This window comes from Gossypium hirsutum, chromosome A08 (assembly GCF_007990345.1).
Source record: "Gossypium hirsutum isolate 1008001.06 chromosome A08, Gossypium_hirsutum_v2.1, whole genome shotgun sequence".
In the NCBI taxonomy this organism is placed as follows: Eukaryota; Viridiplantae; Streptophyta; class Magnoliopsida; order Malvales; family Malvaceae; genus Gossypium; species Gossypium hirsutum.
In genome coordinates this window covers 113,418,729-113,562,907 of record NC_053431.1, presented here as the reverse complement: position 1 = coordinate 113,562,907, position 144,179 = coordinate 113,418,729, and the positions used below count along the sequence as shown (strand labels likewise).

The window sequence follows — 144,179 nt, the reverse complement described above, 5'->3', positions numbered from 1 at the left end:
AATTATCGAACCTACATATTCAGAGCTGACCTTGGAATTCTGCACTACGTTCCATCTACAGCATGTGATGAATACATATGACGAGGCTGGTACTATTATTTTTAGACTCAGTGGACTAGTCAGGCATATGAGTGTACCCGAGTTTGGAGCTGCTTTGGGCCTCTACACAGAGGAGTTCATGGCTTCTGAGAATTTTCTACAGCTTCACTGTCACATACACTATTTGCCATCTTGTTGTTGGACCAACCTTATGGCGAGTACGGTTCCCTATGACGCAATTCGCTCAAAGGCGACTTCTCTCCCTCAAGCACTACGTTACATCCATGCCATCTTGGCTCACACTCTGACTGGGAGGAGAGAGAGCACAGGAGTAGTTAGCACCACCGACGCGTACTTCCTATGGAGCATGGCGACTGGCCATGTATTTAACTTAGCATATTTTATCGCCCTCGCCTTTCGCCACCAGACGGATTACCATAAGAGGGGCCTAATCTGCCTTGGCCCTTACGTGACTCGCCTCGCTCGACACTTCGGCCTCTTCGACACTCCAGAGATGTCATCGACACTCATATTAGTCGGCCAGATTTCTCCTCAGGGAATTTCCAGCATGATCCACATAAGGATGATAGAGCGACGCCGTGGAGTCAACCTCTTCAGTACAGACTCGTCCACTCTGTTGATTAGGATGAGCTAGAGGACATTACTGACGATGTCCCTCCCCCTCACGAGGACCTACCCCACCACCACCACCACGCCACCGACCTCCTACTGCCACTTTGATAGATTTATCTGAGCGATTCACTCGCTTGGAGTAGTATTGCACTCAGCGATTCAACAGCATCGAGGCGACGCTACAACAAATCTGCCAACATTTTCACATATCGCCTCCAGCACCACCACCGCACGATTCAGTTGTCGATGAGGACTATTAAGTCCATCTAATTTTTAAATTGCTTTTCTTTTTATTTTATTTTTATTTTGGCATTTCTTTTGCACTTTCATTATCAATTACTTACAAGACTTTTATTAGTATAATTTGAATTTTATTTTATCTAGTTATTTCATTATTACTAACCCTAATAACCATATACATATAAACCCTTTAAATATTAGCGATGGTATCACAGTTTCAAAAGGTTCAGTCGATGGGTACTACTAAGGCATACACATACAATCATCCACGACTGCCATGTCCTGCTCGACCATGACCATAGCCACCACAACACCGACCACCACGATAACCTCTTCGCTGGGCACTGTGATTGTGGAACCCAACCTCTACCACCACCTTCACCTCTATCTACATGTCACATACACATCACTTTCAATGCTTCTAAACCTGTTCCCGCTCTTTCAAGGATTACATCTACATTCAGGGTAGTTTCGATTCTCTCCCTCTCTTCTAATCTTATGCTTATATTGCTATTATCTATCTCTGTACATTGAGGACAATGTACACCTTAAGTGTAGGGAGGTTATTTATGTGATTATCAAAAAATCCCTGAATTTTTATCTTGTTCTTAAATGACTTTCTCATATCATTATTAAAGTAAATTCTGATTGATCTATGATTTTTATTGATATGTTTTGAATTAAACCGTAAGTAATTTTTCATTAATTGTTTAAACTTTAAGACATTAGGGAATCAAGCATGATGAGTTGACTTTTGAGAAATAAAATTGCTAGGTTGTTTCCCTGAATTGAGGTATTATCTTGAAGTTTTGAATTTACAAGATTGACATCAAATACCCATAATTTTCGTGAGATTTTGAGCCTTTTAGAGCATATATCTTTCTTGCTCACTGATTTTATTGGTTATAAGTATGTCAACATTGATTTGTTATTCTAGAACTTGCATTGATTATACATGTCGAGACCACACCTTTGATTTGATATATGAAAATCATAAAGGCACTTAAGTTTTAACCCATTTACCCCATAAAAAGCCTACCCTCATAATTGACCCCTAGTGAACCCCTTTGAGCCTTAACTATTATTTCTTGAATTTTTCCCTTAATATTAACCCATAACTTAACCCTTTTTGATTCATTAAGAATTTCTACCTTTTTATTAACTCCCTTTTTATCGAGATTTAATTTGATTAGTTGCCTATTTCTTTTTCGTTCATTCAAGTTACTGAATTATTTCTTATTATGTATGTTCCAATTTTTGTACTTGTTCTTATTCTTAAAAAAAACATACATATATACATACATATTGGTAGTAATTCTTTATTTTTGAGCTTAAGTATTTAATTCCATACGCTGAGAAAAAGCTCATGTTTATTCAATTGATGTTAGTTATTTTTCCAGTTAGGTAATTTATCAATTTAATCTCAATTCTAACTGTCTTTTTCAGCCTATAACCACACCTTTAACCCAAAGCCCCGTTACAACCCTTCAAAGACCTTTTGATTTGTGTATCATCTCATTTATAGTGTTGGAGATTTGATTTTCATGCAAGCCTATGGTAATAACTTTTCATGTTTGACTAATGAGTGCTTAATCGTTGAACCTTAAACACATTAAGTGATTTGAGTGAATCTTTAGTGAGGATGTCAACCCTTGTCAATTTGGAATTAAAGATAATTACTTAGATAAAGGGGGATGCCTATAATTTTATGATTAAAATGCTCAACTTTGACTATTTGAAACTTTAATTTTTTTTAGTTAAAATTTTTTAATGTATGATTACTTGTGAATTATTTAGAACATTATTAATGAGAATTATAAGTTAAGAAGAATTTATTTTAATTGTGAGTTGAATATTTTGCTTGAGGACAAGCAAATGCTTAAGTGTGGGGATATTTGATAAACCATAATTTATACATATTTTTACCCCATGCTTGGCATATTTATGAATGATTTTTCCTTGGTTTTAATGAATTAGATGCTCTTAATCCTTTAATTTCATGTTTTACACTCAGGAGAGCTTAGAATAGCAAAAAGAGCAAGAAACGGGCCAAAAACAGACAAATTGGGCTTAAAACAGTGTTTCACACGGCCTAGGCACTTCCACACGGGTAAACCATGTAACACCCCCTAACCCCAAGCCATTACCAGAATAGGGCTACGAGGTATTACCAGACTTATACACTAACATTTATACAAAACTGAGTTATAAACTTTACATTCCAAATCAATATTCAACATATTTCATCATAAAGTCCCTAATATGGGCCTACAGGGCCCAATATATGTTTTAGAAGTGATCTGGGACTAAACCAGCAACTTTAAAAAAATTTCCTTGAAGATAGGGGTACAGGCCCGTGTGGCCTGGAACATGCCCGTGTGGTCTGCCCATGGGGCTAAACATCGCCGTGGGGCTAGGCCATGGGCAGATTTATTTAGATTCTGACTTATTCATACGGCCTGGGCACACACCCATGTGACTTGGCTGTGTGAAAACATGATTTTTGACCATTTCTAAGCTATTTTCACTTGCTAAACACATCTATTTCATGCCCAAAAATATACTAATAGTTCTTAAATCAAATATCATTCATTATGCCATTCAAACTTAGCAAATATTCATTCATTCCCTTAAATACCTCTTAAGAATTATGTACCACCTTAACATACTAGTCAAACTCATGTAAGTTTAACTTCCAAAATATGCATATTTCATACCATGCTTCAATAACTTTCATGTTTATACACTATCATATACAAAATAACACATTAATAAACTAGGTACATGCCATTTTGCCAAAAGAAGAGTATTCACCACTTTAAGTCCGGGATCGGCTTGGATGCTGAGTCCTTAGCTTTCTTTCGTACCTAGCCTGCGCACGGAAACAAACCGTACGCTGAGTATGCACTCAGTGGTATTTCTATAAACTAATACTTAAAATAATAATAATAAGCTATGTAAATACTTTGTAACATAACTTTTTACTTCATAATCTTATTAGCTTCATCACTTACCTTTAACTTATAACTCTTAAATGTATTTAAGAGTTTCTTTTTATACTTTTCATATCATTCAATATCTATCAATACTTGTATAACCATCACAATCACATAATCAATAGCAGTTAGTCTTTGTCTTTAGTACTTTCAATTACCCTTATTAACATAACTCGGACCTGAACAAATACGCGGATTCAAGTCCAACCTACACACCAGGGATATAATACAGTGTTTCATCGGCTGAAGCCGGAATACACCGTAAAGGTAACAGTATCAGTCATAGTACACATAGTACCTTTTCGGAACAAATCTGAAACAGTCACAGTCATAGTTAGGTACAGAGTACCTCTTCGGAACGAATCTGAAACAGTCACAGTCTGGCGACAGAGTCGGAATATCCCTAACTCCATTGATCCTATGGCATGCCAACTATATCCGAATACCCGACATTGTTAATAGGGTTTTTAGTCAACTTCTAATTTTCAATTTTCCATTCTTAATTTAATTTTACTTCATTTCAATATTTTTCCATATTAATTCACATGTATTTAAATTCCAATACAATAGTAATAACAGTTTCCATCATATTATTCATATACATTCTAACTAAAAAATAACAGTTACATTGTATTAAAACATTAAGCATAGTTTATAGAAATACAAACCGAATTTCTCGAATTTACTCGATATCCTCGTTCACTTTCTCCTTTCCCTTTTTAGATGATGTTTCCGGAGCTACGTTGGCTACATAAAATTTAACAACACATTCTTTAATTTCCATGTAACTTTTACTAAAATTCCAATTTAGTCCTTCCACCATAACCATTCTTTTTCTTCAAAATAAACCCTATATTTTCATTCAATTATCATTTTAAGCTATCCCAACTCTTAAATTTCAGCATAAAACACTAATTATAACATCTTCTCAATTCAATCCCTATTATTGCAAGACCTATATTTTCTTTTACAATTTAATCCTTCACCCACTTCTAACTTGAATTTCCATCAAATTAACACTTAATTCTTCCATTTATTCAACTTAATCAACATCTAAAAATTTAATAACTTTCTAAATTCCAACATAACTCAAGTAGTGTTCTTTCCTAGGATTCCATAGACATCAAAATTACAAGAAAAGGGATCAAATTGACTTACCAATCAAGCTTGGAACTCTAAAACCCTAAATTTTCCTTTTCTTTTTCTTTCTTTCTTTCCCTGCTCTGTTTCATTTTTCATTCTTTCTTTTATTTGTTTCTTTTATTTTATTTAATTACTTTATTATATTATATTATTATAATATATTTTAATCATTATTATTATTTTCTTATAATATAAGTAAATACACATGTTTATTACATGTGTACCATTTATATTTTTACACATTTTATTTATTTTTTACCATACATTCCTAATTACTAATTTAATCCCTTGAATTTTCTCTATTCTACAATTAAACTTTTACATTATATTCAATCCAGTCCTTTCACTAAATTAACCTTAATTCAAGCTAATTCACTTAACCAAAGTCTAATTAACTACACTACTAGCTTCGTAAATATTTCTAATAAATATTTACGAATTTATTTTGCGGAAATTATAACACGAAATTTTAAATTTTCTGATGACCTTAAAATTTGGGTCGTTACAAACCACACACCCGTGTGAGGCACACGGGCAGACCACATGCCCATGTGTTATGGCCGTGTCGACTAGAAACCAACTCAGAATTACACACGGTTTGAGCACCTGCACACGGGCGTGGCACACGGCTGTATCCCTGTCAAGCCCAAGTCTAGTTCTACTTGGAAAAGGCCACTTTTGAGGGTTTAGAAGCATTCTAAAGCCTATATAAACACCCTAGAAGATGATTAGGGGGAACACACAAAGTTGGAGGCAAAAAATACTCGAGAATAGCCATTCAGAATCACCTTGGAGCCAGGATCTACATCAAGACTGAAGATTTCCATCCAATTTCCTAGAAGTTCTTTGGGTTTCTTTATGTTTTGTTGTTTTCCAAACTTTGAGGTGTTTTCTATTATTATTATGAACTAAACTCCCTAAATAACTAAGGGAGATGAAACCTAAGATGGATCTTATTATTCTTTGATTTATATGATAAATATTTGTTTTTATTCTTAATTGTTAGTTTTAATCCTTGCTTTAATATTCCAGGATATTAATTCAGGTTTTTTATGTGCTTATTCAGTAGGGAAAAAGTCCATGTTTAAGAGTAGATCATTCATAATTAAGCGGAGTTGCATGCAATCCTGGAGATAGGACGATTTCAAATCTAATAAGGGAATCCATAGATCGAGTTAAAGCAACAATAAGGGTTTTAATTAGAAAGAGATTTCGATTAATCAACCTAGAGTCAATTGTTTTTAGTCTTGAAAGGGATAATAACATAAATCAGGTATTTCTACGAAATAAGTCAAGTGAATAAATCGTTTAAGTCAAAGGTAATAAGTGAAGTCTAGGTGGATTCTTTCTTGGGTATTGTCTTCTCCATTGGTTTTTCTAAAGTATTTTTCAACTTTCATCTCTGTCGTAATCTTAGTTAAATTAGAAAATTAGTTTAGTTTAAAACCATCCTTTCATTCTTTGGCTAGATGATAAAAAGATAGTAATGATTAGTACTTTTAGTCCTCATGGATACGATATTTTCGGTCTCACCATAACTATACTATTTTTCGATAGGTGCGCTTACCTTAAGTCAAATTTTTAGTTAGTTTCACGACCATCAATAACTATATAGGTTTTCTTAACGGATCAGCTGTTTGGGAGAGGAAGAACTTAAACCTTAGGCTTGACGACCCTAGGAAGTCATTTAGGTGGGAATTAACCCAAAATTGGCATGGTCTATCCGTGAACACCTTAGCCCCCAAACTAGTCTAGACTGTGAGGTCGAGAGATAAGTAGTTCTTACTGACTCATTAGTTTAGTGGAAGATCGAGAAATCCTGCTAAGTTAATGACTAGTTTATTGAATAGAAACCCAAACTAGGAATTAGTTATGACCACCAAAGCGAGCTAATCACCCATAGCTAGATTTGATAGAGTTTATAAATTAGTTTTCTGAAGTTCTTTTCATTTATGTTATTTTGTTCCATTGTTTACAAACCCCAAAAACTTCTATTTATATTTTATTGTAATATGATTTATTTAAAGTACTAATTAGATCCATTTGTGTTTAGATTAGAATTAATTTAGTACTCACCTCCTTGGGTACAATCCTCGGAGTACTTACCTACTTCGTTATAACTATATTACAACCTGACCCGTATACTTGCGGACACCGCTTATTTTATATTTTTTGTGCAATATTCTCACTCTGGACGTTAGTACGTCCGGAGGCGGTCAAGAGTTGGCTATCACCATCGTTTGGTCATTTAATAATGGTTTATTTATTCATTTGGTCATTTTATTAATTAAAATTCTATAGCGATTAACTTTTACGACTTTTACACTTTAATCCGTATCCCTCAATAAGTCACTAATTCGACAAAATTACCTATCCAAAATTAAATTCACCTATACAATAACTTCGTAAATATTTTTAATATTTAGGAGCTCGATTTATAGAAACGAGGTCCTAATATCTCACTTTTCAACACCACTGACTTTAGGGTTATTATACTTGTACCTTAGTTAACTATCTAATTGAGAACATTAAAGGAACTTTAATATTTACAGACTTAAATATTGAAAATAGGGTTCCAAAATAATCTTTTCCGACACTACTAACTTTTGAGTCATTACAATACCTGTCTCGAGATATAAACCTTATTGTCTTGAGATATCATACTTCAAAGCAAAAATGTGAAAACAAAGGAAGCATGACTCGGGACATAACTTCATTGTCTCAAGACATAACACCCCATCTTGATAATTTGTATTTGGATTTGCATTTTAACTTTGCGCTTGACTTTGTATGATCTCAGGTTACTATGTGAGGACCCATTTGCCATATATATATATATATGTAAATTTACTCACATGAAATGAAATATTACATTTATGCCATGTAAGTTAGTTTAAGATGAATGTTTGAAACTATTAAGAGTTGTTCTGGAATGAAGGTGACATCTCGTATTCAAATTCGTCGTCTGAGTTAAGTGTAGGGTGCCACACAAAATAAACTATACCATATTAATAAGATAAAAATTATGAAATAATAAATTTTAAAAAGTTAAAGATTTATTATTATCAAACAAAATAATTATATTCAATGCTAAATGTTTATTAATATATCAAATAATTTTATAATACAAATCTAATATTTATAAATTCAATACTTAATTTTTCAACAATTAATTTTTCAATTGATCAAACACACTCTAAGTCATGTATAACAAGAATATCAATTTTGTAAAAAACTTGTGTAGTAATTTCTTATAGAATAATTAATGGAATATTAAGAGATTGAAGTTTAACGAAATGAAACTTTGTTTTGGAATTTTTTTTAGTCTGTCCCTGGAATTGAATTTTGAGTTATATATATATATACATATATAATTTTATGTTTATTCATACAACATAATTATATTCAAGTATACGTTTATTTAGATAGTCACTATTTAGATAGTGACGTCTCTTAGTAATATATATTAATATTCAATCATATAGTTATTTAAATAACATGAGTTTTGATTAACATTTAAGAGATAAATTTTTAATAACTATGAGATATAATTTACATCTGAAATCTTTTCCCTTTAATTTTTAGATTATTTATAACTTTTCAATAATAACTATAAAAATATTATAAATACTTATAATTTCTTTAATTTTATGGAAGATTGTTGAACCATATTTATAGAAAGAAAACATAAGGAAAATACCTCTCAAAAGAGAACTTTATTGATTACACACAAATAAATATATCAGGGAAACTACAAGTACCCAACCTTTTGGGTTTATTCAGCACAAAGCAAAAGTTTGATCACTTTGCTTGCTGTCTTATTATAAATTAATACACACTTTATTTTTAAGAAAATATAATAAACAAACACTTACTGACGTAATAACAAACACAAAGCAACCATAGTTGAGAATTGTGGTTTACTGAAGCTGAATATCGGTATCATAAGCAACTCCAGCTTTCCAATTACGAGGAATGACAGCCTTTGGCCATTTGATGCCGGCGTTGTCGTGCACTTTGAACCTCAAACTTATGGCTCCCAATGGTGGATTTGGCATGTCGAAAACTGCCCCGAATGACCTTCTCATTTCTACCCATTTTCCCTGCATTTTACCATCAAAACTAGTTACTTTCAATTCCATTTAATAGCAATATAACATCAAAGGTTGGCATAGAGTTCGAGCACTTTGATTACCTGCTGCCAAATATCAACGGATAGGATATCACTTTTACCGGCTTGGTACAACATTATAATGGCCAAGTAATCTGGGTTTCTGCTATATTCATGAACCTTAACCTGGATCTTATGACCAACGTATTGGCAGGGAACCCTTTGGTATTCCACACCAACAACTCCATAAGCAAACAGACGATCCGCGGTGCCTGGTCGTGCCATCGCTTCATATGCGTGGTGGCTGAGGATGAAATCGGTGTTGTCGCCTTGGCCATAGTCAGTCACCACTACGTTCACCCCTTTCTTAGTACAGATTTGAGGGTTTGTTGTGCACCTAACCTGACGGGGTTATTTCATTTAAACATCATTAGTCGGCAACATAAAAGAACCAGCCGAGAAAAGATATTTGTGATCAAGAATATATATATATCATAATATCGATATTATATTTTAAGGGTGTTAAAGATTTACCTGATAGCAAGCACCACAGCCAACTCCATTCTTGTAGAGCCTATAAACCCCAGCGACATTGCCACTAGAGATATTTCTTCCGTATTCTCCAAACCCGCAAGCTCCACCTAGATTCACGTGATTGTTAGCTCATATATGCAAAAATTTAGTAATAAAATAGACATGCATATCTGTATTATTGGAGAAATGTACATACTTGTAGTGCCTAAGCCGTCGGAACTGCCATAGTAAGTTGCTCTGGACTTCACGAAATAGTCCTTTGAGTAACACAGTGCAGGTAATAGCACCATGACACACACAAGACGGTAATACTGAAGTTTGAGCGAGAACTCCATGTTTCTGCTACCAAATGAAACCAAGAAAAATTAAAAATTAGAGATAAATGAGGTTGAAGGTAAGATGGGAAGGTAAGAAACAAGAATACCCCATATTTATAGCAAAGCAGGGGAAAAGATCGATGCTGCATTAGGATGAAGATGTAGGATCGTAAACGGTGTACGGTATGCAGACCCTTGTTATTGACGCCGTCCTTAACATGCTTATTTGAAAATATAAGGGATATTTGTATTTATTGTATTATGTTAATAAATGTTGTGTATGACTTTTGTGAACATTCCCTTCAGTTTTTGGAAGACTCGTGTCTATATTTTCCGGTCTATTTTGGAAGTTTACACGTAATTTACTTCGGGGACTAAATTATTTGTTTATGCTATTGGTTTAAGACTAGAGATGCAGACTCTATTTCTTGTAAGTTGGTTTTCCTCAAATATTTTGATGCCTCAAGGAAGTCACGTACGAAGAATTGGTATAAAGAATCAGCTGACGGAAAATAAATTACAAAAGCGAAGGTCAATTTTCTGAGGCACCACCGAAAAGCTATATTCCAAGGTATTATCATGACTGTCAAAAATTAGGGGGGGGGGGTTGAGAGCAATCACTGTGGATGGTGAAAAAAGTTTTAAAAAAGTAATATTCTTATTTGGCGATTCTCAGCAGCACATTGGGTGGTAAGATAGCAGAGAAAAACAAGAAAGTAAAAAATGAATTACTCTAATGATGGGTTTTAGAATAAGATGTGGTGACTTGCTTCTCTCTTCAATTGTGTCATTACTTATTAAATCCTTAATTTGCCTCGGACCAAAATGTTGTTTCCCCACTGTTACTCAAATAGGATCAGCACCTCAGATTTAACATTCTGCATTATTTATCATTTTCGCATATTTTACAATAAAAAGAATGATATTTATAACGTTTAGATCCACACATGCCTTGTCCTGGCCTTTCTATGACCGTTTTGCCAGCACTTGATCCATATTTTCATTTTCTCAGACCGGTTTATTTGAATCGAATCATACCAAAAAAGTTTTAAATTTGTAGAATTGATTAATCTTATTTTATTAATAAAATTTTGACGAATAAACTGACTTGAAATTTTCTTACAAAATCATAAATTGCCAACAACGCACCAAACATATGTTTTTTTTAATATATAATTTTAAATAATCACAAAATCACCAATCACACGAAATTAAATGAAATATCATTTAATAAAAAAATAAAATTATAAAAGTTCAAAATCGATTTAAAACAGTTTCGCCGTAATTACAATAAGACAATCTTTTAACTATTATAATAACTACATTTATTGGTACATATTTATCTAAAAAGTAATCGAGTAGAGGATAGCATGATAGGTTGATATAGGTATGTTGATTGATCCTCCTTAATATATTGTTTGTCTGCTATTGCATGACGCTAATGGCTTAAGAACATTACGTCAAATGCCTATGTAATTTATGTTTAATCTTTTTTTCAACAAAAAAGTTAAATATTTCTATGAGTCCTGTATTTTATAAAAGTTGTTGGTTTAATATATATATTAGTTTGGTCATTTTAAATTTATGTATTTTTCGAATTTTTAAATTTCAATAATGACCAAACAATAATTGTTAAATTCATTAAGTTCAATTCTTTATTTTTTTCGAAATCTGAAGCAGTAAATTTATTATCATATTTATTATGTCATGTCAACTTATTATTTTCATATATTATTCATTAAAAATTATGTAAATGGATTAATGATTGTCATTTATTCTAAAACCGAATAATTAAACAACACCCAACCTCCCTCTATATTCAACAAGTAGTATTCATTTAAACTAAACTACACATCCACAATATAAATTACATATCTAGTTTATATCTAGTCATGTTATTCGTTATAAGGTATTAGAATTGTAGCATCCTACACTAGACCCGATCACCGAGTCTGAACTATAGAATACCACATTCGTCATCAGAACGACTACGATCAGTTCTTTTTACATTTGGCATCTAGTGCCTCAACGGATAATCCCCAAAAAAATAGATTGCACTCATTGGTGTGACCGAAGTATAATTTGTGCCCAACACTCATCGGCACGTAGTCGAAGTAACATTTTGGCACCCAATGCCTCATTGAAACGTCTGGAGTAATTAGTTTTTGCCCAGCACTCATTGGAATATTTGAAGAAAAATGCACCTAATGCTCATCGGCATAGAATCGAAGTAACCTACACTCGATCTATTCTATATCTAACTTCGCCTTATCGATTAATAGGGTAATCTTTTTCCAATGTATGATTGAACTTGATTTACATTTCATCATTTCCAATCTATCAACCAATAATTTAATTTCATTATAAGTTCTATTCTCATTCTATCGATCTCAATATCATCAATTCATCAATCAATATATCATTACATACATATCATAGCATGATTCGTCTCAATTTCAAACCAATTTCACAAAGTTATGATATTTTCAATTTAATTCAATTTAACATTTTATCTCAATAATCAATCAAGTTCACACCAATATGATTTGATCAGTCATAATCAACTATTAATTTATTTTATAACTCTTCTATTATTTCCCTACTCCTCTTCACTTTGCATCCAATATGTATATATATTAGAATCTTTAGCTTTAGTATAACATGTTTATATGTAACAGTAATTATAATTCCACTATTTACTAATGTGGTCATATTAAAGTTGTCTACTTGTGTCATAGTCACTAAATTATTTATATCTTGAGCTGCAGAATTCAAAATTAAGATCCGCTTATTTTTTTTTTTGAAACTAGACTCAAATATATTTTTTACCATAAAAATTTAAGAATTTTTAATTTATCCAATCAGTACAGTAAATTCTTCAAATTTGCCCCTGTTCTGTTGCTTGACAGCTTTGACCTGTCTTTACTAAAAATTAATTATCTTTTAGTATGGGGTTCGTATGATGTTTTTGTTTGTTTCTCTTGAAAATAGACTCATAAAGCATTTAAAAAATAAATTTAATATGCTAAACATTTTTGTACAATTTATAATAATTTTCAAAGTTAGAACAAGAGAACCAAAAATCATTCTGACCTTGTCTCATAAAAATTATTATATCTCATAATCTACAACTCCATTGCTTACACTGTTGTTTTTATGCAAAACTAGGCTCAATAAGATTTAATTTTATATTTTATTCAACCTCTAACTCAATTTGTACAGTTTTTGATGAATTTTCAAATTTGTACTACCACTTCTGTTCATAAAGTGTTTAGTTAAACAATTTGTTCTTCCATGACTTGAGTAAGTTCTTCTCATTTCATTATCCACACTTAATAATCATAATCATATTCTATTTCATAAACATATTCAAATTGCTATCAAACATATAAAAAATCATAATTCAAATACAAACATACCATATGAACTTAATTTACAAAAACAACAAACAAGTTGAATCTGCAGGGACTAGTCGATAATTTTAGTTTTTCCGCGATTATCTCTAGTTATCTAATTCTTGATCTATACAATAATTCAAATCAATTTATCAGTTCCAAACATCTTATATCATCCTATTATAAGCATGTATCAGTTCAATTTTATTTTTTGAATGTTCTCTAAAGTTTTGCATTTTATTCAATTTAGTCCCTAAAATCGAAATAGCCATATTTTTCAAATTTGAGTTTCGTTTTCCAATCCGATTCCAATCTCATCCTTTATAAACTCTCTACTATCTATTTTTATCAAAACCTCATATCAGCTTTACAAATAATTCACTTTAGTCATTATGATACAAAATTAACATTTAAACTTCATAGCTTAATTTATTTTATATTTAAGCTCAAAATTTAATAATTTAAAATAAAAAACTTCAAGAAATTATTAATGACAATTTTTAAAAACTTTAACAATTTTATAAAATAATACACAAGCTAACTAATTAAAAACATAAAATTCACAATAAATAGACCTGAAATGGCTTACCAATGGAAGGTTTGAAATTTGAAATAATTTGAAACCCTTTCTTCTCTTTAGGCTTGGCCAAGGAAAGAAGAAATGAAAAAGATGATAGTTATCATCTTTCCCTTTATTTAATAATATAAAAAATATATATTCATCTACCTACCGTCCATCATCATTAATAACTCCCGCTTTGTAATTTTATAATAATTAAATTTTAATGATTTAATTCTTAAACTTTAATTAATAATTAATTCAACCAAATTACTAATTCAAAATTCAGTTCACTTATAAAATAATTCCATAAATAATTAATAATATTTACGGGCTCAATTTATAAAAATAGAATCTTAAAATTATATATCTTGACACTGTTGACTTTTGGGTTGTTATAAGAATAATTAAATAATTATGAATTTAATAATTCTAATTGATAAGACAAATATTCTAAGTTATTGATACGAGTCCTATATTCAATAAATCTTAATGTTTATAATTAAACAAAGAATTATAAATACTGAAAAATAAAGAATAAAATTCTTTTAAATTTTCACAAACTTGAACAACCAAAACTTTAAAATTCTTTTGACTAGAAAAAAGAGTTTAGCAACACATATTCAACATTCTCATCACCAAGCCTCAAATGTGATTTTGGTTAAATATTTTTTTTGAAAGAGCATGATTATTTTATTAAATTGTAACAGAATAAATTTTTGTACTTTTTGTAACAGAAAAAAACTTTAATAATAATGTGATCTAGTCTTTTATAATTATTCTCTTTTATCTATTTATTTTGTATCTAAATTTTTATAAAATATTTAGAATTATTTATTACTCTTATTTAATTTTTAAATAAAAATATTCCAACTCATGTTTTATTATACTGATAATAATGTCGATGCAATATATAAAATTATGTGACTTTTTTATATTTTATGTTGGTAAGTAAAGTTAAGCATAAAATTATGTAAAATTAATGAAGGCTTCAAGGTGAATAATCATTTCATTTCTATAAAATTTTATATATTATCACTGTACATATGTTGGTGCGTAAAAGAGTTAAAGGATAAACTAAAGCTCAATGACATTTTGTATTTTACATTGATGAAACAATAGACATTGAACCATGTATAATAAAAAATATCATTTTAATAAATAACTTGTATCCAAGTAGATATTTATTTAGATAGATAGTCAAATCTCTTAGCAATAAACATTATTTTTCAAGTAAATATTTAATAATTATAATAATTTATCATTTATAATTATTTTTCTTTTTTTGAACTTTTGAATTACTTATAATTTTTTAATAATTGTAACTATTATAAAATTATAAATATTTTGGAAGATTACTTATAAATATTCAAAGAAACATAAGGAAAATCTCTTTCCAAGAACAACTTTATTGATTTCCCACAAACATCAGGCAAAACTACACATACCCAACTTTTCATGTTTATTGAGCACAAAGCCAAGTTTGAGCACTTTGTTGTCTTATTATAAACTAATACACACTTTTTTTAATAAAAAAAATATATAATAAACAAACAACTTACTGACTTAACAAACATTAACATAGCAACAATAGCTGAGAATTGTGACGCAGTTTACTAAAGCTGAATATTGGTATCATAAGCAACTCCAGCTTTCCAATTAGGAGGAATAACATTCGGCGCCTCCACCGCCCATTTGCTGCCGGTGCTGTCCTGCACATTGAACCTCAAACTGATGGCTCCCAATGGTGGATTTGACATGTCGAAAACTGCCCCAAACGACCTTCTCATTTCTACCCATTTTCCCTGCATTTTACCATCAAAACTAATTACTTTCAATTCCTTTTAGTAGCAATATATAACATCAAAGGTTGGCATAGAGTTGAGCACTTTGATTGATTACCTGCTGCCAAATATCAACGGATACGATATCACTTTTACCAGCTTGGTACAGCATTATAATGGCCAAGTAATCTGGGTTTCTGCTATATTCATGAACCTTAACCTGGATCTTATGACCAACGTACTGACAGGGAACTCTTTGGTATTCCACATCAACAACTCCGTAAGCAAACAGACGATCCGCGGTGCCTGGTTGTGCCATCGCTTCAAATGCGTGGTGACTGAGGATGAAATCGGTGTTGTCGCCTTGGCCATAGTCAGTCACCACTATGTTCACCCCTTTATCAGTACAGATTTGAGGGCTTGTTGTGCACCTAACCTGACAGTTATTTCATTAAACAAATACCGAGTGTCATTAGTTGGGAACCTAAAATAACCAGCCACTTGCTTATTGGAGTAGTCCGAGAAACATAATTTATGATCATGAATACATATATACACGCATAATATCAATATTATAACTTAAGGGTGTTGGGGATTTACCTGATAGCAAGCACCGCAGCCAATTCCATTGTTGTAGAGCCTGTAAACCCCAGCTACATTACCATCAGAGATATTTCTTCCATATTCTCCAAACCCGCAAGCCCCACCTGGAATCACATGATTGTTATCTCATATATACAAATATTTAGTAAGAAAATAAATATGCATATATGTATCATAGGAGAAATGTATATACTTGGAGTGCCTAAGCCGTCAGGACGGCTATAGTAAGTTGCTCTTGACTTGTCGAAATTGTCAGAGTAACACAGTGCAGGTAATAGCATCATGACAGACACTAGACAACAATACCGAAGTTTGAGTGAGAACCCCATGTTTCTGCTACCAAATGAAACCAAGAAAACTTAAAAATTAGAATGAAGATGAATGAGGTTTAAGGTAAGATGGGAAGCTAAGAAACAACAATACCCCATATTTATAGCAGAGGGTTGCAAGCTGTGTATACATGAAGGGAATATGTCGACCCCGCTATTGACCACGTCCTTAATCCTTATTTGAATCTGGGAAATGTAATTATTGTATTATGTTAATAAAGGTTGTGGTTACCATCATATATTATGTTAAATTATTTGTTTACGCTGTTGGTTTAAGACTGGAGAAGCATATTTTTTTGTTTAATTTATTTTTTTCCCCAATAATTTTGATGCGTCAAGGAATTGTTAAGTATGAAGAAATAGGATAAACAAAAGCAATCAGCAGACGGAAAATAAATAAGAAAAGCCAAATTCAATTTTACCAAGTTGTTCAAAACTACCTGTAATTCAACATCTATTGCCACGAAGGTCATTGCTATTTTATCTGTAAAATAAAAAACTTATTCTCATTTTCCCTGTTTTTCATCAACTTTGTAACTTTCAATACACATTAGTCTAAGTATATATTTTAGATATTAAATGAAGTTAATTTTACCCTTCCAAATTAATTTTATAATTATTTTTCCAACATAACTTTGTGTATTGTAAATTTTTTAAAAAATTGAATTGTTATTTTTATTTCTTTTCAATGTTTTTAAATTTTTAAAATTAAGTTTTAAAATTTTAAATTAAAAATATATTTATGAAATTATTTTAAAAATGAATATTCATCGAGTGTGTTTGATTTTTAATTTTTTTTTATCATTTATAATTTATTACTAACTTGTTTAGTAATAAAATTCAAATATCCCAACCTTAACTTGATATATTCAAATATAACTCAATTTTAACTTGACCTAATATGTTTAATGATATTATTAATCATTTTCTATGTATAATTATGCTAGAGTAAATATTAATATAAATATTGTTATCATGTATTTTAAATCAATAATATATTTAAAGGGTATTTTGCTTATTATCGTAGATAATTTTTTCTAAACTCAACCAGATTTGACTTGATCCACTTGATTAATAGAGAGATTAAACCTACTATAATATCTGGTTAAAAGAACAGAACTAACCCTGTTAGGTTGATTCGAGTCTTTTTATTATTTTACCATGTCTAATTCGAAGATAAAAAAAAATAAAGATTATATTATAAATGAAAAGGTATTATATTATATCCCACCAACACTAATTCAATTGAATGTGTTTTTAATATATCAAGATTAAAGCAGCACGTATGATGTTAATTAATTAGGTTGATAAATGTTTGTAGTGACTGAGTAAAAGCATCCCACAATAAACATATCTTCTAACTGTCAAACATTGTGGGTGAGAGAGCGATGATTAAATTTTCTGTTCAGCTTCGTAGAACCATTTGATGTTGAATAATTCTTTCCCATAAGGATAGTTTGTGGATAATAATGAAGAAGAAGAAGAAGAAGAAGAAGAATTTTTATTTGGTAAGTGGGTGGGTAGGTAGGTCTATTTGGCAATTGTCAGCAGCACATTGGGTGGTACGATACCAGAGGAAAACAAGAAAGATGGTAAAATATGAGTTATGCTAATAATGGGTTTTAGAATAAGACGTGGTCACTTGCTTCTCTTTTTAATTATCTGATTTCTTTTCTTTCCTATTCTATTTTCTCATTACTTTTCTATTTTTAAGAATTACTTGTTCAATCTTTGATTTGCCCAAAATTTTCTTTCCCCACTATTACCAAAAAAAAAAAACCCCACGATTAGCATCACAGATTTAATATTTATACTGCATTTGTATTTATCATTTTCACTTTAATAATTCATACGACTGAAATTTTTGTTTTGGATAAGCTTGTAATTTCATCCCAACTTGGCTTTTTCTTTCCAACCAAAATCAAATCTCTTCTGAATTATCTTTCAAAAAAAAAAAAAAATCTTATGAATTACCTAACTTCCCAAGTTGTGTAAAGATTAATTAGAAATCCTAATTCGTATGTTTATAAAAATTACATATTTAAATTATAGATAATAATAAAATTAAAATATATAAAAAATTCAAAATGAAATTTTGATCAAATGATAAATTTAAATTTTTTCTTACCTAATTGGTATAGGTTTAAACTCCATCCTATTCTTAGTTTTATAGGTTTTTAAAATAAAAAAGTTAAAAGTACCCCATAAATAATATAATTTATTTTAAATATGAAGAGACATTAATTTAATTTTCCTATTTGAGTTGGGACTCAGTTGATGGGTGACACTAACTCAGTAAATGGTTTTATAAAAAATATAGATATATAACCGATAAAGATAATAAATTTTACATATTAAAATAAAAAATTATAGAACGTATTAAAATGAAGTTTTAGTTGAGTGATAAAATCCATCTTCATAATTTTTCTAACCGAGTTGGTGACCAAATTGAGGGTGATACCAACTCAGTTAAGAGCTTAAAAGTAATAACTATAGATATATAATTAATTAAAGTAATAAAGTGTGCATAACAAAACTAAAATGTATAAAAATATTAAAATAAAACTTAGTTGAATGGTAAAATGCATTTGATTTGAGTTCAAATCCTATTATATACATACTTTTATTAGTTTTTTTTAAATAAAAAGATTAAAGTACTATTGAATAATATAACTTATTTTAATTATGGAATGATATTTTCGTAATTTCCTTAACTAAATCGATAACCCGATTAAGAGTGATACTAATTTAGTAAAAACTTAAGTAATAGTATAAATATTTATGATATCAATTGTAGATGAATTTGTACAACTTAATATTTGCAAGTAAATTAGATCACATTTAAATAGTATGTTGTTTTTGTTGACGTTTCAAAAAAAATAAAAATAAATTTCACTTCTGAATAATTTGAAGATATAAAATAATTCTCAAGTCATTTTTTATTATGGTGAGAAAGTACATTTACCACAAATAACGATACATGTAATCTATTTTTCTTAATGCATCATTTCATCAACTAACGCAAGTCATCAATGTTACACTAGGCTAGTAAAAAGATTGATTGGACATAGAAAATTAGTGTTCAAATAATTTGTAATTAAGTTTCGACTCTGCATCTTACAATATTATCTAGTCCCAAAGTTATTATATTTATATGTTCTAAAGATGTAGTTTCCACACATATGCGTGTGATAGAATTTATAATCTAATTTCACTTTCTTTTTTTAAAAGTTGAAGTTGAATTGAATATTTACATCTTCAAAAACCTAATAAACAAAAAACAAAATGGTATAAATATTCCTATCAATTAAGAAAATTAAATAAATTAACCTCTCTAAAAATTATAAAAATTTAAAAAACCTATAAAAATATTAAATTAGATTTTTTATTAAAAGAAAAACTTTAAAATGATAAATTCAAGGACGTTTTTTTAAGACCAACCTTTTAAGTTTTGACATCAATTATCTTTAAATATTTTAATTAATTAAATTTTATAAAAAAAAATATTTAAAAACTACTTCATTGAAAGATTTTTTAATATTTTTTTCAAATTTTTATTCATAATACTTTTTTAAAAAATAAGAGATTAAAGTTAAAAAAAAAAATTATGATTAAAAGTCAAAATGTAACACGTTTAGTAGGATGGAGTGAGTATTAATGATGCCGTAAAATTTTTTACAATATATATGGTCTCAAATTTATTTATTTTAACTTAAAATTTAATCATGTTGCCAATAATATTTTAACTTGAGCTTTTTATTTTTTAAATTTGACTCGAACAAATATATTTGAATCAATCTAATTTTATTTTATCCAATTTAATTTGAAAAAACTTAAATTGAAGTAAAATGATAAAAATAAAATAACTCAACTAACTCAAAAATTTTCACTCAATTTAACTTAATTCAGTTCAACACCCACCTCTACTTTTTTGAAATAAAAAAAAAACAATGTCATTTTCTAAGATTTGTGAAAATCTTTATTTGTTATTTGATAATTAAATGATAAAAATTAATATTATTTTGTTGGTTTGAATTTGATAATTATTCTAATATTATGGTTTAAAATTTTTTCTTAGTTTAAGTTAATCTTTAAATTTAATAATTATTGATTTAAGTTTTCGTTTTTGTCTTTAATCCTTAAACATAGTAAATATATCATAGACTATTTAAAAAAGAAAAACAATTATGTAAGTTAAAAAATTTAGTTGGAGTAAAAAAATTGAAAACTTCAACTAAAATCAGAGCTCAAATACTGTATTAATTCAATCTTGAAATTGATGCCTTTGAAGCTGAAATCAAGCAACATAGATGTCTTGCAATAAGGTGATTTTATTTCCCATTACACGTGTCGAGTTGGTAAAGCTTCACCCTTTCTTCCACTTTAATGAGATTTATTATATGCATCCAACAAAGGGAATGGTATCTGTTTTTCCTTTTTCTTCTTGAAATAAAGAAAAAAGGATGGTAATACTAACTATTCATCCAGTTTTATTTTTTTTAATTACTAGTAAAAATATAATTCATTTTTCATTATTAGAGTAGAGATTATTAAAATATATTTATGGTAATCTAATTTTTTTGTTAATGAAAAGATAACGCTTAATAGTAATTTTAACTCTAATATTTATATATTATGTTAATTTAGTTTTATTTTAACATACAATTAGATAATTACAAACATTAAAAGTTAAACTTTTTTTTAAAAACATAAAACATAAAAAATAATTAAAATAGTAAAAATAAATATTTTATATTTTAATAAATTTCCTAACTCAATAGTTGGGTCCGTCCCATTTAATTCCAAACCCCACTTTGGGAAATAAAAAATCACCTTGGATTATTTTTCAATCCCTAGCTTAGCGGTCTTACATGAAATGTGGTAAATGGTTGGACAAAGTAGCCCAAAGTATCAAACTGCAATAACTTCCAATTTTTTAAGTCAAATTGGTGGATGACTGACAGCCTCAAACACCACACCCTTCTCCCTACAAACTGAACTCAGCCATGAACTGAAAAGGAAAAGTTCATCACTTCACCATCATCCTCAAAAAAACAAAACAAAACTGAACACGAATCTATGTCAATATCCATGGCCTTGTTTTCTCCTCCTTGTCCTACCTCCTTCTCCGTCAACCCCAATTTCACCCACAAACCCGCTCTTTTTCTCCCTCTTAAGAGACCCTTTCTTTCGCTTTCCACTCCCAAGTCTTTACCAGACAATGGAGCTGGAGTTTCAGCTTCTGTTCCTGCCATTGAAGACCCAAAACCCAGTCAGAATGACCCCGTCCTTGAAAAGGCCGTGGAGGGATCTTCTGGGCCTAACGGGGCGGCTACCAGCACAGAAATTGAGGTTTTGAGCAAGTTTGAGGATCCTAGGTGGATCGGAGGAACTTGGGACTTGAAACAGTTTCAGAAAAATGGCACCACTGACTGGGATGCTGTTATTGATGCTGGTAAGTTTTTTCTTCTTTTTCTTTTTAATTTTTTTTTTCAAATTTCTACTTGCAAAACCTGAATAAATTGTTATTTTTTGTTGGTTTCTTGAAAGGGTCTTAATGAAACTGATGTTAAATGCATTTCCTTTGATTCAAACTTAAAGCATTTTGTTCCCTTCTTGTTCTTTGATAAGAGAGAAGGACAGAAGGAATGGTTGTTAAAACTGTGACTGCAAAAAAGCTTTCCGTGACTGGCAGTTGCTTATCTTATGTGGGTAACGACAAGGTTCGGTTGTTTAGCTGATAATCAACAGATGCGGTGGTACTTAGAACAGGAAATGACTATGTTTGTAGAGTTAACTGATAATCAACAGATTGATACATTTTGTACTTGTTAGAATGGTAGTTCAAAGTGGTGTTCTACGACGATGCTGTTTAGCTGAAATAGGACGGTGATACAAATGACAGTAATGCTATTATTGTGCATTAATAATCGACTGTTCACATATGCAGTAAGTGGTATTATTGATTCAGAACAGATTAGTATTAAGGTGGTACAAAGGATATTTGGTAGGTGTCAGGTGTTCTGGTTTGTATTCATTGCAAGCTCTACTCCCATTTGAAGCCGATTTAATGAAATATACTAATACAACAAACTCTTTCTTTTGTTAAACAAAAGCCTATCTAGGCTTGTGATCTGGCAACATCTAAATGGAAAAGGATACTTATTAAAGAACAAAGAAACATACTTGGAGTCCACCGACACTAGAAAACAGTGGTTAGTGGTTAGGCCAGAAGATTAATGGGGCCTTTTTCTGATTTGATGTTGTTGAGGCCTAGACAGGTTTTTTGTGATTGTAATTTCCTTATGATTGTTTTGGTATGCCCCATCCCTGTATTCTTTTTTGCTCTTGTACAGTTAAACTAAGTGAATCCTGTGAAAAATCCTGACCTTCGCTAAATTAATGTATTAGAGTTATCAATGAAAGTCATTAGGGTAAAAAATGACATATAGGCTATTAGTGTTGTTGATGTCCTTTTTGTGATGGATTTGGCTTAAGAATATCCTTTGAAGAGGGTTAGCTGAGCTTGGACACTAGGGGTTTTTGAAGTATAATGTGAGCTAGGAGTCGTCAGAGCTTATGCTCTGGGACACTATCTGATGCTTAAATCAATAAGTGTAGTATAATGGAGAAGGCAGCAATAGACAAGAGCACGTACAGAGAGTGAGAGTCTAGAGAGAAAGAAAGAGACCTGTATCTGGGGAGTCTTTGGGCTGCCCATTTCTTGGCCATTGGTTGCCCGTTTTGGCTTGTTGGCATGCTAGTTTGCCTAGTCTGCGTAGTGACCAGTTTGTTGGCCCTGCAACCTTGATTGCCCAAGATCCTTCCTGACAAGGCTGCCAGCTCTTGATAGTTGTTGTGCCAAGCGGCCCACTCCTTGACGATTCTAAGTGCTTAGGCTTTTGTGAGCTTGTGACCTGGTTCATATATATTAGTATAACAAGTGTCATCTGTGTTTTTACTAAACTCTATGTTCATTTACATACATTATTCTTGCTTGACTTTGAGGGTTTGAACCATTGAGGCAAATACATGCTATGTTTGAAATTCTAGTCTAATTTTTCCTGTTGATTCTATTATTCCTTTGTTTGTGACAAACTTACTTGAACTCCACAGAGGTCAGGAGGAGAAAATGGCTCCAGGATAATCCAGAAACTACCAGTAATGACGACCCTGTAGTGTTTGACACTGCCATCATACCTTGGTGGGCATGGATGAAGAGATTCCATCTACCTGAAGCTGAATTGCTTAATGGTTTGTGCAAATCTATGTTGTTCTGACATTGTGGCTCCAGTAGTCGCATTACTGGTTTGTTTAACCCCAATTCAATGTTATGAGTTTTATGCAGGCCGTGCAGCAATGGTTGGGTTCTTCATGGCATATCTGTTTGATAGCTTGACTGGAGTAGGATTGGTTGACCAAATGAGCAACTTCTTTTGCAAGACCCTATTGTTTGTAGCTGTTGCGGGAGTGCTTTTAATCAGGAAGAATGAAGATTTGGATAACATCAAGAAGCTTATTGAAGAGACAACCTTTTATGACAAGCAATGGCAAGCAACTTGGCAGGATGACAATAGTTCCAACAGCAACTAGTTCAATTGTAGTTTCTTAACATTTTTTTTTCACCAATGCCGTATTTTCAGCTCTCCCCTGTTTGTAAGGAAACTTGAAATATGAGTCCTTTCTATACGCCTAGCTATGTTGTGTGCGTGATTTTAGCCTCAACGAATATATGAAAGTTTCAGCTAATGCTTTCCCTCGTCTTATATATTATATATCACAAATAATCGAGAACTGGACAGTTTCTTTTAATAGAAAGTTTAGATTTTTTTTGTTAGGTGTAAGATTTTTGGTTAAGTTAAATGGCAATGTCAAGTGGAAAGCAATGCAACAAAAGATTGGTGATTCATCATCAACCACTTTTTTTTTTTATTAATATAAGTTTTTATGGGTTGAAAAAATTTCAGAAAATAAGTATGGTTGGTTGTTGTACCTTTTTATTTAAGAAATTTTTAATGTTAAAAGATAATTAAATTATACCAATATGTATTTCCTTGCATGGTATTCACATTTTTCATTACGGTCAGGGCCAAGGGTGCTGTTTAATTTGCATAAGTTTCATCAATTTGGAACCTTTTTAGAAAATACCGACGAGGTCGGTTGATCGATTCAACCAATGATTCCAAGGTCGGCTTTCTCTGTTTGGCTATTGTATTATCTTTGTGTTTGCAACATCAAATATGTCAGCTTCCGATGATTTCTCCAACTCAAATTCTCTTCTTGTCAACAACAGCATGCCAACCAAAACGGTAAGCCCCCCTCCCTCTGGTTTCATCTCCAGGTTCTGAATCTTATACATGATGAAGCAAATAAATAACTTGGGATGATTTTTCAGGCAACATACTGTGAACAAAAGGCCGTGTTCGTAACTGTTTATGTAGAGAAACCCCGGAGGAGGGCATCGTTGAAGGCTTGAACACAGCCATTCTATTCACCAGATCATCAATCAAGAACTGATTCAACATAAGCATGGTGGAGCTGGCAAAGGGTACAATAGAAGAGCTGAGCTTCTTCACTACTCTCGGCGCCTAAGGGAGTCTGCTCGATCATCCGCATCCAGAGCTTTACAGTCAAAGCCTGTTTCTTCCATTGATCAGCAGCAGCCACCTTCAAAAAAAGTATTTCACCCACTAATGCTTTAATTACATTAGTTAGAACATGAATCAAAATTATTATCTTGTCATAGTCTCTTAAGGTTTTGCCACTCCCAAGTGTATCTCTGCAAATCCAAACTCGAAATATAACACGCATGAGTGTAATTTGCAGAATTGATGCCAATTTATATATTAAATCAATTGCTATCTATTTTGGAAGGTGCACTCATTTGTATGTTATATTTCGATTTCTTAGGAAGCCAACTTGAAGGTGTGGCAAAACCTTAAAAGAATTTCGATTTTATGTTGTTACGAAATGGTCCAGTGAGTTGTGTCGGATCATGACAATAACCAAAAGAAAAGAAGAAGAAGAGCTATTTCAGTCCTTGGATCCTTTTTCTTTTCTTCCACTTTGGAGTTACAGTCAAAAGAGATTAAATTTCTAGTTTGATGAGATATTTGCTTCATATAGCCACTAGTATAGTCCTTTTTTTTAAGTTGAAGCAATGTGGATTAAAGAGAAAAAGAAAAAGCAGAAGTAACTACATAAAGGGGTTGTTTGATTCAAAATGGGTCCATAAGCATTTATTGTCAAAGAAGATAAAGAAAGATTAGTTGTGATTCCTCTCCCCTTTTTCATTTTTGATGTGGTAGATTAGGGCTGTCCAAAGAAAGGCAACATATTCCAGGACTCCAGCTTGTTTTGACAAATGGGGAATACTGGTTCCAAGTTTTTTAAAATCATTGAAGAGCCTCCTCCAATCCAAGAAAACTGAGAACAAAAGGAAAAATAGATCCACAAGCAATAATAAGATCAAAGCCGTAATGAAAAGCCTACAGGTGATGTGCAAAATTACCATCATTCTTATGACTTAATGACTAGTTCATTTCTTCATTGTTATAAAGGAAATGGTCCCCCTTTCTTTCTCTCAGAGTCAGATGCAAAAGAAATGGAGGTTTCTTTCAAAACCAAACTCCAGGTTGCATAAGAATAAGCATCGGTAAAGCCCAATTTTAGCTGGTTTCCCCGTAAATTGTTGTAAATGTTTTGGAAGAGGTTACTATTGGGTGAGTTATATGTATTAGCACGAATTTCAACATTCATTTGTAGCTTGTAGCGGCAGAGTATGCTCTTTCTTGAACAATAAAGTGACGATTATTTGTAGACACGTCTCAGATCAATTTTCTATAATGTGTAAAGCATTCGTTGTCTCAATTGCTTGTAATATGAGCTATAGGGGCGTTGATCCATTGCATCTGAGTTTCAATACTGTGGCAACATCTGGAATAGCACAAAGAAATTGAACGTAGTGTTTGAAATTGGAAATGAATTTACGACTCCTGGTTCGCCAAAAATCAAATGGAGTAGGTGGGCCAAAGTTGGTTTGTTAATTGAGCTAGAAGGGGGACACCCAAACTTGAGCAATATGGAGGCAGCTTTAGGGAGCTCTGATCGAGTTGTTTTTGGATTCGATTAGGAAGTATATGTTCAAATATTTCTGGATTGAATCAACTTAGGTTGGATATTTTCACATTCAAATAAATTTATGCTTGGATTATCTTCGGTTTTTGGCTATTGCTCTTTCCACCAATTGAATTCCTTCCTTTTTTTAGAGAACCTTTTCCAAACTATGCTGAAATTCTCAATTTGCTAGTTTTTTAACACATGTTGGAAAATAACAGTTTTAAGGCAAAGTGAAGTAAAGAAGAGGAAAATAAGAAGAGGATGAATACATAATCATTTAGATTTATCAATTCAATTTTGTGCAATAATTAATCTAGATCATCTATTAGCTAAAATTCAATCTATTTTTACAACCCTAATATTGAATCCAATTGTTACAATTACTCTTAAAATATCCTCACTGTAATAGCCCAAATTTGACCGGGTTTAAATAAAGAAAAAATTAGATAAATAAATAAACATTTATTAAAAAGTCCATTGAAAGTCCAGGCCTACTGTTGCTACCCAAAGCCCAAATACAAAAACCCATATCCGGGTATAACCCAATAGCCAAAACAATACCTAATACCCCTAGGCTAAACCCAAATCCAAATAAGACCCGTTACACCCAGCAGCCCATCAGACTCATTATCTCTGCTAGCCTAAGTCAGACCTAACCCATTACATTACAGACTTTGACCCAAAACAAAATAGCCCAAAAGGCCCAACAGACTTAAGAGAAACAAGGAAACCCTAGGGTTTCCTGAATACTGTGGCGCCGCAAACATTTCTGGAAGCTTCGGGGAGTGTCTGGCAACCCCCAAATCGAGGCCACTGTTTAATGAGTTGTCCCAAGGGGCTTCAATGCTCATCAATGCCCCGATCATCGGTCGTCCCTTGGTCTGGCCCCAAATTACGTCATGACCATCACCGAGGCTCCATCAGCACCGTCATCAGTGCACGCGTCTACACCAGCATGGTCACTGTCGGATCCCTCGCTCGATTGCCTGCAAGAAAAGGAAACAAACAACAAATACGCGAAAAAGCAGAGTAGAAAATGACAAGGAAATCACAGCACATCAGTCAAAGATACAAGAAATCAGAGATTTCTTTCCTTATGTAACAAATCAGTAGGCTATAAAAAAGCCTTTGTAACCCTTGTAATGGACACAGATACAGAGATAAAAAACGAATACAAACAGTTTCAAAGGTGATAATCGAGTGACTTGTTCTCTATTTTTTTTTTGCCCATATATATGAACTGTTTAGCAAAATACTAAGGGAATTTGAAAAGGAGAAGAACTACCTGTTTTGGATCTTGAGAGACGAGGATTTTTAAACCCTCCGATCTTCATATACAGTGGCCCTTAGGGCGGCGCGTGGACCGGTGCGTGGCGTACGAAGGCCAGAACCGGAGCTCCCTTCCTCTCTCTCTTTCAGAGAGAATTTTTTAGTTTTTTTTAAATCGGGGTTCAAATGAATTTTAAGCTGAGAAGGTAGCTTATATAGCTTGAACGAAACGGTGCCGTTCTGCGACCCCCAGGATCCGCGTGTTGACCCGATTACCCGGGGAGGATCCTCGCATTTTTTAAAATTGGGTTAATTTCCCAATCGGTCCTCCTACCCCTTTTGCGTTTACAATTAAACTTTATTTCATTTATGATTTGGCCCTATTATTTTATTTTAGTTTTAATTAGGCCCTGACAGTTGTTAAATTATATTCTGAGAAACGTGGCCGTTTTGGGAATAGGGTATTTTGCCCAGTGAGTCCCTCTAATTTTACGCGCGTTCTAAATAGGGCCTCAATTCAGTTTTGTTTCTTTGAAATTCCCCTTGTAATTTTGTTAAACTCTAAATTTAGTCCTATATTTATTATTCTATATATATATATTATTATTTGCTTTATTTTAATTTTACTTTTATTTTATATATTATAAAATTATTTTATTATAAGTATTATTTTAATTATATATGATTATTACTTATTATGTATCATTTTTCTTAAATATTATTTTACATTTCTTTATATATTATTATATTTTCACATATATTATAATTATTAATTATATATATATTGTTTTATATGTTACTTTATATTATATCTATTATTTTTCTTATATGTTTATATTACATTTTATTATATAATCTTTATTATGTTTTATTTTTATGTTATTGTTTTTTTATATATATAATGTATCACAAATTATATTATTTATGTTTATATTATATATATTATTTTAAAAATGTAAATTATTATTATTACATCATATTTTAACTCACATTATATGCACATTTCATTTTTTTTATTTACTATATATTATTTCATTTTAAACTAATATTGTTATATTATGAAATCTCTTACATACTTTCAAACCAATATATTATTATATAATTATTATTCTTTTATTCTTGTTACTATGTTATTATATTATATATTATATACTATTTTAAAATGGTTATGAAACGTCTTGTTTTTTTAATTGTATGTATATTTTGTTAGCAATCAATTACTTTTTTTTTTATATGTTTTATATTGTATGTATCATGTATGTGTTAAGTTTATTTTTATTATAATTATATGCAAATACATTATTTGATTATGTTTTTATATCATGCATCATTTAAATATTATTCCATATGTTTATATACTTTGTTTATTCATTTTCAATACATGCTATACATATATCTTTGTTTGCATTCTTTTTGCTTTATATATATTATTCTTTTTATCGTAGTATTCATTTTTTTATTTACCTAGTACAATAATATATTATTATGATTTATAATGTAGTACACTTCTCCATACATCATCTTTAAAAAGACAAGACTCCAAAATTTTCAAAAAAATACAAAGGCAATGCTTGATGTTTGGAAATTTCGAAAAGTAGTGCCCTAACTTATTGGGTTGCAACTTTCCTCGTTAAGTTCGAATAGTCAAGTACCCTTCTAAGTTTTTAAGATTTTCAAAATACGAGCAACTGTCTTGGAATTTCAAAGCGTTGTGTCCTAACTTATTGGATGTGGCGATTTGTCGTTTCGAGATAGGGATTTCCAAAAGGTTAACTTAGTGTCAATGTTTTGATACGAGTGAACCCAAATTGTCAAAATCAAAGAATTTTAAAGAGGATTACATCTTAATTTTTTTTAAATTTCCGACATTAAAGACATTTGATAATCAATTAGGTACCAATTTTTGGGCATTACGAGGGTGCTAACCCTTCCTCGTACGTAACCGACTCCCGAACTCGTTCTTTTATTTTGTGGACCAAAACTAATGATTTAAAAACAAAATGTTTTAAAGGTGATCCAATCACACCTAAAAAGATTGGTGGCGACTCCCGTTTTCGTTTTTTAAAATCGATTCCCATTTTCCCAAATTCGATTTGAAAATGGTTTCGACACTCACCTACAAATAATAAAATTCTCTCTTTAAAAAAAATATCACACAACAAGAAACTGTTGTAACTAAGCTACCTATTTATGGTCCATTTTAAGAGACTCTTCAGCAGGGTTTTAAAAAGCTTTAATCTCAATTTTTTTCATTTCAATTATCTTAAATATATATCTAAAATATTCCTTTATAAAAAAAATCTTTCAACAACTTTAAATAATCCAATTGGGATAGATAACATAAACTCTTCTCCTCCATTAAGAAGTCATTTGATTAGGTTAAAACACAAACATGAGTTTGATTATTATTTTCCTGTATCACCAATCCGTTGTTACATAAGACCATTTTATATAAGGCCCAAATAAAATGAAGCACGATCAATTATGCCAATACAAAAATCTTTGATTGTTTCAAACTAGTTATTTTAACTGTTGTTTTGACATTAAATAAAACAGGTAGTCAAAGTATCTAATAAATATAAACATTAACTATTAATGACTTTTTTTGATAATAAACAATTAATATAATTATATAAAATTTATAAATTAAATATTTACAATTTTTTATTTTAATTAGTATTATATAATTTTATTTATTCCTTTTTGGCTTTTAGTTATAAATTTAGATTTTTTTTTACTCTAAACCAGATTTAACTTAAGACTCAAAATTAAATTGGTCTTAAGCTTGGATTGTTACTTGTTCAGCCTTTATTGGATTTAAAATTTTCGGACATAGATTTTTTGGACTCAAAACTCAAAATTTATTAGTCTTGGATTTCTTTTATTTCAGAGTTTTCCGAGCTTTTTTTTTTTTTTTTGAGCTTTTAAATCAATTTGTATAGAATCAAATCCTGTCACAAATTGGTTAGGACGAGTTTCTGGGCTTGAGCTTTAGCTCTATTATTACTGTTGTGACTCTGTTTGTCATTTTGCTTTGTAAAGTGGAAAAAATGTTTAAAAGATTAAAATTTTAAGGAGTAAAAAAAATAGAAAAATTAGAAGAAAACATTTTCTTCTTATAATTGAAAATAGAAAAATTGAAATAAAAATTAATTTTCCTTGTGGTAAAATAAATTTTTAATTTTTTTCAAAAAAATCATTTAAGCTTCTCCAAATATTTTAAACCTAAATGAGCCTATGAACTAACAAACTAGACCAAACAGGTCATTTCATTGACGTTTACCATTAATATTTAACGACAACACTAATATAGTCATTAATAGACACCACATCAACACAAATTATTAACGTAAAAGTGTCACATCACCATCTACTATTAACGTAACAATATAAAAAATAAAAATCAAATTTACAATTATTTTAAAAATAAATACACAATGAATCTAGAGACTTATTTGTCTAGATTCATACTAAAACTATAAAAAAGCATAAATTTATAAAAAAAATTAAAAAAATTTATAAAAATGAATAGAAATTATTTTAAAACCATAAAATTTTATAAAGTTTATAAAAATTTTTTTATTAAAAACCATAAAAAATTTAGAAAAAATATTATAAAATTTTTTTAGAAATTAATTAAAAATCATAAAATTTTATAAATATTAAATTATTTTTTATAATATTTTATAAAAAAATATTGTTCTCATTCAGATTAATTTATTTGATTAATTTAAATTGAGAAAATTGAAAATTGAGAGGAAAAAATATACCAAAAAATTTCTCGATCTTGATATTATAATATAAGTTATTTTATATAAGATATAAAATAATAATTTTTTATAAATTTTATATGATTTTAATTAATTTCTAATAATTTTATAAATTTTAATTTTTTATAATTTTTTATAACTCTCATATTTAGGTTATCTTAGTATAGTTTTTATTGCATTTTTGGAGGTGATTTTTGCACTTAGGCGTTTATTACATTTTATTATTATTTAGCTTAATTATGTTTTATATGACTTTTATCATTTTTAGAGTTAACTCAGATTTACTTATTATTTTTCTCTATACACTGTAGCCTTCACATGAAGAATGGAAGGCTTGAACCATAAAGTAAAAAATAGTGAAGAGAAGTCTTCTGCTCAATCAAATTTTACACAATATTCAATTCAAAATTTTCAAATAACAAACAACCCTCTCCATCACAATTCTACTTCTAGTGGAGCAAAATGATTCCAAACCTAAACCTAAAAATAAAGGGAGACATGATTTAAGAAGAAAAAAAAAGGAAAAATAGTAAGGATTCAACTTGAAGGCTAAGAAATAATTCTCTCATATCAAAGGGAACTTCAAGCTTTGTAAAGACGAGAAGAAAAAGAGATCCAAAGCACTCGGCATTAGTTTAATAATTATTTTTATCTCTAGATTGTTATTTTTTTACTTTTAATGTAAGTTTGTTGAATTTCTTCTTGTGATGTTTTCTTAAGTCAACATAAACTAAACCCTATTTTTCTTGGAACAATGATGAATCCTTTTTTTTAGTTATTTATTTATTTTCTCTTCAATTGTTTTAATTTTTGTTAATTATTAATTCAGTCCCATGCTTATTTAATTTGCTTACCTGATCACCAAGTTTCATTAATTTAGTAATCTTAATTTGTCTTTAAAGAGAGAATGTAATGACCTGAATTTTTACAGTTATCGAAAAAGTGCATTTTCAGGTCTCCGTTTCTGAAAAATAGATTTGTAAACATTTATTAAAAATATTTACGAAGTTAAGAGACTGATTAATTAAAGTTTAATGAAGCAAATTAGCTTAAATAAAGGATAATTAGATAAAAGGATTAAATTGAATGAAGTGTGAAAGTTTAATTATAGGATAAAAAAATTGAAAGGACTAAATAAGTAAATAAGCCAAAGGAGTGCCAAGCGTATGGCCAAAATAAAATACATGTGTAATAAGTATTATACATACATTTGTAATACATGTATGTATTTACTTATTATTTAAGTAAATAATTAATGTATTTATTATTATTAAATTGATATTATATGATGAATGATTAAATAAAGACAAGTGTATGGTAATGATTTGGTACAAATGCATTAATAAAAAATACATATATTTGTAATATATGTATTTGATATTAAATGGATATTTATTATTTAGTGAAAGATATTTATTAAATAAATAATTATATTATAATATATTTATATGATGAATAAATGTAAAATGACAAGTGTATGGTGAGGATGAAATACAAATATAATAATATATGTGTGTCCAAGTGTAAAATAAATATTTGATATTAAGTAGATATTTAATAAAGTCATTATTATTATTGTTATTATATATATTATTGTTATTATATATATTATATATATATATAAAGTAAAACAAAAGAGAAAGAGAGAAAGAAAAAGAAACAGAGAAGGAGACGAAATAGGGGAAAGAAAGGAAGGAAAGAAAAATAAAAGGAAAATTGGGGTCTTTGAAGCCTTAAGTTTTACTAGGTAAGTCAATTTGATCCCTTTTCTTGTAATTTTGATGTTTATGGAATTCTAGAGAAGAGTACTACATGAATTATATCAAAAGTTAGGAAGTTAATGAATTTTTATGTGTTGATTAAGTTGAACAAAAAGATGAATTAAGGGCTAAATTGATAGAAATTCAAGTTAGAAATGAAATAAGGATTGAATTGTAAAGTGATTCATAAGTTTTATGCTTTAAGGACTAAATTGAAAGAATTTCAAAATTATGGTTTTATGATGAAAAATAGATAATTATGTCTAAGTTTGTTTAAAAATTGAGTAGAAATAAAGTATTAATTAAGATAGAAAAGTAAGTGAATTTAGTTAGGATTAAATTGAAATTGAAGTAGAAAATCAACATTTTGTATTATGACTGTTTGGGACAGCAGCAGTAGTTTAAGTTTTAAAAATCACCAAAAATTGTATAAATTGAATTAGAGGATGAATAAAATATGAAATTAAATCTTATTGAGTGTAATTTCTTATAGAAGAAACGGTGTAAGCAATTGAATTGTAAATTATGAGATATAATGAGTTTTGCTAGACAAGGTCAGAATGAATTCGAGTTCCCCTGTTTTGACTTTGGAAAATAACCAAAAATTGAAAAAAAAATAATTAGAGGCTTAAAGTTATATGTTTAGAATCCATAATGAGTCTATTTTCAGGAGAAATCAACAGGAATATTATCCGAGTTCTGTACTATGAGATAATTAATTTTTAGTGAAGAAGGGTCGAAACTGTCAGACAGCAGAATAGGGGTGAATTTAAAGAATAAACTGTATTTAATGGCTAAATGAAAAATTCTGAAAATTTTATGGTAAGAAGACTTGTGAGTCTAGTTTCAGGAGAAATTAGCGGATCTTAATTTAGAATTCTGTAACTTTAGATATAAATTAGTAATGTATTAATGATTATAAATTGTATTAATTTCGTAGTCAATGTGGTATCGGAAATCTCAGCTAAGAAAGAACAAGACAAAGTCAACAGGAGTTAGCTCGAAAATTACGGTTTGTATTTTTATAATCCGAACTTAATACTTAAATTGTTGGATTTATTATTTAATATATATATATATGTAGTAGGTGTTTTGAGATGATTATATGAATTGTATTGAATATTGATTATATTGAATTGATTTATGAATATATGTGAATTGTTATTGAATTGAAATTGAAATTGAAATTAAAATGTAAATTGATTGGAAAAGTGAAACAAATAAAATACATGAGAAGTTAATATTGGAATGGCTTTGATTGGATGATATGGAATTGAACCAAATTGAATTGAATGTGATTATTTGAAATGTATATTGATTGAAAAGAAATTAGTGATTTTAAATTTGATTGGACAAAAAATAAATAAAAAAATATGAATTGAATAAAAATAAAATAAATTATGAATATGTGTAAATATGTGAATTGTGTATTGATTGAAAAGTGGTTGGAATTGAACCGAAGTATGATTATATGTGAATATCTGAAATATATATTGGTATTGAATTGTATACTGATTAGAAAGTGGAAAAGTGAATTTGAATTGAATTGAATTGAATTGAATTGAATGGAATGGAATTATGATTAATTGAAATGTGTATTGGTTGGATATTGAAATATGAGAAATTGTGATTGAATTGAAAGCGAATTTGAAATAGAAAAATGATTTGAATACCCTATTAACTAGTCGGACTGAGTCGGATATAGTTGGCATGCCATAGGATTTGGAAGTGTTCAGGCACTGAGTGCCATACTGGTGTGTTTGGTTGGAATCCGTATATCCGTCAAAGTCCGAGTCTTGTTAATAGGGGTAAATATGAATATTAAGTAAAATTGGAATAAGAATTAAATTTCCTATTAACTTGTCGGGCTAGTCGGATATAATTGGCATGCCATAGGATTGGAAGAGTACGGGATTTATCGACTTTACCGATCGGGCACTTTATGTGCCGTATTTTAGGCATTTATGTGCTAGTTATTGTTACCGCTACTGCTACTGTTACCGATTCGGCACTTTGTGTGTCAAATATTGTTACTGCTACTGTTACCGATTCGGCACTGTGTGTGTTGAATATTGTTACTGTTACTGTTACCGATTCGGCACTTTGTGTGTCAAATATTGTTATTGTTACCGTTACCGATTCAGCACTTTGTGTGTTGAATACTGTTACTGTTCCGGATTTGTTCCAATGAGGTACTTTGTGTACCATACTGCTACTATTACTGTTCTGACTTCGACCGATGAGGCACTATGTGCCGTACTAGTGTGTTGGTTAGATCCGTGTATCCGTCTGAGTCCGAGTCATGTTAATAGGGGTAAATAAGGTATAAAATAACTGATTATTACTGAATAATTGATTGTTACCGGATAATTGACTGTTACTGGATATTAGACTGTTACTGAATAACTGAATATTACTGAATAATTGATCATTACTGAATAACTGATTATCACTGAATGAATGACTGCTACTGAATAACTTAATAGTTACTGAATATCTGATTTTACTGAATAATTGACTGTTACTGGATAGCCGATCAATTGATCGATACCGAATAACTGGTTATTATTGAATAATTGATTGTTACCGAATAACTGACTGTTACTGAATAAATAATTATTCTGAGTGTTAATGAACATTACTTATTGATTAATTGCTATTGAAAAATAATAAATGATTTGAAATTTAAAGTAGACCAAAACATTGGTTGGAAAGTGAATGTTTGAATTCTCATTGAGTTTGAATAGTTCAATATATATAAATTAATATGTTTTATAATTGTTTAAGTGTTCATATTATAGAAATACCACTGAGTGTATACTCAGCGTACGGTTTGTTTCCGTGCACAGGTTAAGTTAAGGCTAGACCGTTGAATCAGCATCCCAGGTCGATCCCGAATTCAATGAGGTAAAGTATGTTGAGTATTGGTAATGGCATGTACCTAGGATGTTTTATGAGAGTCATTTAGGTTGTAAAAGTATTGATGAAACGAGTAAATTATGGTTGGCAACGGTATATAATATGAATTTTGAAATTTACTAAAAATTCGTGGTGATTCTAAATTAGTCTCGAATTGAATTTACTATTCATATTGGACCACGAGGGCCCATTAAAGGAACGACATCTTAAAACTAGGATGAGTATGAATATTTATTTTAATTAATGACCAGAATTGGACTGTACTGACTGGTAATATCTCGTAACATTGTTCCGGCGACGGTACAGGGTTAGGAGACGTTATAGAGAATTAGGGTTGAGATCTCAACTAGATAGATTAGGATTTACTTTAGTACTGCTAACAAACAAGTTAATTTGCAACTAGGATAAGAATATACCTAATGCCCTAATAAACCCAATAGGTTTGATCGTGGTGACTTCACCTAACATGCATAGTATAGGAATATAGCTAGTGGGAAGGGGGATTAACTTAGTTAGATACCGGAAGGGCCTAGTTAATACCATTGAATCCTGGGTTAGTAATTACATAAGTTGAACGATTGGATGGGAGAATATTGATTAACTGGAATAGGTGAATTTAGAGTTCCAAGATCTTAAAATTGATTGAGAAACTTATAGATTTTAATTGTTTTAGTTAAATAGAATTTCTATAATTTCCTTAGCTTAATTTTAGTAGTAATTAAAAATTATTTTCGTGATTTGAATTAGATAAAATTAAATAGTTGGTATTAGTAGCTTAGAATTTGGTCTTTATGGGAACAATATTTTCTTATCACTTTATTACTTGATTTAACTTGCGTAGTGAATTTTTGTACGTCAATTTTAATGATTTATTTATAATTTCATAATGTATCTAGGAAAATGTGTGTCCAATTCAAAACCGAGACAAGAATTGTCTAGATTCATTATGTTCTTATTTAAAAATATTTTAAATATATATTTTTTATTTTTTGCTAGTGTGGCATCTTAACTGCCATGTCAACGTTGGTGTTAAATATTAACGGTTAACGTCAATCAAAGGGCCTATTTCTCAATTGTGTGCAAAAAAGTTTAGAGGAAAAAATTCGAGGGCTTATAATACCATTAAACTATTTTCCTTTCATCCACTATTTTATAGAGTTGAAAATCAAAAAGAAATAAAATGGAACTTTAAAAAAAAACATAATTTTAAACTATTATACACCCCTTCCTTATTTTCTCTTCTCCTACAACTTAATTTAAATTTATTACTTTTTTATACATTAAGATGAAAATAATATTCTTTATTTCTTTTCTTCTTCTTCTTCTTCTTTTGACTGAAATCTGTCTTTCAATAATATAGGGGGAGAGTCATGAAGTTCAACCTTTGTATGTTTTAGGAGAAGTCTCAGCTGAGTACTCAAGGTCTTGGCGGTCCATCACATGGCTCAACATGGGTCTTACCAGTGGAGCCTCCTGACGGAGAGGTTTGATCTTGGAAGCATCCCCATGGCCCAAATCCCATGAACATATTATGCTCAAACAAGAGCATTCTGGGGCTCAATTACTGTTTGAAGTTGACTTCCAATCTGCAAACTTAAAAACATAGTACTACAACACATTAGCAATATTAACTAATATGAAAAAATACCATATTTATTTCTACTCTTAATAAATTAAAATTTTAATCTCTATATTTTTATTTTAAAAAATTTAGTGCTTTTACTTTTTTAAATTTTAAAATTCATCCAATTGTTAATATTATTGTTATTATTTATTAAATTTGTTGATATGACATTTTGAAAAAAAAATCACTTGATAGCAGTGTAACTAAAAAAATAATTTTTTAATGAAATTAAATTTAACAAAATAATTTTAACAATATTAATAGTTGAGCTTGAATTTTGAAATCTAAAAAGTAGAGACACTTAATTCCTAAAATTAAAAATACAAACACTAGATTTTAAATTTATGAAAAATATATGAAATTATGGCATATTTAATTTTTTTGATTTCCTAATATATCCATTGGAGCAAGCTCAATGATTAATCTTCCCACGTTCTCTAAGTCTATTAAAAAGTAGATGCTGGTCACGAGTTTTAATCTACTAAAGTTCATAAATAAATGGTGTGATCAAAATTTTATAAGGTCTAATTCTTAATTATTAGCTTATAATATTTGATTTTAATTTAGGATTCCTCTAAATTATCAAGAAAACCAATTAGTAATCCAACTTAATCTCCATTAATATATATATAAAATGCTGAAGATATATTCCTTTGAAAACTACTTCAACCCCAAAATCTATCGGTTAGGCAACCAATCAAATACAATTACTTGTATCGTTTGTACCTTCATGAAGCATAGCATATTCATAAACTAGTTAAAATCTCAAATCTATGCTTAGATAGCCAATCATATATAAACTTGAACTTAAAGCATGTTAGAGAATTTTGGAATAATTTGTTCAATTTTTTTATGGGTTAAATTTAACTAGATTATCATCTTGTTTACCCTTTGAAAGTCCAAAATAAAAACACCCTTGCTTCCCAACAATTCCATAGAAAGAGAAAGTATTGTAAGATGTGGTTCAAAGAACATCCTAATGGTGGCTCATAAGAGATGACCATTGGGAGTGAAAGTATTAATGAGGTCCCACAAATACAAAAGAAAAAAAAAAAAGGGCACCATTAGCCTCCACCACAAGCACCACCAACCCATTCCTTCACCACCCCTTTGCTCCCATTCTCACCTCAAACTCTATGGTGGGATGCCTCAAACCAGGCTTTACCAAATGAGGAATATTATGATATACATTATCTTTCTTTTGTGGAAAAAAAGCTTATTATCTTTCTCTTTAATTAAAAACTCCTTTTTTTCCCTTAAAGCTATCATTAGTGGCATTAATATGTCACAAATTCCCCTTTCTAATGGCTTTTTCTTTGGTCATGAAATTCCCTTCCAATAGCTTTTCTTTTTCATTACCTCCCTTGCTAATCTAATAGCTAGTTAACACTTATTCTAGAACAACATTCTTTTTGTTAAGGAGGCTTTGATTTAATAGTAAGAAGGATGCCAATTTGAGATTTTTAGTTCTGGTTTCTTTATATATACGTGGATTTAATTCAAATTTATTCTAACGAGTAAATCTGAATTGAATTACTTATTTATTTTTTGATAAAAAAAATTTATATAGGTTTTATTTATGTTGATAACTTTTATAAAATATTCTTATTCAAATGATTGTTGCTCGTAGAATATTATTACTATCCTTGATAATGTCTAGTTTGTGGGAAGTTTTCAATATCAAATCCCATTGAGGTTCTTTTGACTTAAAAATACAAATGATTGTAATGCTGCACCATTTAATATTAGCTGAAAAATTCTTCTGGTTAATAAGGCTTTGGAAAGTGTTTACTGATCCAAAAAAACCCCAAGTGGTAGCTTTTCACAATAGCTTTCTTTTCACCACCACTCGATCAATGGGATGAAGAGACACCATTTGTAAATTGAGTATCTTCGATAAGGTTATAAACATTCTAACAGGTTTACCTGCACGTGTATATGTGTATATAAAATATACGTGTAGCAAGTAATACCATAGAACTAGACTAGCAACTAATAAAGATTCACCATATCTTCATGCAAAACAAATGCACTGAGGCTTACAACTTGATGCTGATTTTCCATTTAAATATGGGGTTTCACTTATCCAAGACAATTGAAGATAATTAAGTGTAATGATTTTTATCAATCTTGTCAATGTCTTAATATTGTTGTTTTCTGAAAGAACAAGAAGATAAACAAGATACAGGCATTCAGGGGAGAAGCAAAATAATTCACTTTGTAAAAACTTCATTCACCTATGAAAATAATATATCCGCTTTTTTTTTTTAAGCTTTCTATATATTTAAAGAATAATTACAATGAAATATGTACACAACATGAGTTTTTTAAATATATATATATAAAGAGTTCTGTATGTTTGGACCAGATCATTTAAATCAGTCAATCATTATGCTACGAATTAAAGGGTATATATACATGCAGTGGGTGGAGGAGGGAAGGGGAAAGGCATCTATTTCTGCTCAATATTAATGCAGTCAACTTCAGCAGATAGGGTTATATATATATATATATATATATAGGAGGCATAGGAGCGGACCTTTAGATAGTTGGTTCAATGAAAGTTGGGAGAATGTTTAGTTGTCAATTCTTTTCGGTATGAATAATGATAAATGTCAATTCGTGACAGCTGCATTCACTTAAAAAAAGAGATTCCTCAAACATTGATACCCACAGTTAAGGTTTGAATATCATCAACAAGTTGGCGGCTATACATCAAATATATATTTGTAGTTACCTCATTTTTCTAATGCTTAAATAAAAAGAAAAAAATGTGGTTAAGTATATTTGAGCTAATGTTATCCGTATTAATAATAATATCAATGATAATTGAATTAAAATTGATTTAATATTTAAATAATTAAATACATAAAATTTTTATTTTGGTCTAATTATACATAAAAAAATTGCTTTGAATTACTTCTTTATTCTCATACCCTTTGATTGTGGATTTCGATTCAGGAATTGTTGTGGCTTGGGTTTGCAATAAAGATTTAAGACCTTAGAAATTATGGAAGATCTTTAATGAAATTGATCGTTATATTGCTTTCATTAGGGAGGTGCCATTCGTTAACATCTTTAGGGATGTCACTAACCTTTCTTATTCTCTTACTAAACTCAGTGTTTTTAAGCACTCTTTATTTTCATGCTTAGTTATAATATTTTGTCCATGGATGTTTTCTTTCTAAAAAAATAAATTTATTCTTATGCTAAGAAAAAAAATAAATATAATTTTTTATGTAAACATAAAATGATATTATATCATTACATTATTAATAATTTGTGAAAATTGAATCAATCAAAATTTCATATATACTAAGTGTTGGAACATCTTCAAAATATATATATAGTGTTCCAATAGTTGCAAATGAAAAGTTATAAATAATAAAAAGTTATGTCACTTGATTATTAACAAATAGTAATAATTATTCAAGTAGATATCTATTGAATAATTATGTTTATTGCTAAATATATGACTATTTACTTCGGTAGTTATGTCCCTATAAAGAGACATGAGACCTCTTATAAATAGGAGTGAAATTTCATTTGTATCACACACCAAAAAACATAGAAACAAAGTTTTTTTCTATTCTCCCATTATCTTTTATATTCTTAGATTATTTTATAAAGAATTACTGGAGAATTTTTTTTATGGAAATTGATATCCTTGTTATGCCCTGCTCAGTGCTAAGTGGACTGTTTTTGTTAATACAAAACATAGACAGTTATTGGGCTTCATTGTATCATTGAAGTTCATTTGCCAGTAACTTTTTTACACATCACCATATAGGTGGGGTGAATAGAACCTTAAAAAAAGTGGCTTTGATACATGCCTTGAGGCCTTCGTTAATTTCTCATAAATTTATTTTTATCTCTACACACTAATAGTTTTAAGGTTCTATTTTGCAATTTATGATAAATTAAAGAAGGCATGTCTGTTCACCGAGTATTCGTATGCCACTATAAGCATGATACTATGAGGATTGATATTGACAAACATGATTGCATCAAGATCAGTGAATTTGTGAAATTTTGATTTAGAAAAAATATTTATCACAAGAAAAGGTATGTCAAATTTGTTCTTTTACTCTTATTGCATGAGTTAGATTTCAACTGTTATGTGTTTATTGAATTGTATTATGCAAAAGATGTGTCTTATGTATCAATTAATTGTCAAAATTCAAATGCTAGTTCATTGTATGCATGATGTTTTAAGATGTATGATTATGATTGGTATAGAATTGTACAATATATATTATATATCATGCAAGAAAGAAAGAAAAAAGATGGATGGATGCATGAACTGAAAATGCACAATTGGAAAATGATGTGTTAATGGATCGAAACAATATTTTGGTTTTGAATGGTGATGACATGATTCAAACATTAGTTGAACATGCTTCTATTAATAAAAGCATTATGACCTTTCGTGAACTTTCCTAAGCCAAAAAATTATGTTATTGAAACCAATAATTATTTTTAAAAAGTTGAGTTGAAATGGCTTCTTAAAACCAAAAAGTGCAACTTGAAAAGTGATGTATTTAAAGAGTCACTTATCAGTGCATTATAAATAAACAATAAGTTCAGATAATTGAAATTTAATTCATTCCATTTAATTTGTGAGTGAATTTTTTTAGTACAAAGGTATTCATTCTTTTTCATGATATATATTCAAATTGAGCTATGATATTATTTATTTATTTAAATCATGATATTAGTAACTAGAATTTGGATGATATTGATGAGACTTCATTTTCATTGTAAAAAATGAAAGTTTGCAGATGATCATATAATATAAATAATTTTGGTTGTTGTTTTGTTAAATAACCTTAAGCTAAATAATTTTTATATATGACTGCACATTTTTTATTTTATGTTATCAAGTTTGTATAACGCCCTCGACTCGACCTGATCTTTCGAATCCAAATCTTGGGTGTTACGTCCTTCTTAAAGATGTAACTTAAAGCTTTTTCTTTCTCATTCATTGATATAAACGTTCATCTATGAGTATAACAGAATCTCTCATAGTGTACATCGTATAGTTACATTTACAACTCAATAAAATTTTAGACTTTCCTACTTTCTCTCTTAGTCTAATGTGTACATATTGAATTTCTACTTAAATGACTTATACACAGATTTTGAAATGCCATTTGTTTTCTACTGTATGCATCACAGCTCAATGTGTCGCTCCCTCGACGCATATTCCTTTATAGACATGAAAACATAAACAACTTTTATAAGTTTGTAAGAACTTATTGAGCTAAACTTTGGAATACATTTTTTCATTCATTCTACGTTGCATATGTTATTTTGTACATCCTTGGGTATTTCTTGACATTTCTTCCTTCTTTGGCGAGTATAGCACTGAGGCTACCATCTTTCTTTCTTCAGAACCATTTTTCCCTCTCTTGAGCATATTATACTTAACATCTCTTTTCTTTCTATATTTTTTTTAAATCTTACCTTATTATCAGACTTGATATCTTTTTCCATACTTACTAGTCTTATCATTTTCTTCGGGCAGGGTAACTACGCCCAATACTTAACTCACAATTTTCCCAAATTTTCCTTACTTCAGTGCACTCTCTATACATACTTTCAACATATAACATTGCCTCACCACGTACTCTAGCACACACTAGCCTTTCTATTCATCTATTGTAACTATACGGGGTTTGTCATTCATTCGGTGCCTGCCCAAAGGCCTTGTGTTCAGATGGTCATCACGAAATCCGTTCTTCAGATTTCACCAAAAAGGCATTCCTTTCCAAAAATAGCTATAGAGGCCTCCTTTTACAAGAATTGCCACAAATACACTTCTTTAGATTGCGCCACAAATGCATCTCCTTATAGATTACCACAAAGGTATTCCTCATCAGAAATTTGCCACAAAGACATTCCTTAATAGAAACAACCACAAAATCTCACTTTTATGGAAATTGGTGTTTTTGGCGATAGGGATTTGACTAAACTCACTATCGTGAGGTTTGCCCCTCACCGTCTAGTACTCACCCAACCGTCCTTTAAATATTTTCCAGATGGAGGCAAATAGAACCTTAAAGAAAGTGACATTGATACACCCCTTGAAGCCTTTGTTAGTTTCTCATAAGTTTATTTTTATCCCCACACACGAACATTAAATTTGTTTATTAAAAGTATTGTTTGTGGTGTTGTTTGGAATGTTTTGACATTGCAAATAACCCCTTGAGATAGACGTGTTAGAATTAAGTGACCCAAATTCTTATTTAAATAAAATACGATGGAAAATAAAATAAAAGTAAAATCCATATAGAACTAGACTTCTTTTATTTTATTTTAGAATAAGGTTTTTTAAACCTTATTAAACTCCATCTATTTTATATTGATTAGGATAAGGTGTTTCAGTTCTACTAGAATAATATGGCTTTACAAGCCTATAAATAGACATAGTCTATTCCTCTTTTATTGATTCAATTTTTCGACATAGTGAATTTTCTTCTCCTCTGCCCGTGGTTTTTTTCCCGAAAGGGTTTCCACGTAAAATTTGTGTGTTTTTATTTTTATTTTATTTTTTCTCAAATTGGTATCAGAGCTTTCGGGTTATTCATCTCGATCACGATAATAGCGTCTTTGAAGTATGAAATTCTGCTGTTGAATCGCAACACCAGATTTGCATTGTGGAAAATTAAGATGCAAGTAGTTCTTGCACAAATGGATCTGGAGGATGCCCTGCTAGGGATAGATAAGATGCATTCGACATTAACAGATGAAGAGAAGAAGCGTAAGGATCAAAAGACGTTAACACAATTACATCTGCATTTGTCCAACGAAATTTTGTAGGATGTGATGAAAGAGAAGACTACCGCTGCATTATAGAAGAGGCCAGAACAAATATGTATGCCAATAAAGAAAATCAAAAGCAGGTGGAGCATCAGATTAATACAGAGTCAACTTCTCAAGCCAAAACAAAAGTTGAGAATAGAGTTGCTTCTTCACCACAATACTCTATCGCCAAAAACAGAACTAGAAGAGAAATTAAACCTCCAAAGAAGTATGCCGAGGCTGATCTAGTTGCTTATACTTTAAATGTGGCTGAAGATATAGATGCGAATCAAGAGCCATCTAATTATTCTAAGGCGATTAGCTGTAAAGACTCAGAAAAGTGGATGTTTGCTATGCAAGAAGAGATGGAATCACTCCACAAAAATAGAACATGGGATCTTGTGAAACTTCCTAAAGGTAAAAAGGTTGTTCGTTGTAAATGGGTGTTTAAAAGAAAAGAAGGGACTCTAGGAGTTGAAGAACCTAGATATAAAGTAAGGCTTGTTGCAAAGGGTTACAGTCAAATTCCAAGAGTGGACTTCACAGATGTGTTCTCTCCAGTTGTTAAGCACAGTTCGATTCGAGCTTTGCTTGGTATTATGGCCATGTATGATTTGGAGCTTGAGCAGTTAGATGTAAAAACTGCATTTCTGCATAGAGAACTTGAGGAGGATATTTACATGCAACAACCAGAGGGTTTTATAGTCTCAGAAAAAGAGGTCTATGTTTGCTTGCTGAAAAAGTCCCTTTACGGTTTGAAACAGTCACCAAAAAGTGGTACAAGAGGTTTGATTCCTTTATGACTTCTTATAATTTCAAAAGAAGTAGTTTTTACAGTTGTGTTTACTTTAAGAAAAACAGTGATGGTTCTTTTGTGTATTTACTTCTTTATGTTGATGACATGTTGATAGCAACAAAAGATAAAGGAGAGATAAGAAATGTCAAAACCTAACTAAGTAAAGAATTTGAGATGAAAGATTTAGGACCAGCAAAAAAGATACTTGGAATGAAGATTCTCAGAGATAGAAAAACAAGTAAATTGTGCCTAAGTCAGAAGGGGTACATTGAGAAAGTTCTTTGCAGGTTCAATATGCAGAGTGCTAAGCCTGTTAGTACTCTTTTAGCAGCCCTTTTTCAGACTTTCATCAGTTTTGTCTCCACAATCAGATGATGAGATTGAGTACATGTCACATGTTCCATACTCTAGTGCAGTGGGATCTCTCATATATGCTATGGTTTGTTCACGTCCAGATTTATCATATGCAGTCAATGCAGTTAGCAGATACATGGCGAATCCTAGTAAAGAACACTGGAAAGCAGTTCAGTGGATTCTAAGATACTTACGAGGTACTACTGATGTTTGCTTATTATTTGGAAGAACTAAAGATGGAGTCATAGGGTATGTTGATGCTGATTTTTCTAGAGACCTTGATAAAAGAAGATCTCTCACAGGTTATGTCTTTACAATCAGAGGTTGTGCAATCAGTTGGAAAGCCACTTTGCAGTCTACAGTTGTTTTGTCTACCATTTTGGTACTTAATTTTAGCAACATATCATTTTGGTACTTAATAAAGACCCTCAGTAATCGCCTTCAAATCAACACATATCAAATGTTTCATGAGAGAACAAAACACATTGATGTTCGGTATCATTTTGTTCGTGATATTATTGCTCGTGGTGATATTATTGTGAGCAAAATTAGTACTCATGAAAATCCTGCAGATATGATGACTAAGTCACTTCCTATAACCAAGTTTGAGCATTGCTTAGACTTGGCTGGTGTTCATTGTTGAAGTTAAACCCTTAAGGGGTTTTATGGAAGAGGTGGAGAACTTGTTTATTGAAAGTTCGCGATGAAGAACTTGTTCATTGAGAATTTGTGTCAAGGTGGAGACTGTTAGAATTAAGTGACCCAAATTCTTATTTAAATAAAATACGATGGAAAATAAAATAAAAGTAAAATCCATAGAGAACTAGACTTCTTTTATTTTATTTTAGAATAAGGTTTTTTAAACCTTATTAAACTCCATCTATTTTATATTGATTAGGATAAGGTGTTTCAATCCTACTAGAATATGGCTTTACAAGCCTATAAATAGACATAGACTATTCCTCTTGTATTGATTCAATTTTTCGACATAGTGAATTTTCTTCTCCTCTGCCCGTGGTTTTTTCCCAAAAGGGTTTCCACGTAAAATTTGTGTGTTTTTATTTTATTTTATTTTTTCTCAAGATGTGTCAAACACATAAAGGAACACACAATGTTGAACGGATGCTTAGTAAGCTCCTTTTGCCTTATGTCACTTTTCTACTTAAAGTTGCAAATCTCCTCATAAAAGATTCAAATAATCTCTTGATGGCATTAACAAAAATAAATTCTTTGTAAACAAATTTGTTGCTAAAAAATAAGTGTAGTCTATGAAATATAGTTCTATTTGAATAGTTTTTCATTAACTAGTCAATCACCAATGACCTTCTCATGATTTTAGAATTAAAATTTTATAATAATTATTTTTTATCATGACAACTCAATTTTTATCCCAATCTCATTAACTTAGGACTCATATTTTGACCAATATATGCTAGCTTTTAAATACATGTAAAATTTGTATATTTGTTACAACTAAATCTCATAATAAAATATAGATAATAACAAGTTAAAATTATCAATCTAAAATTACTTGGAGTGTTAGTTGAGAGTTTTTTACCGAAAAAATATAAAAAAATACCAAAATGATATGTTGCTAAAATTAAGTACCAAAATGGTACATTTAGATTGGTGGAGGGTGGTGCATAGGCGGCACCACCCTCATATTCTGATAGCAAACAGTAAAATAAAATAAAATAAAATAATGGTGACAGGATGGGACAGGACACGAGTCACGCCTAGGGGAGAGGCGGCACTCGTGGCGGAGTTGGCGCAGGCAGCACTGGTGGAGGAGCTGGCAGAGGCGGCACCATTTTGGCAGTGGATGGGACAACTGCATGCTGAGTTACTTTGTTTTTTGTGTGTTTGGGGACCTTATAATGGTCCCCAATTTCATTTTCGGCCTGTGAGTGAAGGAGAAGAAAAGAAGAGAAGGAGAAGGCGAAGGAGAGGGCGGGAAGGGAAGGGAAAAAGAAAGAAAAAAAAAGAGGAGTAGAGAGAGGGAAGGAGAAAGAGAAAGAAGAAAAATAGAAAAGAAAAGGTTTTTTTTTTGTTATAAATTAACGGATTAATGGTAAATTAATTTATTTTTGTTGTTATTATTGTTGATTTAATTTAGATTTATTTTTTAAAATTATTTTTGTAAGGTATTATTTGGTTAAAAAGAGCTATTAAGGTATGTTTGTATTTATTTTATATTTTTATTCATTCATAATTTATTTTTAATGCTTGTTGAAGTAAAAAAGCCTATTTATGTTATATACAAAGAATGTTTTATTATTTTATATAATTTATTTGTTATGTGTGTTTTAGGTTGATTAGATATATTTTTTATGAAATTTATTTGGCATGTTATTATTTTGATTATTTTAATATTTTTTTATGTAGGTAAAAGATGAGACCATTGATATGGAATTTGGAATTTATGAGATAAATTAGGAATTAGTTTATATGTTCTAATTTTTTAAGATTTTATAATTGAAAATAAGGGTTTATGTTTTTAAATTTTATTTTATTTTTTTATAAATATTAAAAATAAAATTTCTTGTGAACTTCTATGAAAAAAAATTATATTTTTTGACAATAATTAAGTTGGCGTGTTATTATATATATTATATTTTAAACCAAAAATGTTTACTTATTATCATTTTAAAATAATAATAAAATATTCGTATTTATTATGTATCATTTATGTTATGTTTTTGTTATATTTTTTTATTGGCATGTTATTTTTAGTATTTTAATATAAAAATTTACTTATTATCATTTCAAAATAATAATAATATTTATATTTATTATGTATCGTTTATGTTATGTTCTTTATTTTATATTTTTTATTGGCATATTATTTTTAATATTTTAATATAAAATTTTTATTTTTTATGTAGGTAAAAAATTAAACCATTGGGATGGAATTTGTGAATGGAACCATTAAGCTGAAGTTTTGAGTTGGAATTTATAAGATATATTTATTTTGTTAATGTAGTATAGCAAAAAATATGATGTGGAAAAAACTATTTGGGGTTTTTTTGTAATTAAAAGTAATATATAAAATTTAGGTATTTTGGTAAATATTTAAAATCCATCAAACTTTGAAATTAATAACCGAAATTTGTTTTGAAATTGCAGGTATCGCAATGGCTCTATTGATTAAGAATGATGGTCACATATCAAACACAGTTAAAAATATGGTAATATATTGTTATTTTTTAATCACGGGTTCTCTTAAAAAAATATCTACGTAATTTACGGAAATAAATTATGTTATTATAACTATTTTCTGTAATTTACCATTGTCAGGACCTGTACCGCGCATTAAGGGGTCGGGTGAATGGTTTAGGATATTACCCGGATGAACAACTGATGCCATACTTGGAGTTAGCTGGATTCGGGTAGGCAGCATTGATCCGGATGTTTGATTTGTGGTACGATTTAATATCCGCATTGGTCGAGCGTTGATACTTTTCATTTGTCATGTAGGGAGTACACTGTCGCTCTAGAGGATGTTGCATTGCAACTTTGTTATAGCCTACTAGGAGTCTCGTCCGCCGATGCGGAGTCCAGTTTTATGGGTTTGAAATTTTCATGGCTGAAAGCCAATTTTGAACATTTATCAATTAATGCCACTGAGCATGAGGTGATGTGCGCAACTCAAGGGTATATTATGCATATTATAAGGGAGTGTACTGATGCCCGATGCAAATAACAACAGGGTTCATTTGATTTATTTACCCCTATTAGCTGATTTGCAGAATGTTCGCTCGTATAGTTGGGGTTCCGCATGCAACACCCCTTAACCCTATACAGTCGTCAGTACAAGATTACGGAGTATTACCGGTCAAAACAGTTCAAACATGAATAATACAGAAATAATTATTAAACAATTCAAGAATTTGCCCTACTGTCTCTTAATGGGCCCTCGAGACCCAAATTAGAGGATAAAAATAAATCGGGACTCAATCAAGAGCTTATAAGATTTTTCGTAAAATTTTAAAATTTCCTTTAATGAACAGTACCACACACCCGTGTGATCTAGATGACACGCCTGTGTGTTCCATAACACAACCGTGTGGGCACACCGTGTGGCTCACACGGCCTGGACATGCCCGTGTCCTCTACCTATGGAGCTCTCTGACTTGTTACCCATGAATAAATTGATTTCACATGGCCAAGTCACACGTCCGTGTACTTAGCTCGTGTGAATTTATTTTCCAATTCGAATCTAGTGCAGTTTTCACAGGTCGTATCGCACGCCCGTGTTTAAGACCGTGTCATCTACAAGGCTGAGACACACGCCCGTGTCTCTGCCCATGTGGTAAAACTTAGACATGCTGAATTGTAACATTTTAGGTGCAGGGGACACACGGCCTAACAACATGCTCGTGTGCAAGCTGTGTGTCTCACACGGTCTGGTCACACGGGCGTGTGGACTCAATAATGAGCCTTTCACACTTTACTAGCTAACCCTGCAAATTTCAAACCACAACCAATACAAATACCAATTATAAACCAATCTAAACACATTTTATATATTATCCAATACTTGACTTAAAACACTTTTCTTGTACCATTATCAATTATCAATTTACTTATTTCACTATTACAATCACAATGCAAAATAACACACTTAAGACATCCTAGGTGCATGCCATTATCAACAATTAACATGCTTTACCTTATTGAGTTCGGGATCGGCCTAAGATGCTGATTCAACAGTCTGTCCTTAACCTAACATGCGCACGGAAACAAACCGTACGCTGAGTATGAACTCAGTGGTATTTCTATAAACCGATACTTAAATCAGTAATAAATCATATACCAATGAACTTTGAGATTTCAATCTAATAATCTTAATAGTTCAATCATTTGTTTTCATTTTATAATACTAAGGTCTTAACTTATTAATCAATTTCAATGAAAAATATGTAGTTTTAATGTTTGTTCAATATCAATCGATTTTTCATTATCATTCAACCAATATTTAGTATCATTTAGACATTTAGTAACTGTCCAATATTCAGTAACAATAAATTGATCTTTATTGTTCAGTAACAGTCAGTCATCAGCAATAATAAGTTTTTCAGTAACGGTCGTTTATTCATATCAGTCAATTATTCAGTAGTAGTCAATTTTCAGTACCTTTATTTACCCCTATTAACATGACTCGGACCTGGACGGAGACGTGGATCCAACCCACACATCGGGATAGCACACAGTGTTTCATCAGCCGAAGCCGGAATACACTACGTCAGTAACGGTAACGGTAACAGTAACAATAATAGTAGCAGTACGGTACATAGAGTACCTCATCAGAACAAATCCGGAACAGTAACACTAAGGCGACACTTATAGTATCTCATCGACACAAAGTCGGAATATCCCTGAACACTTTCAATCCTATGACATGCCAACTATATCCGACTTAGCCCGATACTGTTAATAGGGTATTTAACCAATTTTCGGTTTTCAATCAATATGTATATATTTCAATTAATCACATAATTTAATAAATCAATACAATTCAATATAATTCAATTCACTTTTCATTAACATATAATCAAATTCCACAATAAACACTTATTCATAATTATTTCACCATATTTTCAAATCAATTCATTTCAATAATAAACACAATACCAATAATTCACACTTTAATTATTTACCATAACATTCATTCAAAATATAACAACTAATAATAAAATTTACTCTTAAATTCCAATCAATATTTATTCCTATTCAAATATTTACCTTTAAATACTTACTAAGTAATAAATTCAACAATTAAGTATTAAGTTCGGATTATAGAAATACAAACCATAATTTTCGAGCTATCCCTCATCAGCTTTGTCTTCTCCCTGCCTAACCAAGATTTTTTGGCATAACGCTAGCTACAAAAATCAATTAAATATTATCAATACATTACCATTCAATTTTCATATTGAATATTTCAAGTTCTATCCAGCTTTTGCCTAAATTCCAATTTAGTCCCTAAACCAAGACTAACTTTTATTCTTCACAGTTAATTTAATATTTTCATTCAATTTCCACTTTAAACTAATTTCAACTCTTTAATTTCATCATAAATCCATAATTTTAAAATTCTTTTCATTTAGTCCTTACTATTCAAAACTTATGATTTATTTTACAATTCAATCCTTATTTCACTTCTAACTTGAATTTCTATCAATTTAGCCCTTAATTCATCATTTTATTCATCATGAACAATATCTAGAAATCTAATAATTTTCAAAATATCCGCTTAATTTCATCAAAACCTTGTTCCAAGGCTTCCAAAACATCAAAATTAAGTAAAAAAGGGCTAAATTGACTTACCTATTAAAGTTTGAAGCTTCCAAATCCTAATTCTCCCTTTTCTTTTTCTTTTCCCTTTTCTTCATTCTTTTCCCGTTTGCTATTCTGTTTCTTTCTCTTTTGTTTCCTTTATTTCTTTTATTTCATTTACTATATATATATATAATAACTTAATAATATACTTATATAATAAGTAAACATACATATATTTTACAAATGTATATATATATTAATATTACACATGTCACCATATATACCGTACATTTGTCAACTTTTAATTTATTTATTACATAAAATCTTATAATATAATTATTTAATTAATAAATATTTTTTAATAATAAATATCTATTAATAATTAAATACATGTTTATAAATGTATGTATTTTTATTTATACACTTGTATCAAATCATTGCCATACACTTGTCTTTATTTAATTTATTCATCATATAATTTAAATTTAATAATAAAAATCATAATAATAAATCAATCAATTAATCTAAGAAAAATCTTAGATTTTTCATTCATTGCCGCCTCAATTAATACATTAGGCATAATTGCCTATTTGGTCCTTTTTTATTTTCTTTTAATCTATAATTAAACTTTCACACTTCATTCAATTTAGTCCTTTTTCCTAATCACTCTTAACTAAGTTAAATTCACTTAATTAAACTCTAATTAACCACTCATTTTACTTTGTAAATATATTTTAAAAATATTTACAAATCCATTTTTCAGAAACGGAGACCTAAAAATTCACTTTTCGATAACAGTAAAATTTAAGTCATTACATCGTAGTTCTGGTTATGTTGTATCGTAAGCTTTTTCGGACAACAAAGCCTGATATCGTAGACATAGGCGGATGCCTTCTATTGCTGCAGTCATGGGCTCTCTATCGGATGTCATTCTTAACATCGATTAGGCACCAACCATACGTATTTCCACTAGTGAATAGGTGATAAAATTTAACTTGTTATTAATTGATTTTTTTTCTAATGATACTATTCTAACGATCCTATTCTAATATGTAATTTGTTTCATAGATAGAGTTATTATCCGGATATCGGGAGGTCGTACACTGTCCCGATATATCTTCTTATGATTGAACAACATGCCGGGGAAGAGGTAAGCTATTCCAATATTCGTGACATGTAATTACTTTGTATATCTTACTCAAACCATGTTAAATTTTAACCATGTTATTAATCATGCAGTTCATCTGCATGTCGTTTTCAGAAACCAGAAATTGCGGTTGTTATACCATCATTTGCCCACATTCATTCTCACATGTGGTGCATTAGCGCACCAATTATCAATTACAGTCGAGTGGTATAACGTGGATCGAGTACTCTGGCGGTTTGGTTGCATCCAGTATATCCTGGATCCGCTAATGCAGTTGGGGAAGATTCACTCGATCAACAAGAGAGGAAAACATAGAAATAATTAGGGGGTTGTGCACCAAAAATATATTGCAGTGTCGGATAATCGGATGGTGTGGAGACCTCAAATGGATATTTCTTCCGATTTGCAACCATTATTAGAGTACATATAATGGTACTCTAGTACGAGAAAACCATATTTACTTAGTAGTCGACTGTAGTCCCCTCGCACATGTATCGACATGGGGCATACAAGCTAGTGGCCGATATAGAGGCCGAGCCAAAGCTAGATCCTGAGCTCGAACCCTAGCCCCAGCCCGAGCCTAAGCAATTGCATCCACATTTGACTGATAGTTCTTATCATCCTGAGTTGCAGGTCAATCACTATTTCTCAGGCTCGTCAGGATACGAATATCATTCCAGGTTTGATATCTTTGGGTCGTATCCAGCTCAGTACAACACTCCTCCCGACCCATATCCACCTCAATATGGCACTCCTCCTGGCTCCTATCTACCGCAGTATGGCACTCCACCCAGCTCAAGTTCATCGATAACGTTCGGGGCATATGATTTTTCTTCCATGTTTTGCACACCCCCACTTGTGACTGAAAAGGATGTTGATCGCTGCAATCACCCACAGCGTGAACGTCGACCCCCACAAAAATATACCCTTAGGACCATACCATCAAACCATCAATTTTAGGGGTTTCTTGCAATTTAAATATTACTAAGTTTGTACTTTTTTATTCTAAAAATATATAAATCAAGAAAAAGACAATCTTTGTATTTATTTAATTAGATTAATTGCAACATTAAAACGTGGAACAAACTTTGTGGCCATAAATTAGATTAATTGCAACATTACAACATTAAAACACATTACAAACTTAGTTTTGTAATATAAATTTTGTAATATAAATTAAAAATATTACAACATTAATCTAATTGGAGCAAACTTTGTAATATAAATTTTGTAATATAAATTAAATACATTACAACATTAATCTAATTGAAACAAACTTTGTAATATAAATTTTGTTATATAAATTAAATACATTACAACATTAATCTAATTTGAACAAACTTTGTAATATAAATTTTGTTATATAAATTATATAAGCTCAATTCCTACCCGATCGTAATGATTGTCCAACATGGTAGTTTCGCTGCGGGTATTTACTCCGATTATGACCAGCTAATCTTCATAATCCATAATGCTTACCGTCGAATTTCTCACTAATGTTCATTTCATTACGGATTCTGGATAATTGCGGACGACTTTTCGGATTCCTACGCAATCCTTTGTCTGGGACAAGCTCGAAAGTCGTCGGAGGCACCTTCCACGTAGACATGTCAGACAGGACGAGAAACTCATTCTCCCAGACAGGCAACGTGCACTCAAGTGTGTACACATCATCGACAATTTTTTCAACATTGAGGGAGACTTTAGCACACGCTGTCACAACATGCGCACATGGATGATGAAGTGTTTGAAACCTCTTGCAATCGCACTGTCTGCTCCAGAGATCAACTCCATAGGACCTAGGTGGTATACCGGGTCGACGACCAATGGTTTCCGTAACTCGAAACATTTCAAGACGTTATGAATATACTTCTACATTTATCAACCTCGCCATCTGACTGTTTGCAACCATTGATCCCTGACATCTTCGACAAACACGTGTCTCGCCTCCATCTTGTTGACTTGTTGCTGACCTATTCTTGGCATCAAGGTAGCCAACCTGTAGAATGTAGCCGAGAAGGCAGATGAAATCAGAGGATGTCATGTTTTCAACAACACAATGTTGATTCCCTTTACCATATTTGTGGTCATTTGACCATAACGAAAGCTCTCATCAAAACTTTGAGCCCATTGCCACGGCTCTATGGTACCCAACCACTGTCGAAAAGATGTGTTCATTTGACCCTCCATGTCACTCTCAAGTCGAGTCATTCTTTGGCAAAAAATATGTGGCTCTAGCTCGTGCGCTGTATATGTATTAAGAAAAGATAAGTTACAGTCTTACCTTAAAACATTAAAACTTATATTGAAAAGATAAGGTTATCCTTTGCCCATTCTCATAACTTGTCTCCGCTAGTCTGCATTATTGTAATCTCGATAAAAGTTAGTCACGATGTGCCGGATGCAATAAACGAATCTCCATTGCACACCAGAACGCCTAATGGTAGCAATTAATCCTTTCCTTCTATCAGAAATGATGTAAATATTATTTTCCGTAGATTGGTAAGGAAGAATTCTCACGATTCCATGTTCTCCTTATCTACGATGGAAAATGCTATCGGGAGGATATTTTTATTGTCGTCTTGAGCTACCGCAAGAAGTAGGATCTATGTATATTTTCCATATAGCCAAGTTTCATCTACTTGCACAAATGGCTTATAGTGAAAAAATGCACACACACATGGATCAAACGTCCAGAACATCCAATGAAAAATTCTTTTTTCCAGTTGTAGTTGGTTATCCGAGCCGTAATAAGGTCGTGTCTATAACTCAATAATAGTTTCCGGTATGTACTCCTGCATAGCGGCTATCCATCGATGTAGCTCATTATACGAGGCATCGAAATCCCTGTACAATTACATCATATCCATCTGTTTAGCTATCCAAGCCTTTCAATATGATACTCGATATTGGAATCGTACCTGCATTTCAGCAATTATAATCAAAACTTTAATGGTCGGCATGTCTTTCACCATTGGCGTGATACACGTACAGATAGTTTTGGAATCAAGTTTTCGATGATATTCTGTCATACGTGTTGATGTGCATGTGTGAGGCCCAACAAATTTTTACATCTTCCACATCTGCGAATTTTGAATAAATGCAGTTCATACCCACAAATTGTAACCTTCCGTTGACTTCCAACACTCCCCAATATATAATTTCAATTTAGACACTGCGACTTTGTAGTCCACTGATATGTTTATACTATACCGCTTAATAACAAATACGCACTCTTCCTTACTTTCGAATCTCTGGCCTACGAACAACTCCTCAGGATCAGAATTTACGGCCAACCGGTGAGCAGGTAGTATTTCAGGATAATCCGAGAACTCGGCTACGTGCGCTGTGTCAGGGTCTATGAGCGACATGTGTAGCCCAATATTATTGTGTATCACAACGTCGAATTTGGTTCTTGACTGAAGATGCGTTAATGTTTCCATCATCTTTCATGTCTTCGTCGTCAATATCATCGAGGACCTCGTTCACATTGGGATCACTAGCATTATCACTATTGACCTCTTGATCACAAGGATCACTACTATTGTATCCATCATCACCAACCACATCAATATCGGGTGCAACATTAAGATCAAAATCGATTTTGCGTATAGTCGATTCACTATCGACGTAGATATTGGAGCCACCATGCATAGTTCTTGAGCTCTATGTTCTTCACCATATGCAGTGAAATCTTCATTTTGCTCCACACTGGCTAACTCAGCAAATAAGTGAATCGATGCATTTTTGTCACTCCGATTCGCACAATAAAGAGCGATCATTATCTCCACGTCTTCATCTTCTACAAGTTCCATTTCGGTAAATTTGATGAGATCTGTCGAAACTGGAAACTTGTAGAAAAGTTTCAAGATCATTCTCCCACAATGTCTAATAATTTTTGCACCAATCATTTTCTTCATATCATCCAACAAGACATTTCTATTAAATCTCATTGCTATTTGTTGCCGACATTCAAATATACATCCAACGGTTGTTGTCAAGATGATTCCATCAAAATAAACACATACGAAAAACTGATTTTCCATATTCAATACTCAATCTGTTAAAAAATTAACAAAAAATTCTCAAAATAATTTCGAACAGGATAAACATACTTACATAAAAAATTTAATGAATGAAAATAATTCATTTCTAACAATATCTATGATAAAAATATTTTCAGTATTTATCTATTTTTTCCTGTTGTTATCACTAACTAACAATTACTTTATAATAATTACTAACATAAAAACTTTCAAATATATTAAAAAAAATTACAACATAACATTCTCAATAATCTAAACACAAAACTTACTAACAAATCATAATAAACAAAATAACTTTAAAATAAAACATAAAAATAATACTAAATAAACTATATAATACTAACAAAATAATTTTTTCTTATCATGATCTATTATATTTGAAAATATAACAATAAAAAAAATACCTTTTCTTTCTTCTCTTTTCTTTCTTTCTTCTCTTCTCCCTCTCTTGTTCTGCTAAATTTTTTTTCAAACTGATACGAGCCGGATGGGGAGTTGGGGAGGAAATATACTGGGTGTGTCGCCTATCAGATAGGCACAACCAGCGCCGTCCACCTAAAACCCTCCACCATTATTTTATTATTATTTTTTAACTGTGTAATGTCAGAATATGATGATGGTGCCACCTATACACCACCCTCCACCCATCTAAATGTACCATTTTGGTACTTAATTTTAGCAATAACCCATTTTGGTATTTTATTTTTTTATATAATATTCGGGTAAAAGAACTCGTTAGTTGAGGTGTTATAACACTTTAGACTAGTTTAGTATTATTTCTATAGTTGAAAAATACTTTTGAAAAGTTTGGTTTGAAAAAAAATACTTTTAAAAAGTATTGTGAAAAGTGTGGTTTAAAACTTTAATATAAATAGTACTACCGTCAAAATGGTATTGTGAAAAATTAAAATATTTATTTTAGACATGATTTTGAAAAATAAAACATAAATTAATATAAATAGTAGTTAATTTTTTAATTTTATAATAGATATATATAAATTAAATTTTAAATACTTTATAAATAAATAATATAAATAATTTATCAAATTCAATTTGAATATATATACCATAGATATTAAAATTACATCCAAATTTAATCTTAACAAAATAAAATTTTAATAATGGAATAATTGACTAAGTTAAAAGTATCACTCTTTTTCAATGTCCTTATGATTATTGTTTATTTATTACTTAACTTTTTAGGATATTTATTCCTTAATATTACAATTATGAGTATTGAAAAAAAAAATTACGAGTATATGCTAAGCGATACAATGATGATATGTTATTTTTTTTTGGTATTAATAAATATTATTTTAATTAGTTTAGAAAAAATAATTTATGGTAATTTATTGTTAATAATATGATATAAGAAATATAAAATTTAAATATTTTCTAAGTGGTTAATATTAGAAAATTAAAGGGATTGTATTAAATTGTGATTCCACGTTATTCCTATTCATTTCCAATATGAGGATAACAAATTAGATTTTTCCTTTTAATTTTTGGCATTTTTAGTTGGATTTAAATTTTTCTAAGAGGAATAAGCTGAAAATCAGGAGGAAAAATTTAATTTGTCATCCTCCTATTAAAAAGGGATAGAGATGACGCGGAATCACAGTTTCATATAATCCCTTCTCGTTAATATTATGAATGTGTAAAGTGACAATTTTATAATTTTCTACCCAAAATTGAGTTTTCTTGCTTTTTCACTTTGGTTTGAAAAATTAGTTTGAAGGTAAAAAGCAGAAAATAGCCTTAGTGTAACTTTTTATAATATTTTGGCATATACAATTTTCTCAAATCAAAATTTATATAAAATTTTGAAATTTATTTGTGTTAGAATTTACTAATTACCAAACCATTAAGATTGATTCATATGCTCTTTGAACCAGAATTCTGGAAGAAAAAAAATCTTCAGCTTAAACTCATCATATATATATGCACAAAAATGGACACATATATTCATTTATGAATTTCTTTGATAGCTGAGTATATTGTACCTACTATTTTGTTTTCCAATGATGGATATGAAAGTTGAGACTTTATTTGCAAATAATGAATGTTGAAAGCACTGGTTGCAGAAAAGTAATATTTCAAGTCTTATAGTGTCCAGCCTCAAAAGTGATGTCATATATACACTTTTGTTGTTGCTTTTGCCTCTTCCCCTTAGCTTAACATATAGTTTTGGCTCTAAATGTTGTAAAAGGCAGAACCCAATGGCTCATCCAAGGCATGAAACATCAGTCAGTCCTCCACCCTCATATATCCTTTAAATTTTAGGTTTTCCCATGCAAATTCTATAAGGCATGTATATCACTTTCCATTGGCGTGGCAGCGCATGTGACACACAGATACATTATAACCTAAAAAACAATCCGCATGCGGGGTCACCAGAAATCTTATTTTAAACCCTTTTTTCTTTTATAAAATGGCAGACCATGTAAGTTAACTACATTGAATCTTGTTTTGTTCGAAAATCAATTTAGGACATTAAAGGTAGTTTTATTAGATTATTAATTCTGTCAGGTCTCTCTTTGTCTTTACTCCATGTAGGTGTACTTTTTCCTATGTTAACACCTTTCTGCTGTTTCCAATTTCATTATTTTATTACATAGTTCATATTTTGAGGATAAATGACGGAATTACAAATTCTAGTCCAAGCTTGTCGTATAGTACATGAACCAGCAGGATTGAATTGGGGTTTAGGCCAAATAGTTATTATATATGTGGTGCGGGTGCACTGAATCTGGATGTTGATTCGAAACCTTTAGAACCAATTAAAAACCTGATAGCTGAGAAAAAGCAACAAGAAAATGCAGGTGCTTATATAAAGATCAATCTCCATTATGTAAAGCTGATATAAGAAACTGATCTCCACTATATATATGATTTAAACCCTAAACAGGTAACTATGTAGATTCTATATGTTGTAATTATTTAAATTAGATCAGCTGTTGATGGCAATGATAGCCAACTAAGGGCCTCAAATTATATAATTAAATCCATTTGGTCCATGAAATAGGCATTGTGAAGGAAGGGTTTTCTTTCTTCTGAACCACAAACAATTGTCATGATTTTTTTAGTCACCATGAAGTTAATCTAGTCCATGATCTTCATTAGGCAGGTACTGGCTTTCAGAATTGGCGTTTTGAGGCCTCTAGTTTTCAACTTTCTATCCATTCCCAACCCTTGAATTTTGGCTTTTTTGCTAGTAAAATATTAAATGGGGGAGGGGAGGTAATGAACTTATAATCATTCCCTAACAAATTGCTGCTTTTTTTTTCTTGCTTTATATAATATAACAGAATGAGCTATGTCAACTTGAAAGATGTCTTCTTCATGCTTTTATTTTGCACACTGATCACTGGATTCCATAATGCAACTAATCTCAATGCTTTTAGCCCTAAAGGATGTCTAATCTATAGCTTGAGAAAACTTCGCCTATAGGTTAGTAGCTCTTAATTGATCCTAAAGAATGAACCCTAGCCATTACCAATCTCTAGATTAGTGGGGGCCGCTTGCATGGTTTGCTTGCACAAATTGAGCTCAATTGAGGTATGTATGCTGCTAATCATGTTATAGTCATTCCTTATCAAACGTAACACAGATTAGTACATCTTCAATATTAGCATTAGTAAGTAAAGTACAATATATTTTCTACGATATTTATTTTTGAACTCCAAATTTGTTAGATATCACCTTTTAAGAATATAAATAAATATTATATCCATTGTTTGATTACATAATCAAGCACTCTTGTTTAAAACCCTATACTTCATGTCAAGATTGGAAACAAACAAAAAAGAAAAGAAACTTTAGAAGTTAGTATAAAGAAAGTAATAGGGGGATTAACCTATATCTATACTAAAATCCCAGAAAGCTAGTTTTCACAAACAAAGATTTAAAAGTAACCTTGTAAATTAGGGATAATCCATGCTGGTTCCACCCACCAAAATTGGCTTCTAATAAAATGAGACTCAAACTATTCTCTTTTCTTTTCAACTTTTCATTAGTAAATTGTCTCATCTGGTAATAAAAACAAACCACTTTTTCACTCATGACATGTCTTTATTATGTAGGTTCCATAGTCATAAGAAAACACTAATATGCTTTAAAAAGGTACTTTGACAACATTCAATAAGAAGGGAGAGATAAGGGGTGAGGTCAATACAAAAATTTAGGTGACCCACTCAACCCCAAGAAATTAAATAAATTAAAATAATAATAATAAAAAGGATCCAAGAGCTCCCTACTACTCTCCTCAGTGCAATTAAACTACCAATCACTTTGAAATTGCACAGAAAGAAGAAAGGAAAGAAGATAAAATTCCACTCCCCTAATGCTCTACTTATTTAAGTTGAGTGAATATGCTTACTACTGTTTCAAAGGTTTTAAATATTTCAGTCCCCATTTCTCAATTATCTGATTCGTTTGTATTTGATGCAAAAAGAACAAGGCTAAAAAAATTGGACTTTCTTTACAGAGACAAGGATGAGTAATGCTGAGACTAAGAGCTTTGTATAATTGTCTGAAATTAAGATTAATTAGCAAGTTGCTGAGACATTTTATGTTTAGTAGTCAGCAATGTGTTAATTATGTTGTCAATTAGTAAAAAATAATTTAGTCGATTGAGCAGCCTCCTCCTATTTTGTTGCATGCTGATTAAAGGACAATGATTTCCTCAAGTCAATCTTCTTTTTTTTTTTTTTTTTTGCCTTTTGCCTTTTGCCTTTTGCCTTTTGCAGTAATATTCTAAATATTACGAAAAATATATGGTATGAAATACAAACTCATTAGTAATATTCATCATGGGATCCGGGGTTGTTCATACAAGTTGCAGCATTGATGAAGACATATCTGAATTGTTTTGTAATAGAATTGTTGATGATTTGGATTTGGATTTGGATTTGTATTGAGACAAAATCCACCTCATGACTCATGATTTCACTTTGAATCCTAATTAGTAATTTTAGATAAAAACTACAATTTGGAGTATGGGGGGGCACCTTATCCAAGTGGGGTACCTTGATTCTGATAACCTCTTCTCCACAAGTATATCAAAATTTCCATGTAGATGTTGACATATAAACAGTTCAAATATACAGGCAAATATCAATGTCCCCGTAGCTACATTTGTGACACGTACAGACTACCAAAGGATGCTTTTAGAATCATTATCAAGAAGACCCAAAAACAGATTCATAACATCTGTGTATAAGCAGGGCCATTGATGATTGGACATAAAAATTAAAGGGCTTCTCTTTTTTCCTCTTTCGCTTTCTTTGGTTATGTCAGAATGTTGGGTTTAATTTGTGAAGATGAATGAACTTTAAACATGATAATGATTCTCCAAGATAACAAATATGCAGAAAGGCAGAGAGCAGTGGATAAGCTTTGCTTGGAGATGGTGGTAAATACTAAATACTATTAATTAATGGTTATGTCACCGCCTCCCCACTTAGGTTTTAATACTAAATTCCCTGTTTTTGTAATTCAACTATTAACTGTCGCAACCGACTTCCAATCCTTTTCTAGCTTTTACTGAAAGTTACATAAAGCTGTTCTGGGATGCTTATGCAGGATCCTCAACTCTTATCTATAATCATCTTATGAGCAACGGCGGATCTTCACCTTTGGGGGCCAATTAAATTATTTACTTCACTATTTATTAGTGATTCTTATGTCCACAAGGGAGACGTTTTACATCGTGCATAATTAATATATATAAAAGAGAAATTCACTTATACTATTTCAAAACTATAGCAGTTTTATACATTTCAAAACTTCTAATGCTGGATATAATGCCAATTGCAACTTAAAGAACATCTGGTAGGCTATTATCACTTGCCTTATATGATTTGCATGCTTTGAACCAAAACTATTCGGACTTTTAATTAATGATCTATGAGGTTTTTTAGTAATCCATTACAGATTCACTCTATTATTATCATTATTCATATGTGTAGGAATTATCTATTAAATATGAAACGGTGATTAAACATACCATTAGATATTACACATATTCAAAAATGAATACCCAATTTCTTAGCATTACAATTCACACACTCCATGGATTCATGCATTCATATAATCACTATAATACTACATCATAATCATCAACAACTTAATCTCTTAGTTTAGAAAAGGAAAATTAATAAAACTTAATGAGAGACTTTAGAGACAAAAATAGAAGATGACAAGTACACCAACAATAAAGGTATTAAAAAAAACTGACTTCTAATACTAATGATTAAGCTTAAAAATTCGATTTATTTTAATTTTTTTTTCTAATTTATGAGCTATAAAATTAAGTTATATTCCAAAATATTTTTTTATCAAATATTTATTTAAAGAGATTGCGAAATTTTAAGATGCCATCAATTGAGTGACTTGACTAATCCGACTTGAATTAAATTTAGATAAAGAATTTTTATTTACGGGTACGATTTATTTAAATTTAATTATAAAAATATATAAATATTAATATAAAATTACATTTTTTATTTTTTAAAATTATAATATGGAATTTTCGAACAGACCAAATCGGAAGGACTAAAAATTTTTTAAAATCGAGCATCAGCCCGACCCGGGGCCACCATGGACATCTCTACCTATTTCCATTTATATCCTTGCCTATAAGTTCATTTAAAGAGCTTAAAATCAAAAGTTGATTTCAATTGTTAGTTACATGCATGGAGTTCAAAACTTAAAAACCTAGTACTGGTAATAGACATTATGTTTGGAAAATTGTTCTCAAATTGCGATTCGCCACTCATTTAAGTAGTGCAATATTGGGGATGGGCTTAGATTAGGTGGGGATTATTAGATTGGGGTAAAGAATAGAGAGAGAGAGAAAAAAAAAACAGGTATCTACTCTACAAACTATAGCCTCTATGAGATGGAAAAAAAAAAGAAAAGGTACATTCAAGAAGATCAAATCAAATCTTGATAAGTCACAAGGTTGGCAAATGATATATTCCAGATGCTTTGGTTATATTTACATGAATGAATTCCTTATTCCAATTGATTTGATTCTTTTCAGCCAATTGTCAATACCATGCACTTTACCAAAACGATACGCCAAGAGAATCACCAACTTACAAATTTTTATTTTCCAACTTATAATCATTCTTGGTGTTGTGAGAATGTAAATTTCTTTTTTTTTTTCTCATTATCGCATTTACATCTCTTAGCCGGGAAAGTGCACCGTAATGATGAACTGAAGATGTAGTGAAAGAGTTCTACTTGGAACATCATATGTAGCCTAGCTGGTCATAGTAAGATGTAAGCGCCGAAAGCTTTGGTTTCTGAATGAGAAAATGGCAGGCAACGCGCCAGCTATCTTCACAGTGCTGCCGGCTGAAGTTTTGCAAATTGTAATAATGCATAGTCTTTGCCACATTCAACTCTCAAAATTTACCTAGGCCTTGCTTTTTTCATGATGATCTTCAGTCAATACTTATTGGTAAAATAATTAGAGAAAATTAACATCAATCTTTATTGTGTTAGTGCAAATACACGTGTGACACTCTAACAAGATTTTCCTTTTACACTGCAATGATCTGTGTTGCAACTGCAATGTTGTGTTCAGGAATCAAGTCCAATTATTCTTGGAAACTGATGGTGAAGCAATTCTCTCTAGTTTGCTTTTTTTTTTCAACAAAGTGTATGGGGATGCTTGTCACATCTTTTTCAAAGTTTTCAGATGGGGAAATTCTTAAAGATTAGGTCAAAGTCTTTCATCAAAAATATAGTTCAAGTTATTCCTCTTGACAAAGCTTGTATTTTTTTTTCTATATTCTTACATTATTTCTTTACATGCTTCTCTCTCTCTCTCTCTCTCTCTCTCTCTCTCTCTCTATATATATATATATATATATAACAGAAGAAGAAACACTCTTTCGAGTCTTGGGTCTATAAAAAGCTGTTTCTGTGTAAGATAGAAATCAAAGGGGTAGAATTGTAAAGACTGAATAATCCCAAGGACAAGTTGGTATTTTTAATAAAGCTAAAGGCTCTCACCATTTTGGTTCTTTCTCCATCAATCAAAACTTTAGAAAAAAAAGAATCCAGCAAATATACAATACATAGCCTCTCACTTAAATGCATATTTAAACCCTCACCGCAAGCTTCTCATTCGAAAGCCACAAAGCACTCATTTCCTTCACAAACATGGCAGCCTTTCAATCCACACACAACAAAGTTTTCATTTTCAACTACCTCCAATCTCTTTCCCAAACCCCTCATAGGCTTAGAAAGAGAATGCTAGCAACATGGACCCCGGACCAAGAGCTTAACCAAGTCAGGCTAAGGTCTGGTGCTGATATGAAAAGGAAACTTAAGTGGTATGATTTAGTAGCTCTTGGTATTGGTGGAATGCTTGGTGTTGGTGTTTTCGTCACCACTGGCCGCGTTGCTCGCTATAACTCCGGCCCTGCAGTCTTCATTTCTTATATCATTGCTGGAATATCAGCACTTCTTTCTTCTTTGTGTTATACTGAATTTTCAGTCCAGATTCCTGTTGCTGGTGGCCCTTTCAGTTACCTCAGAATCACTTTTGGTATACCATCATTACATTAATTATATAACTCTTTTTCTTTTTTCTCCATTTCTTGATTGAAAGAACAATATATATACATATATCATCAACTTCTCCATTGTAGGAGAATTTGTGGGGTATTTTGCTGGAGCAAACATACTAATGGAGTATGTATTATCAAACGCCGCGGTGGCAAGAAGTTTTACAGAGTATTTATGCTCAGCTTTTGGGGTAAGTGATCCCAATTCCTGGAGAGTGGAAGTTCATGGATTGCTTGAAGGCTATAACAAGTTGGATTTCACTGCTGTAGCTCTTGTTCTTCTTCTCACTCTCTGTCTATGCCATAGGTCTGAATTTGATCTCTTACTTCAAAAGTTCTTTTTAATATTTGTTTAACAAGAGAGTGAGTGAGTGAAGTGGAGCATTTATTTTACTTGTCTATTAGTGGCTTGGATAATTGGGTTTTGGTAAGGAAGTGATTAGTGTCATTGGATCTGTGTTCATTACAAGTTTTTCCAATTTATTATCGTTGTTGTTTTGCTTTATTATGATCAAACTAACAATTATTACTACTCTTTTCAGTATTTTTTACTCATTGTTGAGCTGCAGACAAAGAAAAACAATAGTTGATGTTCTTTTTTTCTTTTTGTGGGGATTGCAGTACAAAGGAAAGCTCAACCTTGAACCTTATTATGACAATCTTTCATGTTATTTTCTTTGGATTCATCATAATCGTGGGTTTCTGCAATGGGAGCGTGGATAACTTGGTGAAACCAAATGGGATAGCTCCTCATGGTATTAGAGGAGTGCTTGATGGAGCAGCCATAGTTTACTTCAGTTACATAGGATATGACTCAGTTTCAACCTTGGCCGAAGAGATCCAAAACCCTTCCGTGAGCCTTCCAGTGGGGATCGTTGGGTCAGTTCTTATTGTTTCAGCACTTTACTGCCTCATGGCCTTGGCTTTATGCATGATGGTTCCTTACAATCAGGTCAATCGTCTAAACTCCATTTTTATTAACGAGGAACAATCGTGATGTATAATTTTATGACATTCTTTTGATATACATGTATTATGATATGAATGTATAGATAGCTGCAAAGGCTTCATATTCAATGGCTTTCCAAAACATTGGTTGGAAATGGGCGGGGAATGTTGTTGGGGCTGGAGCAAGCTTGGGGATTGTTGCTTCTCTCTTGGTTGCCATGTTAGGCCAAGCCAGATACCTATGTGTTATAGGAAGGGCCAGGCTAGTGCCTTCTTGGCTATCTAATGTGCATCCTTCAACAGGCACCCCTTTGAATGCCACTCTCTTTTTGGGTACGTGAATTCCCCTCCTCCCAAGCTTAGAACTCACACTTCACAAAGATTACATGACATAGGAATGACAGCATTAATGGGAAGTGCTTACCTTTTTTTTTTTTTTCTTTTTCTTAAAGGAAGGGTTGGTGTGGGATTTGTTGAGAGTTGTTAGGTGATACCCAAAATTTAAACACTAAAATATCTTGATTAGTTTCATCTCTTTTCTATCACTTTTCAACTATAACACTTGTTTTTATTTGATAAATATCAAAACTTGCATAAAAGAGAAAATACACATTAACATAAAAAATAAAATAAAAAAAGTTTCGTACTTTGCATTTTTAAAAAGAAACATATGTTAATCGGTTGTTGTGAGATATCTCCCTACATATCATGATGAATTCATGATCAAGGGGAAGCATGCATTTCCATATTTCATGTAGGGGATCGATGCAATGTCTTAGGTTTCAGCTTAAATACTGATGCACATATAGCGAAAAAAAACTAATAAAGATCACACTTCTATCATGTATGATTTAAGAGTTTGATTTTCTTATCCCTTCCTCAAATTAATGAAGCCATTTACAATAATAAAATAATTCAGAACTTTCCTAGTTCATTGAGAAGAAAAGAGAAAAAGTAATTGATCCATCTCCAATAATGTAGGGCTTTGCACAGCATCAATAGCACTATTCACAGACTTGGACATAGTGCTTGAAATGATCTCGATTGGCACACTGTTGGTGTTCTACCTGGTCGCCAACGCTACGATCTATCGGAAATATGTGATCAAAAGCCAAAACCCACCTCTCCGAACACTGTCTTTCCTCTTCCTCCTCACATCAAGCGCCATGGGGTTCTCCATATCATGGAAACTGAAACAGCAATGGTGGGGTTTGCCTCTATTTGGTGGGCTTATGGTCACAATGACAGCCTTCTTCCAGTACATGGTCCCTTGCATCCGTCAGCCTAGTGAGTGGTCGATCCCCTTCATGCCTTGGCCGGCAGCCATATCTATTTTCCTCAATGTCTTCCTTATGACAACACTGAGCATGCTGTCTTTCCAAAGGTTTGGTGTATGGGCATGTTTGATAACTGTGTTCTATTTGTTGTATGGAGTTCACTCAACTTTTGAAGCAGAAGAGATGGAGAAGGAGTTGGCCATTAATGAAGTGCCCAACTCATCCATCCAACTAACTAAGCTAGATGTTTAACAATTTAAGTTCATAATCGAAACAAGAGATTCAAGCTCCCACTCATTGGATTCCTGTATTTTCTATCAATTAACCATTTAACAATTCCATACTCAAGCTAAGTCCTTACATTTAAATCAACTAACCAAACGGCAGTCTGTCATATAACATTAAATTAAGCATTGTTGCAATGGGTTTAATCCGTTGATATGATTCAAGGTTCTGATTATTCGATGTTACATTTAGTGGGATCTGATATAAAATACATCTTTTTCTATGGTACGTTTTGCCCACTTTGTTTGGTGAAAACAACTAGTCTTTTCGTCCAGTCCTTAGTGGCCCAAACTTTTTGGACTTTTGGGTGTTTTCTCATACCTTTTCTTTTTTCTTTTCTTTAGTGGCCCAAATCACATCAATAACTTACGCTCATTTGCATCGAGAATGGAAAGCTGATTTTACTGTCAGGTCATCATGCCATCCTTGCATCTGTTATTACTTCTATGAATCCCTTCATAGGATAAGTCCCGAAAACTTTCAAAGTACTGAAAACCAGAAACCAAATGAAAACTCTCTCTCTTACTTTAAATCAAATTCTCATTCATGCATGATTCAATGGATGAACACAGGCTGAAGTTTTCATCAATGCTCAAAGTCAAACCATCATGAAAGAAACCTTGGGGTGCAGCTTTCTAAAATGAATGAAAATACAGAGGCATCTCAATTTCATTGAATAAAAGAGATAATGTAAACTATATTATCTCAAACATTCTTTTTGGTCTCTTATCATATCATCTCCTCGCCGTTCTTCAACCTCATTCATTTACATTAGGCAATACCGGGGAAGTTATTTCTTATTCTTTTTTTCCTATTCGTCTATTCCAACAATGCATTGGCAAACACATCCATGATCTTTTGTCGTGACTCAAGTGTCATCTCATTATGCTTCATTTCCATCTTCATTCTCGTCTTCTCGATATCCTTCACCATCTCTATCTTCATCTTCTCCATCCTCACAAACCCTTCAGCCAACAACTTAATTGAGGAAACCATCTCCTCCACTGGATCCATGCCCCTCTTGACTCCACCATTACCATTCTTCACTCCGAGTTCTGGACTTGAACAAGAAGCAAATCCATTCAAACCCCTATAGTCATCAACACCAGGATTAAAACTCCTATCAACTACACCACATTTCTTCTGATGAAAACCTCGAGGGACTGAATCCCAAGCATCCGAAACTTTTGCTTGAAACCCCATTCCTTCGTCTACGTACTCTTGCAAATCGTTATCGTAATCATAATTGAGATTAGAGCTACCATGATTCTTTGGCTTGAACCCTAGGTTCATACAACTCTTATCACCTAAGGTCTTGAGAGGAGCCTTCCCAAGTCCAACACTATCAATACCTTGACTAAAACTATGATAAAAATCAGCGATAGAATCATACCCATCTCTAGTTCTACCATTACTCTTAAATTTTTTTAATTCCTTCAGTCACAGAATCCCCGTTACCCTGCAACTTCACCCCATAGTCACCTCCAAATTTGTTATCAAAATAAAAGATTGAACCATACCCACCACTTAAACAATGATCAAAACCTAGATCAGACCCAGAATTCCCATAAATATTTTCATGATTCTTCAATTTCCAGTAAAACCCACCATCTTTATTATAGTAAAGATTATCTTGATCAGCAGATCCGTTGACCGACAAAGGTACGAAATTCATACAATCAAGGAGAGGAAACAAGTCCCACGAAGAAGAGAACTTGCCTGGGTTTTTAAGGCTCCGTTGCTTTTCCGCACGGAACCGCTGCCTCAGCTTTTCGATCTTATGACGGTATTGAACGGACGACTTCATGGTTTCAGGACCAGAGGCGGAGGATACGGCGGCAGACACGGCTCCCCAGTCGGATGCCTTGAGGTTCTGGCATCGAAGAGCAAACCATTTTTCCTTGTAAGCCTCAATCAACACCAGGCTTTCCTCCTTGCTCCAGCAGGGCGGAGCAACGCGCTGTGTGGCGGTAGCGGAGCAGGACTGCGGAGTTGCCATAAGGGTAGATAAGTTGGGGATGGATGTAGGATAAAAGGAAAGAAAATGAAAGCGTAAGTTGGGAAAGAAGAGAGCATTTGTTTGTTTTAGGAGGGAAGAGAGGTAGTGACGGTGGTTGCGTGATGAGTCTAACGTACCAGAGGGAAGCGGTGAAGAAACACGCAAGGAGCTTTTTAGCGGCACCAAACACAAACAGTCGAGTGAAACTAGTTAACGGCCAACTAATCTAAGTGGCTGAGCCTGAGCCTGAGCCTGAGCCTGAGCCCACTCTGCTTCTCTTTGTTTTTCTATCTCAGCGTCATCTAGTCTATTGCTATTGGTGGATATTGCTATTAGTTAGTGGCGTTGGGATAAAAATAAATTTATGAAAAATTAATAAAGATTTTAATGTATGTATTAATGTCTTTTTTTTTAAGTTTTATTCGCCTCTATTTATATTATATTACGGTATGCAGAAAAGTTAAATGACAAATGAAATTTGAGAATACAATGAAGCCCAATGATTGTTCATGTTTTGCAATGACGAAAATAGTCTATTAAGTACTGAGCGAAGTATAACAAAGATATTAATTTCTATAAAGAATTTTTGTAGTAATTCTTTATTGATCAATCTAGTAATATAAAATATGGTGAAAAATAGAAATAAACTTTTGATGTGTTTTTTGGTATGTCATACAAATGAAAATTTTCTTCTATTTATAGGAGGTCTCATGTCTTTTTATAGGGACATAACTATCCAAATGGATTGTCATATCTTTAGTAATAAATATAATTATTTAATAGATGTCTACTTGAATAATTATGACTATTTGTTAATATTCAAGTGACATAACTTTTGGTTACTTATAACTTTTTATTTGCAACTATTAGAACACTATATATATTTTGAAAATGTTCTGATAATCTTCCCTCATTTTCAATATATTATAGATTTTGATAATCTTAAAAATCAATTGCATAAATGAAGGTGTCTTACGATTGAACCTTTACTTAGTGAAAATATGTTAGAGTTAACCGAAATTGCATAGTAGACTATATTTTGAACTAGCTATTCCATTTGATTAACCGAACACATCTCACACAATGATTTCAACATCAATCAATGTACAATATACAGGAATACTATTATGGTCATATGTCTATAACCTCTTTGCATGAGTGCTGTCAGAGCCAAGCCCTTAAGCTCTTAGAAGGTGCCACACTTCCACTCACATAGGTACATTTCATCAAGAATATTCTCGTAATTATAACACTAACATATTTATATTATGATTCTATTAAGAATATAATACTCATCTTTCCCTTATCATTACGGGTACCTAGCACTTTTTCCCATAAGGTGATATATTATATATTATATAGTGCTAGCAGTCACATACTGATGATGTGCTTTGCCTCATTGAACTTAAGACTTGACGTTATACGAAGCATTGAGTTGAGTTTCCATCATGGGTGACTCAAATATTATAAGTTTGCACCTCATCCCTAAATTTCATTTTCAACATAGTTATGTTAATTATCTAGACCACATGATGAAACTTTATGTTTATTTGTGCCTTGGAAATTCATAAGACCAACATCCTCACCATGTTCAATTACCCATTCTTTCGCAAAGAATGTTATCAAGGATATTCTTTCTACTGTTGTCAAATTATGATGATCACTTTATCTTTTTTATCACGACAATTTCATATTTGGTTACTTTATTTATTTCTTAATATCCAAGAAATTAATTTCACAATCACCAAATATATGAAATTAATATCCAACATATTTTCTATTTGTCATAGCTTCTTTTCAAAGTCAATACATGACTTTTAAACTTTTTTTCATTCATAATCAAATAACATTATTTTTTAACACCTGGTTACCCAAATTGACTTGGGGGTTTGGAAAACTAGGATTCAATTGAACGGAATAAGAAATTGTCTGGCTCCAGTAGAAGATTAGAAAATTTAGAGACTAAAATGCGAATAGTTGGCTTTTAATTCTAGATCGGTTGGAATGGAACCAGCTAGGTCCAAAATAGGAGACAAAATTATTAAGAATGAATGGTGGGAAGGGCCGGTGAAGATCATGCCCAATGACTGTATACATATAGTCGAGGGTGGAAACAAAATTCTCTTAATTCTATTTGTAAGTCTTCACCTTTCCCTAGCATCATCTTCTTTAGTCGTTCTAGAGAATAAGGGAATGCAAATGAAAAAAGCTCTACATGTTGTAAAGAATGCGTGAATATAAGCCTGGTGGTGGAGAAATTAAAGAACTGATAAGTTTCCTTATCTTACTCTATGTTTAGGAACTGAGGAAAGTAGTAAAACAAAGCTCTCGAAGCTTCTGTATGAGTTAAGACTCTGGTCTTCTAAAAATTTACCACCATTGGTTTTAACCACAACATGGCTGACATGCTTAGCTACCAAGAAAATGGAGGATCTGGCATTTGGATTAACTAAGCTGTCAAAGATGAGGAAGACAATATGAGTATTTGCACTTCATTCTCTAGTGTTATATGCAGTTTTGAGAAATTTCCATGTTCTTGCTGAACATAATATTAGGTGATTGATGAATAATTAACTGGCATAATGCAATGCTTACTGATGTTCTGCATGGTATGTACGAAAGATACATGCATATTATGATTGGGGTGACTAACTATGGGTTAAGTGAAGTTAAGAATGAGAATAGGAAAGTAGTGATTCTGTTAGATACCACCATCCTATGTTGTTGTATGCACCGGTGATGTGCAAAACTCCTGGCCTTGCGGAGTGGACACTACGATGGTCAAACATCAAGGTTAGGAACGGTGAAATGGATGGAATGTGGCGAGAAGGTTGAATGAAAGATCATGGCGAGGTCGTGGTACTAGAGGCTATACGTGTAAAGATAAGTAAGACCATAGTTGAAAGACGCTATGGTATCACGCTTAAGATGAGTAAAACCATAGTTGAAAGTTGGTATGGCTTCATGATATAAATGGGTAAGACCATGGTTGAAAAATGCAATGGCATCAAGGTAAATGGGACTAAGACCATAGCTGAAAGAGGCTATAGCTTTTTAGTTCTCCACCGGGATAGTAAATTATGGTTGCTAAACTAACTAAAAATTCGACTAAGGCAAGCGCACTTATCGAACAGTAGTATAGTTATGGTGAGACCGAAAATATAGTATCCACAAGGACTAAAAGTACTAGTAATTTCTATATTTTTATTATTTAGCCTAACAACTAAATGAATGTTTTAACTAAGACTAATTATTTAATTAACTAAGATTACGACAGAGATAAAAGTTGAAAAATACTGTTTAGAAAACCGATGGAGAAGACAATACCCAAGGAAGAATCCACTTAGACTTCACTTATTATTTCTGAATTAAACGATTTATTCACTTGACTTAATCCGTAAAAATCCCTGATTTATGTTAATATATCTCTCGAGACTAAAAACAACTGACTCTAGGTTGATTAATTGAAATCTCTTTCTAATTAAAACCCCTATTGTCGCATTAACTCGACCTATTGATTCCCTTTTTAGATTTAACTCTAATCCAGCAGATTTATGTCGTCCTATTTCTAGGATTGCATGCAACTCCGCTTAATTATGGAGGAACTACTCTTAAACAGGGACTTTTGCTCTACTGAATAAGCACATCAAACCTGAATTAATATCCCGGAATATTACAGCAAAGATTAAAACTCATAATTAAGAATAAGAACAAGTATTTTATCATATAATTCAAATAGTAATAAGATCGGTCTTAGGTTTCATCTCCCTCAGGTATTTAAGGAATTTAGCTCATAACGATAGAAGAAAACATCTCAAAATTGGGAAAATAACAAAACATAAAGGAACTCAAAAACTTCGGTAGAAATTTAGTGGAGATCTTCAGTCTTAAAGTAAATTCTACTTCCGAGCTGATTCCGATGGTTGTTCTTCAAGTATTTTCTAATTTCTACTCTACGTGCCCTTTGATTCCGCCTTTCGGGTGTTTTTATAGACTTTGAAATGCCCAAAATAGCCCAAAATTAGCCTTTTTTGAATAGCATTAGACTTGTGCTTGATAGGGACACGGCCGTGTGCCACGCCCGTGTGAAGGTGCTCAGGCCGTGTACAATTCTGACTTGGTTTAATGTCGACACGACTATGACACACGGGCGTGTGGCCAACTCGTGTGTCACACACGGGCGTGTGGATTACCCGTATAGAAGTGCCTAGGCCATGTAAAACACTGAATTAAGCCCAATTTGTCCTTTTTTGGCTCGTTTCTTGCTCTTTTTGCTATCCTAAGCTCTATTGAGTATAAAACATGAAATTAAAGGATTAGAAGCATCAAATTTATTAAATCTTATGATAATCCTTCCAAAAATATGCCAAAATGGGGTAAAAATATGTATATATTATGGTTTATCAAATATCCCCACACTTAAGCATGTGCTTGTCCTCAAGCAAAATTCTCAACTCACAATTAAAATTAATTCTTCTTAACTTATAATTCTCATCAATAATGTTTCGAAGTAATCCACAAATAAACACACATTGAGAATTCAACTAAAAGAACATAAAAGTTTCAAACAATCCAAGTTGAGCATTTTAATCATAAAATCATAGGTATCCCCCTTTATCTAAGTAATCACCTTTAATTCCAAATTGACAAGAGTTGACATCCTCACCAAAGATTCACTCAAATCACTCGAAGTGTTTAAGGTTCAATAATTAAGCACTCATTAGTCAAACATGAAATTACCATAGGCTTGCATGAAAATTAAATCTCCACCACTATAAATGAGATGATACACGAATCAAAAGGTCTTTAATAGGGTTGTAATGGGGCTTGGGTTAAAGGTGTGGATAAAGGCTGAAAAAGAGGATTAGAATCGAGATTAATTTAATAAATTACCCAACTTAGAATAATAAAGCTAATTACTGAATTACAAACAGGTGCCAAAAATAAAACTTTCTAAGATGAAATGAGCTTTCCCTTAATATAATAACTTTAACTTATCCAAGCTCTTTAAAACAATATGCAATTGAATGAATATAAATATACGGGTTTTTTTAAGAATAAGAACAAGTAATGAAGAGTATATAATAATTCAGCAACTAAAATGGACGGAAATAGTTAGGTAACTAATCAAATCAAAGCTCGATAAAAAGAGAGTCAACAAAAAGAGAAATTCTTAACGAATCAAAAAGGGTTCAGTCGTGGGTTAATCACTAAAGGGAAAATCAAGAAACAATGGTTAAGGCTCAAAGCGGTTCACTAGGGGTCAATTATGTGGGTAGGCTTTTTATGGGGTAAATGGGTTGAAACCTAAGTGTCTTTATCATTTTAGTATATCAAATCAAAGGTATGGTCTCGACGTGTATAGTCGATGCAAGTTCTAAAATAGCAAATCAATGTTGACACACTCATAACCAATAAAATAAGTGAGCAAGGGAGGTATATGTTCTGAAAGGCTTAAAATCTCACGAAAATTATGGGTATTTGATGTCAATCCTGTAAACTTAGAATTTCAAGATAATACCTCAATTTAGGGAAACAACCTAGCAATTTTAATACTCAAAAGTCAACTTATCATGATTGATTCCCTACTACCTTAAACTTAGACAATCAATGCACAATTACCTATGTTTTGATCCAAAACATATTAATAAAAATCATGAATTAATTAAAATTAATTCTAATAGTGATATGAAAAATAATTACTTCGGGATTAAACAAAATTCAAGGTTTTTCTGATAATGATATGATTAACCTCCCCACACTTAAGATGTACATTGCCCTCAATGTACAATGATAGACAATGACAACATAAGCATATTATCATAGAAAATGGGGAAAGTGAAACTGCCCTGAATATGGATGTAGTCCTCAAAAGAGAGGAAACGGGTTTAGAAACATTGGAAGTGATGTGTATGTGACATGTAGATAGAGGTGAAGGTGGTGGTAGAGGTTGGGTTCCACAATTACAGCGCCTAGGATTGTGGTGGATATGGTTGTGGTCGAGCAAGACATGGCAGTCATGAATTAACTATCCCTATAGGATTGTTCATGTATTTCTGAGTAGCACCAATTGACTGAACCTTTTGAAACTACAATATCATTAGTAATGGTTTAGGGTGTTATATCAATGGGGTCGTTATGGTTATTCATTTAGAAACAACCATAAATTTGAGATATTCAAAATATACTAATCAAAGTTTTTTAAAAACATGAAAACTGGAAATAGAATTAAAACTAAAATAAAAACAAAAAGAAAAAGGAAAAGGAAAATAAAATAGAAATAACTGGACTCAAAAGTCATTGTCGGCAATTAGATCGTGATGTGGTGGTGCTGGAGGCAAAATGTGAAAATGCTGACAAATTTACTGTAGAGTCGCCTCTATATTGTCAAATTACTGAGTGTAATATTGCTCAAATCGATCCAAGTGGGCAGAAATTTCTATCAATGAAGCAGTCGCATGAACAAGTCGGTGACTCGGCGGTGGCTGAGTAGGTGGGTCCTCATGGAATGAAGGGATATCATCAGGAATATCCTTAGGGTCATTCTCATCGGTGGCTCGTGCTAGTCAGTATTGAGAAGGATCGAACTTACGACGACGCTTTATCATCTTCATATGGAGTATACTTTAGATGCCCTATGAAGATATATGGCTGATAGGTGTGAGCGATGAAGACTGTGCCGATGTGTTCAGGAGCCCAAAGTATTGAGCTAGGCGAGTCACATATGGGCCAATGCTGATGACCCCCTTTTGGTGTCGTTCTGTCTGATGGTGAAAGGCAAGGGTGATGAAGTATGCGAGATCGAAAATATGTCCTTGCCTCATACTCCATAGAAAGTATGCATCGTGAGTGTTAACGATGCCGGTGCTCTCTCGCTGACCTGTTAAGGTGTGGGCTAAAAGGGCATGGAGGTATTGCAATGTCGATGAGAGAGCTGATACTTTGGAGCGGCTGGGATCAAGATGCCGATAGCAGGCATGAGGACTGCCCAACAAGAGGAATGTGCATAATAGATGTGACGATAGAGATGAGAAAAATTGTTGTCCTCCATAAATTTTTCTGTATAAAGTCTCATAGCCACCCGAATTCTGGGACACTCAATTGTCACACCAGATTACCAAGACAGAATTGGACTGTCCCTGGGTCGTTGTACTCCGCCATAATCGATTGCAACTGAAACATTGAATAAAGTTCCAAAGTGAGTTCCAGGTACGTTGACTCGATAATGTCAAAGAAGCGGTCCAACGGAGCAGTAGCGAGGAGGGCTCAAACTGAATCAGCTAGGTGGACCTGCTTTAATGCAGCTCAATCGATACAACGGCCCATACCAAGAGGCCGAGTCTAAAACAATTCTTCCTAAGGTCCTGGTGAAAATTGGAGAAATGGATGGTGTATCTAAGTGGTGGGACCCAAGGAGGTCGCACCTGATCCATTTCGCTTTTTAGAAGCAGGGACGGCAGTTTTCTTGCCTCTTGTGTTCGTCATAGTTTCCTACGAAAGTAATCACATGACTTGAATCAACATAGTAACCAAACGAATAAGAACAACCATCCAAATGCAACTTAGTCAGGCAGGCGAAATAAGTAGAATCATAATACCCCAAAAAAAACTAACTAATTAAGTACTAAATATATAAGTAAACTACGAATTTACTCAACAAAACAAATGGCCCTAAAATCTATGTAGCATATTACGAGTGTCCAAAGTTTACTGAATCAATAATTAAGGAATAATCACAAAAGCATTAAAGCAATAGTAATAATAAATCAGTCAAATAAGAAAAAGATAAAACAATGATAAAAAACTGTGAGTAATAATAATAATAATCAACATAATAGGGATGATTAAAATAATATAAATGAGTTAGAGGTGCGAGAAAGGAAACCGAGAGTGGTGGTTGGTAGTGGGGCGCGGAGGCGTGCAATGGCGTTTGGTAGTCAGAGGGGAAAGAGAAAAAGAGAAAAAAAAAAGAACAGAGAGGGAGAAGGAGGAAAGAAGAGAAAAGGAAAAGAAAGGGGAAGGAAAAATAGAAAAGGAGAATGGGGTTAATTGAAGAAGATGGAGGAATAGTGAAGGGTGAATAGTGAGTTTTTATATGAATGGGGAGAAATTAGGGTTAGGGGAGGGGAATAAAAGGAGGCCACGGTTGTGTAAGCCCCGTTTTGCCCGTGTTTTTCGTGAAATTTTAAGTCAGTGTTACACACGGTCCCTTAAACATGCCCGTGTCCCTAGACCATCTGGTGCGCACGGCCGTGTCGCACGACCATGTGCATGTTCGCTCTCTTCTCCCATGCCCGTGTTAGGTACACCACGCTCGTGTTTATGGCTTGTGCTTATGGTCTGATGATTTAAGTTAGTATCGCACACGGCCTGTGGACACACCCATGTGTCTAGGCCATGTGACCTACACGGTCGCATTACATGGCCATGTGGTGATTCATTTGCTTCTCCCACGTCCGTAGTAGGTCCAACACGCTCGTGTCTAGTAATCAGGATTGCGCACGACTTTCGGGCACGGCAGTGGCATCAGCCCGTATTGTATTCTAACTTGTTGAAAGTTTCAGTTGTTTGTGTAAGTTCCCACACGGCCTCAAGCACGCCCATGTTTATGACCGTGTGACTTTCACGACTGCCTAGCACGGCCGTGGTGATTTAACGCATGTCGTGCCTCTGCTGTTGTTTTAGAGAATTAAAGTGTAGTTTCACCAGGGTTTGGGAAACGCTCGTGTCCTTTAGCCGTGTGGTGCATACGACCGTATCGTACGACCGTGGCTATTTATCGCAGCCTATGTGTTATCCTGTCTTGGGGAAAATTTTTGTTCTGTTTTAGCACGACCATGGACATGCCCATGTCTCCTACCCGTGGTGAGCCCACGGCCTAAGGCACGTCCGTGTGCTAGGCCGTGTGTGCCAAGAAGACCTGCAGTTCAATTATATAAAAAAAATAGAAAAACAAACTAAAGTTACTTAGTGGGGTTAGTGTTCGAGTTGCCTCCCGATGAGCGCTTATTTAGAGTCTAAGCTCGACTTTACCTTGTGAGTATGTTTAGGAAAGTTCGCGGAGCTATAGCTCCTCTCCATTGTCTTTAAAATCCTCACTGTTATAAAGTTTAAGATGGTGTCTATTTACCTTGAAAATGCATTGGGTTGGGTGACTTGCCTCTATTGTGCCCTATAGAAAGACGGTTTGGACTACGAAAGGACCTAACCATCATGATTTAAGCTTCCCAAGAAACAATTTAAGCCTTGAGTTATATAGCAGGACAAGATCTCCAACTTCAAATTGCTTTTGTTGCTTTAAACAAGCATCATGACAGCGCTTCATCGCTTCCTTGTATAATCGTGAGTTCTCATATGCATTAGCTCTCCATTCATCTAACTCGTTTAGCTGCATCAATCTTTTTGCACCTGCGAGTTTGGGATCAAAGTTCAAAAATTTTATAGCCCAGAATGCTTTATGTTCTAGTTCAAATGGTAAATGACAACTCTTCCCATAAACAAGTCTGTAAGGAGATGTTCCTATGGGTGTCTTAAAAGTAGTTCTATAGACCCATAAAGCACCATTTATTTTTTTTGCCCAATCCTTCCTGTTTGACTTTACAGTCTTTTCTAGGATACGTTTAAGCTCTCGGTTTGCGACTTCGACTTGTCCACTAGTTTGAGGATGGTAAGGGGTAGTTGTTCTATGGTAAACTCTATATTTCTTAAGGGTTTTATCAAATTGAGCATTACAAAAATAAGTACCCCTATCACTGATAATTGTTCTAGGTGTTCCAAATTGAAAGAAGAGTTTCTTAAGGAACCTCACCACCACTCTAGCATCATTAGTAAGTAAGGCTTGGGCTTCCACCCATTTAGACATATAATCAACGGCTACTAAGATATATTTATTCCCAAATGAGCAAGGGAATGGACCCATGAAGTCAATACCCCATACATTAAATATTTTACATGTAAGCATGTACGTTTGAGGCATTTCGTCACGTTTAAAGATATTACCTGTTCGTTGGCATTTATCACAAGAAGTAACATACCTGTTGGCATTTTTGAATAGTGTGGGCCAATAAAAACCTGATTCGAGTGTTTTATATGCGATTCTAGTACCACTGTAATATCCTCCAGTCGGTCTTGAGTGGCAATGTTCCAAGATTCTAATTGCTTCTGACTTCGTAACACATCTTCTAATGGCTTGATATGCACATATATGAAAAAGAAAAGGATCTTCCCAAAACTAGTTTTTCACATTAGTAAAGAAGCATTTCTTTTGTTGATGTGTCAACCCTTTTGGTGTAACGTTAGCAGCTAAATAATTTGCAATATCTGTGAACCAAGGTTCCTCGGAGTCAGATATAGCAAAGAGTTGTTCTTCAGGGAACGAGTCATTTATCTCATGTTCATCAAGCTCCTTGAGATGTGAGTTTTCTAATCTAGATAGATGATCTGCTATAAGATTTTCTGCTCCCTTCTTATCTTAAATTTCTAAATCGAATTCCTGCAACAATAAAATCCATCTTATTAGTCGAGGTTTTGCATCTATTTTAGTAATGAGGTATCGAAGAGCTGAATGGTCAGTGTAAACGACAACTTTAGATAATATTAAATATGGTCTAAATTTATCGAATGCAAAAACCACAGCCAACAATTCTTTCCCACTAGTCATATAATTTTCTTATGCGGCTGTCAAAGTTTTGCTAGCATAATAGATCGGTTGAAAGTGCTTGTCTTTCAGCTGTCTAAGAACCACACCCACTGCAAAATCACTTGCATCACATATTAGTTCAGAGGGTAAATTCCAATCAGATGCAACTACAATTGGAGCACTAATTAATTTATTTTTAAGAGTATTAAATGCTTCTAAACATTCTTGACTGAAATTGAAAGGCACATATTTTTCTAGTAAATTCGTTAAAGGCTTAGCTATTATAGAAAAATCTTTAATAAATCTTCTATAAAATCCAGCATGACCCAAAAAGCTTCGAATAGCCTTAACTGAACTAGGGGGAGTTAATTTCTCAATAGTTTCAACTTTCTCTTTGTCAACCTCGATTCCCTTGCTAGAAATTTTGTAGCCTAACACAACCCCTTCACGAACCATGAAGTGACATTTTTCCTAATTTAGTACAAGGTTTGTTTCCTCACATCTCATTAGAACTCATTTTAAATTTTCAAGGCAAAGATAAAAAGAGTTACCAAATACCGAGAAGTCATCCATAAATACCTCCATAATGTCTTCCACAATTCATCAAAAATGGCTAACATGCATCGCTGAAAAGTAGTAGGAGCATTACATAATCCAAAAGGCATTCATCAATAAGCAAACGTACCGTATGGACATGTAAATGTCGTTTTCTCTTGGTCCTCAGGAGATATTTGGATTTGGAAATAACCAGAGAGTCCATCTAGGAAGCAATAATACATATGCCCAGATAATCTTTCCAACATCTGATCAATGAATGGTAAGGGGAAGTGATCTTTTCTTGTGGCATCGTTCAATTTCCTATAGTCAATGCAAACTCTCCATCCGTGACTGTTCGAGTTGGAATTAATTCGTTCTTCTTATTGGCCATAACATCATGCCTCCTTTCTTAGGAACAACCTGCACAGGGCTCACCTAAGAACTGTCAGAAATAGGATAAATAATTCCAGTATCTAGAAGTTTAATTACTTCGGATTTTACAACTTCTTTCATGTTAGAATTCAGTCGCCTTTGAGCTTGACACAAGGTTTATATTCATCTTTCATTAAAATTTTATGTGTGCAAAAAGAAGGGCTGATCCCTCTTATATCAGAAATCTTCCAAGCTGTGGCTCTTTTATGCTCCTTCAACACTTGGAGTAACTCGTCTTTTTCAGTTGGCTGTAAATCTGAAGCAATAATCACTGGTAATATGGAATTATTTCCAAGAAACGCATATTCTAAGTGATTTGGTAGTTGTTTTAATTCCAATTTTAGGATGTTCTTCAACAGAGGGTTTTAATTTTAATTCATTGTTTACCTCGATACCCTCATAGCTCTTCTGTCTCAGTGAAGGTTCATTAGAATTTAGTTCAGCTTTTACCTTACCTATCGCAGAATCATCATCATTTACCTCTTCTTCTTGAGCAAGACACAGTTTCAACATGTCCTTATGTACGATTTCCTGTAAAGAATCTTGAGTAGCATGATCAATAGAATCAATAAAATAACAGGAGTCATCTTATTCCCTAGAAAATCTCATGGTATCATAAATTTTAAAAACAATCTCTTCGTCACCTACCCTAAGCACAAGTTTATCGTCACTCATATCAATAACAGCCCTAGCAGTGGCTAAAAATGGGCGACTTAAAATTAAAGGCACCTCAACATCCTCATCCATGTCAAGCACAACAAAATCAATAGGGAATATGAATTTATCTACTTTTACAAGTACATCCTCGATAATACCCCTAGGATATTTAACAGATTTGTCAGCTAGTTGAATACTCATCCTAGTAGGTTTTGGCTCCTCAAGGCCAAGTTGCTTGAACATTTTGTAGGGCATCAAATTAATGCTAGCGCCTAAATCAACTAGTGCCTTCTCAACATTTAAACTACCAATTAAGTAGAGAATAGTAAAACTTCCTGGATCCTTCAGTTTGGTTGGCAGTTTATTTTGGAGTATGGCCTAGCATCCTCGTTGAGTTCCATTGTAGACAATTCTTCAAACTTCCTTTTATTTATTAGAAGCTCCTTCAAAAATTTTGCATATGTAGGCGTCTGTGAGATAGCTTCAACAAAAGGTAAGTTAATATGTAACTGTTTTAAAATTTCTAGAAATTTATCGAATTGTGCATCAATGCAGAATTTCTTCAACTTTGTTGGGTACGGGATTGGTGGGTTATATTCCCTCAACGCTGATTTTTATTATTTTCGGGTTTTACCTCATCATTTTCTTTTCTGTCAGCTTCTGGTGGCAGCTTCTTTTCAGATTCAGCTAACACTTTCCCACTCCTTAATGTAACTGCTTTCACATGCTCTTTTGGATTGGGTTCGGTGTTTCTAGGTAGACTCCCTGGTGGTCTATCTGAAATTATCTTAGCCAGTTGTCCTATTTGATTCTCGAGCCCTTGAATTGCTGCTTGCTAATTTTTAAGTGCAGTTCAGTGTTCTCAAAACGGGTCTCCGCTATTGAAATAAACTTTGTCATCATTTCCTCAAGGTTTGACTTTTTCTCTTGCTAGTAAGGTTGTTGGAAGCTTGGAGGGGATGGTGGTCTTTGATTCCCTTGGCCTCCCCATGAGAAATTTGGGTAGTTCTTCCAACCTATATTGTAAGTGTTATTATAAGGATTATTTTGATGTTGAGGATTATTACCCATATAATTCATTTGCTCGTTCTCCATGTTAGGGTCGTAGGGTGGATATTCTGAATTGCTTATTCCACCTCTACTTGCATCGCACTGCATTACTGGATGAACTTGTTTAGAACCAAGTAAACCATCAATTTTTCTATTCAAAAGTTCTACTTGATTGAAAAGCATAGCAACCGAATCGACGTTAAAAACGCCGGCTGTTTTTGTCAGTTTTGTCCTCATGACTTGCTACTGATAATTATTCAGTGACATCTCTTCTATGAACCTATAAGCCTCTTCAGGTGTCTTATTATTGATAGTTCCATTAGCAGCTACATCGATCATCTATCTAGTTGAGGGATTCAAACCGTTGTAGAAAGTTTGAACTTGTAGCCAAAGAGGTAACCCATGGTGAGGGCACCTTCTCAATATATCCTTATATCTCTTCCATGCATCATAAAGTGTTTCTAAATCCATCTGCACAAAATAAGAGATATCGTTCCTCAATTTTTCCGTTTTGGCCGGCAGAAAGTATTTAAGTAAAAAATTTTCGACCATTTATTCCCAAGTAGTGATTGACCCTCGTGATAACGAGCTCAACCATTGTTTAGCCTTATTCCTTAATGAAAAAGGAAACAACTGAAGACGAATAGCATCATCAGAAATGCCATTGATCTTAAAGGTGTCGCAGAATTCTAGAAAATTTACTAAATGAGTGTTTGGATCATCGTCCTGCAAACTATCAAACTGAACAAACTGTTGTATCATTTGAATCGTGTTAGGTTTCAGTTCAAAATTATTTGCAGCAATAGCAGGTCTAACTATACTCGATTCAGTTCCTGTTAAAGTAGGTTTAGCATAATCATACATAGTACGAGGAGCAAGATTCCGATTTACTGGGTTCGCGACAACCATAGGAGGCAGCGGATTATTTCGATTTTCAGCCATCTCCTTGGTGTTATTGGTTTCGTCCTCGTACTCTTCCTCTACGTATTGTAGGCTTCGCCATATTTCTCTTCGATTTCTGCGATCTGTGCTCTCGATTTCACTGTCAAAAAGTAAAGACCCTGACTGGTTTCTTCTAATCATAAACTGTCAAAAACCTATCAAGAAAAGGTGAAAGTAGAATTAATAATTAAGATAATAGAACAAAATTGAATTGCAATAAAAATAAAAAAAAGGCTAAAGTAATAAAAATTAAGTGTTCCTAATATCTTAGTCCCCAACAATGACGCCAAAAACTTGATGGTCGCTAAACTAACTAAAAATTTGACTAAGGCAAGCGCACCTATCGAACAGTAGTATAGTTATGGTGAGACCGGAAATATAGTATCCACAAGGACTAAAAGTACTAGTAATTACTATCTTTTTATTATTTAGCCTGACAACTAAATGAATGTTTTAATTAAGACTAATTATCTAATTAACTAAAATTACAACAGAGATACAAGTTGAAAAATACTGTTTAGAAAACCGATGGAGAAGACAATAAGGAAGAATCCACCTAGACTTCACTTATTATTTCTGAACTAGACGATTTATTCACTTGACTTAATCCGTAGAAATCCCTGATTTATGTTAATATCTCTCTCGAGACTAAAAACAATTGACTCTAAGTTGATTAATTGAAATCTCTTTCTAATTAAAACCCCAATTGTCGTATTAACTCGACCTATGGGTTCTCTTATTAGCTTTGACTCTAATCCGGCAGATTTATGTCGTCCTATTTCTAGGATTGCATGCAACTAAGCTTAATTATGGAGGATCTACTCTTAAACAGGGACTTTTGCTCCACTGAATAAACACATCAAACCTGAATTAATATCCTAGAATATTAAAGCAAAGATTTAAACTCATAATTAAGAATAAGAACAAGTATTTTATTATATAATTCAAATAGTAATAAGATCGGTCTTAGGTTTCATCTCCCTCAGGTATTTCGGGAATTTAGTTCATAACGATAAAGGAAAACATCTCAAATTTGGGAAAATAACAAAACATAAAGGAACCCAAAAACTTCAGTAGAAATTTATTGGAGATCTTCAGTCTTGAAGTAAATCCTACTTCTGAGCTGATTTCGATAACTGTTCTTCGAATATTTTCTGCTTTCTACTCTGTGTGCCCCTTGATTCTTCTTCTCGGGTGTTTTTATAGACTTTGGAATGCCCAAAATAGCCCAAAATTAGCCTTTTTTCCGAATAAAATTAGACTTGTGCTCGACAGGGACACGACCATGTGCCACGCCTGTGTGAAGGTGCTAAGGCCGTGTGCAATTCTGACTTGGTTTAATGTCGACACAGCCATGACACACGGGCGTGTGGCATACCCGAATGTCACACGGGCGTGTGGCCTACCCGTGTGTTACACACGGGCATGTGGATTACACGTGTAGAAGTGCCTAGGCCGTGTGAAACACTGAATTAGGCCCAATTTGTCTATTTTTGGCCCGTTTCTTACTCTTTTTGCTATCCTAAGCTCTCCTGAGTATAAAAGATGAAATTAAAGGATTATGAGCATTAAATTCATTAAATCTTATGAAAATCCTTCCAAAAATATGCCAAGCATAGGGTAAAAATATGTATATATTATGGTTTATCAGTAAACACAAGAAATATAATATGTAAGACCATAGTTGGACTATGGCAACCCAGGTAGTTCGACGAGATGTTAAACACGAGATAGTTCGTCAGGACGATAAAAACGGGGAAATCCAATCGGATATTAAACAGGAGATTATTTGTCAAGATATTAAATACGGGGACTAAGGGATACCCAGTCAAAGTTTGGCTATAGCAATGAATAGAGGTCCATTAGGACAAGAAACCTAGAAACTGCTAGAATAAGAAAAAGGGAATCCGAGTATAACTCAAGCAGAGGATGCTAAACATTCACCAAGTGAGGGATAGCCTAATTGGGTGTAATTAACACCAAGAATACCACAAGGAAGTGAGCCAAAGACACAAGGGTGGAATGCCACTGTATGGCAACAATAAAAATAGATTAGTAGACATTTAATCGTTACCATTGGTCGTTCGACAACTAAGAGCAAGACAAATGGTTGAACAAGCCCAATTAGTAAAGTGTGAATCCGTCTCAACAAAAAGGCAGCCAAGTAAATGGTTTAGCCCTATAATCAGAATTGAGAATGTTGAATAGGTTGAGGATAAAAGGGGAAATTAAAAAAATGTGGCAGAAATCAGGTCCAAATTATGATGGGCCATTATGGATAAGCTCACACATAAGTTCCAAGTAGAGGATGAGTCTGGCAAAGGTAAATTGTGGAAGTAAAGGAAGGTCTAGACCACATCAAAAGAAAAAAAGAAATTGTGAACATCCACGATGAATATGGAGTTTAAATCTCTCCTTAAGACTTCGTTTTGGAAGTCTTGTATTTTTTTAGATCATATTGCAAAATCTTACTAAGTTCATTTGGAACTTACAAATCATCTGCATATTGCAAGATAAAAATTCAATGTGAGAATCGAGTGGAAAGACCAAGCCAAAAAACTCCAATTATAGGAGAAGCATGGATATTGACCTAGTATATATATAAAGGGGCACCCACAGAGGCTCCGCCTAAAGGTTTTAGTTGTCATTTTATGTTTTCGAGTCTTAATCCAGAACTTTTGCAATTTATTGGCGAAAATGAAGCTTCAAAGTTTTTTATCATGTAACAATATTAATTGAATAAGTGATTTAATTCAATAAAGAAATTTTTAATAAGTAATTCGGATTATTATGACAATCGATACCCGAACTCGACAAACGAGTCGGGCATTGGGTGTTATAATTTTTCTTAACACACACTATATATATAAGTGTAACATATATAGTCATATTAGAGGACCATCAATTGTCCAATCAAGTGACTATAAAATCTTATATCTATTCACCCTGCACCATGGACATTATCAATTATTTTCTGACTATGATCAAAATCATATCTATCACCTAAATGGGTAAAATAGCATTGATTTTTCTATTTTTACACTCATGAGATTTTTTATTCATGGCTTCCAAAGTAAATTTCAAATTTTACTACATCTCAAAATTTTATTGAACCATGAGATTATAGATCATATCCAAGTCATATATAAAAAACCACATGCACCACTATAAGATTTTATACCAGAATAGTGATCTTATTATATAAGTCAATGCTTTCCACTACTCTACATTGATTAGAAAAATTAATGATGCATATGACTTATTTCATTTCTAGTCAAAACCACTTCTAGTCCAAACTTTATAACATAGAATAAAATATATGTAATCATATAAAAAACTCATTTAGCTTATGGTTATTTGACAAAAACAACAACCAAAATTATTTATATTATATGATCATCTACAAACTTTCATTTTTAGCAATGAAAATGATGTCTCATCAATATCATCCAGATTCTAATTACTAATATCATAATTTAAATAAATAAATAATATCATATCTCAAATTGAATATACCTCATAAAAAAGAACGAATGCCTTTGTACTAAAAAATTCACTCACAAATTGGATGGAATGAATTAAATTAATTCAACTCTAACCAAATATCTATATATAATGTACCAATAAGTACATAAGTGCCTCTCTCATACCTTTTCATATTTGGAAGTTTACTAAATAGATATGGTTATTTGGACTTCAAATCATCGAACAAACATATGTTTTCGGCTTAAGGCACCAACTGAAACATTATTAACTTTCTTTCTCATTTTCATGATATATAATATATTATATAATTCTATATCAATTATAATCATACATATTAAAATGTCATGCATACAATGAACTAACATTTGATTTTTTTCAAGTAATTGATGCATAAGACACTCACATTTTTTGCATAACGCAATTTAATAAACACATAATAATTGAAATCTAATTCATGCAACATAAGTAAAATAATAAATTTAACATACTTTTTCGTCGCAATAAATATTTTTTTAAATCAAAATATGACGTGATATGATCCTCATAGGACCATGTCTATAATATCAAGTGAATGTGTGGTAAACAAACACACGACTTCATGCCAAAAAGACGTAGATTGAGGAGAAAAAAGATTAAAATTGGGCTTAACATCTCATTGCAGAATCAAAAAAAGTGTGGGAGAGATGAGTAATTTGGCAATGAATTTGTAGATTTCTTAGTTAACAAAAAAGCAGGGGACGAAAACAAGTTCCATGCTTATTTAGTCAAGTCATGGATCATCAATGCTTTCCAATTAATTTTCCTTTTTCTTGATGCATCAATCATTCATTCACTGCAGCAAAAGATAATGGGTTGCTATTATTTAACGGCGGCGTTCATAAAGTAAAGAAAATATTGTGGAGAAAAGCTGATGACACAACTTAAAGGTAATTAAACCTTATCTTTATCCACAATTTTTAACATTATGTACTCAATTGTATCAACAATGCTTCGTACAAGTAGGAAGTATAAGACTACGTCAATAATTGGTGAGTGATGAGTTAATGACAGCCGTTGGAAAAAGGGTCTTTAATTGGAGTGACACCATTTCTCTTTGTTTTTGAGGGGCATGGTTTAGTCGTCTGTCATTTTCAATCTTGCAGAAATCCACTCTCTTTTGCTCAAGATTATTAATAGCTTTAATCAGATTCTTTGTGGAAAATATCAGTAACAAGCTAACAACACTTTCCCATTATAAAACTTCTCTTGTATGTGAAGACCAGAAATACACCAAAACATCACTCTTTTGCAGAATCAAGAAGGCTCCCATGGATCAACGGTTGCTCAAGGCTGCTAGATCAGGTGATATTAACGTAATCAAGCAACTTTCCGATGCGGAAGGCAGTATCCTAAGTGGAACAACGCCTCAAGGGAACACCGCTCTTCACATGGCTGCAAGATTCGGGCATGAGAATTTGGTACAAGAGATAATGAAGAGGCAACCTAGCCTTGTTCTCAAGAGTAACCTCAAAGGTGAGACCCCCGTTCATGTTGCAGCCAGGGGTGGACATTGGCGAATCGTTCTACTATTCAGAGACTCTGGCTCAAATGGTGTTTACATTGCGAGAGTCAGAGATAATTATGGTAACACACCCTTACATTGTGCTGTGAGAAATGATCATTATCTGGTGGTCTGGAGATTGGCAGATAAAGACCGAGAATCGTTGCTGTTGGTTAATCATTCCGGGGAATCTCCGTTGTCTATTGCTATTGATCTCAAGTTAGCAGTCACCGCCGAGGCAATCATCGGTTTAAATCGGTCCACTCTCGAGTACAGAGGACCCAACGGCCAAACCCCTTTGCATTGTGCTGTCATAAGACGTGATTTACGTAAGGCTTTGATTCCTAACAGTCTTGATTATTATATAGCATGCTTTTTTTGTTCATATTTAATTCCTATGGTATGAAAACAGATATCATGCGGAAAATACACATCAGGAAACCAAAACTCATAAAAATGCAAGATGAAAAGCAGAGGACACCCCTTCATTATGCTGCAGCCTTGGGTGAATATGAGATAATCAAGTTATTGCTTGAATGGGATATTTCAGCTGCATATCAAGGTGATGACAATCAACAAATACCTCTCCATTTGGCTGCTGAGAATGGCCAAGTAAACTTGTTAAAGATATTGCTGGATCCATGCCCGGACACAATCGAGTTAATGGATAATGAGCAACAAAATATCCTCCACTTTGCAGCCAAAAATGGAAACATTGATGCTGTCTCATTTATATTGAAGTTGCCTGAAATGGAAGACTTGGTTAACGCTGCTGATATGAATGGAAATACTCCATTGCACCTTGCAGCCAAGAATTTCCACAGCAGCATTGTTTACATTCTAACAAGGAATTCAAAGGTTGATATTAGGGCAATCAATAAATCGAATGAGACTGCTCTAGCTGTCGTGCAATCGTCGGATGACCATGGAATGGAACTACAAAAGGTAAACATAAATCTAATCCTATTGTTACATGTTACGCATACTAGATTATACTTATGCTCATTCCTCGTACTGCAGCACTTGACATTGAAGGCACTAAAGAGATCTTATGCAAAGAGGGCTGTTAATCCCAAAGATGTTGTTGATAATGTACAATTCAGTTATGATGAAGTAGAAAAAGTAGGGGAAAGAGGGGGTAAGAAAAGCAGAGAAATGGCTCAAATAATCTCAGTGATGGCAACACTAATAGCTACATTCACATTCACTGCTGCATTCACTATTCCTGGAGGGTTTATCAGTGATGGTCCAGATGAGGGTATGGCAATATTGATTAAGAAATCAGCTTTCAAAGCATTTGTCATCACTGATACCATTGCCATGACTTCGTCCATGACTGCTGCAGTTATGGTTTTCTGGTCATCATCACGCCGCAGTAGCGAGTCGTTTATGGACTCACTCCCTTTTGCTATCGGGTTGACATGGATCGCACTTGTGGCAATGGCATTAGCATTTGTTACTGGCTTGTTTGTTGTGTTGTCTAAGAACCTATGGCTTGGTATAGTGGTTTGTGTGATCGGTTGTGCTGCACCTGCCATGCTTTACATATTTGCACCACTGTTCCTTCTTGTGTTTGATCGATTTTCCTCCGCTCGTGCTCGTCGACGGAATATTGTTGAAGATAACCCATTTTTGTTTGTTTTCCGATTGGCAAAGATGATATCTTAAATGGGTTCTTTTTCATTTTTTTTAACTTGAACTTGTAAAAAAAGCTGTAAATTTGAGGACTTACCACTTTTTCTTTGTCTAAAGTAACTGTGGAAATGCTTTGAGCTTCTAGTTTCTTGTTCCTGAATGGAACCTGGATCGAGCCATTTGAACATGTAAAAAGAGGCAGATTTACGGACCAAAAAAGAAAATGGATTTAGGTAGGGAAGGATCGGGGGATTGAACTTGACGTGAACCAAACACGCAACCTTCTGATCTGGAGTCAGACGAGCTAGCATTGCGCCACAAATCCCCTGTTAATAAGGTGCTCCATTTATATTATTTTACTCTCAATAACTTAAATAATGCAAACTTATTAGAATCCACATTGAGCATATATGGTGGTTAAGACATCACAATCTTGGCTCATTTTTCCAACCCTAAGTCGCTCAGTGGGGGTGGAGAGGTTCAAGTTTGGAACCCCCTACGTCCTTTTCCAACAGCTACAATTTACCACTGTATTTATCTGGTTGCAACCAGTTGCTAAAATGGGATCTGTCGACACGAAACAGATAAGGAGAAGAAAAAATTATAGATGAAATTCTTGAATAACCAAGGAAAAAAAAAGTTGCTGAATGTTCAAATGGAATAAAAATTAAAGAAGAAGAAAAACATGGGCCCTTCATTAGTATTGAGTTTGGAAGTCCAAGAATATTTTTAGTTCAGTATACAAATCTAATCCAAATTATCAATTAATATATGTTGGATAATAATTAATCCTTGCATAACCAAACATGAATTCTCACATCAGTGACCAAGCAAGAAGGCTAGCAGTGCTCCACCTTCTTAAAAAGAAAACTTTTTTATTTAGATTTTTTTTATAATTTTTAAAATTTTAAATTAGTAATAATAAAATTACATTTCACCCCTAAAAATAATAAAATTTTAATTTAATTTTCTAAAAATTATAAAAATATAAAATATTAAAATTTTTTATCATAAAAATAAATTTATTTTGGTTTCCCCCTTGTATCCTTCTTTCCAAGTCTTGAATTTAAGCAAAACAAGTAGACATGCACTGTACCTAAGTCCAAGCAATCCAGCACCATACCCGAGTCCAAGCAACACAGGTATTAATTTAGATTGTACTTTGAATGAAAACCAGCATCACCAAACCCACATTTCAAAAATCACAATCACAGACTAATTGATAAGAGTATCAAACTAGGAGAGAAGTTACAGAGCTCCTTCTGGGGGAAAGGTTATTTATGATAGTACTTAAAACACCCGTTTGCATACACAAGACCTTGATTAAAACAAAAAAGCTTAATATGCATAATCTCAATAGAATGAAGGTTGAGCAGTTGACTGGCTTATGCTATAGAACTTGTTGGTGTTGAGAGGAAGGAACACACAAGTTTAGCAGAATCTTTAGCAGCAAGACTCGTGACTTGCAGAAGAAACAAGCAACAATTTGAACAAAAATAAAGCAAAGAAAGAAAAATAGAGAGTGTATATGGAAGAATTCTGATGAATTTTATTCATACATTCAATATTGGCATAATGCCATTACATATATCAAGCATAAGTCAAACGCTACAAGCAAATTTTACCTAAACTATCACCTAACACCACTATAACTCATTGAAACTTGGTAAATTAACTTGTACAACAAAACAAAGCTGATTTTCAACTCAATCACTACCTAATTACATCAGTCATCAAACTAACATAGTTCAAAACAAACAAGATCACATTACACCAACAAAATGAATCAAAAAGAACTAAATGACAGCAGCTTCACTTGGTTCTACTGTCTTGCATGGCTCGGTGCGCTTAGCCAGCTCCTTGGTGTTGCATGCTAACCAACCTTCAACACTCCTCCTTGGTTAGCATGTTGCATACTCCCATTTCAGCTCTCAAGTGAAGGAATCGACTCACACTAAGGGCTTTTGTAAAAATATCAGCAAGTTGCTCCTCTGAACTGTAATGAATCAGTTTCACCTCATGTGCTTGCTCCATTTCTCTCACAACATGAAGCTTAATGCTGAAATGTTTTGTCCTACCATGAAAAACCGGATTCTTTGCAATTGCAACAGCAGATTGGTTGCCACAATAGATCTATGTTGCTCCCTCTTGATGTAGATTCAAGTCAGCTAAGATCTTCCTTAGCCATATGGTTTGGTTCACAGCCTCAGCAGCTGCTACATATTTAGCTTCAGCAGTTGACTGAACAACCACACTTTGTTTCTTCGAACTCCAACAGAAGATGGCCGAACCAAAGGTGAAGGCATACCCTGAAGTACTCTTCATGTCATCTTTTGAACTAGCCCAGTCACTATCAGTATATCCAACTAATCTTAGCTTTTCAGTCTTGCTATATAGCATTCCATAACTCAGGGTACCTTTGATGTACCTGAGCACTCTTTTTGCTGCTCGAAAATGGTCCTCATTACAACAATGCATAAACCTTGAGAGCAAACTCACAGCAAACATAATATTTGGTCTGGTGGCAGTTAAATACAGCAAACATCCAACTAGACTTCTATAGGTTGTCTCACGAACCTTGTCAGAATTGCTTTGACTTGTTAATTTCTCTCTAACAACAACTGGTGTACTTGTTGCTTTGCAATTCTGCATTGAGAACTTGTTCAAGATCTTCATAGCAAATGCTTTCTGGCTTAGAAAGAGTCCCTCTTGAGTTTGTGACACCTCCATGCCAAGAAAATATGAATTTTTTCCCAGATCAGACATTTCAAACTTCAATTCCATTTTAGCCTTGAAATCTGCCGGCATTGTTTGATCTCCTCTTATCATTAGTAAATCATCAACATATAGGGACACTATAAGCTGAGTTTCATCTCTCTCTTTCTTAACATACAAAGTAGGCTCACTGATACTCCTCTCAAATCCAATGCTAGCTAGGTAACCATCAATTCAGCTGTACCAAGCTCTAGGTGCTTATTTTAGGCTATATAAGGCTTTCTTCAGCCTATACACCAATGTGTTCTTTATCAGCTACTTCAAAACCTTGAGGTTGCTCAATATATATCTCTTTTTTTAGAAAACCATTGAGAAAAGTAGACTTCACATCGAGCTGATAGATCTTCCAATGCATCTGTGCTGCTAAGGCAACCAGTAATCTGATGGTGTCTAGCTTGGCCACTAGTGCAAATGTCTCTAGGTAGTCTAGACCATACTTCTGGCTAAACCCCTTCACAACTAGCCTTGCTTTGAGTTTGTTTAAGCTCCCATCAGCATTATGCTTGGCTCGATAGACCCATTTTACCCCAATGACCTTCATGTTGGCTGGTCTTGCAACTAACTCCCATGTTTGGTTCTTCTCAATCATGGCAATCTCATCAGCCATAGCTTGTTTCTAGCCTTGATGTGCCTCAAGCTCTTCAAAACTGCTTGGTTCAACTGTAGCTACTTGTGCTCTCTCATAAATTTCAGCCAATGGTCTAGTACCCCTAACTGGTTCATCATCAATGTCCATTTTTAGACCATTTTTATCAGCCTTAGCCTGATCAACCACAAGTTCTTTGGTAACAGTCTCTGGCTCATTTTTGTCCCAATTCCAGCATACTTTCTCATTAAACACAACATCTCTGCTGACTATGACTTTGTTTGCAAGATACTCCAAGATCCTATAGCCCTTTTAACTATGTTGTAGCCTACAAGAATTCCAGGATGTGCTTTCTTGGCCAATTTATCCCTCTTCACAGTTGGGACATGTACATAGCATATGCAGCCAAAGACTTTCAAATGAGCCAGTGATGGCTTGAACCCGAACCAAGCCTCAAAAGGTGTTTTGTGAGCCAAAGCCTTGGTTAGAAGTTTGTTTTGAATGTAAACTATTGTGTTGACTGCTTCAGCCCACAAGTTTTTGGGCAAATTCTTCTTAAACATCAAACATCTGGCCATATCCATCAAACTATTGTTCTTTCTTTCACTTACACCATTCTGTTGAGGTGTGTAAGTGTTGGTGAGCTGATGTTTGATTCCTGCTTCATCACAGTAAGCTTGAAATTGAGCTGAGGTGTACTCAATCCCATTATCAAACCTTAGGGTCTTAAGCTTGTAGCCAGTTTCTGTCTCAGCAGTAGTCTTGAGCTTCCAGAACACTGAGGACACTTCTGATTTGTGTTTCAAGAAGTAAATCCAGTAATATCTTGAATAATCATCAATAAACAGGATGAAATACTTACTTCCATTCTGTGATTCAGTGTTCATAGGGCCACACACATCAGTGTACACGAGCTGACACTTTTTTGATGCTCTCCAGGCCTTGTTTGAGGGAAATGGTAGTCTGGCCTGTTTTCCTAGCTGACACACTTCACAGACTTCATCATTTTCAACCGAACCAGTGAAATTTTCAGCCAAATCTTTTCTGACCAACTGAGCCATGGACCTGAAGTTGGCATGACCAAGTCTTTAATACCAAAACTTGGATTCATCCAAAGAAACAGCATAGGCACTGTCTAGGCCTTTGTTCTAGTCAACAACAAAGCTTTTATTTTTCATGGCCACTGTCATGAGCATGGATCCACTTAGATCACTGATTTTGCACTCACTGCCTTTGAACACAACTGAATAGCCCTTATCTAGCAACTGAGCTATGCTGAGTAGGTTTCTATCAATTTCAGGTACCAAAAGAACATTTGAAATGAGTTTGTTACCTGTAGGAGTCCAAATCAGGACATCTCTTTTACCTTCAGCCTTGATAAAATGACCATTTCCAACTTTAACTTTAATTTTGCAGCCTTTGTCCAATGATTTAAAAATGGAAGCATCTGGTGTCATGTGCTTGGTGCGACCACTGTCTATAAGCCACCCATTTGAGACCTTCTCTTGAGCAGCTAAGCAAGAGCCTACAAAGACTTGCTCCTTATGGTAGCTGCCTTCTTCAACTACCTGAGCTTCAGCCCTTGGTTGCTGTTGGTTCTGCCTTGGTCTTCCCTTCTCTTTACAAACCTTTTCAACATGGCCAATCTTTTTGCAGTATTGGCACTGCACATCTGGCCTAAACCAGCATTTGGCCTCTAGATGACCAGGCCTCTTGCAATGCCTGCATGGTCTATCCCATCTTCTTGAAGAATCTGACTTTGGCTTGTCTTTCCAAGTCTTCTTGCCTTTGTTGATAGAAGAGCTTGAGGCAGGCTTGGTTTTGGCTTGGAAGGCACCTTCTTGGTGCTCCTCGAGCCTACTGGCTCTTCTTTGCTCTTATGCATGAGAGCATTGATCAGCTCTGTCAAAGAGATGATGGTCAGGTCCCTTGAGTCCTCGAGGGAGGATATTTAACAGAACTACTAATTAACTCTTGAGTCCCTTGAGTCTTCTTGGTGCTGTATGCTAACCAACCTTTAACAGAACTACTAATTAACTCTGCTCATATTCAGAATTTCATTAGCAGCCTTCAGCCTTCTCTTCCTCAATCTCTCTGATATAGCAAAGGCTAGCTCTAATGACTGAGGTACATTTAACCTAGGGTTACAATGTGTGTGATTCCGAGAGTTCAAGTCATCAAATGTCACGGTCTTTGATCCTCCCACGCAGTCTGTTACGTTCTGTCCCATCATCTCTAGGTGAACTCCTCCAGGATAGCTTCCTTCTTGTTCATGAGCATCGAATAATGCCCTCAACTCGGCCTAATAGCAATGAAAAGCAGGACAAAAACATATCTCATTTCGGCTTCATAATGGTCCAGAAAAGTGCTTGCTAAAATATGCAAGTTTAAGAATTCTTACCCTGGTTGAATCGAACGGATGTGTTTTCAGACCACATGGATCTTTAATTGTGTTTCCATGCATGGGATCACTTACCCAGGTGACAATAAGCCCAGCTTGGTGCACAGCCCTAATAAGATGTGGAGGCTTTATCCGCATGTTATCAGATTCCATTCGGGTGATTATTGACAGTCTTCCGAGTTTGTTCTGAGGGTTCAGACTTTCGTACAATTTTACGAGTTCCTTTGGGTCCTTCTTATCACTCACTAACGTGATCCATAGAGATATCAAGAACCAAAAAAGTACTATTCCAATATAACAAACTAAAACTATGTCAAGCTTTTTCTCCCTCACGTCGCCGGTTAAGACAAAAAGGAAAAAGAAAAACCATTATTAGGTTTGCCAAACTTGAAATGACATGCACTTGAGCTTCACCCATGCAAACCCATTATTAAAGTTTTACAATAATGAAATCGTCAAATTACTTGTCTTCTAATTTCTTACAGTTCAACATTTTGACGCCGTAAACTAGAAAGCATAGACCATATAAAACTAGAGTTGCATAGTTCATATCCAAATAGGAATGGTTTGGCCATCTCAATCACTTCATATGAACTATGACATTCTAGAGCAAAGTATGATGCCACAAGAGCGTCAAAACTATCACATGCTACTAACCATTGTTAGTATCACAGGCTTGCTACCTTTCCAACAAATGTTTTAATTCAATTAAAAGATTATTTTCTATTAGAGTCAAATTTAAGTTCTTTAACTGACATCAAATTTTCATTTTAATACAATGAAGCAAAAGTATTTTAGCAAAGCTTATAAACAATTGGAAATTAATGCCTTTTGGAGTCTAAAGAAATCTAATACTTCATATTTTACGTCTAATTATTTTAATATGTATTAAATAAACATTTTCATGCAAACCAAATGTGCCTTTTAACATTTTAAGTAAGCTTTAGTGCATTAAGTAATTTTCCCATTCTTTTAGGTGATGTTTGATAAACTAATAAATTAAGTATTGAATTTACGATATAAAATCAGCTTGGTATATAACTTAAAATTAAATATTAAGTATAATTAGATTGCCTTTTTAAACATTAATCTCAATTATAGGTTCTTACCATATTTATTTTTTTATACAATACTTAAAACTACTCATAGCCTCCCTATAACCCTTAAATAGGAGATAATACGCTTCAACACACTCGAACTCATATTCTCCTACACTGACAAAAATATCGATGTCAATCAAATTAAGACTCAATCGATAAAAGAAATAAAATAAAATAAAATAAAATAATTAAATTTATTCTGATAAATAAGTGGTCCCTAAATAAATTATTAGTTTTCCACACTTTTTCTTTTTTAGAAATTGAGCTTAGTTTTAATGTATTAAATATTTTTCCCAACTTTTAATGTAATATTCTCATGGTTTAAATAACTTGATTTCTTAAAAAGTTTCAATGGTTTAAATACCCTGATTTCTTAAAAAGTTTTAATGGTTCAAATAACTTTTATACCACATTTGCTTGGAATATCATGTTTTAATCGTTGATTAACTATAAACTAATCAAAATTGGTAATTTTTAATCACTCGTGACTTGTTTGTGACAAAAAACAACGAAAACTTCACTTATTTTGGAAAAAAAATACTTCTTACAAAAAATTTTACTTGTAACTTATGTGCCAAATGAGTTGCATTTAATTTCTTATAAACATTTTAACATTTGAAAGTAACTTATAATATATTATATCTATGATTTATGCATTACTTTTCATGTTTTAAGGGAGAGCTAATGTTTTAATGAAACTCAAATAAGCATCTCGCAATTACACGGCTACAACAACAATTACCAAGAGGGTAACTAATACGTTAATGAAGTTATGGGGAGATTTTACTACTACTTTTTTTTACCTAAAATGATAGGTCACAACAAGGTTGGATACTTAGCATCGAGGAAATCTCTTAAAGTCTGGGCAGCTTTTCGACCACCCATTAGTTCAGCTAGCTTCTCTATAGGAAGAAGTGCAAGTTCAGCCAAGCTTTTACATCCATCCATTATAGTCCTGTAGTTGGAATCTGTTACTCCTGGGAGTCGTCTCAAAAACTCAACAGCTGATGTATTGTAGTTTTCAGCTCTGTAACATAGGTGAATTACTTCTTACACTGGAAGAAAGATCTATGAAATGCCGAAAAAAGAAAAGGACCACGCAGCTTACCTAACATCATTTTCATAGGTGAATTACTTCTTACACTGGAAGAAAGATCTATGAAATGCCGAAAAAAGAAAAAGACCACGCAGCTTACCTAACATCATTTTCTATGATACCCTCTTCTGAGGGTACACCAACTCTCATTGCCTTTGTCTCATCGGGTTCATCCTGATTTGCCTTAAGAGAAGCAAATATTTCAGCAGTTGCATGCAAGCTCCGAGACCAGATGATTCGTAGGCGGGGAAAATGCAGAACAAGTAATGACAGTTTGGATATAATATTAGTTGGTGTTACATCATCACCAATATCACTTGCAGACTGCATACAGCATTCCAACAAAACATTAAAGGGCAATCCACTAACTTTCTTTTTATCAGTCATTGCAGAAGATTGAATTCATGTTACCTGAAATGAAAAGCTTTTGTCTTGTGAAAACTCAATTAGAAGAACCGGTATTCGGTAATAACGAACCATAGTTTCCACTTGGTGGTAAAGACGACCTGATGTGAAACTCATAAAAAGATCTTGAATGCTTTTCCTTTCAACGCAAATAAGTGGTGAGAGAACATAATCACCAACTTCTAAGGTTACTGGGATTATAAGCATGCCCTTCTGATGAAGGACATTTGGAAGACTACTCATGAACTCTCTCATATCCACTATTACCTGCAGTTAAAGTAAATCTGAATGAAACAATTTTTTGAGCAAGCAAACAAGGGAAAGTACTTCCAAGATGAAAATATAGTCCACCTGCATTTCCTTCTCAGCATCCTTTCTTCCCCCAGCCTTTCTGGTGATTGAGTTCTGAGAACTTGAAACTTGTATCTCCGATGAAGAATTTAAACCAAGGCAGAAATCGTTCTGAATAAAAAAGGGAAAGCATGCGAGGCGTAATCACGGGTAATTACTACTTAAACCAAAGAAAGAAAAACATTCACTCACATTCTATGCTAAAATGTTTCATTAATTATCTGTTATTATCAACGACTGATCATTCAAAATGAATGAATGTAAAGTAGTCCCCACTACAGGTGACAGATAAATAAATACATAATATCATATTCATACCTGATCAACTGGGATCATCATCATTGATTTCTGCCTGATCAAAGATTCAAATGCTCCATTTTCTCTACGGATGCTTGCTTTGAACTTTTGGACTTCAGTAGAAGCATCATAGAAAAGAAAATAGACCCTCACCTTTTTTCCAGGATTTTCAGCTTTGTAGACTTCAATCTCCCTAACAAAAGTCATATCTGGATGGTAAACAATAATTACAGATGGCTTTAAAACATCTAATATAGGCTGATCTCTCTCCAAAGCATGAAAGTGAACTGGTGGTAACTGCTTAGGGTTGTCTGCATTTCTATCATTGTAAATATTCTTCCCAGAAACCCCATCAACAATTACAGTAGGGTTGATTTCATTTATTTGGCCTTCATTTTCTGAACCATAAACTTCAGGTCTATCACCTTTTGCTACCTCAGTATTATTGGAGCCATCTTTATTCCTAGCATGGCCTTGTCTAGTCCTTCCTCTTCCCTTCCCTTTCCCATGTCCTCTGCTGCCAACTTGAGGTTCAGGATCTTTTTCAGCATCCTTTTCCTTCTTAGCTTGGTTTCTTTTTATCTCTGCTGCTGCAGCTAATAATGCATCATGTTCCTGCTTGCATGCACTGCTAACTTCAGCATTCCGGGCAGGTGTTACAGGAACAATACCATCAAGAATCCCATAACCTTTAGGAGCTTTGGGTTTTTTCTTCTGAGGAGTTTGCACACCACGAAGTTCAACTTTGCTTAAAAGGTACTTTTGCCATTCATCCCTCATGACCTTCAAAAGAAAATATGCAGTGTCAATTCTACTAGCAAACATGGCAACCTTTAATAATTCTCCCTGTAGCTTAGATTCTCAAGCAGCCATAGCATGAAGGGATACTGTCCAGCAGCTACAATACATCAATTTTATAATTAATGACATTTATGAAAGCATAAGAAGTGATCCCCCCTCCCCCTTCCTCTCCCTCTTTAAAGTTTCTACTTCCCAAAGTGCAATTCTAAGTATAAATTAGTTCCAGAAATACTATTACTGGCTTGAAACCAACAAATTCTTAAAACCATTTGATAATAACATATAAATAAAGGTTCCTATTAATTTACTAAAAACGCAATAATAAAACCTTCTGTGAGCCATTAGCAATGCAATCTTCAAGTTGCATGCACGAGCACTCATCTTTGCACGCCACTAAAGTAATACCATTATTGTCCTCTTCAACATCCAACAATGGTTCTCCCGATGATGCTTGCTTTTTTCTTTCCTCTTCTATCTCTTCAAGGACCTCCTATAATAAAATATTTAAACTATAGAAGATGAGAATAGAACACAAGAGTTCGAAGGGCATGCATCACAAGTATATTAACTTGCAAGACACATAAATTTGAAGTGAACACGGAACACAGACAGCACAGATAATGGAACTCACTCACTCACACGTAACACCTTCCACTTTGGAGACTCTTCCAAAACTTCTTGAAGAGCCACTCCGTTACTTGTACTTGTAGATGAAGTACCAGCAATTGCTACTCGTACAATTAAGTGAGAAAAGTTACAGTATCAGAAAGCTTTGAAATGAAACTTTTGTTGTAAGTATGCCATGGTTAAAATTTTGAAATGAAAACCACACTAAGACAAACGGCAGAGTGAATTCAACTCACCTTCATCATTATTGTTGTCATCTTCCTTCAATTTTCTCTTTTTTCTGGCCAAGTTCTTGCTAGGCGTACTAATTTTGGTATCATCAGACTTTGCAAAACGATAAACACGCTTCTTTGCATAGTCAAATACCTTATAACTGGACTCTGCGAATATCCACACAGATCGAAAACTCTCTGACACTCGAAGAGTATCCAAATACTTTAGATAACTTACTGCATCATACCTACCCAAATAAATATACAAGAAATCAATGTCAACATTCATAACAATACCCTTTAACCATAAGTCAAATGCATCACAAAATCATAATTAACATAAATTCAGATAAAGAAAGAAAAGGGGTCCTTTTGCTTAGTACCTAACAAGATAATCCAACAACTTCCTCAAAGTTTTCAAATCCGAAACGAGCTGTTTCGTCTTCTTCCCCAAAGTATGCCAAATGGGATCCAATTGCCTCCTCACAATCTCATCAAATGACTTAAACAACCCATTCTCCACTGTTAGATCCTCCACATCAACCTTATTAGTTTTCCTCATTTCCTTCAAGCAAGCATCCATAACTTCCACAATGGCTTTTTGAATCCCCAACATGTATTTACTCATCGGCACCCTTATATCCACCACTTCCGGCGGATCCCTCTCCAATTCCTCCGAAACATTCACTTGAAACCTCGGCCAAAGATGAAGCTTCTTGATGAACAAACTCTTCATCGTCCTCTCCGTTTTCGCGAACCCAGAAACCATAGAGTGAGGCTTGTCTGAAAACGCGTAAACAGAAGCATTTTTGTTGAAAGTCTTGATGATTCTGACAATGAAAGATTCAGTTGAGCTTTCGGAAAGCGAATGAGCGTTAAGGAAAACGATACCGGAAACTAAGGAAGTTTGGGCCTTTTGGGTTAAGAGGTCAACAATGAGGATACGAGGTGAGAGGACGAGGATAAGGTTGGAGGAGTAGAGGGAGAGGCGGTTAGAGGAAGGGAGATCGGCGGTTATTTCGAAGAGAGGGAGGTCAGGGGAAAGGGAAAGGAGGAGGGATTTGAGGGAGGAGGAGAGTTGAGGTGGGTGGAGAAGGAGGAGAGAGCCGCTGGATCGGGAGTGAAAAGAGAGGAAAGAAGAGAGGAGTTTTGGGAGGGAAAGGCCGGAGGAAAGGACTACGAGGCCGCCACTTGTGTCTTCGAGGAGGTCGGAGACTATTTGTTCATGGAATTTTAGGACCATTTTTCAGGTCTAGGGTTTGGCGGGAAGACAACGATGACGAAGACGGTGATGGAGAGAGAGGACAAATTTGGGGGTTTTAATTTGAATTTGGATAAAGCAAGACTTACCATTCCAAGTCAATTAGTCTAAGTTACGAAACGTTGTCGTTTAGGTTAATTTTAAATTAGTCAAAGTTAGGAAACGTTGTCGTTCAGGTTAATTTTAAAGTTGAGATTTGTTTGATCGAGTTCCGATTATCTAATAAGCATATGAGAAGGTGGAAGAGTTGCTCTAAAGAAGACAATCCAGCTTTTATGTTTACAATTAATTGATCGAGCTTTATTATCATGAAAAACTCATGAGAACAACAAAATTACCCAATACCTTCACGTTTCTGTTTTGAAAAAAGGGGGGGGGGGGCATAAATATTACAGTACAGTGTACAAACAAGCAAATTAAGGGTATATCAGTTTTCACTCTGATTTCATATTTGTGTTAAGATCTCCAAGACTCTTCTTCATTCTTCTCATAACAAAGGGAATAGGCCTTTGTAACACCGAAACGTTAATGTTGTTCCAAACATCAGATTTGGTTGGGAGTTGTGCAATTTTCTCCGCAATCTCCATGTCTTCAGAAAGAACAGAACCGAATACAGTGTATGAATTCTTCCATTCTTCATGGTTCGCCAGGCTTATAAAGAACTCTGGACCAGAGCCAATCCAGGCAACTGATCCGCTTCTTATGGTAGGGCAAGCCTCCATCGGTATCTTTTTGAATGGGGTTCCTTGGGCTTCAAGAATTCCTTGGATCAGTGCGAATGGTGGACCATAAGGAGCCTGTAAATTAGTGAGAAACTTGGTATTAGAAACATAAAGAATCTTCAGTAGCTAGAAGCATATGTTTTAAACAATTGAGTTCCTAACCACACAAACATATATGAATCACCCCTACTTTTGTAACCATAGCAGCCACAAGATAAACAAGAAGATGCTCTTGAAATTCCTTACATCTTTTATGTGATTTCCTTGTGAATCCCAAGATTGTCCTCGGCTTTCTGCACGATATATTTGGCAACCCGCACAATGGCGCAATGTCAACAACTCGAGAATGTAGGTCACAGAATATGGAGCACAGTCTGGGAAAAGCTGCATCAAACAAGGAATAATTGGTGAGTGCAAGGATCTTTTCACTTACATAGAACTCCAAACTTGTTTCGAAAAGGTCTTATTAAGTCAAAATGACTTCACAGTTCGCAACAAGAATCATCTTCATAGTGAATTGAACATGCCAACCATAAGAATGAAAGAAACAGGAAAAATATATATTCTAAATTGCGCATGCTAATAAGATGAACCGTAATAATGCTATGCTCAGTTATGTTCATCTTTCATTTTACTTTTCTTCCAACTACTCTAGCAGGAAAATAGCTTCTCAATGAGCTGCAACTAGCAGTGCCGAACACTATGATTCGACAAGATAAAACAGTCAAAACATAGACTTGTAGAAGTAAAAGAACTCACCTTTATATGAAGAGTACCATATTCTGTTTCCATCTCAACAATGCCCTGAACAGAAACAAGTAAGAACGATCATCAAAGACGCAGACAGTAACAAAAACAATAAAAAAAATCAGAGAAACTTATAGTGTATACCTCTCCTTTCCCGAATACGATCCCGGATGTCCAACTAACCGTTTGACCTGCCTCTTGCCTATCAGGGGACAAAGTATCTTTTTGTTTCTTCAACCAACACTAGGGAAACAAAATGATAAATATAAGACTATGGCTATCTTGATTCGAATTTTAACATAACATTTGCATTACTTGATACAACTAATAGAATATGACTAAGGCACTAAGCAGGCAAATAAAATGTTCCAGCCTCATTTAAAAGTGCATTTGGCAAAGTGAGATTGCTCTAACTTAAGTTCAGGGATATGAAAGCAGGTTATCATTCTTGAGCAATATCTGCTAATTATTCTTCTCAGATCAATTCTCAGTCAGTAAACTAATGTATTCACCAGGTCAACTCAAACAAGCACGACCAGAAACATTCAGTGAAGCGAACCATTAAGAAGAGGTAAAAATACTGATCTAAAGGAAACCCTTGAAATCCAAACAAAAAAGCTAAGTAAAGGAAGAACTCACCTCTCCAAATCTTGACCCACAGGCCTCCTTGTTCCCACAGAAGACCCAAGTATCGCACAAGCAAGGCCCGTCATTGCCACTACACATAGCCTTACAAGCCTGGCAACATTCCACAGAGGAATTAAACTTGAAGTCAGACCCCCACTTCACAGCTGCACCCCACAGCTCCAAATTCTCAATTCCTCTGCAACACTCGCCCTTCTTTTCCCCAAAATCAATACCCGCCACCGATTCCAAAGACTCAAAGCTGGAATCCTGAGGATTTACGGTGGGGTTCAATAGTGTGGAAACAACCGCATAGACCAGAAGACAGGAGAACAGAGACACCAAGAGGAGGACGAGAGAGGCGAAACGGGAGTGTTCCGGGTCGTTTGGCCTACGAACCATTTGAGACTTAAGTGGTGAAGAGCAAAACCCAAAGAGGAATTTGGAAACTTTGGATCGTGAAATGAGACAGCGATTTGGTTTTGGGAGGGAGCGTTGACTGTGAAAAACAGGGGAGAAGCGAAGCCACGCCAAGCAAAGAGGAGTCACTTTTGGGCAACTATTACTATTTAATTAACTAAATTTCCTTAAAAGAGAGAGAGGGTTGGTGGGTCAACTTGCTTTGTTGGCTACTAAGCTCACTATAACAATTGTCTAGAACGTGAATTAGGCAAATTCTTGTTCATTTATCTCCTCCTTTGAGTTGATAGCACGAGAGTAGGGTCTGAAAAATTATAAACAAAGTTATTCACGAGTTATTCAAAGTGTCTAATATTGCTAAGAGGGAAGTTTTTTTGGTCCAGGTATTGCGGAATAAATATAACATGCAGGGCTGGTCTCCACTTTCTCTTAAATGAATTGCAAGCTCTTGTTTTTTTGCGAGTCTTGGGGAACGTTTCAGATGAGGTGCTCCATGGTTTTGTGTGGTCAATTGGCAATGGCCTGGAATGATAACTAGGTTAGTGGTGTTGGACCATTGAAGAATTGGTACATCGGGTATGACCCAGTAAGTGATGACTTATTGGAGCCATCTAGGGAATAGGCTTGGCAAAAGCTCAATTCCGTTTTACCCAGGCACATTATCAGTTGTTCTAGCTGGTTCAATAGTGATTTTTTGCAGTATGCGGCTCCAACGTTGGCTGGTGTGGAATTTGAGCAATGAAGGAAAGATTGAAGTTAAGGGAACCAAATGGAACTCATTGTTTATTATCATATGTTGGATGATATGGAAAAATAGAAATGACAACATCTTCAAGGGAGCGCATAGCAGTAGCAAGGATTAGTTAGGGGATTTTTACTAAAATAATATGAAAAAAAAAATCAAAATGGGATTTCCTTAAGATTATATACGAAAATAGGTGATTGCAAGTGATGGAGGGTGGTGCATATGCGGCATCACCCTCAAATCTAAACTTTTCTGACAGATTTCCAGATAAAAAAAAAGGATGAAAAAATAATAAAATAAGGGTAGAGGGTACCCCACAGGCGGCACCAGTGGAGGGTACCCACAGGCAGCACTAATGGTGCCTTTCTCACAACTTTAACCCCCTCTAGTATATATTCACCCTGCTCCCTCCATTTGACTACTAGATTGGAAGAAAAAAATTACAGAAGAAGAAGATAGAAAGAAAGAAAGGAGAAGAAGAAAGAAAAGAAAAGGTAATTTATTTGTTGTTATTTTTTAAATAAAATAGATTATGATAAGAAAAAATTATTTTGTTAGTATTATATATTTTGGTAATTTTTTTGTTGTTATTTTTTAAATAAAATAGATTATGATAAGAAAAAATTATTTTGTTAGTATTATATAGTTTGTTTAGTGTTACTTTTATGTTTTGTTTTAAAATTTATTTTGTTTGTTGTGAAATATTAGTAAATTTTGTGTTTAGATTAATTATGTGTTTATTGTGAATTTTATGTTTTAAATTTTTTAAATATATTTGAAAGTTTTTATGTTAGTAAAACTATTATAAAGTAATTATTAATTAGTGATAACAACTAAAAATATTTTTGTTATATATCTTGTTAGAAATGGCAACATATTTGGTATTGCCTGATGAGATAATAAGTTTAGCACAAATGGAGAAAGTTGATAAGATGATGAGAGAAGTCCAAGATTATCAAATGAAACCAGAAGAAAACATTGTTCAACACCTTATTACCGTAAATCAAAAGATGCAAAAAGTGTTATGGATGGGTCATGAAATTATTAGAAACAATAAAGTGCAATACTTAACCCTTAGAGGGACATTAATAGAACAAGAGCATCAAATCATTTTAGATGAACTTTGGAAGACATCGGTACCACGAACCTATTGGAATCTAGTTATGAACTTCGCGAAGTTAATAATATCTTATGGAGCAAAAAAAATAGCGAGACAAAGTATAGGTTCACGAAAGTTAATTGGGAAGCAAAATGTGTTTGACAAACCATGGATGGATAAATTAGTTGTTAGGAAATTACCAAGAGAACTTATATATTCAATACCAGTAATAAAGATTGAAGAGGCAGAAGATCCCGAGAAATTTCCAAATTGGATTGTAGAAGATGAATATGAAGAGAATCAAGAATTTCTAAATTGGATTGTAGAGAATTTCCCAGAAGAAGATACAGGATCAGAGATGGACGAAAATGTAGAACTCAATATAAGTGGTTAAATGTAAAAATAAATTTTGTTCATGTACAAAATTAGAATTGAAAAAATATGGGCTTATGAATGAAAAAAATTGCATATTGATTAATTAATTTTGTATTTAAGTAATTTATTTATTGTTCGAAATTGTTTTGAGAAATTTTGTTTATTTTTTTAACAGATTGAGTATTGAAGATGGATAATCAGTTTTTCGTATGCGTTTATTTCGATGGAATCATCTTAACAACAACCGTTGGATGCATATTTGAATGTCGGCAACAAATAGCAATGAGATTTAATAGAAATGTCTCATTGGATGATATGAAGGGAAGAATTAACGCAAAAATTGTTAGACGTTGTGGGAGAAGGATCTCAAAACTTTTCTACAAGTTTTCAGTTTCGACAGATCCTATCAAATTCACAGAAATAGAACTTGTAGACAACGAAGACGTGGAGACAATGATATCTCTTTACTGTAGGAATGGGAGTGACAAAAATTCACCGATTCACTTATTTGCTGAGTTAGCCGGTATGAAGCAGAATGAAGATCTCACTGCATATGGTGAAGAACATGCAACTGAAGAACCGTGCGTGGTGGCTCCAATATCGTACGTTGATAGTGATCGACTATACGTGGGATCGATATCGATCTTAATGTTACACCCGATATTGACGTGGTTGGTGATGATGGATACGATAATAGTGATCATTGTGATGAAGAGGTCGATAGTGATAGTGATCCCGATGTGGACGATGTCCCAATGATATTGACGATGAAGATGTGAATGACGATGGAAACATTAACGCGTCTTCAGTAGGGAACCAGATGAGATGTATTGTGATACACAATAACCCTGGGCCACACATCGCTTATAGACCCCGACACGGCTCATGAAGTTGAGTTCCCGGAGTACCCTGAAATACTTCCTGCTCACCGGCTGGTCGTAAATTCTAATCATGAGGAGTTATTGGTAGGCCAGAGATTCGAAAGCAAAGAAGAGTGTGTATTTGCTATTAAGCGGTATAGCATGAATATATTAGTGGATTACAAAGTTGCAGTGTCTAAACCGACATTATATATTGGAGAGTGTTGGAAGTCGGTGGAAGGCTGTAATTGGCGTGTACGAGCTGCATTTATTCAAAAATCACAGATGTGGGAGATACGCAAATTTGTTGGGCCTCACACGTGTACATCAATACGTATGACTGAAGACCATGGAAAACTTGATTCCAAAACTATCTGTACTTTTATCATGCCAATGGTGAAGGACATGCCGACCATTAAAATTTCAGTACTGATTGCCGAAATGCAGGCACGGTTTCAGTATCGAGTATCATATCGAAAGGCGTGGATAGCTAAACAAATAGCAATTGAGCAATTGTATGGGGATTTCGATGCATCGTATAACGAGTTACAGGGATGGATAGTCGCTATGCGGGAGTACGTACCTGGAACTATCATTGAGTTACAGACACGACCTTATTACGGCCTGGATGACCAATTACAGCCAGAAAAAAAAAATTTCATCGGATGTTCTGGACATTTGATCCATGTGTGCGCGCATTTCCCCTGCAAGCCGTTTGTGCAAGTAGATGGGACGTGGCTATATGGAAAATATACACAGATCTTACTTCTTGTGGTTGCTCAAGACGGCAACAGGAACGTGCTCCCGATAGCATTTGCCATCGTAAATAAGGAGAACATGAAATCGTGGGAATTCTTTCTTAACAACTTGCGGAGGTATGTTATTAGCAACGATAATATTTGCATCATCTCCGATAGAGGAAAATGATTAATTGCCACCATTAGGCGTTCCGGTGTACCATGGAGATCTGTTTACTGTATCCGGCACATCGCGGCTAACTTTCATCGAGATTATAAGAATGCAGACTGAAAGAGACAAGTTGTGAAAATGGGTAAATGATTACCTTATCTTTTCAACATATGTTTTAATACTTTAGGCCAATACTGTAACTTATCTTTCCTTAATACATATACAGCGCACGAGCTGGAGCCACATATTTTTCGCTAAAGAATGGCTCGACTTGAGAGTGACATGGAGGGTCAAACGAACACATCTTTCCAACAGTGGTTGGGTACTATGGAGCCATGGCAATGGGCTCAAAGTTTTGATGACGGCTTTCGTTATGGTCAAATGACTACAAACTTAGTGGAGGGGGTCAATGCTGTGTTGTTGAAAACACGACATCTTCTAATTTCATCTGTCTTTTCGACTACATTTTACAGGTTGGCAACCTTGATGCCAAGAATGGGTCAGCAACAAGTCAACCAGATAGAGGCGGGATACGTGTTTGTCGAAGATGTCAGGGATGCAATGGTTGCAAACCGTCGGATGGCGAGGTCGATGAATGTAGAAATATATTCACGACGCCATGAAACATTTCGTGTTACAGAGACCATCGGTCATCGACCCGGTATACCACCTAGGTCCTATGGAGTTGATCTCCATAATAGACGGTGTGATTGCAGGAGGTTCCAAACTCATTATCCATGTGCACATGTCGTGGCAGCGTGTGCTAAGGTGAACCTTAATGTTGAACAATTTGTCAATGATGTGTACACACTCGAGCGCACGTTACGTGTCTGGGAAAATGAGTTCCCCGTCCTGCCTGACTTGTTTACGTAGGAGGTGCCTCCGAAGACTTTCGAACTTGTTCCAGACAGAGGGTTACGCAGGAGTCCGAGAGGTCATCCGCAATCATCCAGAATTCGTAATGAGATGGACATTAGGAAGAAATCTGATGGTAAGCGTTGTGGATTATGCAGGTTAGCTGGTCATAATCGGAGTAAATGCCCGCAGCAAACTATCATATTGGACAATCGTCACGATCGGGTAGGAATTGAGCCTATGTTGTAATGTATTTAATTTATATAAAAAAATTATATTGCAAAGTTTGTTCCAATTAGATTAATGTTGTAATGTATTTAATTTATATTACAATACTAAGTTTGTTAAGTTTTAGTGTTTTAATGTTCAAAATGTCCAAATTAATCTAATTTACGTTATGGTCAAATTTTGTTACAATTTTCGAAGTTCCAATTAATCTAATTAAATATATAGAAAGAAATACAAACTTTTTTAATATCAAAACCCAATAAACCCCTAAAGTTGATGGTTAGAAGGTGTGTTCCTAAGTGTATACCTATTCAGAGGTCGACGTTCACGTTGTGGGTGATCACGACGACTAACATCCTCTTCAGTCGCAGGTGAGTGTGTCTAATACATAGAAGAAAAATCATATGGCTCGAATGGCATCGATGAACTTGAGCCAGAATGAGTGCCATGCTGCAGGAGATACATCCCAGGAGAAGTGGAGTACTGCGGTGGATATGGGCCGAGGCTAGTGCTATACTGAGGGGGATACAGGCCGAGAGAAGTGTTGTACTGCAATGGAGACGACCTAAATATATCAAACCCGTAATGGTATCCGCCCCCTGATGAGCCCGGGAAATAGTCGTTGTCTGGAAAATCTGGATGATAAGAAGTATAAGCAGAATGTGAATGCGATTGCTCAGACTCGGCCTCAGGCTGTGCCTCGGGCTCCACCTCTCGCTCGGGCTCGAGATCTGGCTATGGGTCGGGCTCTATATCAGCCACTGGCTCCTATGCCCCAGGTTGCTGCACGTGCGGGGGGACTACAGTCGACTGGGCAGCAAGTAAATATGGCTTTCCCATACTAAAGTACCATTGCATGTACTCTGACGATGGTTGCAAATCGGAAGACATATCCATCCGAGGTCTTCGACCCATCCGATTATCCCACACCGCAATATATCTCCGGTGCACAACCCCCCAATGCATTACATGTTTCCCTCTCTTGTTGATGCCGTGAACCTTCCCCACCTCATTTGGCGGATCCGAGATATACTGGATGCAACCAAACTATCGTAATACTCGATCCCCATGGTACCACTCGACTACATTGAAACTGATAATTGGTGCGTTAGTGCACCACAATTGAGAATGAATGTAGGCAGAAGATGGTATAACGGCCACAATTTCTGGTCTAAGATATGGCATCCAAATAAACTGTACGATTAATACCATGGTTAAAATTTCACATGGTTTGAGTAAGATATATAAAGTAATTACATGTCGCGAATATTGGAATAGCTTACCCCTTCTCCGGCATGTTGCTCAATCAACAAACGATATATTGGTACAGTGTACGACCTCCCGATACCGAATAAATACTCTATCTACGAAAACAAATTTCAAATAAATATAGTATCGTTAGAATAGTATCATTATAAAGAAACTATCAATTAATAACAAGTTAAACTTTATCACCTGTTAACTAGTGGATATACGTATGGCTGGTGACTAACCGATGCCAAGAATGACATCCGATAAAGAGCCCATGATTGCAACAATATAAGGCATCCGCCTATGTCTGCAGCAAGAGGCTTTGTCGTCCGACAAAGCTCACGATACAACATAGCCAGAACTGCGGAGCCCCAGCTATACGAGCGAACATTATGCAAATCAGTTAATAGAGGTAAATACATTATATGAACCCTGTTGTTGTTCGCTTCGGGCATCAATACACCCTCTATAATATGCATAATGTACGCTCGAGCTGCGCACATCAACTCTTCTTCAGTGGCATTATCTGGTAAATGCTGAAAATTTGCTTTCAACCATGTAAATTTCAAACCCAATAAATTGGACTCATCATCGCCGAGCGAGGCTCCTAGGAGGCTATAACAAAGTGCAGCCGGCTCAGCTATCGCACTTACGCCCGTTACTGGACTCGCGTCGATTGGGAGCCCAAGTTGCAGTGCAACATCCTCCAGAGTGACAGTGCACTCCCCACCCGGCAAATGAAAAGTGTGGGTTTCCGGGCACCAACGCTCAACCAATGCGGATATTAAATCGTACCGCAAATCAAACGTCCGGATCAATGCTGCTGACCCGAATCTAGCTAGCTCCAAGTACGGAATCAGTCGTGCATCCGGGGAATATCCTAAACCATTCACCCGGCCCCTTAATACGCGGTACGATTCCTGACAATGTTAAATTGCAGAAAAAAGTTATAATAACATAATTTATTTCTGTAAATTCCATAAATCTTTTTTAATGGAACCTGTGAGTAACAAATAACAATATATTATTGTTTTATTAACTGTGTCAGCTATGTGAGGATCTTCCTTAATCAATGAAGCCGTTGTCATACCTGCAATTTCAAATAAATTTCGGTTATTAATTTCAATGTTTGATGGATTTTAAATATTTGTCAAAATAACTAAATTTTATATATTGCTTTTAATTACAAAAAAAATACTAAACCATTTTTCCGACAGCATATTTTTTGTCATATTACATTAAAAATATATATACCCAATTCAAATACAAATATTATTATTTTAAAATGATAATAAGTAAAATATTTTGGTTTAAATTATAATATATATAATATACCCGGCATGTAGTTCAATATATTTTGGTATTTATTTTATTTTCGGATTTTATTTTTTAAAATATATTATTTTCGTTTTTTATTTTTATATTATTTTAGTACATAATGTTTCAAATGTATTATTTTTGTATTTTTTATATTAATTTAATAAAAAACTCCGATTTTGACCGTTTGTTTTTTTATTTTATTTTTGGATTTTACTTTTTAAAATATACTATTTTCATATTTTATTTTTTATATTATTTTAGTACATAATATTCCAAATGTATTATTTTAGTTTTTTATATTAATTTAATAAAAAACTCTGATTTTGGCCGTTTATTTTTTATTTTATTTTCGGATTTTATTTTTTAATATATACTATTTTCGTATTTTGTTTTTTATATTATTTTAGTACATAATGTTTCATGTATTATTTTAGTTTTTTATATTAATTTAGAAAAAAAACTCTGATTTGGCCCTTTTTATTTTTTATTTTTGGATTTTTTTTTAAAATATACTATTTTCATATTTTATTTTTTATATTATTTTAGTAAATAATGTTTCATGTATTATTTTAGTTTTTTTATACTAATTTAGTAAAAATCTGTGATTTTGGCCGTTTTATTTATTTTGTTTTCAGATTTTATTTTTTAAAATATGCTCTTTTGGTATTTTATTCTTTTATATTATTTTAGTACATAATGTTTCAAATGTATTATTTTAGTTTTTTATATTAATTTAGAAAAAAACTCTGATTTTGGCATTTTTTATTTTTATTTTCAGATTTTATTTTTTAAAATTTATTATTTTTGTATTTTATTTTTTTATATTATTTTAGTACATAATGTTTCATGTATTATTTTAGTTTTTTATATTAATTTAAAAAAACTCTGATTTTGGCCCTTTTTATTTTTATTTTCGGATTTTATTTTTTAAGATATATTCGTATTTTGTTTTTTATATTATTTTAGTACATAATGTTTCATGTATTATTTTAGTTTTTTTATATTAATTTAGTAAAAATATGTGATTTTGGCTTTTTTATTTTGTTTTCGGATTTTATTTTTTAAAATATACTATTTTTGTATTTTATTTTTTTATATTATTTTAGTACATAATGTTTCAAATGTATTATTTTAGTTTTTTTATATTAATTTAGTAAAAAATTTTGATTTTGGCCGTTTATTTTTTATTTTATTTTCGGATTTTATTTTTCAAAATATACTATTTTCGTATTTTATTTTTTTATTATTTTAGTACATAATGTTTCATATGTATTATTTTAGTATATTTATATTAATTTAGTAAAAAACTCTAATTTTGGCCTTTTTTATTTTATTTTTGGATTTTTTAAAATATACTATTAAGCTATTCTTTTAATATTTTTATACTATTTTTGTAAAAAAACTCATCACATAAAAAATAAAATAAAAACAATCAAAATATAACATGCCAAATAAAATTAATAAAAAATATATCTAATTAACCTAAAACACACTTACCAAATAAATTAAATAAAATAATAATAAAATATTTTTTGTACATAACATAGATAGGATTTTTTACTTCAATAAAAATTAAAAATAAATTATGAATATATATAAAAAATAGAAAAAATACAAACATACCTTAATATTTCTTTTTATCCAAAATATACCTTACAAAAAATTAAATTTAAAAATTAAATCAAAATCAATCAACAATAATAACATTAACAATTAATATAAATCATTTATTTCTTTAAATTAACAATTAAAAATTATTTCCTTAAAAAAATATTACCTTTTTTTTCTTCCCTCCCTCTTCTTCTTCTTCTCCTTCTCTTTTTCTTTTTCTTTTTTCTTTCCTCACCAATGCCGCCTCCTCCTCCTTCTTCTTCTTCTTCTCTTCTCTCTCTTCTCCTTCCCCCTTTCTTCTTCTTCACTCACGCACACAAAGAAATTGGAGACCATTTTAAGGTCCCCAAACACATATAAAAACAAAAGAAATGGCTCAGAGCAGTCCTGTTGGTGGCAGGGAGGAGTGAGCGGTGCAGCCTGTAGGGTACCCTCCACTGGTGCCTCCTGTGGGGTACCCTCCACCCTTATTTTATTATTATTTTTTTTTCGTCCTATTTTTTTTTAATTTGCAAATTTGTCAGAAAAGTTTGGATTTGAGGGTGGTGCCGCTTATGCACCACCCTCCATCACTTTCAATGACCCATTTTCGTATATAATCTTAAGGACATCCCATTTTAATTTTTTTTTCATATTATTTTAGTAAAAATCTCATTAGCTAGTTTTGCGCATCTCATGGGCACGAAGTCTAAAGAATTCCAACCTATTGCAACTAAGTTTGAGTTGTTATGACACTTACGACGACTGGATTAAACTGAAGTCAGATGGGCCTTAAAGAATTTTGGTTATTGAAAGATAAAGGATGAAATACCTTTTTTAACAATTTTTTTTTGCGAATTAATACAATTCCATAATATAATATATTACAAATTTAGAAAATTGATAGGGTTAGATCAAGCTGAAGTTTCACAAGCATAAGTTATAGGTGGATTAATTATAAAATACAATCATAACATTGTTACAGTCCGAAGTAGTGCAAAACAATACATACAAGCTTTGAAATCATTTCTGAAAGATGCTTCACAAAGTATGAAATGTACAACATGAGACACTAAACCAAGGTAATACAAAGCAAGGCAACACCGATCCAGTGTTAATGTCTGCTGTACAACATTTTCCCAGTACGATAAAAACCATATATATAAACTGTAATCCAAATAACACTCCAAACCTCGATGCACAAATCCTGTTGAAGCAGTTAACATCGGGTTCTCACATAGGAGCTTCAAAGTCACCACTGACATCGATTTCAGATTCTAAATCTGCCTCCACATCATCAGGATCGGATGAACCGGCAGCAGCTTGCTCACCAACTTTGGCTCCTTCGGCTGTTGTCGTCTTAGCCTCTTGTATGATACGCATTATTTCTTCAACACTTTGAGATGGTTGGTCACGTACCGATTCTGCATAGCTCGTTTTTTCGATTTCGACTAATTCTTTCGGTAAATTTTTCAGAAACCAAGGATGCTCCTTAATCTCTGGGATGCTAATCCTCTGTACGTGATCAAAGTTTTTATGTCATTTAAAGAAGATGCAACTAAGTCTTTTATGAAATACAAAGATTACAAATAGGAAAAGAATGATACCTTGGCAGGATTGGCAACAAAGATACGGGAAAGAAGCTGCCGGCAGTCCGCGGACACTCGTACATAGTCGGGTATAGTGTATTGGACACTCATTATTCGCTGTTACAGCCAAAATAATTTGACTTTGTATAAAGAAAAAGGAGGAAATGATGACTCATTTAACTGAAGAGTAAGAGTCGAGAACTTACTCCTATGGTCTTACGGAAATTCCGAGGATCTTCAGGATCCTCAAAAGGGTATGCTCCCACCAACATCACGTATAATGTCACGCCACAAGACCAAACATCTGCAATCTACGACAGCTAGCAAACGGTCAAATTAACCGGCTAATAATAAGAGGGGATTAACTATGCAACAAGCACAAATTCATGCTCCATTAGTAAACCAGATGTATCCGAGGTTGACTATCTGCATCACATTGATTAGAAAACAGAAAAATTGTACCTTTCCATCGTATTCCTTTCGTGATAGGACTTCCGGGGCGATATATGCTGGTGTTCCTACAGTTGACTTTGGTTGTGAATGCAGCACTGCAGACTGCTCAGAAAAGAAACTAAAGAACTGAATATTGAAAAAATAGAACAGAATCCATCAAAGATAAGGTTTATGTCAAATTTGGAAATGAACCTTGGAGTAACCAAAGTCGCATATTTTAAGACGTGGTGTTGGACTTCCGTCCAGGAGTGTGTTTTCTAGTTTCAGATCCCTGTGACAAATTTGCTGCAGCAGAAATATTGAATGAGGCAAGAAAGTCAAAATCACACAGACTCTGACAAAAGTGATATTCATATAACATACCATGGAATGACAGTAGCTGACACCAGATATTAGCTGCTGGAAGAAAAACCTAGCCTGTCAGATGGACAAATGTCGTAAAGTTGAACGTTAATGCAAATTAACAGGTGGGGAAGAAAGATCAACTCAACATGTTGAATGTAGATATAAACTCACTTCGTCTTCACTAAATCGACCTGCACTGCATATTCTCTCGAAGAGTTCACCGCCGGCAGCATACTCCATGACAATAGCTAAATGTGTTGGAGTCACCACAACCTGCAGAGAAATGTGAAGTTAAAAGAATTGTGGAGTCAATTATGTTAAATAAGATTAATCATCTAAAAGAATGTTTAATAGCCAATTGATGTTCAAACCTGAAATTCCAACAACATAGCTACTAATATGTAATAAAATCAATTTCTCACCTCTTTAAACCTGATTATGTTTGGATGTCGTAAAGATCGGTGGTTAATGATTTCTCTCTGAACATTCTCATCAATCTGAAACCCCAAAACAGAAAAGCATAAGTACATTAACATGTAATTAAGATTTTGCAGACTAATGCAATGTCATTATCTTACAGGTAAAACATTATTGTTGTTTATAAACAACCACACATCTTTCTTCTCAACAATAACTTCACTTTCACTATATAACATCGACTAGCTCAAACAGAAATATCAATAAACACTTGCTGTCTCACTCTTATTATCCCTAAATATGCCATTGAAGACATTATACAAGCCGTGTTTTACCAATCTCCAGACATGGAAAAATCAAAGCAGCTTTCCGAGAAAGGCCAAAAATTAAGTACTTGTCTCAATCTGATCTGTAAATGAGAGATTGTAATATATTCAAGCAAATAGACAGTCATGTTCGAAATCAAACATAAACTCCTTTCCATGTTCAAAAACATTAATTTTTTTTTCCAGATTCTGCTCATATAAATGCTGTCAAATCATATAACATCAATATTTTCATATGATCAATTTGCAGTTGCAGACAAAAAAGATCTAAGAAGAGACCATCTTTAAGAGAAAAAAATATAAATTACCTTCTTTCCTCTTTCAATATATTTGACGGCAACAAGCTTTTTTGTCTTCTTATCTTTCACCAGCCTTGCGACTCCAAAATTCCCTGATCCAAGCTCCTTCACTGGCTCATATCTCTCCTCCATCGATCACACCACAAAAAAAAAGGGGGGGAGAAAAGGAATTAAAAAGAAAATGTGAAAACTTACACTAAAAACAAGACTTTTAGAGATCAAAAACCTATGAAAAGAGAAAATTTTCTTTCTAAGAGTTCTTAAACAGTAAGACCAAGACCAAGAAATATGCTCTATATATTCCAAAATAGACAAAACAAAAAGGAAAACTGTAAAGAAACAGTCCTTGAAAGGTAGAAGACCACCTAACCAGCTAACTTTTTATAAGCTTACAAGTCAAGCCATTTTATAAACTTCTTCCCTTTATCAAACTAATATTTATGTATATACAAACCAGAACTGATAAGGTTAAGAAAAAGAAAAAGAAAAAATTAGAGTTTCAACAAAATTAAAAAATTGTATAATTCTTCTCTTAATCCTTCTACTATTATATATTTAATATTTAGTTACTTTTGCTCTTTAGATGTTTAATAATTAAAATCTAATTGCTTCTGTTAGATTAAATTATGTGATGTTTCTAAAATATGTAATTACTATTACATGTCCGAAAGGCAAATAACAAAATAAGAAAATTTCAATATGGAGTTGTAAGGCTTTTTGTTTCAATCTAAATTGTATGGTTGTTGAGAGGTTTATATTTAATAGATTAAAGGTTAAAATCTCAACAAGTGTGAGGTGTTAATGTTGCTTTTTGGTAAGTAGTTGTACGTTTACCTACAGTCATGTAGTCCTCTTTTGTGAATTGTATACGTTTCTTTGTGAAGAGGAATAAAACCCTTCCCGAGAGATAATACCTTCTATTGTTAAAAAATTATATCGGCGTCTCCGAAGATAACACTTCAAAAAATTTTTTGAAAAAATTGATTTGTCCTTAATAAAGTTATTTAGTATAGTTTTAAAATAGAATATCAAGGTTTTAAAAAGATTACATAATTTAATCTAATAAAAAATAATTTAAATTTTATCATTTAAAAAAATGAGGGATAAAATTTTACAATATAAAAAATATAAAAACTAAATTTTAAATATACCAAAGAGTGTAGGTATGAAAGCGAGAGGGAATTGGTTAAATAAAACAAAACTAAGAAGAAAAAGAAAAAGCAATGTATTTCAAAGACACGTTTTAGGAGTGAAAGCCGACCTTCTGGATTTGTGAAGTGTCGGATAACAGTGACAAAGACATCAAAAACACACGCACAAAATAAACTAACTACCAGGGGAACGTTCATTGAAGCTTTGGAATTTATAACTGTAGTTAATTGTATAAGTCATATTATATTTACATTTTATTTTTGTTGTTTTAATTTTAGTCACTTAAAAATATTTTGTAAATATTATTGAGGTAAAAAAATCAATGATTAAAGTGAAAGAAAATACTTATTGAAATTAATTTAATCTTTTTTTAAATTTTTAAATTTTAATTTATATTTCTAAATCATTCTTAATGAAATCAACTCAAATAATTTATATTTAATTTTTGTCTAGATCATCTTTAATCTCAAATCTTCCATCTTAAGTTAAAGTAAAGTGGAAAAAAGTACTTGCAATTAATTAAATTAATTGATTATTCTTTGTTTAGGTAAATAAGTGATTAAAAATTATGAATTTTATGTGGAGTGGAAGATAAAATTAATTAATTAAATTAATTGTAATAATTTTTCTTTACTTTTAGTTTAGCATAAAAGATTTAAGATAACATAATCAAAATAAATTTGGGTTTCGCAAACAAGTAATAAAGACAGTAATTTTCATTGATAGTTTTTGAAAATAATTTCAAAACATCAAGATAAATTAAATAAATTGTTGAAATTTTTGTATTCATTGATAATATCAACCGATTTGTTACTATAACTTTGAATCTTAATATTTAAAAAAAATTATATTTCAAAACCCAAATTACAATTTGATAATTTATTTCTATTATTATAGTTTCTATCACTTTTTCACTTTTTCACTTTAGTCATTGATTTACTTTTTTACACCCAATTCATACTTAAAAATGATATTTTTTGAGTAACCAAAATAAAAAGTGTGAACTTGATTTGGCATTTACAGTTAACCGATATTAGAAATTTAATGTTTAGATGATTAAAATAAAAACACTCTAAAAATTAAGTGACCAAATTGTAAAAAATTTATTTTAAAAGACTAAAATAAAAGCTTCTAAAATTTGGGTCATCAACTATGTATGTGTTATGTAATGTGACAGCGGCTTAGTTAAATGAAAAGGAAATACTACTGGGCTAACGTCCGCATGGGGCCCTTACGTAAATGCGTGCACTGTAACGTGGGGTTATTATGTGTACTTTTGACTACCTAATATAACGTAAAGGTTCTGTAAGAACAGAATCGAAATATTTTATCCAGTTATGGGGGGTACCTCCAAAACTGCCCGCATTTGACGTTCACGGAAGATGTCGGTTTACGCGCCCTTTTATCTCGTTAAAACCACGCTCTACTCATTTCCAATATATTTTTTTTTCATGTTTTAGGGTTTAAGAATTAATATTTTAAAATTTGAATTTAGATTTAAAAAATAGTATATTATTTAAAAATATAATCGTATTATTAGTATACTAAATACTAAATACTTATAAAATAAAAAAATACATTATCAATATATTAAATATTTTTTGTCTTAATTTTCTCTGCTAATAAAGACTTTTAAATTTTTATATAATTTTTTATAAACTAAATACATAAATTTTTTCATGTGGCACAATTAATGTAAATTAAAAACAAATTTTGGGCCTATTAAAATATCATATGTTGACGTGCTGAGTTTTGCAAGTATGAGAAGCAAGTATAAGGTAAAAATGATGGGAAGATGCTACTTGTTCTTATTTCCAAATGGGGACGCCCTAGAACTGGGGTCCCACGACTTACTGGTCGGTTCGCAGCTTTCGGAAATCCTTTGTACAGAGACGCGTGTCTATATATTACAGATGATCATCCAAAGGTTCTGATCTAGATCATTAGAGCGTGGTTAAGTTTGATTTTCTTGATCAAACTCTGACCCCTTGGTTCCATCCTTCTAATAAATAGTTATTTGGTGATTAAGAAGTAAATTTATTCCTATTTTTAAGTAAAACTGAAAAAAATTAAATATTTTTATTATTTTCTAATTTTATAAGTTTGATAGTTTAAATTTTATAATTTTTTTAACATTTTGATAATTTTAATAAATTTATAATTTTGACAAATAAAAGAGAATTAAATTAATGTTTTTCTCCGTATAGTTAAAAGAAAAGGCAAACTTAATTTAAAAAAAAAAACATTTTAGATTTATAATAGATGTTATATAATGTATTATTTATAATAATAGATAGGTCAAGTTAAATGCTTTGGCATGGAACGTCAGTTATGGAGTTAGAAGAGTTGGCCTGAGAGGATTTTTTTTTTTAAATGTTAAATCACGTCAAATATATACAGAGAATCCTAACTTGTATTAGAATAAATGAAAATATAGTGTTGATTCAACCAATGTTGACTAGAAAAATGAAGATAAGGTAGCTCTACTGTTCCTATATCATCACTATATATTGCATTTTAGAATCTTAATACCAATGAGAAATCACCAACAAAAAATTATTCATTATACTTTTCTACATTTAATTATGTTTTTTTTCCTCAATTTAATATATCTCTTTAATTAAATTATTATTAATATTATTGTAATGATATTTTTATCTTTTATTATTTTTATAATTTTTAAATAAAAATTAAATATAATATATTTAAAAATTAAGCAGGTGTTTTATAAATTTATAAACAAATATTTTATCACTTTATCAACAATTATTATTAAGTTTTATAAATTTAATATTAGGTATTTCGTACTGCAATTTGAATGGATGTCATATTCTGATATGAGAATTGAAGAATGCATCACATCCAAATTTTTGGCAAATCCTAATATCTAGCACGTTAAAGTGTCATTGATAGTTTTGCAACAGTTGGGATGAATGAATTTGATCGAGTGATGCGTTAGTTTGACTTTGTGCAAAATATCCTGCCTTCGCCTCAGAACCTCGATGAACTTCACAAGATTGACTTGCGAGGGAAAACTGATGAAGATTGACCCAAATTCCATGCTAAGTATATCGGCTTGTGGGAACATAGATATGATTTTATGTAACACTCCCATTTCTGGTGTGTGAAATTGTAAATATTATTATTTAATATTTATGAGTCTATTATAGTATTATATTGAATTTCGATCTAGTAATTTTATTGAACGAATAGTTAATTATGATACAAAGATTAAATCATAAAAGTAGTAAAAGTTAATTGCTATTGATTTTTATTTTTTGAAAGGGGTAAATAATATTAAACCAAGGTTGAAAGTGGTAATTAGAAGATTTTAACTAGTGGTCAAGGATTTGTGCTTTTATTTTAGTGGACTATATGTTGAAATTTTTAATTAAATTGTTATATATGTTAAAAATAATAAAACAAAAAGGTCATCATCATTCATTTAGTCTTCTTCCAAGCCATTTTTGAAGCTTCATTAATCTACCTTCTTGCATGGTAAGATGTGTAAAGCACGTTTTTCTTAAATTTTATGTTTTTAAGATTGTGGAAGCTTGGTTTAACTAACCCGTATTTTATTTTTTGAATCTGTTAAAGTTTTTAAAATTTTCCATTGATGAGTTCTTGAAGCTTTTTGTTAAATGGTTAGATTTTAAGCTTGAATATGAAAAAGGACAATTTTGTAATGTGAAAATTGTTAGTTTTGAATTAGGGACTAATGTGTACATTTTTTTAAATTGGTATGAAATTTCTATAATTAGTGATAAAATAGGGTTGTAGAAGGATGAAATTGAGATATATTTCAAAATTGAAACTCAAATTTCAAAGTTATAACAGTTTCGGTCTTAGGGACTAAATTGAATAAAATGCAAAATATTAAATGTCATTTGAGAAATGAAATTGAATTGATACATGGTTTTAATAGGTTACCAGAAGATGTTTAGAATTGATAAATTATAATGAACTGTTATAAATCAGGGTTTGTATCAATCGAAAGATAATTGAAGAAAAGACAAAATTGTATAATAATCCTCGACGTTTTATTTGTTGTTATTTTCCCAGGTAAGTTCATATGGAACTTATTATGTTATTTTATATTATGTTTGGATTGTATGATTATACTTATTATTTATATACATGTGTGATGTTGGTGATTTTGACATCTAAAGGGCTAAATCGTAAAGTATGAATTACATGGCAATTATGAATTGATACGAAGTATCAAATGGTAAAGAAATATTTATATGATTGAACGTTATATATATGATGATTGTACAAAGTTTGAAATGGTACGAATTCAATAATAGTGCCCGTATGAACTTAGTAAAAATTAGGATACGAATGGCATGCCATTAGGGTCCTAAAAGGAAAACAGGTGTTATGATTAAAGAAGTATGAACTTATATGTTGAAACTACCCTAATGAAACTTCGTAAACATATCATACATGTGAATACGGATACAAATTGATTATCGATGATTACCAAGCTCCAATATTTGTTATGGACTCAAGGATACACGTGACACAAGTTTAAATAGAACGAGTAATCTGATGTCGTTTCATAGGTTTAGCACGGACGAGTAACCTTTCATGTATGTACAACTTTGGCCAAGCTATTTGATGTGTCGATAAAGGTTTAGCCTGGACGTGTAACCTAACACTAATACATGTTCAGTTCTCACAATCAACCTGAGGTCATTTAAAGGTTCAACCCAGACGGATAACCTGACCTGTACATTACAGCTTTGCCCAAGCTATTTGACATGTCAATAAAGGTTTAGCTCGGATGAGTAACATGACACGGTTATATATTTAGCTCGAACAAGCAATTATTATATCGAAGATACTTGGGACATAGATTTAGCTCGGATGAGCAATCTGATGTTGTTTAAAAGGTTTAGCCCAGATGGATAACCTAACGCATGTTCGTATATTCATTTAGCTCGGATAACTAAGGTAACAAAATTATTGTGCATGATATGAATTTGATATTTTAAAGTGGTTAAATGTTGAATTGATTATGCATATAGTATCAAAAAGTTGATATTGGATTGAATTAAATTGAATTGTTTAAAATACATTGTTTGGAATGTGATTGAACATGTTTTATGTATGCTTGATAAATGTGCAAACAGTTGGAAAGAGTGATTATGAACTTAGTTGATATTTTTATAAAATGTATATGGAGAAAATACATGAAAATAATTAGTATGGTGGTACGTGTTTGTGATTTGAATACTTTGATCTTATTGTGCCAATATATTAATTTGAGGTTGTTTTGGGAACTGGTACAAAAATGCTTAAAGATGTCAAAAGAAATGTCATGTTAGGCATCCTTGTATTTCTATTGATTAAATTGATGCAAAATTTAGGTAAGTTAAGTGAAATTTCGTATCAAATTACTAAGCATTCCGTAATGCTTACCCTGTTGCTTTTCCTTTCCTGTAAAATTTGACTTATGGAACTTTTCGACCGGATCCTCAAGGAGCACACACTATCCACCTCCTAATTCAGTAGACTTTTGATTGTTTGAACTCGGTTATACGTGGCATGTACATAGGAATTGTTATGTTACCTTGAAATGCAAAGTTATTTTGGTACCATCAATTATATAAAATATTCTTTAATATGCTTCACAAATACAACCCATCACTAAACAAACTCAAAATAAACAAGCAAAAAAATTATTTCATAAATTAAACAATAAAATCATCTCATGTTATGCATATAGCAGTTCATAATTCAACAAATTTAAAATAAATAATAAATTTAATTTAATTTTAATTTTAATTTTAAAATATAATTTAAATATATTTTTTGTTACAAATAAATAATACATAATAAAAACTTAAAATATATTTTAAAATTAATTTTTTGATACCGATTGATATATCATATTTCGACTGGTACGAGCGAAATCAATCACTACACACTGATATTATCTATACTAATCGAAATTTATACTGAAAGGAACCTAAAATTTATTATTTTAATTTGTTATGAGAATGTAACATTCCGATGAAAATGGGCAGTACCAAGATAGTACCAACTACGATGATATAAACGCTAGTTCAATGTTAAAAATAAGATTGAGCTTGACCCAATCACATTTGGGGCTACAAGTCGTAATGTTAATTTCGAACATTAACATTGAGGATGTGATTGACTGGATCTACAAAATGCTTCACTATTAATTTAAACAATTTACATAAATAAAATGCTAAAATGCACTTGTAAAATAATGACAAAAACTAATTAAATTTTTAATTAAAAATCACATTTAGTTGAGATTTTTAATTGAAATTTTCACTTAATGAACCATTTCAATCCAATCATTCAGTTAAAACAAATTTTTAATTTTTTTTCCAAATAATATGAATTTTTTTTAAAACAGTAAAAAAATATTGAAAAAGGGAATCTCTCTCTCTCTATATATATTAAATTGATAAAAATTCTGTAACCTTTCTTTCTCGTCTTTACGACCATTTTAGGTTTTATCTTTTTTAGCAGTGTTTATTGTTTTCTAAGTTAGATTGGTGTTAAACTGACCTCCACCCTTTTCATAACTCCTAGGTTGATAATTGTCTTTTTCTTTAATATGTTGGAACAATGGTGTGTTTAATGTGCAGGTGAAGATCATTGAGAAATTAGGAGCTAAGCAAGCAATGTTGCGCCTGTGTAAACCAGCAAATCTACCATATCAATGAAGGTCAAGATGCTCAAGGCTATTTGAGATCATCGCCACACTCCTAAATTGAATGTCCCTCATCCAAGATTATTTGACAATTTAATGAAAGCCATGTTGCTAGAGGACTTGGAACGATATATTTAACTTAAAAAGTATTTTTTTTCAAGAAAGGGCAAATTACATTAACAATCACTAAACTTCCAATAAAATTATATATCAGTCACTCAAGTTTTAAAGCTGACATAATAGTCACTAATATTATCAAATCATTTCATTTTGGTCACTCATCCCTTTACGTTTATATATGGTTAGTATAAAAATAACTGTGACAATAAGATTAGATATTGTAATAATATTATTGGGTGAGATAAAAAATAAACTAAACACATTATATTGCACTCAATCGTCTATTCAAATTCACCTTAAATGCAGAAGTTGATGAAGGAACTAACCAAATTTATTGGAGTTAGCAAAAGACAAGATGTCAAATATGAAAGGATCATCATAAGTGGATAAAGTCAGTGACTCAGTGCACACGAATTTTACTAACACAAAACAAGGCTTGATGTTGGAGTAGGAGTGTTGAAATGTTGAATTTATTTATTAACCAAATCGAATTATTATTAATTGAATTATTTGGAATATAAAAAAATTTAATTGTCAATTAAATCGAAATTTTTTTCAAGTACATTAACTGAATATGTTTTTGTCTTTCGGTTAAAATAAGTATAAAACATATAAAAATACATTATTAATGTTCATTTTTTTTTGTAGATCAAAAAATATAATATATAAAATATATATTATTTATTTTGATTAATATAAGAAATAATAGTTCAAAAAATATATTGTTAATATAAAAATATATTATATGTATTATTTAATTCAATTAATTATTCGATTTCAAATCGAATTAATTGATAACTAAAATTTTAAAAAATTATTAACCAACTTCCAACTAAACTAAATTCGACCATCGACCGGTTAATTGAATTAAATTTATTCAATCGATTAATTCGATTTTAACCGAACAATGAACACCCCTATATTGAAAAGCCTTGAAGTTAGAATGTCCTTGATTAAATGCTCCATATAGCTTATGATAGAAAAAGGGTTGTTTGGAGAGGTGGAGATCAAAACAGGGAGTTGGAATTCAAAATCAAATCCAAGTTTTCAGTTTTAAGTTTAAGGGTGCATTTGGTTCCTCGTTATGTAATAGAATTATGGAAATATAAAATTATAAGTAGAATATAAATTTATTTTTATTTTATTTATTTGACTATAATATAAAATTCATGTGTGAAGTAAATTTTATTAAATTATCTTTTGATATAGGACTTTTATTTTTTATTTTTTATAAGAATGCACTTTGAGTGTTCTCAATAATTCTATATATATTTAAAAAGTTGTTTATATAGTTATTTGGATTTTGTTCTTTATTTATAATTTTTTATGTAAAATAAGAAAGGATAAAAGTTTTTATTTCAAAAAAAAAATCATATATTCAATCATTTTCTATGAGTGTTTGAATTTAATCTCTATATAATAATGACTCCTGTATGCATCCATAAAAAAAAATTAGTAACTAAGATTATTCAAACAAATTTATAAAATAAAATAATTAATTAAACAAATTTAAGTTGGTGGTTTAATTCAACATTAAATTTCAAAATTTATAATAAAAATCATTTCCCTAGAGCATTCAACAAACTATTTTTTAAAATTAATAATCAATGCAATAAACCATAAACCATAAAATACTATGAAGACAAAAAGTAATTTTGTCTTAAATTTTAGATTTCATCCAAAATATTATATAACTTATAAAAGCAATTATAATGAGATTACATTCTATATTATAATATATTTATAATGTAAAAATAAAATAAAATTATACTAGGATCGCTATATTAAGAATTTAAACACCATAATTTATTTTAAAATATATTATTATAAAGTGTTTAATTTCATTTTTTCGATTAAAAGATTGACGAATTGGCATTTTTTGAAAGCCTTAATTGATAATTAGGTGAAAAAAATGAAATAAGAGATGAGATAAATAATCCATTCAGTTGACAAATGGAAAACAAAAAGAAGCCGCATTAATGTTATATTAGGAAATTTGTTTTGTATATATATATACAGCTACTTTTTTCACCTGTTAGTTGTATGTATGTATTTTAATATTTTATATTTATTTATTAAAAAATTATTATAAAAGTCATCACATTTTAAAAATACTGTCAAAACTTTTTTTTTAAATCGACTTTTTATTTTAAAACAAGAATGGAGTCGCCACTAATTCTTTTTACTAAGTGTAATTGGGTCATATTTATTGTAAATGGGCTTTTATTATTTTTTGTTTTGTTTATTGGGTTTATTTAAGTGTGTTGGGTCGGGCAAAATTAGGCCCTTACAGCTGCCTCTCTTTGCTCGTTGTCGTGTAACGGGAATAGAGTAAAAACTTTAAGAAGGGCCAATTTTGTCAGGTCTTGCCGAATCTCGACTTCTTTGGTGTTTTTCTTTTTCAAGTAGCCTCATTCTAACCCATTATAACTTTAGGGGTATAGGAATTGTAGTTTCAATCGACTCCGCTGTAACTTCAAGGAGATGAGATTCGTAGCTTCAATCTGCTCCACTATAACTTCAAGGAGATAAGATTTGTAACTTGTAGCTTTAATCTGTTTCACTGCAACTTCAGGGAAATAAGATTCGCTGTGGTAGATTTAATTTAACCCATTGCAACTTCAGTGATATATGATTTGTCATTTCAATCTACTCCACTGCAACTTCAGCGAGATAAGATTTGTAGCTTCAATCTGCTCCACTGCAACTTCAGGGAGATAAGATTTGTAGCTTAAATCTACTCCACTGCAACTTCAAGGAGATAAGATTTGTTGTTTCAATCTGCTCCACTGCAACTTCAGGGAGATAAGATTTGTAGCTCTAATCCGATCTACTACAACTTCAGGGATATGAGATTTGTAGCTTTATTTCGCTCCACTGCATCTTCAGGAGATAAAATTTGCTATATTCAATCCAACCCACTGTAGCTTGAGGGACTGATCTATTACATCGTTCTCTAGCAAACTTGACCTGTAGAATCCATTTCATAGGCCTATATTTATGCCAAGTGATCAGAATGAATCAAATGCTCCCCACTAGATGTATATGAATAATATTTGTATGAATACAGAATGTCATTTTTGAGAATAATCCCCTCTTCAATACTTAGGTTGACATCACTCGTTGTTTGTTAAGGTTCTATCACTAATGTGTTACCATGCCTTCTTGTTCAAATCTAGTATTTTTGACAAGAAACCTAAAGAAGTAATCACAATTTAGACTATTTGTTCGCAGATATTTCCCACCCTTATATTTGGTTAATTCTAACTAGTAGTCTTGTTTCAGGTCCTTGTACTATTTAGAAAACCTTTCAAAGCAATATGCAGAAATCCTTTTACTTAAATACTGTTAGTCCATTAATCGTTATTTCAATGTAAAAATGCTTGAATAAGGTTGTAACAATGGACAAGATTACAATTTATTAGGAGCAAAGCTCGAAGTAAATAGATTAATCAAAATAACAAATATTGCTAAAATACAAAATGAGTAAGATGAAATTAGGTGCCCAAAATATCGCAGCATGAGCTTCTCTGCACAAACTTCTTGAGGATCATTTTGAGCCTAATATGTGTCTAGGAGATCTGGAGTACTTTCTTGATGCCCCAAGATATAACGTTTCTCCTTCTAAGAAGACACAACTACCATATATTCAACCTTTGATCTAAATTTAAGTTGCCCCTTTTTGAGTTTTCAATTCAAAACCCCTTTGGTCTCAAGGCTCCCTTTTGTGAGTTTTCGCCTTAGCATCTCCCTTTTTTTTTAGGTGAAGTATTTCTTCACTGAATTCGAATTCATAAGATTAGGCAGGTTTTTTCCATCCATCTCGGTCAAAATCAACGCTCTTCTAGAAAAAGCTTTCTTTACCACATAAAATCCTTCCCAATTCAGTATCCATATTCTTCTGAAGTCTTTTTGTATAGTCAGGATCTTTTTCAATACCAGGTCACCCTCATGGAATTCTCTGGGTGAACCTTTTTGTAATAAGCTCGTATTATTCATTTTTAGTACATTTGACCATGACAGATAGCTTTCAGTCTCTTCTCTTCAATCAAGTTAAACTGATCGTATCGAGATTGGATCCATTCTGCTTCATCTAACTTCAACTTTGATAAAACTCGTAGAGAAGAAATCTCGACTTTAATGAGCAAAACCGCCTCCATTTCATAAACCAATGAGAAAGGCGTTACCCCAGTGGAGGCTCTGACAAACGTTCTATAAGCATAAAGGGTAAATGGTAACTTATGTCAGTCTTTATAAGTCTCTGGCATTTTTCTCACGATTCTCTTAATGTTTTTATTGGTTGCCTCAACTGCACCGTTCATTTTTTAGCGATATGGTGAAGAGTTGTGGTGTTTGATCTTGAATTGACTGTAGACTCTCGATAATGTTATTATTCAAATTTAATGCATTATCAGATATGACCCTTTTTGGAATTCCATACCGATATATGATCTCTTTCTTCAAAAATTTACTAACTACCGACTTCGTGACATTGGCATAAGAAGCAGTTTGTACTTACTTGGTAAAGTAGTTGACGACCACAAAGATGAATAGATGCCCATTGGAAGCTTTTGGCAAGATCGGCCTAATGACATCCATGCCCCACATAGAGAAAGGCCATGGAGAAGTCATAACATGAAGAGGTGAATGAGGCACATGAATTTTGTCTCCATAAATTTGGCACTTATGGCATCTCTTGGCATAACTAATGCAATCACATTCCATAGTGGACCAATAATATCCGAATCTCATGATTTGCTTGGCCATTATAAAACTATTAACATGTGTTCCACAAACACTCTCATGGACCTTTTTCAAGATTCTCTTGACCTCAACAGCGTCCACGAATCTTAGTAGCACCTGATCCTTTCTTCTTTTATATAGTATTCCCCCATCAAAGACATAGTCATTAGCCGATCTCCTTAACGTCCTTTTATCATTCTCAGTTGCCTGATTAGGGTATTCACGATTCTTTACATATTGCAGTATATCGTGGTATCAAGGGTGATCGTCTTTTTCTTCTTCCTCAATAATGTAACAATGGGCTGGAGCCTCATAAATACTTATCTGAATAGGTTTTACATCCTCTTGTTTGTTCACTTTGACTATGGAAGCTAAAGTAGCCAGATCATCAGCCATCTCATTTTCATCTCGCGAGAGGTAACAGAAGGTGATGTCATCAAACTTTTTAACTAACTCTAGGTCCAGCCTTCTATACTCGATCAACTTGGGATCTCTTGTTTCCCATTCACCTTTAAGTTGATAGATTACTAGTGCAGAATCCCCATATACCTCCAATACCTTAATCTTACATTCTATGGTTACACGGATAGCCATGATACATGCTTCGTATTCTGCCATGTTATTTGTGCAATCAAAGTCAAGTTTAGTGATAAAAGGATAATGATCTCCGTCTGGGGAGACTAGGACTGCCCTAATTCCATTACCCATAGTGTTTGAAGCCCCATCAAAATTTAGTTTCCAAGGATGTTTTTCTTAAGCACCTTCTTCAGTAGTTACAACATACATCAGATCTTCATTTGAGAAATCAAAATTTAAAGGCTCGTAATCCTCTAGAGCTCTATTGGCTAGGAAGTCCGCTATTGCACTCTCTTTTACTATCTTTTGGTTTACATAGATTATATCAAATTTGGAGAGTAGAATTTTTCATTAGACCATTCTTCTATTCAAATCAGTTGACTCCATTATGTACTTTAGAGGGTCTATTTTTTAGATTAGCTAAGTTGTATGGTACAACATATACTGTTTCAGTCTCTGGGTTATCCAGATTAAGGCGCAACACAACTTCTCAATTAGCGAGTATCTTGTCTCACATTCAGTGAACTTCCTACTGAGGTAATATATCGCTCTTTCTTTCTTTGCTGACTCATCATATTGACCAAGCATGCACCCTATAGAATTTTCAAATACTATCAAGTACAATATCAGTAGGTTATTTAGGCTAGGTGGCATCAGCACTAGGACATTGGACAAGTAATATTTGACTTTCTCAAAAGTCTTTTGGTATTCCACATCCCATACACTTAGATTATGTTTCTTAAGGAGACGAAATATGGGATCACATTTCTCGGTTAATTGTGAAATGAACTGAGCGATATAATTTAATCTCCCTAAGAAACCTCGGACCTCTTTTTGAGTGTGTGGCAAAGGTAACTCCTGTATAGCCTTAACTTTATCTGGGTCGATCTTGATCCCTTTTTCGCTGACTACAAATACTAGCAATTTTCCTGACCTAGCCCTAAAGGTACATTTTGTTGGATTGAGCTTTAGCTGGAACTTTTTCAACCTCAAAAACAATTTTCTCAAGACTTGTACATGCTTCTTTTCTGCTAGGGATTTTGCGATCATATCATCGATATAAACCTCGATTTCTTTGTGCATCATATCATGAAACAAAATTACCATGGCTCTTTAATACGTCGCTCCTACATTTTTTAGTCCAAATGGTATCACTTTATAGCAAATGTTCCCCAAATGGTTACGAATGTAATCTTTTCCATGTCTTCAAGATGCATATCTATCTGGTTGTATCCGGAAAAGCCATCTATGAAAGAGAACAGTGAATAACCTGCTGTGTTTTCCACTAAGGTGTCGATGTGAGGCAATGGGAAATTATCCTTCAAGCTGGCTTTGTTTAAATCCATTTAGTTTACACACATGCGTACTTTCCCATCTTTCTTAAGGACGGGGACTATATTGGCTACCCACTTCGAGTATTTAACCATTTGTAGGAAACCAGCGTCGAACTATTTCTTGACCTCTTCTTTTATTATTAGCAGGATGTCGGGCCTTATCCTTTGGAGTTTTTGTTGAACCAGCTTGCATTCTTCCCTTATGGGAAGCCGGTGTACCACGATATCAATACTTAGACCAGTCATGTCTTGATAGGACCATGCGAAGACATTTTTGAATTCTTAGATTAACTCAGCGAGGTCTTGCTTCGTCTCTGCATCTTCACCTCATTTTTTTCTTGTTTGTCTCCGAAACTCACAATTTCTACTGACTCTTTGTAAGGTATGATTTGTTTTTCATATTGTTCTATCATTCTAAAAAAATAAGAGATAGGTTACAATCTCAATCATTTTCAAAATCCTAAGGTTCCTCGGGACACATATCCTGCTCAAAATGAGACTCTGAGTCAGCAACAGCATCCCTCGTATCATTAATACTTGGAGACCTGTTATAGGAATAAAGGAAGACCCAAAGAACAAATGAATTTAAGAATAATTATCCGTGTGGCATGAGTATGAATGAAATGGAATAATTAAAATAATATTTTCCAAAATAAGACACAAAGATGCATTTTATTAAAATAAAGATATTGGACATATGCCTTTTTTACAAAAGAATTTTTATTGCTCCCAGGCTTAGAGTAATAAGTGTGTTTTGAACATTACTTTGAATTAGTTCTAAAAATTATAGGAATCTCTTCTACAGTCTAATTGTTTAGAACACTTCTGGGGATATAAGGACAAATGCCTGATAAGTTTTCTTCCTCAATCCCTTCTTCGGATATGGCATTGATGCTCAGATTTCCCAGCAGTTCTTCTATATTTTCTTATTTTGACATTTTTCATTCAGGATAAATGATTTCTCCTAACACGAATGCTTTAGATATATGAGGAAAGGTTATCGATTTTCACTTGACCTCTACCCTATTTAGTTGCGCTCTTCTTCTTTCTTACTTCTTCTCCAGCTCCTTCTTCTTTTGTCTCACATCTGGCTAAAGCGGCCTTATTAGTCTATCAGTATTGATGCCTCGACTCTTCATTAAAGGTATTTTTCGAGTCCTCTTCCAAGCAAGGCTCCTTTCTCAACCATCAATTGTAGACCCATCCTTATGGTTTTAGATATTTTTGGCACTAGGATCTTGCTTCCTTCTACAATAAAAGTTGCATTAACAAATTCCAGTGATCGAAAGGAATATTCTATTGTCTCTTCATCAGCTCCTATGTATGGTGCGTCACTAGTAACAGATGCAATGATATCCTCTTTAGCATTTATTATTACCAGTCGACCCTCTGTTACCAGTTTCAGTTTTTGGTGCAATGACGATGACACTGTCCAAGCTGAATGAATCCAATGACTACCTAACAAATAGTTATAACAGGGTTTAATATCCATTACCAGAAAATATATCTCATATGTGTTCGGACCAATTAATAGAGGTATTTCAATCCTCCTTCTCACCCTCCTTTCTGTACCATTGAATGCTCTCACTATATTTTGGCATGTCTTTATGTGGGAGCTATCATAGGTAATCTATTTAGTGTGGATAGAGGTAAGATGTTCAGCACAGATCCATTATCGATTAACACTCCTGGAAATGTATATCTTTTGCAGCGGATAGTGATGTGTAAAGCCTTTGTGGATCCCATGCCTCCTAGAGGTATTTCATTATCATTGAAAAAGATGAAATTGTAGGTACTCAGATTATTAACCAAACGATCTAGCTTGTTTACAGAGATATCATCGCGACATAAGTTTCATTGAACACCTTCATCAATGTGCTACGATGTATCTCTAAGCTTAATAGCAAAGCTAGTACTGATATACGAGCTAGTTGTTTGTGTAGTTGTTCTACAACACTATACTCGCTATGCTTTAAGAACTTCAAGAATTCTTTAGCCTCATTCTCAGTTACTGGCTCATTAATAGGTGATTCACGTCTAGCTGCTTTTTCTTTCTTGTGCTCAACTGCAAGGGTTTTTTCCTTAATAGGTTCAGTTCTCACACTTGCAAGGTTATAGTGACTCCCACTGTACGTGAATAAACCAATATCTTGGCTATCTTCTGAAGTGCTAACTGAGTTCTCCTCTCTTGGGATCATCACGTTGCAGCAATAATTCCATGTAATCCTTTTGCCATCCTTGTAGGGAAAAACCACAGGTTTCTGAATTATGACTCTTGGTACAACTTGTATTCCCGCTTCATTACTTCTTGGTCGTGAAATAATCACAATCTGGTGGTTGACCTTGTAGACTTTCTCCGTTGATCTTGCCTCTGAGGCGCAAACATCTCCTCCTTCTGAGCCATTGACATCTTTAAAAATTTTAACTCTCTGTTATCCATCAAACTTTACACCAGAGCTCTGAATTCGGTATACTCCTAGATCTCATGACCTTCTTTAGCGTGGAACCATAGTAGCTCCTCACTCTTTTAGTACCTCTTCTAAATTTTGAATGATTAATTCCACGACTATCATTTTTTGCCAGACCCATTTTAGTGGGGAATTCACTTCTACAACATCAGTTTTGGTCCTTTTTCTTCCACTCTCAATTATCGCATTTACTCCTTGGTCAGAATGACTAGGTAACAGATTTCCTGTCACATTAGGTCTTGAGGGATCATCGAACTTTACAATCCCTATTTTAATGAACCTCTTAATCAACTTTTTGAATACAGTACAGTTCTAAATTGAGTATTCCGTTATTCTTGCGTGGTACTCGCATTGAGCATTCGCATCATACTAGTTGGGGAACGGAGGTTGCATAGGTTTTAAGTAAAACGGGGATACCACATACGTGTTGAACAAATTCTGATATAACTCTTTATATGTTATCGGGATAGGTATAAATTGGAGTTTTTTCGTGTTTGGCCTTGAATTAGATGCTTGCCTCGAAGGGTCTTGGTGGCTGGTTGCCACGATCCTTGGTTGGCCTATGGTAATCGATTTTGAATAGCTTTTATTATACACACTAGTGGTGTTTACTTCATTTTCTTTCTTTCTCGGGGTAGATTTTTTAGTGTTCTCCCCCACATCTGTTTTCCCACTCCTTACTGCATTTTCAATCATCTCTCTGGACATTACTACATTTGAGAAGCTTTTAGTAGTGCTTTCTAGCATGTGATTAATGAACGGGGCTTTCAGAGTGTTTATGAAGAGCATTGTTGTCTCCTTCTCCAGAAGAGGTGGCTAGACTTGTGTTGTCACCTCTCTCCATCTCTGAACGTATTGCCTAAAGCTTTCACTTTGCTTCTTCTCCATATTTTACAGCGTAATTATATCGGGTGTCATGTCGATCACATGGCTATATTGTTTCATAAAAGCCTGTGACAAGTCTTTCTATGAGTTGTGTCGAAACCATTTTTTATTTGAAAAAAATGGAGATCGACTTTAAAACGAAGTGTAGAGTCGCCACCAATCTTTTTGTTTAGGTGTGATTGGATCACCTAATAAAACACTTTATTCTATTTAAATCAATTTTGGTTTACGTAAATTTAAAAATGGGTTCGGGAGCTGGTTACGTATGAGGAAGCGTTAGCACCCTCACTACACCCAAAAATTGGTACCAGATTGATTAAGTGATGTCCTTATGTTTAAGATTTTAGAATTTTTTTTTTGAAATATGGTTCCTTTTAAAACATTTGAGTGGTTCAAGTTGGTCATCAAAATTCTCTTGTTTCAAAGGTATTCAGCATCACATCCAGCACGATAAGACATGATTCTTTATACCTTTGAAAACACGATTGATTTTTGACTTCCAAAAGTTCATACGTTGAAAATTACAAAAGGATGTCCAATTATTTAGTCCAACGAAAAATTGAAACCCAGCAAGGTAGGGCACGATTTCCCAAATTTCCAAACATTGAACATTGCCTTATTTTAGAATTTTTTTAAAAAAAATTGTAAACTAACTCAAAACACATTTATTTGACCAGAAACAAGATGAAATAATTAATTTTAAAAAAAATTGAAATTACAAAGCAACATTTGTATAAAAAGAGAAATAATAAACATGGGATAATATGCACACATAAAGTACAATACTTGGTGAATGAAGATGATACAACCTTATCTAACCAACTAAAAAAACAAACAATTAAATATAATTAATCTAAGAAAAATTTAACCAAATTTTCAAGCATGGATGGAGAACAATTGATATAACAATACAAAAAAAAAGAATAAGTAATATGCCACAACAATATATAATAATCAACACAAAATGTACAAAACAAAATGAAAATTAGAAGTCAATGTGGTATAAGACAATTTTAAAATAATGATGAATTAATGAACACATAATATATATAATATATGAATTGATGAATTGATGAATTTGAAATAATTTGTATAAAGAACTAGGGATATATATACAATCATTAAAATGAATATTATAGAACTAAGGCATTTGAATCAAATAATATGCAAAATGTTAAAAACATTTGTTTAAAACTGACAATATACACACAATAAAGGGGAATTTAAATAATATATAAAATATGAAAGGATAGTAAAAATACATAATAAGATATAATCTTAGGAAATAAATTATATACATAATAGATTTACAAAACATATATGTATAAATAGATTTAGAAGCAATTATTTGTAAAAATAGCATGGAATTAATAATGCGTATAAGATTAAATTAATTTTATCATAAATTGTATATGTAATAGATTTTAAAAACATAATTATGTATACTAATAGATTTAAAAGAAATTATATGTATAAAATAACATGAATTTAATGATGTATATAGATCAAACATATGTACCAATATATATGTATATATAATAATTTAAATAATACATAAAATATGTAGGATTTTCCTTTAAATAACAAAGATATATAATAAAATATGTGAATAAATTTAAAAGAAATTATATGCATAAAATAACATAATATTAATAATATACATAGAATAAAATTAACTTTATCATGAATTATTTATCATGAATTATATATATATATAATAATGTATAAGAACATTTATATAAAATATTATACAAAAATGTTAAAATGATATGATATAAAAATTTTACAATAATGACTTTAAAAAACAAAATACAATTATCAAAGTAGCTCAAAAAATAAAAATAAGTAAACAAGAATTTAAAAAAATGAATGTGAAATGAATCTAAAAAAATGATGAAAAAAAACTTAATTAAAATAAAATTAAAATAAAAGGGATAATTCACAAATGAAATAAACTTTTGAAATTAAAATGATGACCAACGCGCAATGTGCGTGAACGTGCGAGGATTAAAAATGCAATTATTCCAAGTTTCTGAACGCACCATGTAAACATGGATCAAATCAAAATAGCGCACAAGTTTTAGGAAAGAATTAAAAAACAAAAGAAACATAAATGGTACCTAATCAGATGACGGAAAACGAGGAGGGACCAAATGTGCAATTAACCCAAATCAATTAAGTGCGCGGATGTTGCCCAAGTCGGGTCGATTCACGCGCAGATTCCTCCATCACTTAAACAGCGCCGTTTCATTAGCTGTTAAAGTTAGAAAAAATTTCTTTGAAAATATTATTTGCTCTTTTCTAAAGAATAGCCATCATCCTTACTAGGGTTTCGGCTTCTCAAAGGCTACCCTTCGATGCTTGCTACACCACCACATATGGTGGCCAACGCGCAAAAGATGGCTTGGATCTGATCGACCATGATCTCGAAAGCTAGGTAAGTGTTCATTTCTTTCCCCCTTTTTATTTTTATACATTAACAACAATAGAAGAAGATAAAAAAATGAAAGATCTAGATGAAACCAATTTTAAATCTATTTTAAAAAATAAGAGGGATAGAGATCTATCAAAACGAAGAGGATTTCAATACCTCCTTTTATCTTTTTTTGCAATCACAAAGTAAATCCACCCTTGAAATCAAACGAAAGCCAGATCCACTGAAAAAATAAACGCAACCCTCTGCTAAATTTATTTGATTTTTTTGTATTCCAATATACATCCGTAATCCATTTACAGTACAAATGATGGCTTTTTATAGCCGATTTACAACATAAATAAAAGAAAAATAAAAATTCTATTTTCTTGCTGTCAGTTGCTGGCTTATTTTTCTGTTATTGGCATTACTGCTTTTGTTATTCTTCTCGCAGGTTCTATGGCCATATGGAGCAGAAATCGCTCGTAGTGACGTGGAGGAGGCTCGAATGCTGCGGTACTGGTTTCGTGCGAGGCTGCTGTGCGCTTGAGCTTGGTGGCTTAGGGTTTCCAGAGACCTCACCTGTCCGGGCCATTTGGGCCAGACAATAGAGCTATTTTAGAAGTGGACTGTTAATTTTGTTAGGGATTTGGGTTTAGGTTTATTAGGTTAGGTTTATTTGGGCTTTTATTGTTGGGTTATAAGTGATTTGTAAATGGACTTTGATGATGAACTTTTATTGGTTTTTATTTTAATTTATTTTTTGTTTTTTTAATTTCTGGTTTTTTTCTAACGGGCCCGGGTGAAATGGGCCTATTACAAGTTGATTTTAGCACGGCTTAATTAATTGTACCATTTGGCATCCGACCCAATCAAACTTTCCTAGAAGCAATGGATTAACAATTAATTGTTATTAACGTATCTCGTCATTCTTCTGCAAAAAATTGTGATATAGGCTTCAGGACAACTAATCCCATTATATTTTTCAAATTCTGGAGTCTTAAATTTTGGTGGGAGCACTAGATCTGGGACTAAGCTCAATTCCTTAGCATTGTCCCTGAAAAGGTAATCAGCATTCTTCATAGCTCTGAATTTCTCCTCTAACCACTTGCACCAATCTTTTAGCTCTTTTGGCAATTCTACTCTTACTTTATCCATTTCTGCCATGCCGTCCAAATCTGCAACGACGGGGTTGGTCGAATTATCTTCGGGATTAGAACTTGAACTCGTTGGGTAGTTCACCAATGCTGAGGTGCCGACCTAGTATTGTTGTGGCCTTATAGTAACAGGTACCTTTCGTGGATATGTATTTGGTTGGGCTTAAGCATTCACCAGGGTAAAGCCTAGGGGGTATGTAGGATCTTCATTATCATCCTTAGAGTTAATCATAGTACTTTTCCCTTTTTTGATCCCTCCAACCAACAACTGGGTCAACTGGCTTATCATGCTTCGTTGGGACTCTTGTATTTGATCCCTCATGTCTTGATGCACCTTAGCTAATTGTTCCTGAAGCTGCTGTTGCAATTAATCTTGCACGTCTTTCTGAATTTGCTCCAGTCTCTCTAACCTTTAATCTATGGATTTGGTTTTACTGCAGGTACCGTAACGATATTCAGTTGGCAAATTCTTGTTGGTTTCTAGGGTAACTATCATAATTTTGATTAATTAGGGTATTTTATTTATGAAATTTAATGTATATGATGAAATGTACCTGATGAATGAAAAATGAATGCAAAAAGAGGCATTAGTTTTGATTCAATTCTATTAGAACAACTTTACTAGAAAACAAATCTCTTTACATAAAACAGATATATTTTACATATACGGCATTGCCCTAATACTCAAAGCCTTAACTTTTCTAAGGAACCAAGCTAATTCTCGGCCTCGATCTGATTCTGACTCATATCTTAAGCGCAACATGTCAGCCTGAACTGCTAGTGTTTGCAAATGGTCGGCTACTTCCTGTACTTGAATTAAAACTTCGCCCATGATGTGATCTCTATCCCTAATCTGACCTTGAGAGCGTTGAAGTTACTCTTTCCAATGTTCATTATTCATTTCAAGAAGCTCAACTTGAAGTTCACAATTTTGCAGTGTGACCTCAAACTCTTCTATCTTTCACTTCAACTCTTCAATCTTATTCAAGCTTGCTTTCAACTCAATCACGGAGTTGCAACTACGATATTAATGCAGTGACCTTTCTAATTCTGCTACTCGGGCTCTCAATCCAACCTTTTCGCTTCAGCTTTCTAACAAATCCCTTTTTAGAACATCTTCTCAAGCTCAAGCATCTTGAAATTTCTTTTCCCACTGACCAGTTTTAATATTTTCTTCTTGGATTTCTTGCCTCCAATGTTCTGATGTTTTACCCAACCCGATAGTCTTTATCGACAAAGGTAGTTTCTTCTAGTCCATTTTAAAGTTATACAAGTCTTCCTCAGCCCTATTCTTTCTTTTTCTCATTTCTCAGCTTCTAATTTCTGAATGTCGATGTGTAATCCTAGTTGAACCTTTTCCTCTTCCAACTTTTCTATCCTTTTCGCCAACTTTGAACTCTTCTTTTCGAAGTCTTCCTTTACGATCTCTAATTTAGATGGGATCACTTGCGATTGTTCTTCTATTGACCAGGTACTTTCTTGGCTCATCGAAGGGACATTGTCATTGATTCTTTTACCCAACCACCAATCATATTTCGGGGTTGTCATGGGATTTACGGAAAACCTCTTCATTTTGTGAGTTTGGTTTCAAGCATTCGATATTTCACAAACCTTCTTTTTGTAGTTATCACCTTTGTATGCAAACTCACATTGAGCCAACCCTTGCGTTGTCGGTATGAACTGCCTCGACCTATACTGTCTCAGTATAAGTAGAGAGGCATATCTAACAGCTCCCTATATTTCGAGTAAAGGGACCTAGTTGAAGTCTCCACATCGGTACAAAATTTCATTAAGGATCATCTAAGGGGCCCTCCATTCAACGTCTTTGTCTTGGAGGCTTTAAAGAATTGTCATCCACTTTTCTTCAAAAATGTTGTCTTACCTTGGGTTAGCCACGAATTCTTTCAACGGAGAGTAGTTCTCGAAGAATACTCAATAAGAGGCCTTTTTTACCTTCCAAAAGTGGCTATGAAACCAGACTAGTAAGAGTTGCGCACACCCTATAAATTTTCCTTCCCTTGCTCTCTGGAACGTACTTAAAAATCTGAAAGTTTCAGCCAAAGTTTTTGGGACAGATGTGACCCTTTTGTTAAGCCGATCAAATAGATCTGAAACTACATCATCTATGTGCCCTAGTGCTTTGGGGAAGATGAGCAACCCGTAATACTCAAGGCAAAGACGTCGACTTTTTTCTTCGAATTTGGATGTGCCAAGATCAAATCTCGTAAACTTTTTCAATTGATGCATTTACTATCTCCCTTTTGTTTAATCCAGGCCGCAACCCATTGCTTGCTCATCCTAGTTATGCTCATTAGCCTCTTTAAAAAGGTCAGGATGTTGGCAGCTCTAGAATAAGCTTTGTTAGCTTGGATCCTCGGGCAACAGAGCAGAGTTGTGTACTCTTATATGGTAGGCACCAAGTCTACCTTCCCAAAAGTGAAGCAGCTATAGGCAGGATTCCAATACTGGGCAAGAGCTCGGAATAAGTGCTTATCTACTTTGACATCGAGTAAATAAGGCAAATCACCATACTTACGGTAGAATAATTGTTTTATTTCATTATCCCACTGGTCTCATTTTTTTTTCATCTCTTGGAGATTATTCTGAGTTGCACTGATGTGAGTGGAATCCCAAAGTTCTGAAATATACCCTTTCGTTAGGTTGTCGCCCTTCTCTTGTTGTGTTTTCTCAAACCATATTTGTTCGGCCGATTGTCTTTCACTTTGTTAAGAAATTATTTTTCCATGACAAGCTCTCTATTTAGCAACTGAACGTGAATCAACACTTTTTCTATGATGAAAATGCAATGTAATCATAACCAAAACAAAACGAAACAAGTCAGTACATTTCATACAAAGCTAGAATACAAAGCAAGAAATAATAAATAGGACATCTATTCGGGTGACCACTAGAGGTTTGGTATGGTTCTACCTAGGGTAGGTTCTTAGGGCTCATTATATACGATTCGGTTCTAAAGTAAGGGTACCTGAACCAGTAGATTCCTCAATCCTCACCCATTATAGGCTCATACAAACTGAGTTCAGTTCAGGGAAATACATTTCCCTATGGCTTTACGGAGATGAAGATCTCATAAAGATATAGGTACAGATGTATCCCGAAAGTGAGCCACTATCCTAAAATAAGGTGAAGACCTCACGAAGGAATAGCTTCTCACGTGAAAACTTAAAAAGAGAAAGTTTCGAATAGATATACTATATCGCTATGTAACTCGAGATATCAAAGACAAAACATGAAGGATGAAATGCAATAAAGGGATCATTAATTTAAACCAAATTATCAACTTTCGATAAAAAGACCTAAAAATAATCAACTCGCGGCTTGACTTACTTATTTTTTTCCCCAGTGGAGTCGCCAAACTATCGAAACCTTTTTTTGGAATCGACTTTTTATTTTAAAATGAGAATGGAGTCAACACGGTCCATTTTACTTGGTGTAATTGGGTCATAGTTGTTTTGTTATGTTTTGTTTTGTTTATTGGGTTTATTTATGTGTGTTGGGCCAGGCAAAATTAGGCCCGTACAATACAAAAATTTTAAAAAATTTATGTAAATGTTCAATAGTTTGTATTAAGATAATTATAAATAAAAAATAAAAAATTAATTTTTTTTACACTTTTATTAAAATATTTTATCTATATTTGATATGCACGGTCAATATTTGTTTTATAGAATATTGCAAATTTATATTTGGTGCCACCTATGGGTGGCCCTTCTTTGCATACATTTTATGATGGCCCTCCATTCAATCATTTATGACCCATCATTTATGTATCTCAGTCAAGCCAATTGAGAGTCCACCCGCTATAAGCAATCCACTACAGTCCTTCTTCTAGGACCACTAAAGCATAACAACCTCATATAATTTCAATAATGAGAATTTTAGAGTAGGACTACAAGTACTGCGTATGGCGACAACTGATATGCAACGGATCTACCGCCGAAAAGACTG

At 33.0% G+C, this 144,179-nt stretch overlaps 9 protein-coding genes, 1 long non-coding RNA gene, 1 other non-coding gene and 1 pseudogene across 12 annotated transcripts; 6 read left to right on the top strand and 6 right to left on the bottom strand.

Moving 5' to 3' along the window:
- Window positions 1-8,739: 8,739 nt before the first annotated feature.
- LOC107919741 (expansin-like B1) lies at window positions 8,740-10,066 on the bottom strand. The gene is made up of 4 exons (XM_016849123.2): window positions 9,893-10,066; window positions 9,697-9,803; window positions 9,247-9,564; window positions 8,740-9,154 (listed from the first exon to the last, which is right to left on the bottom strand). Exons 1-4 carry the CDS (start codon window positions 10,029-10,031, stop codon window positions 8,972-8,974), a joined length of 747 nt encoding a protein of 248 aa, XP_016704612.2. The 5' UTR covers window positions 10,032-10,066; the 3' UTR covers window positions 8,740-8,971.
- A 5,281-nt stretch (window positions 10,067-15,347) lies between these two features.
- On the bottom strand, window positions 15,348-16,867 carry LOC107918905 (expansin-like B1). The gene is made up of 5 exons (XM_016848478.2): window positions 16,778-16,867; window positions 16,548-16,687; window positions 16,352-16,458; window positions 15,870-16,187; window positions 15,348-15,772 (listed from the first exon to the last, which is right to left on the bottom strand). Exons 1-5 carry the CDS (start codon window positions 16,780-16,782, stop codon window positions 15,584-15,586), a joined length of 759 nt encoding a protein of 252 aa, XP_016703967.2. The 5' UTR covers window positions 16,783-16,867; the 3' UTR covers window positions 15,348-15,583.
- Window positions 16,868-21,513: 4,646 nt separating this feature from the next.
- LOC107920438 (light-harvesting complex-like protein 3 isotype 2, chloroplastic) lies at window positions 21,514-24,432 on the top strand. The gene is made up of 3 exons (XM_016850168.2): window positions 21,514-22,138; window positions 23,800-23,937; window positions 24,032-24,432. The coding sequence occupies exons 1-3, from the start codon at window positions 21,763-21,765 to the stop codon at window positions 24,274-24,276; spliced, it is 759 nt and encodes a 252-aa protein (XP_016705657.1). The 5' UTR covers window positions 21,514-21,762; the 3' UTR covers window positions 24,277-24,432.
- A 68-nt stretch (window positions 24,433-24,500) lies between these two features.
- Window positions 24,501-26,889, top strand: LOC107919135 (uncharacterized; annotated as a pseudogene).
- A 38,740-nt stretch (window positions 26,890-65,629) lies between these two features.
- Window positions 65,630-68,673, top strand: LOC107920642 (cationic amino acid transporter 6, chloroplastic). Its single transcript, XM_016850447.2, has 5 exons — window positions 65,630-66,136; window positions 66,240-66,462; window positions 66,777-67,107; window positions 67,208-67,436; window positions 68,085-68,673. The coding sequence occupies exons 1-5, from the start codon at window positions 65,749-65,751 to the stop codon at window positions 68,630-68,632; spliced, it is 1,719 nt and encodes a 572-aa protein (XP_016705936.2). The 5' UTR covers window positions 65,630-65,748; the 3' UTR covers window positions 68,633-68,673.
- An 811-nt stretch (window positions 68,674-69,484) lies between these two features.
- On the bottom strand, window positions 69,485-70,664 carry LOC107919134 (uncharacterized). Its single transcript, XM_016848660.1, has 2 exons — window positions 70,124-70,664; window positions 69,485-70,017 (listed from the first exon to the last, which is right to left on the bottom strand). Exons 1-2 carry the CDS (start codon window positions 70,662-70,664, stop codon window positions 69,485-69,487), a joined length of 1,074 nt encoding a protein of 357 aa, XP_016704149.1.
- A 13,712-nt stretch (window positions 70,665-84,376) lies between these two features.
- LOC121205535 (small nucleolar RNA R71) lies at window positions 84,377-84,483 on the top strand. The gene has a single exon (XR_005900611.1). It is a non-coding gene; the product is annotated as a small nucleolar RNA R71 (small nucleolar RNA).
- A 4,981-nt stretch (window positions 84,484-89,464) lies between these two features.
- On the top strand, window positions 89,465-91,722 carry LOC107920752 (protein ACCELERATED CELL DEATH 6). The gene is made up of 3 exons (XM_016850595.2): window positions 89,465-90,276; window positions 90,360-90,892; window positions 90,968-91,722. The coding sequence occupies exons 1-3, from the start codon at window positions 89,715-89,717 to the stop codon at window positions 91,613-91,615; spliced, it is 1,743 nt and encodes a 580-aa protein (XP_016706084.2). The 5' UTR covers window positions 89,465-89,714; the 3' UTR covers window positions 91,616-91,722.
- A 7,344-nt stretch (window positions 91,723-99,066) lies between these two features.
- Window positions 99,067-103,564, bottom strand: LOC107919892 (DNA repair endonuclease UVH1). Of its 2 annotated transcripts, none has more exons than XM_016849314.2 (9): window positions 102,617-103,564; window positions 102,258-102,481; window positions 102,034-102,122; window positions 101,723-101,884; window positions 100,615-101,376; window positions 100,297-100,407; window positions 99,952-100,212; window positions 99,641-99,864; window positions 99,067-99,471 (listed from the first exon to the last, which is right to left on the bottom strand). In XM_016849314.2, exons 1-9 carry the CDS (start codon window positions 103,474-103,476, stop codon window positions 99,261-99,263), a joined length of 2,904 nt encoding a protein of 967 aa, XP_016704803.1. In that variant the 5' UTR covers window positions 103,477-103,564; the 3' UTR covers window positions 99,067-99,260. The 2 variants fall into 2 exon arrangements, with proteins under 2 accessions (XP_016704803.1, XP_016704804.1); XM_016849315.2 differs by having other exon boundaries at window positions 99,067-99,552; window positions 102,617-103,556.
- A 201-nt stretch (window positions 103,565-103,765) lies between these two features.
- On the bottom strand, window positions 103,766-106,406 carry LOC107919893 (uncharacterized). Its single transcript, XM_041074829.1, has 5 exons — window positions 105,603-106,406; window positions 105,108-105,206; window positions 104,976-105,020; window positions 104,463-104,600; window positions 103,766-104,291 (listed from the first exon to the last, which is right to left on the bottom strand). The coding sequence occupies exons 1-5, from the start codon at window positions 105,987-105,989 to the stop codon at window positions 103,929-103,931; spliced, it is 1,032 nt and encodes a 343-aa protein (XP_040930763.1). The 5' UTR covers window positions 105,990-106,406; the 3' UTR covers window positions 103,766-103,928.
- Window positions 106,407-116,164: 9,758 nt separating this feature from the next.
- Window positions 116,165-119,133, bottom strand: LOC107919891 (serine/threonine-protein kinase SAPK3). Its single transcript, XM_016849313.2, has 9 exons — window positions 118,678-119,133; window positions 118,049-118,123; window positions 117,798-117,899; window positions 117,645-117,698; window positions 117,474-117,566; window positions 117,291-117,383; window positions 117,035-117,139; window positions 116,847-116,945; window positions 116,165-116,754 (listed from the first exon to the last, which is right to left on the bottom strand). Exons 1-9 carry the CDS (start codon window positions 118,798-118,800, stop codon window positions 116,473-116,475), a joined length of 1,026 nt encoding a protein of 341 aa, XP_016704802.2. The 5' UTR covers window positions 118,801-119,133; the 3' UTR covers window positions 116,165-116,472.
- A 19,781-nt stretch (window positions 119,134-138,914) lies between these two features.
- LOC107919653 (uncharacterized) lies at window positions 138,915-139,828 on the top strand. Its single transcript, XR_001690408.2, has 2 exons — window positions 138,915-139,077; window positions 139,508-139,828. It is a non-coding gene; the product is annotated as an uncharacterized lncRNA (long non-coding RNA).
- Window positions 139,829-144,179: the final 4,351 nt, after the last annotated feature.

Bases quoted from the DNA above. Each gene is read 5' to 3' on its own strand.
- LOC107919741 (XM_016849123.2), bottom strand. From the start codon at position 10,031: ATGGAGTTCTCGCTCAAACTTCAGTATTACCGTCTTGTGTGTGTCATG. The intron at 9,565-9,696 runs GTAAATCTTTAA...TAACCCCGTCAG, and splicing joins GCTGTGGTGCTTGCTATCAG to GTTAGGTGCACAACAAACCC. The intron at 9,155-9,246 runs GTAATCAAAGTG...GGTAAAATGCAG, and splicing joins CCGTTGATATTTGGCAGCAG to GGAAAATGGGTAGAAATGAG.
- LOC107918905 (XM_016848478.2), bottom strand. The intron at 16,188-16,351 runs GTAAATCCCCAA...AATAACTGTCAG, and splicing joins GCTGCGGTGCTTGCTATCAG to GTTAGGTGCACAACAAGCCC. The intron at 15,773-15,869 runs GTAATCAATCAA...GGTAAAATGCAG, and splicing joins CCGTTGATATTTGGCAGCAG to GGAAAATGGGTAGAAATGAG.
- LOC107920438 (XM_016850168.2), top strand. From the start codon at position 21,763: ATGTCAATATCCATGGCCTTGTTTTCTCCTCCTTGTCCTACCTCCTTC. The intron at 22,139-23,799 runs GTAAGTTTTTTC...TGAACTCCACAG, and splicing joins GGATGCTGTTATTGATGCTG to AGGTCAGGAGGAGAAAATGG. The intron at 23,938-24,031 runs GTTTGTGCAAAT...AGTTTTATGCAG, and splicing joins TGAAGCTGAATTGCTTAATG to GCCGTGCAGCAATGGTTGGG.
- LOC107920642 (XM_016850447.2), top strand. From the start codon at position 65,749: ATGGCAGCCTTTCAATCCACACACAACAAAGTTTTCATTTTCAACTAC. The intron at 66,463-66,776 runs GTCTGAATTTGA...TGGGGATTGCAG, and splicing joins ACTCTCTGTCTATGCCATAG to TACAAAGGAAAGCTCAACCT. The intron at 67,437-68,084 runs GTACGTGAATTC...CCAATAATGTAG, and splicing joins GAATGCCACTCTCTTTTTGG to GGCTTTGCACAGCATCAATA.
- LOC107919134 (XM_016848660.1), bottom strand. From the start codon at position 70,664: ATGGCAACTCCGCAGTCCTGCTCCGCTACCGCCACACAGCGCGTTGCT. The intron at 70,018-70,123 runs GTAACGGGGATT...GTTTTAGTCAAG, and splicing joins CTATGGGGTGAAGTTGCAGG to GTATTGATAGTGTTGGACTT.
- LOC107920752 (XM_016850595.2), top strand. From the start codon at position 89,715: ATGGATCAACGGTTGCTCAAGGCTGCTAGATCAGGTGATATTAACGTA. The intron at 90,277-90,359 runs GTAAGGCTTTGA...GTATGAAAACAG, and splicing joins TGTCATAAGACGTGATTTAC to ATATCATGCGGAAAATACAC. The intron at 90,893-90,967 runs GTAAACATAAAT...CTCGTACTGCAG, and splicing joins ATGGAATGGAACTACAAAAG to CACTTGACATTGAAGGCACT.
- LOC107919892 (XM_016849314.2), bottom strand. From the start codon at position 103,476: ATGGTCCTAAAATTCCATGAACAAATAGTCTCCGACCTCCTCGAAGAC. The intron at 102,123-102,257 runs GTGAGTTGAATT...TTGTACGAGTAG, and splicing joins TGACAACAATAATGATGAAG to CAATTGCTGGTACTTCATCT. The intron at 100,213-100,296 runs GTGGACTATATT...CTTTAACTGCAG, and splicing joins ATGCTGAGAAGGAAATGCAG to GTAATAGTGGATATGAGAGA.
- LOC107919893 (XM_041074829.1), bottom strand. From the start codon at position 105,989: ATGGTTCGTAGGCCAAACGACCCGGAACACTCCCGTTTCGCCTCTCTC. The intron at 105,021-105,107 runs GTATACACTATA...GTTTCTGTTCAG, and splicing joins TCGTATTCGGGAAAGGAGAG to GGCATTGTTGAGATGGAAAC. The intron at 104,601-104,975 runs GTGAGTTCTTTT...TGTTTGATGCAG, and splicing joins ATGGTACTCTTCATATAAAG to CTTTTCCCAGACTGTGCTCC.
- LOC107919891 (XM_016849313.2), bottom strand. From the start codon at position 118,800: ATGGAGGAGAGATATGAGCCAGTGAAGGAGCTTGGATCAGGGAATTTT. The intron at 117,900-118,048 runs GTGAGAAATTGA...ATTTCTCTGCAG, and splicing joins ACATAATCAGGTTTAAAGAG to GTTGTGGTGACTCCAACACA. The intron at 116,755-116,846 runs GTATCATTCTTT...GATCACGTACAG, and splicing joins TTGTTGCCAATCCTGCCAAG to AGGATTAGCATCCCAGAGAT.